This window comes from Polypterus senegalus, chromosome 17 (genome assembly GCF_016835505.1).
Source record: "Polypterus senegalus isolate Bchr_013 chromosome 17, ASM1683550v1, whole genome shotgun sequence".
Taxonomy (NCBI): domain Eukaryota; kingdom Metazoa; phylum Chordata; class Cladistia; order Polypteriformes; family Polypteridae; genus Polypterus; species Polypterus senegalus.
The window spans coordinates 2,923,655-3,067,833 of record NC_053170.1 but is presented as its reverse complement, the minus strand read 5'-3'; the positions used below and the strand labels follow the sequence as shown (position 1 = coordinate 3,067,833).

At 45.3% G+C, this 144,179-nt stretch overlaps 2 protein-coding genes across 3 annotated transcripts in view; one reads left to right on the top strand and one right to left on the bottom strand.

Annotated features, from left to right (window-relative positions):
• Positions 1–62,270: 62,270 nt before the first annotated feature.
• On the bottom strand, positions 62,271–123,043 carry kcnj19a (potassium inwardly rectifying channel subfamily J member 19a). Its single transcript, XM_039740496.1, has 4 exons — positions 122,451–123,043; positions 121,377–122,335; positions 74,479–74,695; positions 62,271–63,207 (listed from the first exon to the last, which is right to left on the bottom strand). The coding sequence occupies exons 2-4, from the start codon at positions 122,040–122,042 to the stop codon at positions 62,588–62,590; spliced, it is 1,503 nt and encodes a 500-aa protein (XP_039596430.1). The 5' UTR covers positions 122,043–122,335; positions 122,451–123,043; the 3' UTR covers positions 62,271–62,587.
• Positions 123,044–139,999: 16,956 nt separating this feature from the next.
• Positions 140,000–144,179, top strand: part of LOC120517629 (zinc finger protein 281-like) — an 83,123-nt gene continuing 78,943 nt past the window's right edge. For both annotated transcript variants that reach the window (XM_039740049.1, XM_039740048.1), the window contains exon 1: positions 140,000–140,178. The gene's annotated coding sequence lies outside the window, so the exon portion shown is untranslated. The remainder of the gene's footprint in view (positions 140,179–144,179) is intronic.

Genomic DNA, 144,179 nt, shown 5'->3' with positions numbered 1-144,179 from the left:
ACACTGCTGTGTGTGTGTGTGTGTGTGTGTGTTTGTGTGTGAGTTCAGATTCTTACTGTCTTTCTTCCTTCCTGAGGTTAGCGTTAGGGGGGCGGCTGTCTGGTGGGCTTTCTCCAGCTGCGTTTGTTTATCTTTTCATCTTCATTTTTCATTCCTCGTTTTTTGTGTCCATGAGAACCCCTTCAGTATGCTTTGAAATCTCTATGTTTTTTTTTTTTTTGGTTGCTGCCCCCTGACTCACCGGTAACAGAAACCCCCCGTTGGACTAATCTTGACACCCCATTAGGTGACATAGGTGCCCACCGTCATCAGAAGTGGCAGGTGACTTGAGGGGTGCCAAAGGGAGACACACCTATAGGGCTCCATCTTGATGTCCAGTTATGCGAGACGTTGCACTTTTAGGGGTCCCCCCTCCCGATTCACTGATCTCGACTTTGCTCTGATTTGGGGAGTGAGGGGTCTGAGTGTCTGGGCTTGCAAGGGTCCTGATAAAAACCAAGAGACAGCCTTTAATGACCTCCTGGGCACAGCCGTGTGTCTCTTTGCAGAGAGAGTGTCGACCTCGTTACTTAACCCGGCAGTGACATTCACCTCTTCCTACGAAGTCAGTATATGGATTGGGAGAGCGTTGTGGGGGTTTCATGAGGTCTCTGTGTGTGGTGGTCCCGATATCTTTACAAAAGTCCTGGTGCCACTTGTTTGTGAGACATGGACACTATCCAGTGACCTGAGACCAAGACTGGACCCCTTCATGTGTGTCTCATTGGAGGGTCCTTGGGTGTCGCTGGTGTGACTTTGTGTTGCTCACGGGGTCCCAAATGAGTCACATGACCTGCATTGTGAGTGGGCGCCAGTTACGGCACTAGGGTGAGTGGCGCCATTACCCGAGGGTGATCCGGCTCGTTGCTGAGGACCAGAGTGGCTGAACCAGGCCAAGGGGACTCTCACTGAACACCAGGCTGCAGCAGATAGATTGGTGGGACTGGACCGCATGTCTGCCCACTGGCATCGCAAGCTATTTTGTCGTGCGGTTTGGTGCATCAATGCGTTGTACCAGTGCCAGCCCCAACCTGACCCGACTGGTCCTATTTTTGGACCGTTCACGCTCATTTTGAGGCCATGTTTGGACCACAATTTGTGCAGTAAACAACACCCTTTGTGATGAAGAGTAAACCAGTTAAGTGTCTTCAGCAAACGCAATCAGAACGAGGCATCAGCTGACCCCCAGTGGGCGATGAGGGGTCAAAGTTACTCGTTACTCACAAAACTTCAGTAAAGTGGGTCTCGATAATCTAAACACGCCAAGTGTCGTTTCACGCTAGTTCAAGGTAGCCAGTCAGAAATAGTTTTGATCTTTGATTCAGTGCCGGTGGTCTTAACCCAAGAACCCAAATGGTCACTCTAGCTGAGGTCTAGAGAATCTGTGTGGAGATGGGAGAAACTTCCAGAAGCGACACTCCACCAGTCTGCACTTTATGGCAGAGTGGTCAGGTAGCACATGAAAGCCCACTTGGAGTTTATTAAAAGGATACCTAGAGGACGGTGAGAATCAGGAACCTGTGGTCTGACGAAACCAGAATTTAACGTGATGTCTGGAGAAGAGCAGGGACTGGTCACCGTCACCTGCTCAATGCCATTCCAATGGTGAAGTGTGGTGGCAGCAGCTTCACGCACTGAGAGACCAGACAGAATTGAGGGAAGGCTGAGCAGAGCAAAGCACGAGACGTGTCCTTCATGAAGACCCACTCAGACCACCGTGGACCTCAGACTGGGCCACAGGGTCACCTTCCAACAGGACAAAGCAAAGTCAACGCAGGAGTGAGTGACTTGGGGACAATTGAGTGGCTCAGTTAGGGTCCAGACATGAACACGATTGAGCATCTCTGGAGAGACCTGACAACGGCCGTCCACCCAACCTGGCCAGGCTGGCGAGGCTCTGCAGAGAAGATTCAGGTGTGTCAAGCTTGTTCTGCCAAACCCTAGAAGACTCCGGGCTGGAATCGCTGAAAAAAGTGGCTTCCGCAAAGTATGGGGTCAAGGCGCTGATTACTTATCTCGCGCCAAGGTGAGAGTTCCGCTTTATATATTTTTAATAAACTCAAAATTTCCTAAACTCCCGTTTTCACATTCTGGGGCACAGAGTGCCGTTTGATGAGGGAAGTCAATGAATTGACGTGAATTTAGCTCATTGTCCCACAACGTGACAAATGTGACAAAAGTGAAGGAGTGGGCTGCACACTTTGTGAAGGCACTGTGTCTGAATTTTGTTTTCCAAATAGACGAAGATCTGGAAGAGAGCAATGAAAGGGGAAGTGGGTGGGCACTGCCAGTCAGTCCATTCTGAGGGGTGCTGTTTGTGACAGTTAAGTGAGCTGGGGGGCACCATTTATGTAACTCAGGAAGTGGGCACTCTGGGCCTTTCTGCCTCTCTTCTATCTGTCCACACTATGGACACTGAGGGGGGCTGTTTTGGTAATTTAAAGGGGAGAAGGTGCAAAACTAAGGCTCCATGTGGGCTTCGACTGGCACGGTGCATGGCGTCAAAGAATCAATTTTAAAATCAGTTCATATACGGTTTGCCTTATCTTGTGCTTGGGCATACTTTACACAAAATTCTAATAAATAGGACAGATGTGTGAGTGTGCGGCCATCCTGCCAATGCCATTTGATGCCAGCTGTTACCCACTTGAGTGAGCATTTCATTTGTTTTACTCTGTCCATCGAAGCAGCGGCCATCTCAGTTTAATCTTCATCAACAGTTCTGATGACACACCTCGCCTATTGAAACTCAAATTAATGACTAGCATTTGTATCCATGTGGGCACCTCACATTCAGGAGGTGGGCAGCTCATCTCTCAGCTCAATTCCATTCACCAGCAGTGAGGACCTGTGAGCCTGTTGAGTTCAGGCAAGACGTGGGGATGAACGATGTAATTACTTTGGCCATCACTCACCTCGTGCCAAGTTCACTTTCAAGTTGCACCCAAATCATCGAACGGCAGACTATTAGCAGGGCACCGTTAGCACCGGAAAATCGAAAATGACTTGCTGTCATAAAAGAGCAGAACTGTCCTGTCACTTTAAAACCTTCAAAGTCATTACTGTAGTGTGTTGGCATCACTGTTTACTGAATTCTTGTAACATCGTTTAGGTGTTTTCAATTAAAATAAAATGTTCTGTGTGCTTCTGTGTAATAACACATTCTTGTTATTCGTGGCGGTGAGTTGCATGTTGGCTGGACCAGGGCCTGAAGTGGAGACACTCACTAGCATCGCGATAGGCCAACAGTAGATTGATAGGCAGAGGGGCGCGGTTAGGGGTGGGAGGCAGTAATAATCAATCAAAGAGCAGAGGGGCGGGGTTAGAAGTGGAAGGCAGTAATAATCAATCAAAGAGCAGAGGGGCGGGGTTAGAAGTGGAAGGCAGTAATAATCAATCAAAGAGCAGAGGGGCGGGGTTAGAAGTGGAAGGCATTGATAATCAATCAATGAGCAGAGGGGCGGGGTTAGAAGTGGAAGGCAGTAATAATCAATTGTGCAGCGGAGGGGCGAAATTAGGAGTGGGGTACAGTAATAATCAATTAATGAGCAGAGGGGCGGGGTTAGGAGTGGGGGCATTAATAATCAATCAATGAGCAGAGGGGTGGGGGTTAGGAGTGGAAGGCAGTAATAATCAATTGTCGAGCGGAGGGGCGAAATTAGGAGTGGGGTACAGTAATAATCGATTGATGTACAGAGGGGCGGGGTTAGGGGTGGGAGACAGTAATAATCAATCGATGAGCAGAGGGGCAGGGCTAGGAGCAGGGGCAGTTCCCCTTGGAGTCTGTGAGGATAGAGATACAACAATAATTGATCAATGACCAGAGGGGTAGGGTTAGGAGTGGGAGGGAGTAATAATCGATCAGTGTGCAGAAGGATGGGGTTCAAAGTGGGGGGTGGTTCCCCTTAGAATCTTTGAGCACAGCGATGCAACAATAATAGATTGACATGCAGAAGGGCGGGGCTAAGAGTGGCAGGCAGTAATAATCAATTGACAAACAGAGAGGTGGGGTTGGGAGTGGGGGTAGTAATAATCGATTGATGTGCAGAGGGGCGGGGTTAGGCTTGGGAGGCAGTAATAATCAATCGTGGATCGGAGGGATGGGATTAGGAGTGGAGGACAGTAATAATCAATCGATGAGGAGAGGAGCAGGGTTAGGAGTGGGAGGCATTAATTAATGATTGATGTGCAGAGGGGCGGGGTTAGAAGTGGAGGGTGGTTCCCCTTGGAGTTTCTGAGCAGTAATAATCAATTGATGAACAGAGGGGTGGGGCTAAGAGTGGTGGGCAGTAATAATTGATTGACAAGCCCTGGCTTGAAGTTTTGATGTCTGTGATCCACTAACCAGGAATGAATCTATGTGGGGTTCCTTGACCCCCCCCAATTCAGAAGCGTGCTGCCCCCCAAGGCACTGATTTATGTTGATTGTCAATTGCCAATCACTTTAGCTGCTCACCTGGAAGGGGAGCCCCGCCAGTCTGCAGGGCACTAAAAATATATACAGTATATATTACTAGCCATCCCCTGCAGCTTCGCCCGTGTAATAATGAAACAGGACAGTGAGGAGGGCACCGCCCACCTCCCCAGTCCTGATGCCATGCCCACCTCCCCCACTGCTGACGTCACACTTCCCCCTCACTGTGGCCCTCTGTGTCTCTCGGATTTGCACAAATAAATCGGTACCACAAGTGAACTCTGTAATGAGAGAAGTCGAAAAATCAACCAGAATTTTGAAGAAAATTATAGAAATAAACCCGCTCTAAATCCGTTAAGTAGTTCACTCGTGAGAAGCGGACAGACAGACAGACGGACATTGGATGTTAAATATAGAGAGATTTTAGAAAAAGCTGATGGAAAATAAAAGATGAATGTCCCAGAGCGGGTGGCATTGATTTAGCAATCGATATTCATGGAATGCTTTAGTTGACGATCAGATGAGTAATGTCCGCACTTTACTGTTGCCCTCGCCTGGCATCGCTCTGTCTTTTCATTCGTATTTATTTTAAAATTCCACCGGAGTTTCACATCACGTGATTGTTACAAACCCCTGACTGGCTGGCTGTCCATTTGAATTTGCTCAGACCCTTTGATCCTCTTCCCCAGATCATCACGTTTTTGATGTTTTCCTGTCCCAAGCTGTAAACTGGTTTAGTCCCACGGCACCTCCTTCTGTTCACTGGTTGCGAGGTGATCCGATACGGTGTGAAGCGTTGCCGTGTCATCCCCTCCCAAACTGCAAACCAATCTCATCCCGGGCACAACAGACGTCACTGGGCTTTGATTATGAGTACAATTTAGAAAAACGGGAGGCTTTGATGTTAAAACTGCCCCTGCAAGTGTCCTGTGTTTTAAATCCAGTGGGGGCTCGGTGGTCCCGTGGCCTTGGAGCCCCTGCAGATTTTTTTTTTTGTTTGTTTTTTCTGTCCTTCCGGCTGTCGGATCTTACTTTATTCTTTGCTACGTAGCATCAGCTAATCTTATTTTTATCTTTCTTTCTTTCCTCTTGTAACGCGCTGTTAGCCACATCATTTGTATGAAAACGTGTGATAGAAATAAATGTCGATGTTGTTGTTTGGCTTGAGCAAAATACAATAGAAATAGTGACAGAAAACGGCCGACTCTGCACACCAGATCAAAGGTGACAAACAGGAGGAGACCATTCAGTCCATCTGACGTTTGACTACGAATGTGAGCTCAGATTACAGAAGACGCTGCGTGTATTTGATGTTCAGTTTGGGGAAAATAATCTCAGTTAGCATGAAAGGTACGGACTGCAGTTTTGGTTCTGATTTTTTTCCCATTCTCTTTCTTATTTTGACTGCCGTCACAAACTCGACAAAGAGCCATAGTGAGGTTTTGGGGCAGCCACCCATCTGTTGTTTTCCTGGCTGCTGCAAAATTGAAATACGTGATAGCACTGAACTGAGGGGACAGGGGAAAGGCGGAGGCTTCTAAAGGCCAGTATGGTAAATGACATCGGGGGGCCGGGACCGGAAGGGTCTTCATCCATAGGCCTGGGCCCGGAACTGACATTAGAGGGGCCAGAACTGGAAGGGTCTTCATCTATGGGCTCGGGCCCAGAAATAACATCAGGGGGTCCAGAACTGGAAGGGTCTCCATCAATAGGCCGAGGCCCGGACATGACCTCAGGGGGGCTGAAACCAGAAATTGTCTTCATCCATGGGCTCGGGCCCGGACATGACCTCAGGGGGTCCAGAACTGTAAGGGTCTCCATCCATGGGCTCGGGCCCAGAAATGACATCAGAGGGGCTGGCATTAGAAGGGTCTTCATCCATCGGTTCAGACTCGGAAGTGACTTCAACCACCATTCGGAATTTCCAGTGAACGGTTTTCAGAAAAGCGAGAAAAAGAGTCGGTGCAGTCTGCCCCATCCCGGTCTGGCTTGGAGTTGCCCTCATTCAAGCCCTTTAGCTGCCCCCCCATGCGCCCACAGCGTATTTTCTTAGAGTGTCTCTGCCGCCCTCCGTCTCCTGTTCCTTCTCTTTATTTTACTCCGTCCTTATTGATTTTTAGGCACACACCACCAAGGGGGTCATGAACAGTCAGCCCTTTCGGACTTGTGAGCCACGCTTATGACACGTCTTCAGATTGCCACAAAATCTCAAGGCTACCATGAAAACTCAATGCAGTTGGCACTCTGCCTGGCAGCGAGGCTGCAGTTTAAACAGATGTGAGACCACCACCAGGCTACAATCTGCTCTGATGACACAGCGTCTTCTTACACACCCACCTTCTGAATTTATGAGGAAAAATGAAAATTCAAAGTGTAAGGAATAGGAGAGAATTCTAGGTGACGCGTACAAAACGAATGTGTGTTTATTGTGCACTCACCACCAGCCAGAGAAGACCACCATTGGGCTCTTGGACAAAATTCACTGGGGACATTTGGAAGTTGAAGTTCCCCCCACTGTGTTTCAGGGGGCTCTAATGCCGGAGGGGAATCTTCTCTTATGGATGCGTAGCAATAATACGGACACCAAAGAAATTGCAGGGATCAGAATTGTTATTGGCTGGCAGAGACACCAAAACGTTAAAACCAAAATGCCAGACAAATTCAAGGGCAGGAAACAGAAGAGATTTTCAGCTAAAAAGGTTCTGTGCCAGCTAGCACCTTGGTACATTAGTAAAATCAGTAATAATCATCATCATCATCACCGTTTGTTAAGTTTATATAACGACTCAAAGAGCTTCAGTGAGTCGGGTGCCACATCGACCACCCTAATGTGCAGCACCCACCTGGTGACGTGATGGCAGCCATTTTTATGCCAATAGACTCACCACATATGAGCTTTTGCTGGTGAAGTGGTGAGAGGAAGAGCCAAATAGAAAGTGTGGGCGATTAGGGGCTAGAATTACCAGGCCATGGTGGGCAATTTAACCACGACATCAGGATACCCCCTACTCTTAACAAAAGATGCCCAGGGATCTTTAATGACCAAAAAGAGTCAGGACGTCGATATTACGTCTCATCTGAAGGATGGCGCCATTTGTATAGCACAATGTCCCTGTCACTGCACTGGGGGTATTGGGATCCACATTCAGACCACAGGGTAAGTGCCCCCTGCTGGGCTCACCAAGTTTTTTCCTAGGTGGCCTCCCACCACCTGACCAGGCTTAGCTTCAAGGGGGCTAACCTCTTCTGAAGTGTGGCTGCTGGCACCTTTTGTTAACATTTGGTCCAACAGTAGGTAACAGCAGGTGGGCGCCACCATCTTATATAGGTGAGGATTGTATCATGTGGCATAGCTACCACAAGAAAACAAAATGGCAGCAGGTATACAGAAAAGCAAAACTTAAAATGACACTCTGGTGGCATCACAAAAATAGCAAATTAACGACCATTAAAAAAAATGAAATTAAATAAAAATTTAAAATAAATAAAAAATGAGAAAAATTCAACAAAAATCATAGAGAGTCTAGAGGAGCGATGACTAAGTGTGACTTGACTGAGGAGTACTTTGGTGTTGCTGTGTGTCATCCTTTTTAATATTCTGGTTTATTAATGCTGATTTTTCATATTTTTATGTAATTCTGGTTATGTTTGTTCATTTTTTTTCATATGGATGACCTGACTGTTTACATGTTCTTATGTTCCCTGTACTTTGAGGGCTGACCCCACCTCCCCACTGCCCAGGAGGCGGAGTCACCCTGGCCTCACTGATGCTGGATCCGCCCTCCCGCTATAAAGGACTGTTAACAGGCGAGATCCAGCAGCGGGTCATTGAGTTTGTTTCTTGCGTATTTTGAATTCTTTGGGTTTCCTTGTTTTTTGTGATTTATGCATTTTGTTTTATTTGGGACTTCTTTGCTTTGGATTGCCTTTCAGGCCGTGCCGAGCAAAGCCGTAGGTTATGTAGAAAGGTTCGGAGCACACGGCGCTTGAGTTTCATAATCGGTGCTCCTCGGTGTTCATAGAGCGCGCTCAGAATTATCAGACTTTGAGGATTTTGGCGGGGGGGGTGGCAAACTTCAGTGTTCAAAGTACGTGCCCCCTTAAGTTACCAAAGAGTGGACTGGGAGCTGGGGGTGGGGTTTAAAGACCTGTAGTGCCTCTTTAGTAACATAACTGGGGGTGGGGCTTAAAGTTCTGTAGTGCCGCTATAGCAACATTACTGGGGGGTGGGGTTTAAAGGCCTGTAGTGCCTCTATAGTAGCATAACTGGGGGGTGGGGCTTAAAGCTCTGTAGTGCCCCTATAGTAACATAACTGGGGGGTGGGGCTTAAAGCTCTGTAGTGCCGCTATAGTAACATAACTGGGGGGTGGGGCTTAAAGGCCTGTAGTGCCTCTTTAGTAACATAACTGGCACCACTCGGTGTCCAATGCTCAGCATAATCAGACTTCAAGGATTCTACCTCTCATTGGTGCCCGGACCACGCACCCCCTTCATTTACCAAAATGGTCTCCATAGCTTGGCATGATGGGTGGAGGGGGGCCTGGATGCACGCTGCTTAACTGGTATAAATGCCGCCCCTTGGGTGACGGTGCCCTAGGCAGCCACCTGTGTCCCCTAATGGATTCCCAGGCTCTGCTTTCTTTTTTGCTCTTTTTTTGGTTTTCTTTGATCTTATCCTTATTTTGTTAAACTAATCTTCTGTTTATAAAGGTTCGTAGTTTGATTTTATTTTGATAAGTTGGAGTGTTTCCTGGTTTTTCTCTCTCAATTATTTTTTGATCTTTCAATGTCAGTTTTGTGCCACTTAGGCCGAACCCTCAGCTGCTAATCGTGGTCGCCTGACTGGGGAATATTTTGGGGTGCCATCACAGCACTCCTCGTTTACTTTGCAGGTTTTGGACAAAAAACGAACACTCGATGTCATTAACAAAGCAACAACAAAAGGCAATCGTCACGTCATGGGGGGCTTTGGCCGCTGGTTCATCAGCTTCGGTGCCCCTTCAGTCAAGTCGTCTCCATAATGATACTTCCTTCCAGGCGGCCGTCTTTTTATGAACCCCCTTGTTCTGGAAGAGTGGGGTCAGTTGCCCTCACTGGGTGGTTTCTTAAGACTGTAGAGGAAGTAAATGACAAGACAGTTGGTGGCAGCGCCCCCTCATGGCCCGGGGGATGTCACGGTGACCTTAAGGTCCTGGCCTGCTTGTGTGGTACTTCTGGAGGTCTCCTTCCCCTTTTCGGACCCCTGCTCATGACAGGTAGATGATATCTGGACAAGTAGGCAACAACAATCAACGCTGGAAACCTTGAGATCTTGGCAGCTTTGCAGAGTCAGTCGGCGGTGACTGCCTCTTTGCTTTTTCCTGACGGAGGAGACGTGCAGAGACGATTACCCAGAATGCACCTCTCAGTGGCAGCCACAGACATTCCTGGGCGTACATCAGGGGATCGCGATGGCAGCTTGGCATCTTGTTGGGAGACACGCAGCAGGAGGTTTTATGGATAATTGCTGCCATGTTTTTCGGTGACCATCAGTACAAACTCACGTACCCACCAAAGCCGAGCCCCCTGTGCCACAAAAGAGCCAGGAGGGCTGGTGACTGGTTGGCTTTACAAACATCTCATGGCAGCTTCACAGTTAAATGCCCATCAGAGATCCCGGCAGATGTCAGAAAACAAATCAGCGTCCCCTTGGCTGTCACAGCTGAGCTGCCAGGGGTGCGGCACATAAGAGGGGGAACCTCCGTTATCCCTCCAACTGTGAGGCGGCTGATGAGACTTCAGGCAGACTTCTTATTTACTGGGACTGCCTGGCAAAAAGCAAATAAAAAATCCACCTTAGTGAAGAGTAAATAAATAAAAAAAATAAAATTAAAATAGAAAGAAAATACAAATCAGAAAAAATGAAATATGAGTAAACAGATAGATGAAAGGCACTATATAATAGATAGATAGATAGATAGATAGATAGATAGATAGTGCCTTTCATCTATCTATCTATCTATCTATCTATCTATCTATTATATAGTGCCTTTCACTCTATCTATCTATCTATCTATCTATCTATCTATCTATCTATCTATCTATCTATCTATCTATCTATCTATCTATCATTATATAGTGCCTTTCATCTATCTATCTATCTATCTATCTATCTATCTATCTATCTATCTATCTATCATTATATAGTGCCTTTTGTCTCTCTATCTATCTATCTATCTATCTATCTATCTATCTATCTATCTATCTATCATTATATAGTGCCTTTCATCTATCTATCTATCTATCGATGAGGCACTATATAATGATAGATAGATAGATGAAAGGCACTAAATGATATATGATGTAGATTGACAGATGTACTGTATATATATATGTATATATATATATATTTATACACGTCAGATGTGCCCCCCGCCCTCTCTCTCGTATGTAATAAGATCTTCTCCCAGTTCCATTCATCTCCTTTTTTAATTTCAAGGCAGGCCTCTGGTGCCCCTCTGGGACGCTCGAGGGGCTCGTTTGGACTGAAGACGCTGTCAGAAATCCTTCTCCATAATAGCACATGAGATCAAAGTGTTACGTGTGGGTTTGACTGTGGGAATGAAGAGGCTGGGCTGAGGGTGGTCTGAGGATTAAGGGGGCACTGAAGGTGGCTTTGGTGCAGAGAGGGGGCACACATCACCGCCACAGTTCTCGTTTTGAGCCGCCGCTTATTATTCCGTGAAGCCCGCTAGAAGGGGCTCATTTGACAGAGAGACTGGGACTTTCTCCCAGACATGTACGTCAAAAGTGAAGATAAAGAGGATATCACAGAGGGGCTGAGATAAGCGAGGAATTCAATTTAAAGCAAATGAGCTTTGAGTTCAGATAACTTCACAGATATTTCTAATGAAACCGCCATGGAGCCCAACTGCTGAGGAGCCAAGATGGCAGCCGCCTTGATTGCAGGGACTGATAGGAAGGCCAAACTCGGGTTTGTCTTTCATTTGCATTTTTTTTCATATCAAGTCCCATACAGTTTCCAGTAACGGGACGGGGCCCCAAATGTGCTTCATTTTTATAAAGAAGGGACGGGGTGACCCCAACAGCCCACTCCTCCAGCTCCTCATCCTCTTGCTCTCTGGTGTCGTGATTTCTGGCTGCTGTTCAGTCCTCACCTCGCTTTGCTAACATGTGAGGCTGAGAATGTTATGTAGGCACAGCTACCTGAAGCTGGCAGTCTTCTCTGTGCCCACCTCCTCCTTGGCAGTAAATTCAGAATTGGGATTAAATGAATGAGGAGTTTCAGTCAACAGTTAATTAAAAAGAGGATGGAAATGAAACAAATGAGCATTTCTTGCAAACATATTAGCCACACTGCCATCGACTGTGTCCTGCCTTGTGCCCTGTGCTGCCAGTTTAGGCCTCCTCCTGTGCCACCCCTCTTCAAATTAGGGGAGTCTGTGAATGAAATGGGCCATGAGTAGTGAAACATGAATGACAGACGTGAAACAAGCCGATTATGCCAGTTCTGAGCTTTCTGGCTAATGGCACACCTAATGGCCTGGTGGCTCAGCAGTCAGCTGCTCTTTTGTTGCTTTCTAAGCAACCTAAGGGGGCTCAAAAGCAGACCGAGCCCTAGGGGTCCATTTAGATGCGCTAAGCCCTCCCAAATATTACAGAATGCTGCCAGTTATACTGCTATGTGGTGGATTTTTAAGGAGTTTATCCCACCATGGACCCCCTTGTTCCATTTTTGGACTAGAGCTGCTCAGAAGTGAATGCTGCAGCCTCACGGTGTTAGGGCTCCGGGTTCAAATACTGACCTGGTCATCACTGGCATGGTCTCCTGGAGACTTGCCGGGTTAATTAAACGACTGGCCAGCTGCCCTCCTGTGATCTGAGTGAGGGGTTTGGGTCATTTCTGGTCCTTGGGGGGCCAAAGTGTCTGCAGATTTTCATTTCTTAATTAGAATGTTGCTAATCAACTAGATAAACGTGTCCACATTTGCACGTCTGTGTGAGTAAAAGGAAAATAATAAAATGAAGGTCTGAGAAACAATTTGAACGATGCACTCGTGGAAAGTGTTGGAAATGTCTGGGGGTAGCAGCACAAGAGCACAGAGGTAATGAGCTTCATGAAGACGCAAGAATTGACTTCTGATGAAGAAATCCATCCATTTTCTAAGCCACTGAATCCGAATACAGGGTCACGGGGGTCTGCTGGAGCCAATCCCAGCCAACACAGGAACCAATCCTGGGCAGGGTGCCAACCCACCGCAGGACACACACAAACACACCAAGCACACACTAGGGCCAATTTAGAGTCGCCAATCCACCTAACCTGTATGTCTTTGGATTGTGGGAGGAAACCCACGCAGACACGGGGAGAACACACAAGCTCCACGCAGGGAGGACCCGGGAAGCGAACCCGGGTCTCCTAACTGCGAGGCAGCAGCGCTACCACTGCACCACCGTGCCGCCCTGATGAAGAAATCGACATTGATAATTAATAAATAACTAATTGGGGTGGTGTTACCGCGTATCTGTTACCCGATTGGTGGTACTCATTAGAGCTTCTTAATTGAGGATTTTCAACCAACACCAACAGGTTGTGGCAAAACAAACGGAAATACCAAGTATTTTCTGAGAAGACTCGGACTTCAGCAGCCCCAACAGACAAGTACGCCGTGACAGAATGACCCAAAGATCTATCCGCCATTGACGAGCCAGCCGCTTCCCCTAATCTGTAGTCACCTCCCAGTATGAACAGCTGGATTTTTTTAGAGAAGTGCCCGTATATATCATACTATAAACTAGAAGAGCCCTTTTACATGAGCCCACCCTCAAATCTATTGCTGGCTACGGCCCCCGATTCACGCTAACCCCTGTGAACAGAGACCACCTCTAAAAACACCGACTCAGCGTCGTGGGGTGGATGAGTGAAAGTCTAGTCGCGCTCTGATTGGTTTGTGCTTACGACATTGGCCTTTCCCTGATTGGCTCCTGCTCGTTATGAGGTCTCGTTCCCTGATTGGTTGCCCTTCCCACATAGGACATCCCAGAGGGGTTCCCTTCTAAAGGTCAATAATTTACAGCTCAGATAAATCCCGTGACCAGCGGTCTTACCGTCACCTTAAAGGAATTTTTGACCGATTTGTGTGAAGTGGAACGGTAACGTCGTGTGCGTTTTTGGCCATTTTAGTGTGGACGGAGAAATTTCATGAGAGGTGTGAAAACACTGGCATGGATGGCGATGACGTTTTGTTTTAAGTGACTACAGTGTGGCACAGACGTGGGCTTACTGCTGGATTATACTCAACGTGTTTGTGAGGGCCAAGTGGTGAAAATGATGCCATCCACAGAGTCACAGGCTTTTTCACCATGTGCCGTGCGTGAAATTTTTTTCTAATTACACGGTGAAGTGGACCCCCACTTGCATATCCAAAGGGGTGAATTTCAACAAGCGCCTGGTTACGTGAGGCACCATAATGACGAGCAAAGGGATGAATGTGACACAACAGGTCATCAAAACACAAGAATTAGCGCATATAAAAAATATCTCTTCATCATGTAGGCCCCCCACTCATGAGAATATTGTCCTCGCTTGGGGACACTCCACCTGCTTGTTTTTCACTCAGGCACAAATGAAATATTTGCTCAGCTCTTTCACGGTCCTAGTGATTCAGTTATGGGACATGTGACATTGTTAGGTATGTGACGCTAACTGAAAACTGTCACTTATTGACTTGGAGAATGTCACCGCGCTCGTTGAATGGGACCACAGCAAGTGTGACGGTGTTGTGGCCGCTGACTGCGCGCGTGTTTTCTACTTTGGCTTCATGGGTTGTGCAAGAAATAAACTGGAACTGCTGCTGTTGTTGTTATTGCGGAGAGGAATAGCAGATAAGACGAAAGACGACCCTAAGAGATTCTTTCAGTATTTTATTTTAGTAGTAAAAGATCAGTTAAGGAGGAGACCAAGTGCATCAGAGAGAGTAAAGGGAATTAAAAGATAGAGACAGTGAAATAGCGGATGCCAAAACGTACATTTTTCTGAGGTCTTCACAAGTGAGAAAGTGGATAACCTCTGAGTAGTAACAGGGACTACTAAGGACGTACTGAGGGGTTTGGAAACGTAGAGAGAGAAGCGCAGCTCTGATTAAATAGGCTGAAATCAAACACATCACCAGGACCAGATCATATTTACCACAGAGTGCTGAAGGAGGCTGGCGAGTGCAGATTGAAACCACTGACACGGATTTGTAGGAAGTCACTGCGCACTGGAGAGACTCTGAAGGACTGGAAAATGGCAAATATCATCCCATTATATAAAAAGGGGGACCGGGCAGAGCCAAGCAACTGTAGGCCAGTAAGCTTAACGTGCAGCACAGGAACATTAATGGAAGGAATTATTAAGGAGAAGATTGAGCAACACTTGGGAAGGACAGGAGTTTGAATGGAGAGTCAGTGTGGGGTCAGAAGAGGGAGGTCGTGTTTTACTAGCAGGCTGGAATTTTAGGAGGAAGAACAAAAGGATACGACCGGAGTGGAGCAGAGGAGATGATTGATGTGGACTTTCAGAAAGCATTTGATGAGGTGCCACCTGAGAGGTGGGCATCAAATTAAAGGAAGTGGGAGTTCAGGGTGGGGGGTGTAGGTGGGGGCAGAATTGGCTCAGACACAGAGGGTGATGGTGTGAGGAACCTCATCAGAACTGGGTGATGTTAAGAGTGGTGACCAGCAGGGGGCAGTGCTGGGGGGCCGCTGATATTTTTAATATCTATAAATAATTTAGATAGGAATATAAGTAACAAGCTGGTTAAGTTTGCAGATGATACCAAGATAGGTGGATTAGCAGATAATTTGGAATCCGTTATATCATCACAGAAGGACTTGGATAGCAGACAGGCTCGGGCAGATTTGTGGACGATAAAATTTAATGTCAGTAAACGTAAAGAATTACAAGTAGGAAGTAAAAATGTGAGGATTGAATACACGATGAGGGTCTGGAAATCGAGAGTCCACCTTAAGAGAAGGAGTTAGGAGTCGTAGTGGACTCTAAGCTATCGACTTCCACACAGTGTTCATAAGTCATTAAGAAGACCAACAAACTGTCAGGTTATATAGCGCCTTGATGTGTGGAGCACAAGTCACAGGAGGATCTGCTCAGGCTTTATAACACACTGGTGAGGCCTCATCTGGAGTCCTGTGTGCAGTTTTGGTCTCCTGGCTACAAAAAGGACATAGCAGCACAAGAGAAGGTCCAGAGAAGAGCGACTGGGCTGATTCAGGGCTACAGGGGATGAATGAAGAGGGAAGATTAAAAGAGCTGAGCCTTTACAGTTTAACAAAAGACGATGAAGAGGAGACCTGAGTGAAGTGTTTAAAATGATGAAGGGAATGAGTCCAGTGGATCGAGACGATGACTTTAAAATGAGTTCATCAAGAACATGGGGACACAGCTGGAAACTTGTGAAGGGGAATTTTCACACAAACGTTAGGAAGTTTTTCTTTACACAAAGAATGACAGACACTTGGAATAAGTGACCAAGTAGTGTGGTGGACAGGAGGACTTTAGGGACTTCCAGAACTCGACTTGATGTCATTTTAGAAAAAATAAGTGGACAGGACTGGCGAGCTCTGTTGCGCTGAATGGCCTGTTCTCGTCCAGAGTGTTCTAATGTTCTCATGTTGTTGTTGTTGTTCGTGTGTTAAGTGGAGTCGATTTCTTGGATGACCGTGTGATGACTTTCATGATCGCATTTCCAAAGTGTGGTGATCTCAGCCCCTGTTTTCTGACAGGTTAGAACTGCTGCCTGGGTACTGTATGAAATTCTTCACAGTGTGACCTGTAGGGGGCACCCCTGAGTGGGGTCCGGGTTCAAATGAATAATTATTTTAGTAGATACCTTCAACAAGATTTCCTTGTATCATTTACAGAGACACCCAACACAACTCTCTTCTCTCCCTCCTGTTCTTCTTCTCCCTCCATTTCCCCAGGTGAGCTTCATCCTCCACCTACTGACTCTGACTCTCTGGGGTGAGGTGTCGGACCCCTTTAATGCCAGACCCCTGGTGTTACAGTGCTGCATGTTGGAAGCACTTTTGGGTCAGGCAGAAATTCATTAAAGTAGGTTGTTGGTTGGCTCTGTGCCTGCTGCTCCACCTGGTGGCACCCAATGGAACCAAGCTGGGCTGTCAGAAGGGAATGCAATTCCCTGCCCGCCCTATGGGTATCCAAGCAGGCACCATAGCCCAGGGAGACTCCCACCCATTGTTTCGAGGGAGCAAATAGTTCTTGCTGGGAGGAGGGGGTCTGCCCCTACCCTTCCATTATACTGACCTCCCAGATGGGTATGGGACCTTGAACCATCCTTGATGAAATGTCAGTCCATGCTTGGTATCCATTTTAAGAGTTACAGCAACCTCTACACCCCATTTTTTATTTCAATCTTTCAGTTTTGTATAACAGGAGACATCAGACAGACGAGCTCCTCTTCTGTTTGCCAGCTCCAAGACACTGACCTTCCTGCTGAGGCACATTATGCATTGCACTTCCTGCTGATCTCTCATTGGTTGTTAGCTCTCATGACTTCAGAGGGGCGTGTCACGGGCTGGTGTGCGCCGGCTGGTGTGATGAGTCACGTGGAATGTCAAATATGACACCGCCCCCCTAACGTTATCTAAATGGAGCCTTCGAGGGAAAAGCCGTGTAGTGTGACATGGCCTTAATGTGACATTGGCTTTGGCAGCAATGATTTGTTACTAATAAATAAATAAATAAACGGAGCCGCCCAGGATCAGAGACCACAACGCTGCGTTAAACAGACCCTCACTTGGAAAAACTTGGCAAAATAATTGAAAAAATAATAATAAAGCAAGAAAGGATTTTCTGCAGCGAAACACAAATTTGGTTCTGTGTTCAAATGCGTCCGCCGCGTTGAAAGGAGCCGATAAAACGCGTTTGGGGTTCGATTGCCGGCTTCACCTCGTTGTGCTCCCACCTCACGCGCTCTGATATGAGGGGCTGGTCGCCCTGCAGTGCTAATCTCATCTAAATTAATAACGGGGGCGCTCAGCTATGGCTTTCCTCGTGTAGTATTAACAAAATTTGCTTCAACTTCCCTATCGATTTCTGTCGCTCAAGCGATAAATGTAACCGCATACACGGCTAGCACCCCCCACCCATCCTCATCCGACCCCCTCCTGAGCTTTTACTGCTTTGATTTCATTTCTAGTTAATCATCGGCAGTCCACGCTCTTTGGCGCAAAGCTTTGTCAGCTCATTCTTCTTAATGTTTCCATTCAGCAATCGCATTTTCAACGGCAGTTTTTCTGCGGTACACGCGGCCCGTTTGGAGCAAATGAAAAGGAATCGGCGAGAGGGGCACCCGGGGACGCCGCTCACTCCTTCACCCTTTCCAATGACGTGCGACGTGCTTCGGTCCTCGTAATCCGATCTGGCGTTGTAGCGGGGCCGAGGCTCATCACTGAAGTACTGGGCTGAAGGCAGGAAAGGGCACTGGAGAGAACTCACGTACCAGCCCACCTCAAACTGGGGAGCGCGCACGTCTACGGGGGTCTGCAGGTGCCGTGGAGCCCCACATGCGCAAGGTCTGGGCACAGAAACCGAAAACGAGGAAGATAAGCGCTGTGCCCCTGCATGGAGCACAAGAATTAAATTAAATGAGACCATTAAAATAAAAAATGAGCGCAAGTGTCAGACATCAGGGTTAACCGGAGTAGGAAGGGTGACGAATAGGGCCACTGTGACCTCGGCCAATAGCGGTGGCCTTGACCATGGCAGGCACTCACTCAGACTTGAAATGCTTCACTGTGCCTATGAGGTGAGCACCCAGGGACTTTGCCCTTCATCATGTGGCCCAGGGGTGTAGAGTGGGCTTCATCTGAAGGGGATGAAAAGGGACAGGAGTGACAATCAGCTTTGCAGGGGGGACACTCAGACCTGAAACTTAGCCCACTCAACCCGTCAGTGAGGTGGCATTTATCTGTCTCTTGCTACTTCATTAATAAAGTGCCTTTTACATCTATCTATCTATCTATCTATCTATCTATCTATCTATCTATCTATCTATCTATCTATCTATCTATATAGTACATTCAGATCTATCTATCTATCTATCTATCTATCTATCTATCTATCTATCTATCTATATATTATATAGTACATTCAGATCTATCTATCTATCTATCTATCTATCTATCTATCTATCTATCTATCTATCTATCTATCTATCTATCTACCTTGATTTAGGCAGTTTAACTCTATTCTTCCTGGCAGTTCCTCCTAAGCTGCATTACACCTGACAGGTGATTGTTTCGTTTTTTTTTTTTTTTGTTTTTTTTCTTGGGGGTCTATGGGGAGGGGCAGTGATTGGGTTTTAGTTTGTGTGTGTGGATGTGTGAATCCCGCGATAGGCTGACGCTCCGCCCCTAATGGCTGCCCATCTTCCGCGTGGCCCGCTCTGCACCCCTGACGTTGACTGCCATGTTAGAATACGGACGGTGTGTTAGATTTGAATTGAGCGATCAAAGCAGTCAACTGTCACTTTTCTGATTTATGTTTTTTACTTTTAACTTAACTGCCGTTTCTCTTCTCCAGTGTTGGCAGTTTAGTTTTGACAAGAATATGACAAAGTCATATGTCAAAGTTTGACAGCGAGTCGACTCCGCTTTTAGAAAGGTTCTGATGTATTTTTGGGTCGCTAAATAGGACAAGTAGATAACGGACGCGACTGCCGGGGCAGGGGGGTTTACCCATCGGTTAATTAAAAGGTATGGGGGGGTTACTTATTTCGCGCCCGGGGTTTTTTCTCTAATTGCCTCCAATCCAGCCCGCATATCATACACTTTGTTGTGCCCGTGCCAGCTGGAAGGTGGGCTCAGATGTGTGCTGTGTCACATCGCCCGACCCCAGCCATGCCGGCTCACCCCCTCCGTGCTCAATTAGCTGTTAAAAGCTTAAGCAGATCTGCCGTTTTTTATCGCGGCTGCAGCTGTGCAATCTGCTTAACGTGTCCTCGGCGCCTCTTCACGAGCTTTTCCCAAAACCCCATTGTGGCAGGGCGTTAATGGCAGGGGGGTTGCCATGGCGCTTCTCGAGGAGGGCGCTGACTACACGGGCTATTTTTACCGGTTGGAGTGCGCGGCAGACCGGCAGACGCGGCTAATAATGTGGGAACAATCGATTTGAATGCGACACCCTCAGACATGTTTTTGAAAAAAGAGCCAAGTGCGAGGCCACTTTGAAGGACGGGGAATGGGGGAGGCTTCAGCGAGTTTAGGGCGTTGGTGCTCTACAGGTCCTGCCTGCGTTGATTTTGTCCCCATTTTCACACGCGGCGACATTTCGATGAAGCTTTTCTCACGTCTCCCAGAGGCGGCTTTTCTTGCGCTGACCTTCTGCTCTGCTGTCTGAGGGTGGTCGGGTTTGCATGCCCAATACCAACACCACTACCACCCCAAATCCACCCTGCCGAATCTCAGTGACACCAAAAGCCCCCCTTTAACGCATTTCAAGCAGCCCAGGCAGACTCATCCTTCTTCTGTTACACTGTTTCTCAACCCTTTTCACCTGTAAATTGGTGGCGGGTGGTCACCCCGGGTTATGGTGGGTCCGCCCTGGGTTTCTTGATTATCAGAGGCCCCCTTTTGATTACTTGAATGAGACCATTAAAGGCTGGGGGGTCGTGCAAGGGGTTTTGCCCCTTAGTGAGTTTTATGCGATCTTCAGAGCCGGGATGCTGGATGGGTGGTATGGGGCGCGGGTGGGGGTGGGGGGTGGGATTGGGGTTGATAGATGGCGGTTTGTTGATAGGGGGGTTGAAAGGAGCACGATTGTCGGATCAGTAACTCATTTGAGGCCCACGGTGACCCATCATGACCCATTATACACAACAGAAACGTAGGTGGTAACCCAGTGCTTGAGAATGTAATATTCTTTGTCACCAGTAGAGGGCGCTGTCCCTCTTGCCCTGCTGCCTGCCGTTCTGTACATCAGCACAATCTTCATGCGGCAGTCACATAGAATCGACTTTCACTAGAGTTTGGATCCAAACGTGTTTAGGAGGAAGAAGTCTGAATTGTAAAGAAGGATTGAGTTTAGTGATTCTCGACTTCAGTCTTTCTTCTCAAAGAAGGTTCAAGCTGAGCCTCTCTGTCCCTCATCCCGGTGATTTTTAGATTTTGGACTTATTTGTTAATTGATCTCCTTGCTTCATAGGAGTTGTTGTCATCTTAAATGGCACAAAAGAATTGTAGGACGGTATTTGGTGTACAGGGTGAAGGCGCAGGGAAATGGGAAATTTTGGAACTACAGGTGTTGGCGACCCTGGGATGTCGGCAGTTGTCATCGTTTAGGACCCCTTACAATGAGTATATAATGGAGCAGCGGAGAGGTGCGCAATGAGCGCTCGCTTTGAAAGCCTTTTATAAGAATGGTGCCAGTGTGACTTGCTGCGCAAAGGGAATTATCGGCGTCATTACCAGTTAGGGCGTCACGATCGTGTCCCGTCGGCTCATGCGATTACAGCACGGGTGCGTAATTTCGAAGAAACGGATCAAGAAGAAGTCCTCAGGTGGTGTTCGAGCAGCCCGCACACCCGAGAATATTGAAGCTGTTCGAGCTGCCATCGTGGGGAGCCCTCGCCGCTCCCTTCGACAACAAGCATCACCGCTATGGGGCGACAAAGCGTGCGAAGCTCCACCCACATATCTGAGATTGCGCAGGAACTCAAACCCAATCGTCACGTGTTGCGTCAACAGTTTTGTGAACAACTGTAAAAAAGTAAAAAAGTATACGAGGACGCTAATTTCAAGTAAGAACTTGTGCAGTTTCACAGTAACGGTTATGTTAACAAACGCAATTTCCGTTACTTGGCACAGGAAAGTCGTTTTGAGCGTCCGCTACACAGCACCGAGGTTGTAGTACGGCGTGTCGAGTCATAGGTCCTTACATTTTCCGAAAATGAGGAGGGCATTGCAAGCCCAGTCTCATGCGATCGGTATGTTGCTCTGCATGAAACATTATTTTGTGCGGAGGTGACAATACTTCGGACATCGGAATATCGAGAACATGCGGTTTGAACAGGACGGAGACACTTGGCATACTGCCTGCCCGACAGCTCTTTGACGATTGTTTGCGGCGCGTCATTTCACGCAACGGTGACACTGCCTGGCCACCGAGGCCCCCCCAGATCTCACAGTTTGTGATTTGTTTCTTTTTCTGTGGGGACATCTTAAAAGCCAAGTCTACCGCACACGTCTGGCAACGACTGCTGAACTAAAAAGGAGGACTGAAGAAGAAATCGGCGGCCTTCCTCTTGACATGTGATGTCGAGCAATGCAGAATTTCCACCGCGGGCTGTCAGACTCACCTTCGTTCTTCAAAACATAAAATGAATATTGAGTACCATCATTAATTGCATATCCTGCACAATACATTTCATCGTTACATTTCGTAATGAGTTTATTCGTGCATTGAACGTCAGTTGAAAATTTCCCGTTTCCCTGCGCCTTTTGGTATTTGACGAAAACTTCCTTCGGAAACCTTCTTGGAGCTCCACCATGTTTGATGATGTTGTCGCTGTGATTCCTCACCCAGAAGGCATTCAGAGGACCACTCAGCCTATATATTCCTGGATGGGCCGACACCTCCAAGACTCTGTACCTGCAGACTCCATTCCAGCACACAGAACCTCCAATGGACATCAGAATTCTTGAGGAACCCGCAGACCTTCCCCTGCCTAAGAAGTATTAAGTGATGCCTCTGTGACCAAAGGGTGTCACAAACCACCTGCAAGACGTCACCTCTGCCTTCAGTTACCTGTCTTCTCTAACCAGGATCTCTGCCTGGTCTATCACACAGCATGTGTATCCGTACTCCTTTATGGATGTGAGTCCAGGATCTCCTCCAGTCAGCAAATATGTGTGTCCCAGAAGTGTTCCACAAGATCCTCAGGGAGTACAGGATCACCTCCAAATTTTGGAATGCTGCTCATCAACCAGCATTGGGCAGGGCCGTCCTAGCGCATGGGCACGCTGGGCAGTTGCCTGGGGGCCCCATGCTAATCTATGTATGTTATGACTTGCTGAGTGGTTGTGTAGGTAGGGACCCCATGCGCTGCTTTGCCCGGGGGGCCAATAATGTTTTTAAGACAGCCCTGGCATTGAGGCCATCCCATGCCGCCATACCCTGTTACTCATTTTTATTCTTTTTGGTTGTTATGAAGTATCTAAGTGCGTCCTGCCTTGCATTCCCCAAGAGGTGGAGCCACCTGTCCATCACTGGTAAGGGACTGCCCCCAACATCTTGAGAAATGCAGGCTGGGAACTGAAGTCCAGTGAGGTTCATTTTGAGTGCGTTCTGGTGGATTTTGGTAATTTTCAAGGATTTTTTTTTTTTTTTGCTCTGGTCCTTGACTTTTTGCTACTGCATGTGAATTAGATTATTCTTTTCTTTTAATGCAAATCCTTTTTGATTGTTTTATTTTTTCCTTTTGTGTTCTGTTTTTTGTATATTCCTTTTTATGTCAATAAAGTCTGCTTTTATAAAGATTTTTCTGCTCTATCCAAGCCAGGGGTTGATAGTGATCCCCGCCCATGTGGGACACACTGAGACTTTCCAGAATATATCACTTTTTTGAAGTTTTGAGAGTCAAGCAGTTGTCGGCCAAAACTATCCACTCAAGTGGGAGCCTTTTCAGGGCAGACTGGTGGGCTTCTGGCCTGGTCCACTGATTGTTTCTGAAAGCCTCACAACACTTTTGGCCACTTGTGTAAAAATAATCTAATGCACATTAGCAAAAAAGTCAAGAACCAGAGCAAAAAAATCACTGAAATCCATCACAACGCATTCAAAATGAACCACATTGGACTTCAATTCCCAGCCTGCATTTCTCAGGATGGGGGCGGTTCATTACCAGTGATGGACAGGTGGCTCCGCCTCTTGGGGAGCCACCCAAAAAATACAAGGCACATGAGAGAATTGCAAGACACACTTAGATACTTCATAAAAACCAAAAAGAATACGAATTAGTGATGGGACATGGCTAGGGGGGCTAGTCCGAATATTATGATTTGATTGATGGGGAGGTGGGGGTCTTGGTCTTGTTCAGGAGGTTTGCCGTGCTCTTTTCGGAGTTTTCCAGACCATCTGCTACTTCTTATAGCCTCTTGGTGATAACCCTGGGTCAAACAGCACTGCTGCGTCATCTGTACACGAGGGTCCAGTTTTAGGCACATCAGTCACATAGCGCTGGTGACAGTCAGTGACAGTGACAGTCCTCGAGGTAAGCCTTACACTTCTATTGGCACTTGAATTTTCCTGCCTGTCAGATCGGAGGCCGCTACCCTTGACTGGACCACCGACGAGGCACATCAAGACAGAACAGCGCCTGTCATTCTCTTTGTGTTGAATCCTTCATCTTGAAGAAGCCGATGGTGTTGAGGGTGGGCTTCAAATGCCCCTTTATTGTCTGTTTTGTTCATTTTTTAATGCTAGCTTTGATGATTTTTTTACTTTCTTTAAGCTGTCTCACACGTGCACTCCACTAAGTGCATGGCAATGCCGGACCTAACACCTCTCCTCCTTCCCCTGCAGATCTCCAGAGCCAAAACCCACCTACCGACACCTCTGGTCCCGCCTCCCGAGAACTCCTATCCACTCCCAAGGCGCTTCTCATTTCCACTTCCTGCCTCAGAGACACGCCTCTTCCTCCTGACCCAGTATAAAGCCCCCCATATTCCTATCAGTAGACAGTCTGACCGTTTTTTAGACTCAGTCCCAAAGGATTGTTTTGTAACATTTTGTGTCAAGTGGGACCCCAAATTCGGTCCTTGTCATTATTACAATGTCTAAATATCTTGTTCTATGTACCTTGTGTTTTGTGGGTGGTCCCTACAAGAGGTGGGGCCACCTTGCCCATCACCATCTGGGGACTGCCCTCTGCCCTATAAAGGCGGGGACATCTTACAGTCCCTTGCGGTTCATTAAATGCACTAGTTGGTTGTGTTGTTTTGTGCTCTTTTGGAATATTTCTGATGTTCTGGATTTTTTTGCGACCTTTGGCTTTACTTTTCAAATTCGTTTGCACCCGTGCTTACTATTGCTGAGCTTCAGATTCATGGCTTAGGTCTGTTGTGTTTACTGTTGGTTCTTTATTGTTGAGGATTTGTATTATCCTTTGCCTTTGAATGTGTCTAAGTATGTGAGCCCCCCATTTTATGTTCCTTGTGTTTGAGGAAGTGGGGGTCCTCCAAGGGGAGGGGCCACCTGCCAATCATCACCAGGAACTTCCTTCTCCACCCTATACAATAAAACACAATGCAATTTATTTTTGTGTAGCCAAAAACCACACAAGGAGTGCCACAATGGGCTTTAACAGACACCCCCAGCCTTGACTCTGTAAGAAGACAAGGAAGAAACTTTGGGAAAGGCGGTTCAAAGAAAGACCCCTTTCCAGGCAGGTTGGGCGTGTAGTGGGTGTCAATAAAAAGGGGGGTCAATACAATAAAATACACAGAACAGAACACAAGTCATCCTCAATGCGATACAACAGTGCAAGAGAAATATTACCTGTGGTGGGCTGGCACCCTGCCCGGGGTTTGTTTCCTGCCTTGCGCCCTGTGTTGGCTGGAATTGGCTCCGGCAGACCCCTGTGTCCCAGTAATTAGGATATAGTGGGTTGGATAATGGATGGATGGATGGATAGAAATATCACAAGTACAACGTAGAATTCAACAGGAGATGACATCCCATAATACGATTTGGATTTGTCCAGAGTCCTGGAGACCATCAACCTGCCTCTCGCTATTGGCCATTCCACATGAAAGGACCCCTCTCTTCCTGACGACTCCTGTGATCATCCATCAGCGATGACTTGACCTCTGGCAGGCAGAACAACTTGGCGGGTGGGCAGTGGCACCAAGTGCCAGGCAGGTGGGCAGTGGCACCAAGTGACACATTTGAGTACTGAGAAACAGAATAGGTGAGGGTTAGTAACAAATTCTAACTGTCATGTTACTGATGTTTTTGTGCCCTAACCCTAACCCTAACCCTAATGACTAACAACAGAGATGGAGTCTGTACAGTAAATCAGCAGCTCTAGTCAGGGTGTGCTAAACTGAAACTGTGAGTCTTCAACCTGAGAGTGAAGGGGCATCTCTTATTGTAGCAGGCAGACCAGTCCACAGTTTAGGGGGTCCTTGTAACTAAAAGCTTGACCTCCCACTGTCGTTTTATAAATCTTTGGAATCCTAAACAGACCGGCATCTTGAGATCTTAATGTGCGCTCAGGTTTGTAAGTCATGATAAGTTCAGACAAGTAAGACGGACCTTAGCCATTTAATTCTTTATATGTTAAAAGGAGGATTTGGAAATCTGCCCTAAACTTAACTGGGAGCCAGTATGAGGATTTAAGAACTGGAGCTATAAATCCAGAGGGTTCCCCACAGTCCCTGGTGGTTCATTGTGAATGTGCATGTCGAGTTTTCTCGAGTTTCCACTTTTTTTTTCCCGGACAATTCTTTGTTTTACTGTAACAAGACTTGTTTGCTGTTACACTCCACGGTACTTCATTGCTTTTGGAATGCTGTTTGTGAAGAATTCCCATTTTGTTTTATAAGTTCCCGTGTTTGCTCCATTGCTAGCTGGGTTTTGACGTTTTGTTACCCCCCTCTTGTCGGACTTTGGAGCACAAGGGTCATAACAACGTCTATTTGGAAGGCTTTGCTTTCTTCGCCTTTTGTGCTGTTCTTGTGCCACAGAGTATTTTTGTCATAATAAATCATTTACTGGTAAAGATTCCACGTTTGCTCTTTTTGTGACTGGCCGGGGTTTGGCAGATCTTCCCCCTCTGTTTGGCTTTAGTTCTCTCCCAGTTTACAACAAGATGGAAGGTGTTGTGTTCTTCCCTGAAGCCACGTTGGAGTTGTTTCTGCAGGCTTTAGGACAGGGGTGTCGAACTCTAGTCCGGGAGGGCCGCTGTGGCTGCAGGTTTTCATTCTAACCATCTTCTTAATTAGTGACCAGTTTTGCTGCTCATTACTTCTTTAATCAACTTGACTCAGGCCCCTTAGTTATTTCTTTTTCCTTAATTAGCAGCCAAACAATAATGAGACACAAAACAAGCTGCTACATGACCAGCTCACCTGTGCCCATCACACAATATCTAAAAATAAAGAAAGGTGAAGGTCTCAGTAAGGCTGATCTCTGAGGTCACCATAGCACTATGACGATGTTCTTATGAAAAACAGAAAATCAACAGTTTTGGAAATGTCTGCTGTGGCAGAACAAGAGCAGCAACAAGCCGTGGAATTAAATAACAGCAAGCATCGGCTTCTCATTAAGAAACTGGTTGGAGTTTGAAGCCCCAGTTTAGCTGGTCATCTGTTGGCTCGTTTCATGCCTTATTTCTGTTTGGCTGCCATTTAATGAGGAAACGAATCAATTCATAGGACTGAATCCTTCTAACAGGACTATTAAAATGAAGGAGAAAAAAGTGAATTAGCAGTGAAAACCGGTCACTGATTAGGAAAAGGGTGAGAATGAAAACCCTGCAGTGGGCTGGCACCCTGCCCGGGGTTTGTTTCCTGCCTTGTGCCCTGTGTTGCCTGGGATTGGCTCCAGCATACCCCCATGACCCGGTAGTTAGGATATAGCGGGTTGGATAACGGATGGATCTCTTTAACATCCTAAATTGTCCCTAGTGTGTGTGTGCCCTGTGGTGGGCTGGCGCCCTGCCCGGGGTTTGTTTCCTGCCTTGCGCCCTGTGTTGGCTGGGATTGGCTCCAGCAGACCCCCGTGACCCTGTAGTTAGGATAATGGATGGATGGATGGATGAAAACCTGTAGCTGTTGCGGACCTCCAGGCCTGGAGTTCGACACCCGTGCTTTAGGATAGGGATGTCCAACTCCAGTCCTGAAGGGCCGCAGTGGCTGCAGGTTTTCATTCTAACCCTTCTCTTAATTAGTGACGTATTTTTTGCTGCTATTTAACTTCTTTTGAATTCATTTTAATTGACTTGTTTCTTTAAGATTTGTTCCCCAGAATGTCTTTATCATTCCTTTGAATTGCTTCATTTGTTTCCTTAAACAGAAATGAAATGAAATGTGAAGTGAGTGAGTCAACAGAAGAGCAACTAAGTCAGGGCCTCAAACTCCAACCAATTTCACTCCAACCAATTGCTTCATTAGGCACAGAGTCTTGTTGTTAATTACACCCGTTTTTTAATTCCATGGCTCGTTGCTGCTCTCATTGTGTAATAGCAGACATTTTCAAAATGATATTTTTACTTTCTAAGAGCACTGTTAAAATGTTTAGGGGACCTGAGCAGATCAGCATTCCTGAGACCACCACCCTTTTCATTTTAAGATATTGTATGATGGTCTCAGTTTAAGTTCATTTTGTATCTCATTATTGTCTGGCTGCTTATTAAGAAAAAAGAAACAATTATTGGGTCCGAGTCTTCAAGAGCGAGTCAATTAAAATGAATTGAAAAGAAATAAATTAGCAACAAAAACAGGTCACCTAATTAAGAGAAGGGTTAGAATGAAAACCTGCAGCCACTGCAGCCCTCCAGGCCTGGAGTTTGCCATCCCTGCTTTAGGAGATCTTTACGGTCAATGTAGGTGTTGCTCTATGTGGGCGTGGTATATGCAAATGAAGACGCGTGGGTTTGCCGGTGGGCGTGGTTTCCAGAGAGGGCAGGCGGGTGGGCAGAGTGCCGTGGTGTGGAGGTGCTGGTGTATGGCAAGCCGTTTTAACATTTAATCCGTTTAAACTTTGATTTGATATCAGCATTTTGAAATTTGATATCGGACTTATGAAATTTGATGTTACGCTTTTAAAATTCAAAAATAAGCTTTTGAAATTTGATATCAACATTTTAGAGAAAAGCCAAGCAAAATGACACCTTCTATTGGCTAACTCAAAAGATAACAATATGCAAGCTTTCGAGGCAACTCAGGCCCCTTCTTCAGGCAAGATGTACAACACCCTAGGACTATCAACATTTTAAAAATTGATATCGCACTTTTGAAATCCATCCATTTTCTAACCCGCTGAATCCGAATAGGGTCACGGGGGTCTGCTGGAGCCAATCCCAGCCAACATAGGGCACAAGGCAGGAACCAATCCTGGGCAGGGTGCCAACCCACCGCAACACTTTTGAAATTTGATATGAAATGCAAAGATATATGCATTGTAAACTCTCACGCCATATTTTCTCATTTTGATATCACGTTTATAACATTTAATATCTTGCATTTCAAATTTGATATCACACTTTTAAAATTTGATATCGAGCTTTTGAAGTTTGACATCACACCTTTGAAATCTGATATCAAATTTCAGAAGCTCGATATCAAATTTAATAAAAAGACAAATGGATTAAATGTTAAAGTGACCTGCCATGCTATGGAAGCATTTAAGCTCTCTTTTTTGAAATTAAGTTTCAAAAGTGTGATATCAAATTTTAAAAACTCGATATCAAATTTAAAAGCAACGACATCAGCATCATAACTGCTGATATCATGTAAACCAGATGAAATGTTAAAGCGGCCTGCCATACTAGTGAAGGCAGCAGGTGGCTGGGCTCTAACAGACTTCACACACAGACTCTCGTAGCTCTCAGTCGAGCGGCCGCTTTCTCCGTCCCTTCGTCACGCTTTCCCTGGCAGTGCCGCTCACGACAGTCGGTCGCCCACCCAGCTGTTGCTATTTCTTCATCAGAATTCCGCGCGGGGCGTCCGTGTCTCAGCTCGGGGTCGCTCGTAACCACTCCAGGATATCATTTGTATTGAAGAGCTGCTCGGCGTGCTGATGCTTTTCAGCCGCCCCCTCAGACATGAACCGATTTCCTGCAGCTACCTGTGACAGAAAATTTATTTAGCCTGAAATTAAAGAGTGCGAGCCGAGCCGAGCCGGGCAGTTAGGGAGGAAAGAAAGAGCGAACTCACTGAAGCCGTCCTCGCTAGGGACGCGCCGACCACGGCTTGGTTTTTGTGTTCCTTTCCGCTTCGTCCCGATCCCCTCTGTCCTCCTTTTCAGTGGACTGTCACAAAGTTAACCCTTTAACCCTCACGAATGACCGCGCAGACGAGCCGACCAGACATACGCGACACAATGCCTGGGTGCCGGAGCGTTTCCATTGCAGTTGGGATCAATTCACGATTTCAGACAAAGACAAAGCCTCCTTAATTCCCACCTATCTATCTATCTATCTATCTATCTATCTATCTATCTATCTATCTATCTATCTATCTATCTATCTATCTATCTATCTATCTATCTATCTATTATATAGTGCCTTTCACTCTATCTATCTATCTATCTATCTATCTATCTATCTATCTATCTATCTATCTATCTATCTATCTATCTATCTATTATATAGTGCCTTTCACTCTATCTATCTATCTATCTATCTATCTATCTATCTATCTATCTATCTATCTATCTATTATATAGTGCCTTTATCTATCTATCTATCTATCTATCTATCTATCTATCTATCTATCTATCTATCTATCTATTATATAGTGCCTTTCACTCATCTATCTATCTATCTATCTATCTATCTATCTATCTATCTATCTATCTATCTATCTATTATATAGTGCCTTTCACTCTATCTATCTATCTATCTATCTATCTATCTATCTATCTATCTATCTATCTATCTATCTATCTATCTATTATATAGTGCCTTTCACTCTATCTATCTATCTATCTATCTATCTATCTATCTATCTATCTATCTATCTATCTATCTATCTATCTATCTATCTATCTATCTATCTATTATATAGTGCCTTTCACTCTATATATCTATCTATCTATCTATCTATCTAATAGTTAGACAGAAGGAGTGGACTCAGTGAGGAGATCGGGGCACTCAGTGTGTTGGTGCCACCAGTCCGGGCATAAAGGGGGGCAACTGAGTCACCTGCCCCTGCACTTCGGACTAAAAGAATTTAAAAAGGCAAACTTGTTCCCTAAACAAAATATTCGTACTTTGTCAAGCGGGTAAAATGACAACACTGGCCCTTGACGTGTATTTTTAAAAGTCACTGTGCACTGGAGAGACTCTGAAGGACTGGAAAATGGCGAATGTCATCCCATTATATAAAAAGGGGGACCGGGCAGAGCCAAGCAACTGTAGGCCAGTAAGCTTAACGGGCATCACAGGAAAATTAATGGATGGAATTATTAAGGAGAAGATTGAGCAACACTTGGGAAGGACAGGACAGTCAGCGTGGGGTCAGAAGAGGGAGGTCGTGTTTTACTAACAGGCTGGAATTCTATGAGGAGGCAACAAAAGGATACGACCGGAGTGGAGCAGATGAGATTATTGATGTGGACTTTCAGAAAGCATTTGATAAGGTGCCCTGGGAAGGTGGGCATCAAACTAAAAGAAGTGGCAGTTCAGAGTAGGGGGTGTAGATAATAATAATTCTTTGCATTTACATAGCGTTTTTCTCACTACTCAAAGTGCTCAGCAATTGCAGGTTAAGGACCCATCAGAGCAGAGTCCCTTTTGGCATTTTACAGGGGGCGCCAGTGGTCATCAGCTGGCTGCTCAATGAATGTATGGCATGGACTGATCAACTCTGGTGTGCTGGCAAATTACACTGGGAATCAGCTATAGCTGGTTACGGCAGTTTAAGGGTTTAAAGTAGACTAAAAACACCACAACTTGTGGAAATCCATGTTTTTCCCCCACAGATGATGATCAAAATTAACCCAATTGGGTAAGAAAAACCACAGACTTGACAATACTGATAAGACCCAAAGCTTGGAGGGCAGAGCGCTGGGAAAACAGGCATAGCAAGATTTAAAGAAACAACAGCCCAAAATATCAAAAAATGACAGACAAGAGAGGGGATTACTGTAAACCCCAGGCTTGCAGACATAAAGGCTACAAAGAATCTTTCTAAATGAAGGATTTATTTAGCAGGGCGGCACGGTGGCACAGTGGAATTTTTTTAAAACCGTTTCTTAGCGAGCACCTATGGACCAAGGGTAACCTACATTGCAAATTTCAAGTCCCAAGTCCTCCTGGTTCAGGAGATTTCGTGATGAGTGAGTCAGTGCTATTTGGCTTTTATGTATAGAGATAGAAGCGTATTCTTTTCTTTTCATTTTTTCTATTTTGCTAAATAAATCCTTCATTTCGAAAGATTCTCTGTAGCCTTTTTAACTGCCTGCCTGGGGTTTACAGTAATCCCCTCTCTTGTCTGTCATTTTTTAATATTTTGGGCTGATGTTTCTTTATATCTTGAGCTGCTGTGCCTGTTTTCCCAGTGATCTGCCCTCCAAGCTTTGGGTCTTATCAGTATTGCCAAGTCTGTGTTTTTTTTCTTGCCCAATTGGGTTATTTTTGATCATCGTCTGCGGGGGGAAAAAATGAAATTTTACAGGTTGTGGTGTTTTCGGTCTACTTTTAACCCTTTAAACTGCTGCAACGGGATCTAGTCTGTTCCCAGTGCAATTTGCCAGCACGCCGGAGCTGATCAGTCCGTGCCGTACATTCATTGAGCAGCCAGCTCGTGACCACTGGCGCCCCCTGCAGCACTGCAGTGTCACTGCACTAGACCTCGGCGTTGGCCTCTGTGTGCTTGCGTTCAGCCAGTTCAGGAGCAGCTGGCTCAGTAATTTACTGAATTTCATTAATGGCGTCAGTCGCACCTTGTACATTTCCTAATAGATTGTTGCAGTCGTTTCTTACAGGGTGTGTAATGATTAGTATTTGTGTAATAATTGTGATGCTCTTTGCATGAAAAAAAATATGTGATCCATTCAAATTTCACTTTTTCTTGGTGAATTGTGACATTTCTCTAAAAAGTGCAGCAAAAACGTAATTGGCATCCAGAGGGTAGCCCCATTATGTGGCAGTTTAAGGGTTAAAAAAATCAACATGGTGTTTTGGGGCCAAAGAATTTTTGCCACGTTCTTCATCCGTTTGGCACCCCTTGCCTTTCACTTCGCTCCTGCATGTTTTCTTTAGGCTGGGACACCCACCCCCCACAATACCCCACCCTCCTGGGACACACCCCCCTTTGTGTGATGGTATAAACCCATTCTATCCCTCTAAAATATCCCAGAGAGGACCCCCTGCCCCCCCCTCCTCACTCTGATGGTATGTACGTCACCCTCTCGTTCTGACGGCGCCCCCTGCTGTCCGGTGTGTCATTCTCGTTTACCTCAGACATTGGGTTGCTTTTTGTTTTTTTAGGGAAATTCATTATCATTGGGCTGTGATGTAACTTTTTGGGCTCTTATCGTATCTGAGTGATTTTATGAAGGATGGACATCACTTGTTGAACTTTTACCTTGACCTTTTTTTTTTGCCTTTTTGATTTGTTGAACTTTGTATCACAGTTATTTGGGGATTGGACCCCTGCCGGCTTTTCTGGTTTAACCCCTAAGTAAAGCCTATGATTTTCCAGATCATTCCTTTCCACTTTTGATGAGTGAAACAGATTTAACAAGAGACAAGTTTAACATCAAATTCAGGTTTGTGAATTTGACACACAGGTTAACTTCACTTGCAATGTTGCAGGTGTGAAGTTTAAAGCTCTATAAAAAATGTTTCCTTGAGGGATTTGAAAAGGTTGTTTCTAAAGCAGGAAACAAGGAAAATTGCTCAGTGTGGCCAGAATTACACCTCGGTGTTTCTGCATGACACTCAAACAGTCTTTGAAAATGAAGCAGAGTTAGGGGACAGGTCCGTTCACAGAGGTGAGGCCTACACTTGTGTCAGACCTCATGAAGGTATAGCAGTTTTGGTAAAGGCTGTGCAGGCTAGAGGCCTACACTTTGAGTTAGGGGACAGGTCCGTTCACAGAGGTGAGGCCTACACTTGTGTCAGACCTCATGAAGGTATAGCAGTTTAGGTATTGGCTCTGCTGGCCAGAATCCTTAATCTTGAGTTAGGGGACAGGTCTGTCTGTGGAGGTGAGGCCTACACTTGTGTCAGACCCCCTTGACAGTCCAGCAGTTTTGGTAAAGGCTGTGCAGGCCAGAATCCTTAATCTTGAGTTAGGGGACAGGACTGTCTGCAGAGGTGAGGCCTATGCTTGTGTCAGACCTCATGACACTCCAGCAGTTTGTGAAATGAAAGCGCATTTTGTTTAGAGCTGTGCAGGCCAGAGGCCTACATCTTGACTTTGGGGGATAGGTCTGTTCACAGAGGTGAGGCCTACACAGACCTCATGACAGTCTAGCAGTTTCGGTAAAGGCTGTTTTCTGAATGTTGCTGTATGAATGGGTTGTGTTGCAGTCAGGACCACCTCCACCCTAGGGGTGGGATTCAGCTTGTCTCTTATATCACTGTTTTGTTCATTCTTATGTTATGTTTTTCTTTGTGTTTATGTATCTTCCGCCATATTCCTTGTGTTTTGTGGGTGGTCCCCCCAGGAGGCAGGGCCAGCAGCCCATCACCCCAAGGGACTTCTCTTGGCCCTATAAAAGCTGCCCAAAGCCCACAGTCCCTTGCGGTTCATTGTGAATGTGTTCACGATGGTGGTGGTGATGGTAGTGATGATGACTTCTCCTGAGTTTGTTGCTGTTTCCGATTATCTGCGAGTTGCTGGATGTTTGACCCAATGCTCTGTTTCTGACAGGGTCTCTTGAATTCCTGTTTTTGGGGTCATTGTTTGCTTCTGAATGGTCTCCTTTTATGCTCTTTGCAGCTTTACTATCTTTTGAGTATTTTTCAAACTAGAAGTAATTTTTGCCTAAAACGATTCTTGGCCGGGGTTTAACGGTTTTCCCCCTCTAGTGGGCATTTTTTGGGATTTTTTTGTTCAGATTTTGTTGTGATTTGGACCCCTTACACTCATAACAGAAATTATAACAGAAAGCAGAGGTGAGCACAGAGCAGTTGAACAGCTCCACACCAAGAGAGATGAAAGAGACACCCCAACGTCCAACACATCAGTAGGTCATCGGTAACCAGCGCTGGCAATCGTCAGGCCGTTTCTTCACATTGTGTTTTACTAAGTTCTAATGATCTAAATACATAACTCAGATTATTATTAATTTATTGCTATTTAGTCTCGTTGTCATGAGTTTTGTGAGCTGACAGAGATGTTCATCCAAAAGGACTGGTAAGGACTGCAAGGACCAGAAATGAAGGAGCGAGACAAGTCAGGGTTGGAGCAAACAGAGCAATGGATCTGCCAATGTTAAACAGAACTCCTGATTTGAAAATGTCAAAAGTCCAAACTCTCTTTGTAAAAGTAACTGCAGTCCGCTGTCGTGAGAGTCATTTGTTTATCCGTAAACTTGGACGCCACGTAATGAGTCGCTAAAAAGTACCATCTGTGAAAGACGGCACACTGGAACTGGCATCCCAGCTGGAGCAGAACTAGGATCCTTACCCAGCAGGGATGCCAATAGCATGAAAGGACAGGAGAAGACAGTTTATTCAGGTCAATGTCTCCCCCAGCACCATAGGTGGCAGCCGTCTGGGGCTTTGGTACCACTATGAAGGCCCACAGGGCATATTGGGAATTGTAGTTCTTTTGGCCAGTGCTGTTTTTGTCCTGTTGTCACCACCAGGGCGCGCTGAGAGGATTTATGAGCCCTACTTCACAGTATCGGGTTTTACGTAAAAGGGGCAGCAGAGCACAACAAGGCAGAGTCAGGGGGTGAAGCAGACTGGAGGAGTGGAGGAGAAGAAGAAGAGCCCTGAAGAATTGTACTGTGTGTGCCATGGGCACTGTGAAGGTATTTAAAGGATTGCCCCCTTTGTACTAATCAGGACTTGTGGCTGTGCCTTCCTGTCAGGCGTGTGGGAGGCTGTGACTCCCTCCCGATGGTCACACATTGACACGGCGCATTGCTGCACCCGCCATACAACAAACCACCTCAGGGTCTCAACTTAAGACCTGAACTAATTATGAGGTCACCTGGACTAAGGGGGTTTGAGAATGGAGGTTTCATATAGTGCCTTACAGTCGTCCTCCGCAGTGTGTCACGGTGACGGGAGGCCAGGCAGACACCACGTTGTGCCTCTCTGTGCTTCATCGGCTCACTTTAATCAGCGGTGCCTCGTTTCATTTGTCATCATTTACACGTCTCCTCCTGCTTCTCATCTCCACAAACACACAACGCTGGCAGCTGGCATCGTGGTCACCCGGCAAGCGGATATTCGGCAGTTATCAGTGAGAAAAAAAAAAAGAAAGAAAGAAAGAAAGAAAGCAATATGTTAGACTGGGACCATCTGTTTATGAGATTAAAGGTAACCGTAGCAACCAGAACAATCCGGCAAATGACATCAATATATGCAGAGCCGCGCGAGCGAGTACAGGCACTCAGCCGGAGTGGGACCGAGTGGCAAAGGCGGCCATGAGGATGAGGAGGAGGAGAAAGAAATGGACAAGGAGATAGATAGAGAGAGAGAGAGAGAGAATGGCAAGAAAGGCGCTATAAAAAGAAGGAAAGAAAGAAAGAAAAAAAGGGTGAGCATTAAAGGCACTATAAAAAGAAAGAAGTGAAAGAAAGAAAGAAAAAGGAGAGAAAGATTATATAGTGCCTTTTAATATAAGCAATACTGGTAACAAATAAAATACATCTCAAATGGACAACAAATAAAGAAATTATTATAAAGTGCCTTTCATGATAAACATTAACTAAAGTAAATAAGAAAGAAAGAAATAAATAATACGTAAATAAATGAATAAGCAATAGATAGATAGATAGATAGATAGATAGATAGATAGATAGATAGATAGATAGAGTGAAAGGCACTATATAATAGATAGATAGATAGATAGAGTGAAAGGCACTATATAATAGATAGATAGATAGATAGATAGATATGAAAGGCACTATACAATAGATAGATAGATAGAGTGAAAGGCACTATATAATAGATAGATAGATAGATAGATAGATAGATAGATAGATAGATAGATAGATAGATAGATAGATAGAAAGGTGCTATATAGTAGATAGATAGATAGATAGAAAGGTGCTATATAGTAGATAGATAGATAGAGTGAAAGGCACTATATAATAGATAGATAGATAGATAGATAGATAGAGTGAAAGGCACTATATAATAGATAGATAGATAGATAGGTAGATAGATAGATAGATAGAGTGAAAGGCACTATATAATAGATAGATAGATAGACAGATGTGAAAAGCACTATATGATAGATAGATAGATAGATAGAGTGAAAGGCACTATATAATAGATAGATAGATAGATGTGAAAAGCACTATATGATAGATAGATAGATAGATAGAGTGAAAGGCACTATATAATAGATAGATAGATAGACAGATAGATAGATAGATAGAGTGTTTGCTTTGTACATTCTCTTTACTCTCTTGCCCGACGTCGATGCCACTCTAGACGTTGTTTACTTTGTGCCACTCACGCACATGCAGGTATTTGACGTCAAATCAATGAGCCTAACTGGCCTCCTATTAAAAGGGGTCTACCTATAAAATAACGGTGACTTTTATCGACTTTTACCGCTTTTATCACCCTGTACCCCTAGATGGCAAACTTAGCCCTCAACATTTTATGTCAACAAAAGTCAACATCCGCCCTAAAAGACATCAAAGTTCCCACATAAGATGATTTCCCTATCCGAGTTTGTGGATTTTCTTGGCTACTTTTCTTGTGTGGTAGATCTTATGGGTTTGACCCTTTCCTGGCCATGACTACACCTCTTCTTCTAATTTTCCAAAAACATAAAAATGAAAAGCCTGTAGTGCCACCATAGCTCACTACCAGTTCACCCTTCTGGTCACATGACCCAAGACTAGCAAATCAAAGAACATTCTGGAGAAGGCAACTCAGATCACTTCAAGTCATTGTAAAGAGTCTGATAGGCGTGTGAAAGGGCCCACCTTAGGCAGACTGGGACAGGGTGGGACAGATTTAAGGACACCAAGAGCAATGTCAAGCATAGTGATGGAGCTGTTGTTCTGGAGGAGCTGCTGGACTCTCCTAAAAGGGTATTACAGAGGAAGAGGAAGACCACACAGAGATTGGCTCAAGCTAGAGCTTCTTTAGCGGGCAGCAGCAGCCGCACTTCAGGGTGCCGTATGTTAGATGCCAATCTGCTGAAGATTCCAGGGATTAATAAGCAAGAGTGAGAGGTCGAGCTTTCAGCTGCAGGGCCCCAAAGCAGTGGGTTGATCTGCCAGCTTGTGTTACGGATGCCCCCATCGGCCTCAGGCTGAAGGCGCCTTATTTAGAGCTGCTGATCAGCTCTACTTATTACAGCTCCGTTTGTTAGTCATTTGCACAAAAGTCAAAGCCTGACAAGCGTTTTAAACTTGGAGTGACCTCCTCTTGCCTGCTTTCTCTGCTCAGTATCTTCGTGTGCCTCTGCTCTCCTGCCAAGCTGCTCTGCTGAATGTGTCATGCGACCGCAGAGGCCCTGGTGGCCTTAACATCCAAGTACAAATTGATTCAGTTGTTTTATTAGCCTGCCCAGAGCACGACCTTATGTCTGTTGTGAAAAAGCTACACAAGCTGAAGGAGAGCCAATGAAGACCCCGGGGTTGCATTATTGTTGTATTTTCTTCCCCCGGCTTGTACTTTTTTTTATATTTGTGAATTATTCTGCTATATATATAAAATGCTAAGGCCTGTCCATCTGTCACCTGATTACCTACAAATTATGATTGAAACTTAGTGACCTAATATTGTCTGGTAATTCAAAAAATGTTAGTGATCTGTGCTTGCGTGTATTTAAAGAAAAGTCACTGCAGAAACAAGTGACATGGCAGAAAGAAAAACAGGAGCAGAGGACATCTGCTGAGTGTCAAGCAAATCGCAGAAACCAATGACATGACAAAGAACACCATAATAATTAGAAGAAGAGCAGTGACATCTGTTCAGCATCAAGTAACTCTCAAAAGCTGACAATTTGATGAAGAACACCATATTAAGAAGACGAAGAAGTGCAGAAGCAACATCTTCAGAGTGTCAAGCAAATCACAGAAACCAATGACATAATGAAGAACACCATAATAATTAGAAGAGCAGTGATGTCTGCTGAGCATCAAGCAAATCTCAGAAGTTGATGACGTGATGAAGAACACCATATTAAGAAGACGATGAAGAAGAGAAGCAATATCTGCTGAGTGTCAAGTAAATCACAAAATAATGACTTGATGAAGAGCACTATAATAAGAAAAAGAAGAGTAATAAAATCTGCTGAGTGATAACTAAATATCAGAGCTAATGATATGTTGAAGACCACATTCAAAGGAAGGCCAAGAAGATGAACAGTAACATCTACTGACTATCAACCAAATCTCAAAGGCTGATGATGTGATGAAGAACATTATAACAGGAAGATGAAGAAGATGAGTGGCAACATCTGCTGAGCATCAAGCAAATTGCAGAAGCCAATGATGTGGCAAAGAACACCATAGTAATAATAATAAGAACAGTGACATCTGCTGACCAACAAGCAAATTGAAGAAGCTGATGACTTGATGAAAAACGCCATAATAGGAAGATGAAGAAGAAGAGCAGTGGCATCTGCTGAGTGTCAAGTGCAGGAAATAATGGAGAAATGTGTGCCAACAGCTGAGAATATCATTAAATCTGTGTTCATAATTAAGTGTAGTTCTTATATGTGTAAATAACTGGTGGAAAGTGAAATGTTCTTGTAGTCTAGCCTTTTGTTGGGTCACACAACCCCATCACTACCTCAAAAGTCTCCGTACTTTACTTTTCTAAAAATCAACATGCTGGTAAAAACAACATCCCATTCTTTATCTCATTGTATTTATTGATCATCGAACACCGAACTTTATTAAAGGTATATAAAGGATGGTAAAGTGACCTGTGGTTGTGTGTTTATGATAAACTGGTTTAAAAAAAGAAGTGCTAACCACCATACTGGCAGGTTAAAGTAGAGTCGACATCTGCTGAGCGTCAAGCGAATCACCAAAACCAGTGATGTCATGAAGAACACCATAATAGGAGGAAGGATAGGAAGAAGAAGAGCATTCGTCACTTATTGTATGTGCCTGTGGTTCTCTGCTGGTTTAAAAGAGCTTGTGTGGCCTCAGACATCGCTCATGGACAGCAGACTCCATACCAAGTGGTGTTAAAATGACATTTTTTTGTACTTCTGTTAGCTGCAGGTGCTTTATGGCTAATTGTGGTTCATATTTCTTAAACACAAACGTTTTCAAAGAAGCCTCCGATGGAGACTTAAAATCGATGCTGAAGTCTCCAGCCAGAACTGCTGGCTGCAAAAGACCTTGATGGATGGCAGGCCATTGTGGCACACTGCTGATAAAGTAGAGTGTCAGAGAAATATTGAGAAATGATAAAGTGCACATAACGCAGCCGTCAGGTTTAGACTGTGAAGTGAACAGTGAGAGAGGACACCATTAGTGCCTGTAATGTGACCGGCATGTCATTATTGCTAAAAATATATAAATATAAATTAGTTTAATAAATATCATTCACTCATTTCAACATTAATTGTCTGTTATATAGTGCCCTTCATTTCTATTTATCTATTGATTGTGTACTGTAAGGGATGCCACAGAGCGCCAGCTACCAGACACAACTCAACCGAAAACAGTTTCAAGGGTAAAATGAAGTAATGTTTAAGTTACAATCCTAACGTGAGATGGTAAGAGGCAGCCCAACACAATAGAGTTGAAAGAACAAGACCCCGTGTCTCCCTCCACTACAACCTCTGTGAGCCTCACCCACCTCTGCATGAAGGAAGCACTTCTGGGACTTAGGATAGGCCCTCGTAATAGAGATATCCAGTCTACACGGTGCCCATCCTGCAGTACCCAGAGACCCCAAAAAGGGTTGCCCTTCTGCCCTACAAGTTCCAGGAAACCCTACAGGAGTCCAAACTGGGGAGCACTGCCACCTCTCACATTGGGGGGCAAACTGCTCATAAAAGTCCTTCGACCCTCCATTGACTGGCATAGAAGATGCTGGTCCGCTGAGCAAGGTTGTGCATCCCATCTTGTTGTCCCTCCAGCTGTGCAGCAAAGTTTCCTCAATTCTAGGCGGGATGCCAGTCCATCCACACCCCTATCTATCTATCTATCTATCTATCATATAGTGCCATTTCTATCTATCTATCTCTCTATCTATCTATCTATCTATCTATCTATCTATCTATCTATCTATCTATCATATAGTGCCATTTCTATCTATCTATCTATCTATCTATCTATCTATCTATCTATCTATCTATCATATAGTGCCTTTCACTCTATCTATCTATCTATCTATCTATCTATCTATCTATCTATCATATAGTGCCTTTCACTCTATCTATCTATCTATCTATCTATCAGTGTCACGGGGGTCCGTCCTAGGGTGCCGGCAGTATTCCTCAGTGTGCAGTGATATGAATTATACCCCACGCTACACACACACCCAAAGAGAATAGTATGGTCTCGCTAAGGTAAACCCCGATGAGTCCTCCTTTCCCACCCACAAGCCCCCCTTTTCGGTCGAATGCTGGTGTGTCGCCGCCGTAATCAGAGTACCGCCGGTGATTTCTTTCAACTTGAAGCTCTGCTCAAAAAGGAGTTAAAGCCGCGGCGTGAGCGCCTGCACTGGGCGCGTTCACCTTTTATTTTATTGGATTGAAAATTTATGGAGGATGATAAAAACACACAGCAATGTAATTTAATAACTCGTTCGTGATTTTTAATTTTTGGACCGGGTGATTACGGATCTCTTGTGGGAGTCGAAGAAGAGACCGCGATCTTCAATTCAGCCGAATTCCGTCCATTGTTATGTAGCGCACTTCACGGAGTGCAGTTTCTAGTTAAACATGAAGTTTACAAACTGCTAATTACGTAAAGAGCTCACATAAAGACTCGCATTTGTTTCAAGAGACAGGAAAACAAAGCATGCTGTTAGCAGTTAATTAATATAAACGAAGTCCCGCAATATCCGCCTATTAATTAACTGTTGAATTTGGGCCAGTTGGGCACCGGGCCATCTATTGTATATCAGGCATAGGAAGCGCTTAATTGCCTTGTGATTAGTTGGTTGGCTTGAGTAAAAATCTCACACCGTCTCAGCAGCCCACCATGCGGGCCATCAGCCCTGTTTGTCTGGTGGGTCCGTCGCTCCCCGTTTAATGTCGTATTCTTAGAGCGCATGTGACATTCACGTCATATTGACCGACTGGCATTCCGTGCCCAGATGACTTTGGCTCTGTGTGTGAGAGAAAGAGGGCGCTGATGACCCTTCGTTTCTAACGAGCAATTCTTTCAGGACTGCTGCCCTTATATTAAGGATTTCCTCTATTTATTTTCAATAAGACATTTCTTCAGCATTTTATTATTCCTTATAATGGGATGGCTGTGGGATGTAAAGGTGTGTGTGTGTGTGTGTGGGGGGGGGTCATCTCGGCTCGTCTCGTCTCGTTTTCCATTTCACCAGCCCGTGGTGCCACTCAGTAAAATCGCCAACCCACGCGTGACTGCCATGTCAACCCGGGGGCTAAGCACTCGGCACAATGTGGGCACGAAATGAGAAGCTTTCGCGTTTGTTTGTTTGATTTTTAATTAACTTCGCTGCTTAAGTGATGTCGCGCCCCTCGGCAGCCCACAAGATGGCGGGCGCATCAGCTCATTGGCACCGACAAACGTTTATTTATATCACCGTATTGACTTATGGCGGGTTGGAAATGCGGCTTGTAGGTGTGATCCTTAATGGGACCACCGGCAGTCCTACATGTCTGTGGCTCCGCATGGAATAAAGAAGCGCCTCGAGCCACCATCGTGCCGGCCGCGTGTGTGGCCGGGCACAGCAAACTCCACGCAGGCCCGGTGGCTTTGTCATCGCAGTGTGCCCACAGGTGGCACCGCAGTGAGAGGATGGACATCCCCATCCAGTCCTACCCGTGTGAAGGTGTTATCTTCTCCCCGTGCTGCACACTTCCGATTTGTCCAGGTGGGGTCTTTTTGGAATCGTGAAGTTGACTTCGAGTGGTCGTTTGAGTGAGGGGTCTCCGTCCTCTTTTGTGTTGGTGTCAGCCCTGCCAAATAGCAGTGCCCAAGATCCAGATATGGGCGAGTGGGCAACTCAGTGGGTGTATATCTCGATCTCCATTAAACATCTGGTCAAAGAGCCAGGGAGGAATAATGGCAGAGACCACCACCGTCACAATATTAATAACGCGTGCTTGAAAAATAGGAGCATATCACAGCCGGACCCTAACAGGTGCGTGCGAACAAGTATCAGATTTATCATAAAAAATGACAGCCGGTGTGGGCACCTGCCGCTGTCACAGATGGCACAAATGCCAGGCATAAGCTGTGCATGTTTTACTGGGTCAAACACTTTAAAACATCTATCCTCGTGAGGAGTGTGCCAGCGAAGCCAAGCAGTGGCAAGCATGTGATGTGCAGAAAGGGTGGCACCTGGTGTCAGATCCAAAGCCTCATCGAAATGGGGGCACGTGAATGATGGAAGAAGGGCACAGAACCCGGAAAATGCTTCAAACTGGCAAACGTGGCCGTTGGGAAAGGACAAACAGTATGAACTGAGAGACACTGGAGCTAAAAAAATGAGCAGCACATGGTGGAGTGTGGAGACTGCTCTGAACCCCCCCATCAAATAATAAGAAAGAAAGAAAGAGATAACACGTAAATTAATAAATAAGCAATAGATAGATAGATAGATAGATATTAAAGACGCTATATAACAGATAGATAGATATTAAAGGCGCTATGTGATATATGTTGAGGTTCAGCACTTCATGCACACAGATACCTTTGAAATGCCAGCTAACGTTTTTTTTTTATTGTTTTTACCAAGGTCCTTCCTCCGCTTCACTGCGCTGCCCTCCTCCCTTCATCAGAGTGGACGCTTTATTTTTTTCTACACAGTAAAGGCCCAGCTGGCATTTCCTGTCATCTTTGGACCCTCAACTTGTTTTGTCGTTGCTCATGTTGTTGCCCTTGTATGTTACTGGGAGAAACGAGGCGTTCAAGTGACATTCACACTGTCACTGCAATGCTGTCACTGAGGGCACAGAACGCAGATCACGTGGTACGTTTCTTTTCTCTTCTCGCGGGCATCCAATCAGGGAAGGAGAGAGAAAAGTCGGAGTTCAAGCAAAGCGGAGAGCAGAGGAGCCTCTCACTGCGCCAGGCACTGCGCCACCATGTTCCCCGGCTGTACGAGATCATGTGTTAATAAAATTTGGCTTTGAATAACCAAAACTACAATGAAGCCCCGCTCTAATTTGTTGGCTCCTCTGGGTTAGGAAAGTCTTGTTAAGTTGGCCTCTCGTTGCGGGTTTTTTTTTTTTTTTTCCCAGCAGGACCCCTACACTTTCCAACAATCAGTTTCGGACAGGCAATTCTTTGTTAATCTAAAATTACATACAACTCATGCATTGCAATATAATTGGTTCTCCTATAGCATTCTTCAGAAATATCTTAATGTGCTAACCGTCTGCCACCTTGATGTTGGCATGCACGACTACACTTGTCCTATCTCGCCCCAAAGAGGTGCGTAGTGAGTTAACTGACTATTCTCAACTGTCTTTTGCGGGAGTGGGCACAGTGACGGCCTCGTCCAAGGTGAGGGTCCTGTTCTGTATAGCGCTTGATAAGCTCCTGACGTAGCAACTGAGTTGTGTAAAAACTACAAACGAAAATGGAAGAGCGGACGGAGCACAAAAATAAATGTAAAAGCATGTAAAATAAAGGAGGGTTAATTACTTTAACACTTCAGGAAGACTAGACGCACATCAGTGAGGTTAACTTAAATCCGTTATTTGCTCTTTAATAATTATATCCGTAGCTGCTGCTCCAGCTTGACCTCTGAACGCGTTGCCGCGCTACATCTTTCTAATTAAACTTCTTTAAACTGCATTTGCTGGGCTTGTAAAACGGATACGAGGCACCATGGTAAGAAAATTATAGACCAGATATCGAAGCTCGATGACAACGGCGGATCGGGGGCTGACACCTGTGGCGGTGATTGTCGCGTATAGTCGGCTAACTTGTCTGTTAACACGCGAGACGTGAGCGCAATGGCAATGCAGAGGTGAGAACGAGCGCCGAGTCGTTCATTTCATCGGGAAGGGGTGACAACTCCCATTATCGCGTTGTCATTGCCTTTATTCCCACTCATTAAAGAATTGTTAATGCTATTTATTTTCATAACCGGTTAGCCAATATTAGTTTAGAAACTATTAACGCGTAGAGTTTGCTTCGAGATAACTGTCACCTTTTCTCTTTCTGGATTGGGGAGTTTCGCGCAGAGGCGCGCAGTCCGCCTGTTTTGCTGCTGGCCCAACGCAGATTAAGAGGGTCCGTCACCTTTGCTCCGTTTTACCTGGACAGGTTTCTCCTTCCCGATTTCTGTATTTTGCGTCATTAATTGTCTGATTGGATTCATTTTGTTCGCTTATAGCCTAGGGTTGCCAGATTAGAAAATTTAAACAAGGGACACTTTTAAAATCTCTCTCTATATTACTATATATCTATATTTATACATGCCCCCTACACACTCAGACCAATATATTATATAAAAGAAGAGACATAAGTTAAAAACATAAAGCAAGGATTTTAATGGGTTATGAGGAAAACAAAAGTAAAATCATTTGAAAATTATTTAACAAGCTAAAAAAAATCTGTAAAAGTGAAATGATTTGAAAATATTTATTTAATACACACAACAGAGAAATATTCTTATTATTATTTAATACAGACAGTTAGAAAAAAAGTGAGCCGTGGCAACACTGTATGTTGCAATGGTGATACAGAACTGCACAGCAGCGCGGCTGGAGAGCAAAGCGGTAAGATTGTCGCTGTCCTCAGCCAGCCATAGCAACTGAACAAGTTGCAGACTGGAAGCAAACACGAGTTTCCTCGTTACATTTGGGTTATTTTCTTCAAGAGAATCTGAGAAAAGAAAGTATAATTACTTATAAATACTGTAAGAAAAAAAACTATATTTTCATTACGAAATTTGAAAATGAACTAAATACTGGACATTTGAGTGTCCCTGAAAGGTCAATACGGGACAGGGGACAAAATGATATAAGGGACGTCTGGCAACCCTAACTATAGCTTTGTCGCCCTTGAACGGACGCCAGAGAGGCCCGCGATGCCCCAGTTGGTAGGCGGTACCTCCAGGAACTACGCCCTGACACTTTGATTGGACACCACTTGAGCGCTTATTGGATGGGTAATGTGTCTGTCAGGAGTGAAGCGATAATCCATCCATCCATCCATTTTCTAACCCGCTGAACCCGAATACAGGGTCACGGGGGTCTGCTGGAGCCAATCCCAGCCAGCACAGGGCACAAGGCAGGAACCAATCCTGGGCAGGGTGCCAACCCACCGCAGGTGAAGCGATAATCTCTCTTTCCTAATAGAAAAAGAGTCGGGTGTGGTCTCCCCTCGACTTTCTTGTATACTCAGATACGGGGATGGACATTTGAGGAGTAAACCGCAAAACATGCAGGGATTATAAGTGCATTAGTGAACCATCAGCAACAAATCAAATCAAATAATTAAGATATTGAACAATTATTATAAAAGTCAAGTTGAATAAATCGGACTCTGCAGCTGCATGATAAAAGGTAAAGTAGCACTTCCGGTTAACGGAAATAGTCCAACAGCTGATAGAAATCTACGTTTTGTATCTAATACTTGTATGCAAAATTCGGTTGACCGAAGTGAAAGCGTACCCCAATTATCGTATTTACACACACGCGCGCGCACAGACATAATTGCAAAAATGAATTTCGGACTTCGTATACGAGAAAGTCAGGGAGGTCTAAAGCATCGATATATCTTTGGACGATTACTTTCCCCATACTTTGTATACAAGAAAGTAAGAAAAAAAACCGAAGCAAGTGCACCGGATGGCTACTGTCGAAATTTGAGACTGCATGGCCAGCTATCCACAAAATAATAAAATATCCACTGAGGGAAACTGACGAAGACAGCAGGTGACGTGGACCCTCTCGCTGTGAAGGTTTAAGTGCAGTTAGAATCGCGATGGCACTTTGGTGGCACACAACCTTACTTATGAATTCGTGTCTGGCCCTTTCTGGTGGTTATTCTTATTCTTAGGCACTAAATAACTTATAATCTGTCGTATTTCATGAACTCTATTTCGGAAAGATGCTGTGAAGGGGTCCCAGCGGAAAACAATTATCGCCAAGGGCAAGAGGCAAAGATATATGTATCACGTGAAACGGAGCCACTGGGCTAGTAGGCCTAGTTATCATTGTCTAGTGCAGCTCGACTCTCGGTCATCCTGCACTTTCTCCGCTAGAGTCCAGCTGCAGACCTCCTGAGCTCCGCACCTTTGAGGAGGCTCTCATTTTCTGTGTCAGTGACGCTACACGATACGCTTTGTTACACGATAGATTAGGATTGTGGGAGGGTTAATTGACTCCAGGGCATTCTGGGTGCATGCCAATCTTGAAACGATCGAGTGCCCACATGCCAAAAGACCGCGCATCATCCGCACACACACACACACACATCAATTGTTAAACGCGAGAACAACTCGCGCTAAGGGGGGGTTGGGGGCGTGGCCTCCACGAGAATACGGGCGTTCAGCGCAAGTCTACTGAGAGGTTTAGTGGAGAAGATGGTGATGAGGAGTGACCGAGAGCTGCTGGGTCAACGTAATGGCAACTGTGACAGGCCATTTCACAGATAGCAGGCAAATATAAATTCCAGGACGAGTCTGATTGCACTCCCGTGGCTGGAAATTGCCGGTCTATTTTTGTATCGCTTTTGTCACACAAGTAGATAAGCACATCACTCGGTGGGATGGCAAACCCGACCAGATTAGCAGGTCCTGTCCTGCTCCTGTCTTCTCCTGTTTCTTCCTGTCCCCTGGCTGAAGTTGTCATTGTCTCACTGCCCTGTGCCTGTTGGTGGCCACTTTGTTTGATGGTACATCCCACTGTCCAGTGGCCAATCTGTCTGTTCTGCACTCCATGCTCCCCCTTCCACCTTTGGGAGTCTCTCGAACCCGACACCGTCAATAATGTAACCGAATGAGCTGGCAGACGAGGATAAATCACACTTAGAGCAAGGGGGTGCTATGAAAGTGTTCAGTGCTTTTTTTAACAAAAATAAATAAATAAATAGTACAGGTCTCAAATATCAATCAATAAATAATCCATAAAAACAAAGAAAATCGAGTGTTTAAAACCTGAGAGTAAAAACCAGCAAACAGTCACCGGGCCAAAGAAGCCGATCACACCTCCTTCCATGTCTCCCCAGCTCACCCATGGCTCACTCAACTGGCAGAGCCTTCAGCAGCCGCGGTCCTCTCACTACCAACCCACGTCTTGCCTGCCTCCGTTGGGGTCTGCCAGACCCCTCATGGTCAGTTGTCTTCTTGCCCTCCTTCTCGCCCATGCAGTTGATCTCTTGGATTCCTAGGAGAGGACGCCACCTTGATCGTACCCGCAAATCAGCACAATCAGCGGGTACGATCCATCCTTGGAGCGCCAAAACCCTCGCTCTGCCATGGTACCCCTGACCATGCTGACCTTCTCTCTCTCTCTCTCTTCTCTGCCCAATGCCACACTCTCACTCTGCTTTCTTTCATTTTCTCCTTCCCATTTCTGTGCCAGGCCCATACTTATATGGCTCTGTGGGCGCAGCATCACAATCACGCACTGCAGGAAACCGATGAAGCAATTGAGAAAGATTACGCCCTCACGTGCAGTTGCGATTCGCCCCATTTACCACGTCAACTCCCCACAGCTGTGTGAGCGCACCCTCGGAGACTGAGACGGCCAATGGATTATTTAAAAACTTGTCCCTTCTTTCAGATCCGCAGATCCCACTATACCACAGTCCTGTCCTTTATTGAAAACTTTTTTTGACTAAACCTTTCTGTTCCAGTCCCGTTGTCTTCAGGGTGAACTAGTGACCTACAGTATATGCCCACCTGTTCCTCTCGCTGGTTTGATGATTGACCACTTGATATGATTGTACCCCTCTCTTCCTGTCAAGTGCCCCCACTGTCCTCTGGTTGGACTACTGGCCAGTCTGCCTGAGAGCACCTCTACCCTCCTTGTCATCACCCCACTGCCCTCTGGTTGTGTTGTGGTTTGCTGGCCTCTCGAAACTCAAAATTGACATCAAACCACTAAGATGCAGGCCTGTAGTCCTGCAAGGCCTGACCAATAACAGGTAGGCCACTCCAGAAAGCCTGTCACTCTCTTGTGACAATCTTAGCCAAAAAAAGGGGCTCAGGCGTGAGAGGGGAGCTGTGAGTAGCCCAGGCTAATAAAGCATTAATGAAAAACAAGAATTCAAAACTCAGAACAAAGAGATTTCAAGAAGATCAAGAAATAATTACAAAATATTGCTGAAGGGTGCAACTCAAACACAGACATAAGATGGGGAACCACAAAAAAAAACAGAATTGTTAAAAAACGAAAACAAACTTTCACTTAAAACGTCGAGTAATTCTCTTTTAGTGACCTTCAAGATCCTCTCCTTGAGGTGCAACTCACTGCACTGCCATTCCTGGACTCATCTTTACTTAGCGTGCGTCGAGCGTCCTGCCATTCTTTTGTAGATTTCTCCCGCGGTCTTCCCTTCAGTCTTTATTTTAATTTCGGAAAACAAAGGGAAGTCACAGAGAGTGAGAGGTGCTGAGTACAAGGGGCGCAAAGTAACCACCGCGGTGTTTTGGTCGACGGCGTCTGCTCTTCTCTTCTCCTCTCTTCTTATGTCTTCTCTTTTCCTCTCTTCCCTTTTCGTCTCTTCTTCTCTGTTTTCTTCTTCTATCTTCTCTTCCCTTCTTCTCTCCTCTCTTCTCTTCTTCTATCTTCAACTCTCCTCTTCTCCTCTCTTCTGTTATGTCTTCTCCTCTTTTCTCTTCTTCTATCTTCTCTTCGCGGTCCGTCGGGAGTGTGGGGGTTAGCTGGCCGGACCCCTCGCAACACAGAACCCCCAGACCCGCGGCCCGAGGCCGCCATGGCGGAGGACCGCTCATAGTGGGAGGACAAAACCCACCGATCGGGGGGCTGATCGGTCTCGCCCACACGCAGGACGGATGCCCAGGGGAGACCGTTGGGAGACCCTGACGTATGAAAGGCAGGAGGAACCCTGGGGCTTAAAGCACCGGGGCTGAGCCGGACCACCCGTGGCCCTCCCTCATCGAACAGAGATCACCCATCGATCGCGTCACAGAGATGGAAGTCACGTCGTCCTTCCACACCGTCTCCGGGTTCGACGCCCTGACACGGTTTACAAACGAAGATTCGCCCCTGGAGAGAGAGCATCTCGCAAAGGGAAAAGAGAGGACGACGCGCCGAGTTCCCCGCTCAAGGGACTCTGGTGCGTTTCTCGGCCCCCTTTACGTCTTGCTCACCCGTCATAAGGGACCTGCGGGATGCCGCGGGTAGCTACCAGAGAGAATGGGGAGAGATGGGCCCCGGTTGCCCAAGCCGGGATCTTCCACAATTGGGATCTCCAGTTCATTTTCTGACTTTGTCATTTTTTGAATGTCCAAAATCGCCATCGCCAAAAATCTCCGGGAGGGTATCGGCCGGGACCCCCCGATCCAGGAAGGTCACCGGCCCGACTGCCCGAACCTGCCCAGGAAGACAGTTCTTAGGTCCCAAGTGGAGGGCCAGTGGCGGTCCTCTCTTCTTCTCTCTTCTCTTCTCTTCTTCTATCTTCTCTTCTTCTATTTTCTCTTCTCTTCTCTTATGTCTCAGAGTTCCCTATGGAATAGGAGCCGACCCCAGGGTGGAGGAGTTTGCATGGCCTAGTGACCTTGGCATTTATGTTGGCGGGGACTTTGGTCCCTGGCAGGTTCAGCCATGGTGGATTGGTCTCAGGTGAAGGGCCAGACTAAGGACAACACCTGAGCTTGTTTTGGTTCCAACAACAAACCCCCCCGTGAAAACCTCCATTCTGTCACAGAACCCGAGACAGGTGCACACGTGCTGCGTATACAGAATGCGGTTTTTGGGGTGCGCCGCGTCTCCAGACGTTCTTTCCTGAAGCTTTCCTGTAGATGCCTCAGCAGTTCAATGTAATGTCGCTGATTAACTGTCCTTGTCAATGTCGGGAAATGAGGTCATCATTGTCTTGATGTTGGATTTGACCTGACGGAAAAAAGATAAAATAAAATCACTCAAGTCACGTGGACAGTTGTAGAATAAATGCCAGAAATCCCCAGTCGATCGATTCAGCGCACTTGGCGGGCAGAGCAATCCAACTGTAGGCATACAATGCCCAGCGACATATTTAAAAAGTACCACCAACTTCAGGGTTCTTGACCAACTCTAAGAAGTTTAAGACCCCCTAAGTGCAGGGCCATCGTAATGCATGGGCCACCCCAAGACCCCAAATGGCAGCTCACACAGGGCATCCTGGGACTTGGAGTTCGCTATCTCAGCTCTGTTAGGTGCTATGGGTGCCGCCAGAGGGTGCTGTGAAGGGACTGGGGTTGTCGTAATTCCCTTATGGGCTGATTAAAGACTTTTAATTCTCCATTTGAACTGGATGTGCTGACAAGTCCTGTGGACAGAAGAGCAGAAGTACTTCCGGGTCAAGAACTACATAAAGTACTGCTGAAGACCCAGCAAGCGAGCCGGAGTCGGGTGGAGGAGATAGCGATAGAGATCGAGAAACAGAATTGTGATTATTATTATTGTATTTGCCTGTTATTTGTGGCTGTGCTGCTTAGGGGGCACTATTAACAGAAGAAAGAAGAATTAAAATACTTCTGAGTGCTTTGACCCCGTGTCCTGAGTGTCTGTCTGTTGGGTTTAAAGGGGCCACAGTGACCCCTAGCGTCCACACTGTTTAATGTTATTTTTCCACTTCTGTGTCTCCTATTCTATGCCAGTTTAAGGATCATTACTATTATTGTTCTCTCTCTATATAAAATCCAATTTCTGTCTGTCTGTCCGCTTTTCATGAGATTGAGATCGGGTTTTCTTCTAGAATTTGTTTGAAAATTCCGTTTGATTTTGGGAATTCTCTCATCCCAATAAGTATCAGAGTTCACTTGCGACACCGGTTAATTTGTACAAATCTGTAAGAGAGGCTTTGGGCTGAGAGGAGGGGGAGGTGGGACCTCAGAAGTGGGCAGCAGGTGGGATCTCAGGAGTGGGGAGGTGGGACCTCAGGAGTCGGGGTGGGGCAGGGCCTCAGGAGTGGGGAGGTGGGACCTCAGGAGTGGGGGAGTGGGACAGGGCCTCAGGAGTGGGGAGGCGGGGCCTCAGGAGTAGGAAGCAGGTAGGACCTCAGGTGTGGGGAGCCGGACAGGGCCCTCCTCACTCACGTGCCAGCCTCTGTTTGATTCGCTCTACTTGTCGCCATGCCACATGTTGGAGCGCACCTCGCCTCCTACTACTACACTGACAGAGCCGCGGGGGGTGGCTAGTTTGTGATAAATTGGGGCCCATGGATGCGCTTCATTCTCCCATCGACGTGATGTTCAGGCCGTCTGCTACGAATTTCGAAGTGTGGAAGAGGAGGCTTTGCTCAGGAGTCCTCCTGCCTCAGGATGCTTATTGAAAGCCTCAAGATTTATGGACAGTAAAACAAGGCTGCAGAAAAGCCCCCCGGAGGAACGCAGCACTCAATATTCATTAAGCCTGTGGCAAAAAGGCCTGTAGCTTCGATTAAACTGGCTTACGTGAGACAGCGGTGAGTTGGCCATCCTCATCAGCGTGGCACACTTATAAATCATTCACTGAAGACCAGCCGTGTCAGTCTTGGGAGAATTCCCGCTTATCGACCCACGGCGCTGAATTAGTATTCAGTGGCAGGCGAGGAGATCAAAGCTGCCTCACAGACAGGCTGTCATCTCGAATGAAAACAGAGCCCTTCACGTGGAGGAAAACCTCGGCATCCATCGCCAAGTGAACATCGCCAGCCCCTCGTTGCCCGGCCTTCATTCATTTTGATGAGTTGCTTTGACTGGCTGGTGTCCTTCGATTTCATTTGTGGGTTGTTTTTATTTATTTACTCTAAAGCAGCGGAGGAACTGAAGCAGGCAGAACACCGGGGTGGAAAAATTGAAGAACACTGCGGCCGAAAGCAGACAGGGAGATGAATACGAGCACAGCGGCAAATCCACTTCCTGGAAACGTCTGGGAATATCACAGCACAGACCGTGGACGCGTATTTACGTTATTATTTTTGCTCTGCTGCATACACACGCAAAGAAAATGGAGTCCCAAACTGACACCCACAAGCCACGTGCTTAACGGCACAGCAGCCACAAAGGACTATGGGGTCCCAAACTTCTATGACAGGCCAATCAGTGGTGAGCAGCACCTCTTCTTCTTCTTCCTCTTCCTCTCCCTCTTCTTCTTCTTCTTCATCATCATCTTCTTCTTCTTCATCTTCTTCTTCTTCCTCTCTCTCTTCTTCTTTATCTTCCTCTCCCTCTTCTTCTTCTTCATCATCATCTTCTTCTTCTTCTTCTTCATCTTCCTCTTCCTCTCCCTCTTCTTCTTCTTCTTCTTCTTCTTCTTCTCTACTGCACAGACCCTTAGGCAGGCGCCACACTGATGTGCCTACACATGTCATTCATCTGTCCAGCTGTTCATTTTCTAAATTGCTTTTCCACTTTAGGGAATGTGATGCCAGTTTGTCATGTTGACACACTGATGAGGAAAACCCACTTTGATTTATAATTCACAGTATCTACATTGCGTTTCTCTTCTTGTTCTTCATCTTTTTCCACTCACTCTCTATGTGGGTTCTGATGTGGCTGATCGACTTTCTCCATCCTAAAACTCCTCCTCATGTCAGACTCTTTTCCCTTCAAATCTTCTTTCACTTTATCCATTTACCTCCACCACAGCCTTCCACTGTCGTCTATTTTCCTTCACTCTTTTGTCCAGGTATTCCTTGTCTTCCCTCCTCTCATGTCCAGACTATGTCAGCCATAGCTTCCTATACTTTCTTTGGTTTCTCCCTCACTTTCATTGTTCCTCTGATTGTCTCCATTTCTTATTCCGTCCATTTTTATAACTCCAGACATCCATTTCAACATTCTCATTTCTGTTACATCCAACTTCTTCTTCTTCTTCTTCTTCTTCTTTGTTCCATTTAATTGCCTACCAAAATCTTAAAAACATTGCCTTTAACGTTTGCCTTTATTCTTCATTCACACTCCTGATACCTTCTTCCTATTCCTCCATCCACACTGCACTCTGTGAGTTACCTCTGCATCCTGTCGTCCATCTGTCGTGGTGTGCAAAATCTACACATTTCTGTCTATAGTCTCATTATATTTTACTCAAGCCAAGCAAGATGACCTGAAGCACAGGGCACTTGCACAGGCCGTTGTGATGAACAAAATCTGTAGATTTATGTCCATATTTTCATTATATTTTGCTCAAGACAACACTTCTTCTTGTTCTTGTTCTTCTTCTTGTTCTTCTTCTTCTTCATTCGGCTGCTCCCATTAGGGGTCGCCACAGCAGATCATCTTCTTCCATATCTTCCTGTCCTCGTCATCTTGTTCTGTCACCCCCATCACCTACATGTCCTCTCTCACCACATCCATAAACCTCCTCTTAGTCCTTCCTCTTCTCCTCTTACCTGGCAGCTCTATCCTTAGCACCCTTCTCCCAATATACTCAGCATCTCTCCAAACCAACACAATCTGGCCTGTCTGTCTCCCAACCGTCCCACCTGAGCTGACCCTCTGATGTCCTCATTTCTAATCCTGTCCATCCTCGTCACCCCCAGTGGAAATCTTGCCATCTTTAACTCTGCCACCTCCAGCTCTGTCTCCTGTGCCACCGTCTTCAGCCCATATAACACAGCTGGTCTCACTACCATCCCTGTCACTCTTGCTGATACCCGTCTGTCACAAATCACTCCTGACACTCTCCTCCACCCATTCGATCCTGCCTGCACTCTCTTCTTCATTTCTCTTCCACACTCCCCATTACTCTGTACTGTTGATCCCAAGTATTTAAACTCCTCCACCTTCACCAACTCTACTCCCCTCATCCTCACCATTCCGCTCATCTCCCTCTCATTCACACACATGTATTCTGTCTTGGTGGTCCTACTGACCTTCATTCCTCTCATATCTCCACCTCTCCAGGGTCTCCTCCACCTGCTCCCTAATGTCACTTCAGATCACAATGTCATCAGCAGACATCACAGTCCATGGAGACTCCTGTCTAATCTTGTCTGTCAGCCTGTCTGTCACCATTGGAGATAAGAAAGGGGCTCAGAGCCAATCCCTGATGTAATCCCACCTCCGTCACTCCCATTGCAGACCTCACCACGGTCACACTCCCCTCCTACATATCCTGTGCCACTCTTATGTACTTCTCTGCCACTCCCGACTTCCTCATTCAATACCACAGCTCCTCTGGAGGCCCTGGGCCCGCCTCTTCCAGCACACCAACACTAAAAGCCACACCTCTCTTCCCCAGTGAGCCTATTGGGACTCAGTATTTTGTGATCACTCACTTTATGGCTTGAGTTTGCCTCACAATATACAGGGTGGTCCCCAAACCTTTATCTTTCTCTTGTCTTGCTGTGACAGTGGGTTTGAAAGTGTTACCTTGTGTAGATAGATAGTTAGATCTGAAAGGCGCTATACTGTGTAATTGATAGACAGTGCAGTAGAACTTTATTTGTCTGCAGGGGAATAGTTGACGTTTTACAGAAGTGGTTTAAATAAATAGAAAATAATTACACAAACACACACACACTTATTTATTTATTTATTTGTGTGTGTGTGTGTATGCCTACACATACCAGAATGACTAAAATTAAAGAAAATTCAGAGTGTCACAGTCCCGGTGAGGCACTACTGTGCACAGGCACACTGCCATTGGTGTCACAGAGTCCCCGTAGTTTTGTGACGCACTTCTGCTTTATCAGTTGGCTGAAAGTTCTCGAAGTTAGAGTGTCAGAGAAGGGGATATGCAGAATCGTTCATAGTGGCACTCAGTTTTGTTTCAATTCTCTCCTCCACCACTACCTCCAGGGGGGTCCGCAGTGTGCCCCATAACCGTAACTGCTCTTTTTATTAGCTTGTTGATTCGGTGGGCCACTCTTACCAACCCAGCACACCGCACTGGTCATCGCAGTCTTGTAGAAGATGTGGCAGATGTCACTTCCCACATTAACGGAACTTGGTCTTCTAAATAAGAAGAGTCTGCTCTGCCCTTCTCTCTTGTCCAGCTTATCATTCATGGGGACCCCCAAGTAGCAACGCACCACCACTCTACATCCACTCCCTGCATTGTGACCGGACATGGAGGTTCTTTGTTGCAGTGAAGGACAATAAGCAGTTCCTTAGTTTTTCTAATGTCAGGGAGAGGTTGGGAGTCTTCACTGATGCAGCACGTCGCTGCACCCACCGCAAAGTGAACCACCTCAGGGTCCCAAATTAGGGTCCGAGCACAGCCGCGCGGCGGGTGACCCCTCAATGCCACACTAATTGGAATGGAATTGGAGTCGCCGACAATTCTTTGATTTTTCCACCTGACTCCTATACTGTAACATCTGCTGCACCAGGTGGCATGGGGTCACAGTGATTTGAGAAAGTTCAAAGTTCAATTCCTGCGTCCCCATTTCGTCATGCATATTTTTATTTCTCCAAAGTTATGCAGATTAGGTGTATTGGCAATGTTACATTGGCCCTGTGTGTGTGTGTGTGTGTGTGTGTGTGTGTGTCAGGCTAGGCTCCAAGGGGTCATTTTGATGGGCTAAGACCCCCAAATATCACAGAAAGCCCCCTCACTCACCTGTTATGCACACTGTTACTTGGTGGATATTTGAGAGTTTATTACACCCTCCACACCCAAATGCCAGCCTTATCTTTTAGGTCTCAAGCTGGTGTGTGTGTGTGTGTGTGCACTGATCTGACACTCTCTCCAGGAATTGTTCCTGCCTTGTGCCCTAGGATTGCTGGGGTGGGCTGCAGCTTCCCTTTGACCCTGTTCTGGATAATCATGGTTAGAAAATGTAGGAATGAGTATCTGCAGATCAATTCCAATATACTCTGTGTGTGTGTGTGTGTGTGTGTTTTATTGTTATTTGACACACAAAATGTGCAGCACCAAATGGAGTAATGAGCCATTATACAAACTTAATGGAAAAACAATACCGGTGCCATTTTAATGACCGCACTGCGCCATGTAGTGAATAACCAGAGCTTAATGGAGTGGCATTTATCAAAAAACATTTCAAGCAAACTTATAAAGCAAATAACAATATCTCTGGTCTTAATGATATCCTGCATTTGTTTGATCCTTAGCTGACTCACAACACACAACTCCCCTCTTTAATATGGCAGGGTTCCCTGCAAAATTCCCAGCGTGATCTGCAATAAATAATTGTAGTATTATTATTAGTATTAGATATAAAACAGTTTCGGCCGAAAAGTCTTCTCTGCTCACTCCTGAGTGCTTTGATACATCAAGTGAATAAAGTCAAGTCTGTCTGTCTGCCTATATGTCTGTCTGTCTGTCTATCAGTATGTCTGTCTGTCTGTCCATCTGCCTGCCTATCAGTCTGTCTGTCTATCAGTATGTCTGTCTGTCTGCTGTATGTCTGTCTGCCCATCCACCTGTCACTCTGTCTGTCATTCTGTTTATCTGTCACTCTGTCTGTCTGTCTGTCTGTCTGTCTATCTATCAGTCACTCTGTTTGTCCATATGTATGTCTGTCTGTCTGTCTGTCTATCAGTATGTCTGTCTGTCTGTCCATCTGCCTGCCTATCAGTCTGTCTGTCTATCAGTATGTCTGTCTGTCTGTCTGCTGTATGTCTGTCTGCCCATCCACCTGTCACTCTGTCTGTCATTCTGTTTATCTGTCAGTATGTCTATCTGTCTGTCAGTATGTCTGTCTGTCTGACTATCAGTCTGTATGTCTGTCTGCCTATATGTCTGTCTGTCTGTCTGTCTATCAGTATGTCTGTCTGTCTGTCCATCTGCCTGCCTATCAGTCTGTCTGTCTATCAGTATGTCTGTCTGTCTGTCTGCTGTATGTCTGTCTGTCCATCTGTCACTCTGTCTGTATGTCTGTCTGACTATCATCATGTATGTATGTCTGTCAGTATGTCTGTCTATCTCTCTGTCAGTATGTCTGTCTGTCTGTCTGATTATCAGTCTGTCTGTCTGTCTGTCATTCTGCCCGTCTGTCTGTCACTCTGTCTGTCTGTTTACCTATCAGTCTGTCTTTCTGTCAGTCTGTCTTTCTGTCAGTCTGCCTATCAGTATGTACCTGTATGTCTGTCAGTCAGTCTGTCTGTCGGTCTGTATGTCTGTTTATCTGTCGCTCTGCCTGTCCGTATGTCTGTGTGTCTGTCTGTCTGTCTGTCTATCTGTCAGTCAGTCAGTCTGCCTGTCCGTATGTCTGTGTGTCAGTCTGCCTGTCTGTCTCTTTCTGTCCAAATGCTTCAATTCGTTTCCACAATTTATTTTTCTTTTCTCCAACACGGCACGCAATTCCTCATTGAAAACAATTAAAAGCGCGAGGGCGAGGCAGGCAAATGAATCGGGGCAGAAAAAAAAAAGAAAGCCACCTCCTCTTAAAATAAACAGCCAGCTCACCTAAAAATGGCCCCCTTTAATAATTAAAGCCTTGTTTTGTCTTCCCGACACAAAAGAGGCTCTTCGTGCCGCCGCACATTCGTGCCGAGTCATACATTACGGGAATAAAGAGGCAGCAGAAACAGAAATGTACATGGAAATAGATTTTATTTTCGTTAAACTCAAGAAAATAGAAAGCGAGATATTTTCTGGATTGCCATTCATCTCTAGAAGAGCTCAACATAACAAATCTTTTTTTTTTTTATTTTATTTTCCTGGAAAGACCCCGTCCTCAGTTTGCTGGAGCAGACCACTATTTAGTAAATTGCATTTTTTTCTTTTTGAAAACACATTCTATATGGCGAGCTAAAAAGCATACAAAAAAAATCCAACGCTCTTTAGTCGGCTCTGTTTCATGCACTTACGCTACGTATCATGATGGGAGAATAAAGTGCGCGGACAATGAATTGAGGTGGTGACCTCTTGAGCCCCCCACGTCCCCCTGCTCTGTGAATAATCCGAGCGCTCGTCCCCGCGTGCGCGTGCATGTCGGGCGCTCAGAGCGCGTCGCTGTGATAATCGCAGGCTGACCTTTTCAGCGTCCGGCCGGGTCTCCCCAGAGGAGTCTCTAAACTTGGAGGAGGAGGAGGAGGAGGAGGACGGGGAGGTCGGAGCTCATTTGCAGTTCTTACTGTGTGGAGCTGTCAGCCCTGTCTGCTGTTACCAGTATAAAGTGCACTCATTAATAACGGGGAATTCTGTACATTATATACACTATACGCCATATACAGTGCAAGAGTGAAATGGAGTCATCCTCTGTCACACTCTTCAAATGCTCACTACACACTCACACCCCATGCATGTGCTGGATTTGTGCATCTTGAATGATTCTGACAGTCCTGGTATTGGGCAAGGACTGGCACTGGGCGACTTTATCATTTTATTCTGGCAGAACACTGAAGGAGTGGGTGACTGATAAAGCCCCTTGTGTACAGCTGGAGATCAAATAGCACTAAAGGTAAGAATATAATGGTGGGAGTGGGAGTGTGTGAGTGTGTGTTTGGGGGGCTGTTTGGGTCGCTGAGTGTGAATAGTCAGTGCCACCATAAGAATGGTGCCCTTCCTTATAAATGATGATAAACACAGGATGGCCAATATAACGGGGACAGAATGGAGGAGACACAAGGAGACAAACTGGATGAGAGAATCCTGGAGGTGTCTGTAACAGAATAGAGAGATATGAAAGGTGCTATATAACAGATTTGACATGAAAATGCTGCATAACAGACACAAATGAAAGATACTACAGTAGTTATGGTGCACCTGCCACATCTATCTAACAGTCCTGACATAAATAATGCTGCATGGCAAATAAACATTAAAGATGCACAATGACGGACAAATAGATACATGTGAAAGGTGCTATATAACAGCTGTGACATGAGAGGTGCTCTATAGCACATATAAATATCAAAGGTGCTATATGGCAGACTTGATAGGAAAAAACACTGTGCAACAGATATATAGGAAAGGTGCTTTAGTTAAACAGATATTGAAGGTACCCTATAACAGACTTGACGTGAAAGGTGCTATATAACAGATAGATAGATGGCAGGGACATACAGTCAAATGAGGCGGCCTCACGTGTTATCATGAAAAGTAAAACAAACTAACAATGATAACATAAAATAAATGTGTCCACTGGTCAGTCCTATAAGTTTGTTTTCTGTATGATTCTTTTTTATTTTGATCATTATAGTTAAAATCGCTGAATTTGCGCATTTCCTGTTTAAGTACAGGGGAAAAAACGTGAGGTACGGCAGCGACGAGTCTCACCTCACCTCGGACTGCGCTCTCCTCACACACTGACGGGGTTGATCCACGCAATTAGCGCGTGCCTGGCGCTGTCTCTCTGCATGTCGCCAATATAAGGTTTGCAGACACGTTTATTATTCACCCTGACTTCCCACAGTCCGGCTAATATCTGTAATGAATGTGCCTGACATATTAGGTCTTGCTGATCGGACATAAAACCGCCGAGAAAAGGCACAAGGTCAGGCAGACAGTACCGTGGCGCCCTGAAGGGGGCGCATGTGAGCCCAACAGTTGTGCGTTGCTGCTGTTCTTTTGCGCAGAGGCGCCGATAACTTAAGAGATGTCAGAAAGTCACGTGCACTGCAGTGGGCTGTTTATTTATTTATTTATTTTTTTTGTTCCCACTGACTGCCAAAATGGAAGATTAAGATTTTTAAAACTAAAGGAGAATAAGGAGGACTTTTACAAGAAAGCGACGGAAATTTTCTTGGAGAAGGATAGGCGCACGGATTTCATTTACAAATAAAGGTTAAGAACGTAAACAGTTTTCAATTTTATAAAAAATGGGATTAGGCTAATAATAATAAAAAAAAAAAAATCCAATATTTGAAAACTAAATTTTGACCTTAAATAAAATATTCTTTTGTTTTTCTTGTTATCCTTGTGTTGAACAGTCTGCATTACAATTTATTAAAGCATCAGAATTTAAAGCTTTTAAAAACAATTGAATATTTCAATTAAGGACAAAATTGAAATCCGTTTTTTTGTACCCCACTCTCTACTTTCAGTTGTATTGAATGAGTTTGAATTGTGGAATTGCAACGGCAAAGTTAGGACACATGGAGGGTGAGGAGCAAATGCGCTCTCTCTCTCTCTCTCTCTCTCTCTCTCTCTCTCCACTCTCTCTCTCTCTCTCTGCTCTCTCTCTCTCTCTGTCTCTCTCTCTCTCTCTCTCTCTCTCCCTCTCTCTCTCTCTCTCTCTCTCTCTCTCTCTCTCTCTCTCACTCTCTCTCTCTCTCTCTCTCTCTCTCTCTCTCTCTCTCTCTCTCCACTCTCTCTCTTTCTCTCTCTCTCTCGCTGTTCTTTCTTATCCATATACACGCCTCACCTGTCTGTGTGTGTAAAGAATGAGATTTGAAACCCAACCAGTAGTCGGTGCGCATGTGCCAGTTGGTTAGTGAATAATCGACTCTTTGGGGTTCATTGATTTGTAACTCTGACTCTGAAGGCGTCACCAGCCATGAAGCTCACTGCACGCCGCTGATAGATGGAGGTGAAAGACGCTATATAACAGTCGACATGAACAATGCAGTAAAACAGATAGGTGTGAAAGGTGCTATGCAACTGATAGATAGATAAATATGAAAGGCGCTATATAATAGATGTATGATGTCATCTCCAGTGGAGACCACACATGGTTCAGGTCTTCTGGTAAGGAAGGAATGGGGTGGTCTTTCATTTTGGGGTCCATTGGTGAGCCATTGCCATTTTCTTATGAGAGTCTCTTGCTATCTGTCATCTTGTCTTATGTGATTCTCTGTATTTGGGACCTCACGAGTTTACAGTATTGTACACCATTTGATGCAACATGGACCTCATTTCTCCAAGCCAACCAACTCACCGGCCAGTAGAAATCTTCCTTTGTAGTGTGATAGGCACACAGTAAAGTGAAAGGCACACTACCACCCCTTTCCTGGAGCTTTGCCCACCCAGGGGTCCATGGGGCTTCTAAATGATTCTCTAGGATTCACAGAATGAAACCCCGTTCCTCTCTGACACATTCTCATCATTTTATGCGACCCCCTAACACTCACCCCAAGCCCCCACGTGTGCCGTCTCTTTCATCTGCACACCGAAGGACCCGTTTTCCTGGCACCCCTCCACTAGCGCCGTCACTCACCCACTTCAAATGAATAAGTGCCGCCTGCACAAGCTCATCCCTCCCTGTGCCTGGGTGGGTGTGTGTGAAGGACCCTCTCCGTCAGTTAAAGTGCCCACGTGGGTGTGCCGTCTCTCGTGTAGGTCCCTTTCATGGCTTTTGAAAGTCGGTGAAAGGCGCTATAGAAGTGTAAACTGCACATCGTTACTGTTTGAAGGTCGGGTTTATTGTCATCATGCAGCATGTCGCCTTTCTTACGATCGGACGTCGGGTTTTTATGGCTACTTATTGTGATGCCACCAGGGGGTGGTGTGGCAAAATATTGCACGTGTTTGTCCCCTAAAGTCCAGACTTTGGTCCAATGGTGCAGTTCTGTGGTCTACAAGTCGTTGAGAAGAAAAGGGAGGTTGTGTTGAGGGTGAAGGTTCCAGAGTTTCACCAGGATGAAGGATTGTGGGGCGCGATTGCAAGGAATGATGGGAGGCTGTAGGGTTACAAAGTGCTAGGAGATCTCATCAGCTGTGCTGCTCCTTTCCCTGTGCTCTTCCCTCTCATGAATAAGGCCTGAGGGCACAGGGACGAAATCCCAAGGATAGCTCTGTAGTTGGGATGGCTAGAGGCGGGTGAGGTGTCGGGGGGGTGGGCACCCCACATTCATATCGCCATCGCAGTGTGTGGCACCCGGCCTTCTTTTTCTCTGCCTTCAGGGTGTGATTGTGTCTTGAGCTTGTTTCGCTCAGAGCTGGCGTCGTGTGGGAACTACCTACGAGATGACCTCTCGACGGGCCGGTCATGGACCCCCTGATTTGCGTGCATCCTAAAGCTCCACTTTGGAATGGAGGTGATAAAAAATAATAAAAAAAGAATGAAATCACAGTTGTACCCCCAAAACTACTTGTGCAGGCTGCCTGCCCTAAGTGAGGCGGTCCGAGTTCATTTTCCTCAGCTTGGCAGGCAGGTTGTCCTCGGGCCGCCCCACTCCCACCTGGGTGATGGGCACGCTCTGTTCGAGGTCCCCGGTGGAATGTGTCATGGGCTCCGAGCTGATTTTCAGGGCCTTGAGCTGCAGTCTCTCCTCCACATCCCCCTGGCTCGGCACCGAGCTAATCCTCTGAAGCTTGAGGGGCAGGTCCCCCGTGCTGCAGGTCTTCTCCGAGTGGTGGGACGTCATCCTCAGGATCTTCCTCTGCAGCTCATCTTTGCCTGAACTCATTCGCTGCAGTTTGCTGGGCAGCCTGCTGCTGCTGCTGCTGCTGCGCTCCTCGATGGTGTCGATGCAGTCCACCGAGAAGACTCGCTCCCTCCTGGCCATCTTGGCCTCCCCCAGAGCCGGCGTGTTCAGTGGCGACGGCAGGGCCATCTGCTCCTCCTGCTCCTTGACGCTGTATGGTGGAGTGGGCACCTCAAAGGTGGCATGAAACTGAGAGTAATCCACTCGGAAAAAGCCTTCCTCCAGTGACATGACCGGCAGGAAGCGGTGGCCCCAGAGCACCTCGTCTTCGGTGTAGGAGGTCCGGGCTTGACAGGTCATTCCTGAGAAGACACAACAAGACATCCTTTGAGTGGAGGGCATGCTGGGCTTTCCCAAATCATCATTTAACAAAACCAATTGGTGTGGAAGAGTAACTGTTTGGGGGGGCAGTGTGGAGATAATGAGCCCCCACTTGTGGCCTTAAGTGACATCAGTCTGACCTTATAGAAAGGTGGGGGACACCACCTCAGACCCCCATGACCCACCCAGAGCTATTAAATCTTTGTATTTGCTCCAAAAAGAATGGACATTCAAGAAGAGGATTGTCAGAAGGTGGCCACTTAACACCCCAGCAAGACTCAATAAATTAATAAATAGAAAACCAATAAAAGACAAAAGCCCACCTTTGAGGTAAACAAGTGAAGCTTAATGGGTGGTGCTGCTAAAAAAAAAAACAAGAAAGTCAGGATATCACCTGACGGAAGGATACGGCATCACCTGTCGCAGGCTCATTCCTTACAGGTTACTTACAAAAGTTGGGCAGGTTTCATTTCGAAATTCTACGCGTAACGGTCATAACGGTCGACAACGTCCGCCATGTTGAACTTTCTTATTTATGGCCCCATCTTCACGAAATTTGGTAGGCAGCTTCCCTGCGCTAACCGAAACCGATGTCCGTACTTATTTCGGTGGTATGATGCCACTGTTGGCCGCCATATTGAACTTTCCAACGTCACTTATTCTCCAAATTCCCTTGTAGGGTAGAAGGCTGACCCCATCTTCACGAAATTTGGTTGACAGCTTCCCTGCGCTAACCGAAACCGATGTCCGTACTTATTTCGGTGGTATGATGCCACTGTTGGCCGCCATATTGAACTTTTCAACGGTCTTTGTTACTTATGGGCCCATCTTCAAGAAATTTGGTACGCGGGTTCCCAATGCTAACTGAATCCTACTTACGTACATATATACGTCCATAGCCTGCAGCTCGGTCACCGTGTGAGGAGGCGTTGGGTCCCCCATCTCAACGCCTACCACGTTGTTGGCTGCCTGCCTATATAAGGCCGTCCGTCGCTCCGGTCTCTTCATTCCCTTCCTTGTTTGATTCACGTCTCCCTGCTGATAACTACAGCCTTTTTATTTAATCCACGGCTTCTCCTCCATTTTATTGTTCATTTATTACGATTATAGTTATTGTGTAGGTATTTTAGACTTACTTTACATTGTTCAGGTACCCATTTCCTTTATCATTCCAACCGTACCCCCATTAACATGTCTATCGAGGTGATCACCATCGATCAAAGAACTGTCACTTACCGAGTGGTTTCCATGCCGGAGATGGCACCTGCCTTTTCCATTCTCTGTGTTACATATTGCACGGCCATATCAGGCTCACTCTTGATATCCATTGTGTCTTATGTATTGAATGACTGGACAGGTTCAAGGTGTGGACTGATGACGTACAGGAGATAATTAGACTACACAGGAGCACTAGAAGAGTGAAATGCTTAAGCCCTTCACCTGTGGATCTGCATGTGAGTTGATGGCTGCCGCTGAATTGTTCGGTTGTCACTTTCAAGTGTACCGAAATGGCCAAATATTTTACACCTTTCAACAACCGCCAATGCCTCTTAAACATCTTAGACTGACAGGTGACGATTTGAGTAGTGGACACTTTGATGTTTATGAATGTTTAAACTCTCAAAAGCTGGATGTGAAGTTATCAATGAAACCGGTTGTGTGCTTACAACGCTTGACAGATGGTGAATGTCACTTCAACACAAGTCCTGCAAATACTGTCGTCATTGAAACAAACCATGAAACTCAAACCGATTATGACAGCAGCAATCCAAGCTGTGAGATTTGAGACAAGATTACTGTTCACATGGCCAACTGTACGTTACATGCTCAGAGTAAGCTCAGCGCACAGCTTGGTCAGATTACAACTGGAGGGCCGAACTCACAATGTGGAATACAAAGAGATCCTTAACAAATAATTATTGGGATATTTACACTCAGTTTAAAAAGGTTTGATTTTCTTCTTAATAAAAATTTTAAGGCAGTACTTTGCCGCTGCGAAGCGCGGGTATTTTGCTAGTCTATATATACAGTAGATATAAGACCCATCATCTGTCTGTCCACTTTCACGTGACAACTACTTAACAGATTCAGGTCGGTTTTCTTTTTTCTATAATTTTTTTCCGTTGACGTTGCGACTTCTCTCATCGCTCTGAACATCAGAGTTCGCTTGCGCCACCTGTTTATTTGCGCAAATCCGAGAGAAAGGCTGCGGGCCGAGGGCAGAAGGGCAGGGCCCTCCTCACTCACACACCCACCTCGGGGGTGTACCTTGCATCCGCTTAGCTAGCCAATGAGAGAACGTCTTAACGGATTCAGGTCGGTTTTTTTTTTTTCTATAATTTGCTGGAACATTCCGTTGATTTTGCGACTTCTCTCATCGCGCTGAGCATCAGAGTTCACTTGTGTTGTGATGTGAGATTTTGCAGACAAGTTGATAAATATTTTGTATGTCTTTTTGAAGTCTCTTTGAATTTTACGACAGGATTTGGGTGAAGTGCCTCAGACCAGTTTGGCGAGTGTTTCTCTGCTGAAGTCTCTCAGTCAACCCCAGGCTGCCTGACTGGTAAACTTTGGCTCAACAAATGGTTTTGGGGGGGCGGCGGCAGGTGTGAGGGTGTTCTGTGCCCCCATTGGTCTGAAGTATGGCTGTTTGGGATTGGCTTGTATCAGAAGGATCTAAGTACCACAATGCCTTATTGGCTGTAGGGTTTGGACAGTAAAGCCTATAAATGTGCTTGCGTAGCCTCACTCTCTCTCTCTCACTCTCTTACTAACATCTGATGAAGAAACATCTCACACACCATGAACTGACAAGAAGAACACAATGAAGAGCACAGCTGGGCAGCCATATTGAGACAGGCATGCGGCCTGTTCTGAAGAAAGCGGACCACAAATGAGGACTTAGCTGGGGACATTTTAAGTAACTAACAAGTCTGTCTGAAACTGCACATCAACATTTATTGGGCTGTATGGTTGCCAATATTCAAATGTACTTTGCATATAGTTATTATTTATGAATATTATCAATAATACATTATTTAAATTGTAACTTAACTCCTGCTTGTCTTTTGCCACACCTAATTGCCTGAGGTGATACATGTAGATGGGAAGGTGGGGAGAAGTTATATGGGACAATACCTTATAAAGAGGTCTATGAGAGGGCGGCACGGTGGCACGGTGGGTAGCGCTGCCGCCTCGCAGTTAGGAGACCCGGGTCTGCTTCCCGTGTCTGCATTGGTTTCCTCCCATAGTCCAAAGACATGCAGGTGAGGTGCATTGGCAATCCTAAATTGTGTGTGTGTGCCCTGTGGTGGCGCCCTGCCTAGGGTTTGTTTCCTGCCTTGCGCCCTGTGTTGGCTGGGATTGGCTCCAGCAGACCCCAGTGACCCTGTAGTTAGGATATAGCAGAATAGATGGATGGATGAAGTCTATGAGATTTGAGGCATTCTGACAAAGGCTGCATAATAATAATACAAAAGGGGAAAGGAGAGCAAAATATATTACTCTACCAAGACAACGGGCGGCACCAATTTATTTTCACAAATCCAAGACAGAGTTTACGGGTCGAGGGGAGGGGGAGGCGGAGCCTCAGGAGTGGGAAGGCGTGGCCTCAGGAGTAGGGAGATGGGGAGGGCCTCAGGAGTGGGAAGGCGGGGCATCAGGAGTAGGGGGATGGGCGGGGCCTCAGGAGTGGGAAGGCGGGGCCTCAGGAGTAGGGGATGGGCGGGGCCTCAGGAGTAGGGAGATGGGTGGGGCCTCAGGAGTAGGGAGATGGGCGGGGCCCTCCTCACTAACACGCCAGCCTCTGTTTGAGTCACTCTACCTGTCGCCACGTGTTGGAGCACACCTTGCCTCCTCTTAGCCAGCGATACCCGTTTGTTCAGCGCACGTTATCAACTACAGATTGTTAAGGAGTAACGTTTGACGTTTTTGAGAGAGAGAGATCAGAGCTACGTGTGTTTTAGAGGGTAGTTGCTGATTGGCAGAGATATCACGGCCACTTCCCACGCGGGGGGCGCTCTCCTGTCAGAGCTGAGCACGATCAGATACAGTGCCAACGTTTGACGATGGTGCATACCTACCTTCTGCTTGGCCAGAATTACATTTTTTTTTTTGTTTTATTGATTTTAAGAGTTTGTCAAATTTCACAACTATGTGGGTGGAGCAATGGGGGACAGCTAGCTAAAAAATAAATTCTAAAATTAATTTTGTAGAAATGTGCCCCAAAGTGCAGGGGGCGCTCTCACTGTATCCCGATACTCAAACATGTGTCAAAGAAGCTAAGACTTCATCATCAGGAGTGAGGAAAGTTTACAAAAGGGAGAGCACAAAGCACAACACCTGCCAAGGTAAAGAAATAACCACCTGGGTGTTCCTCTGAGGATTTAGGTGGGGGGCTGGCTGGCTGACTGTCCCACTTACCACAACACACACCTTCAAGCTTCCTCCTTTTGCCTCTCGCCAGTCAAGCACTTGCTGATGTCTTCCTCTCGCCCACCTCACCTAACTGAATTCTGACTGTGAGGTCCATGCCAGGGACGCCTTAACCCATCAGACATCGCCTTACCAACCGCCATCATCATCAGTCCCTTTAGTGTTGGGCCACTGGAGCCTTGGGGATGTCTTCTGTCATTCCTGCTTGTCCTGCACTGCTCTCTCTCTCTCTGTCTCTATGAGCTGCTGAAGGACAATCCAATCCACGCCTTGCTGGTGTCTTCCCACTTCTTGCCTCTTTTCCTTGCTCCTTTCTGACTGCTCTATAAGGCCCGGTGATGCAGTGATGTCCTCATAGGACTTGACCTTCATCTTCTTCACTACTTTCAGAAGGTCTACAAATGGAATGCTGGCTGCTTGAATCTTTCCATGCACTTCTTCATGGCTGATATGGTCCTTGTAGGAGATGTTTAGGCTCTTGTGACAACATCTCACCTCCAAGGTCAGGATTCTTCTTTCGATGTCCACAGTCAGCCCATGCTTTGCTAATACAGAAAAAAGACGGACATTACTGGTGTGCAGATCAAAATCAGATTGGGACCCGAGTGCAGCCAAGCAATGGGTGACACCTCAGCACCACAAAAGTTCAGATGGAATGGAACCAGTGGGAGGTTTTTTATGTTGGCTGGAATGCCAATTCTGCCATCAACCCCCAGGTTGTTCCCTGCAGGTTGGAGGGCCTACTTGCAGGGCTGGATGCAGATTAACGTCGTACCCAGGTGAGGGTCCTGATAAAAACCAACATCCAGGCCTTAAATGACCTCTTGGGCACATCAGCAGGGCGTCTGTCTGCGGAGAGAGTGCCAGCCTCATTGAGAGGTTTACTGACCACAGTAGTGACGTTCATGTGACTCTGGTGACTGGTAAACCTAACCCTATGAAGTCAGTAGATGGATTGGGAGAGCATGAGGTCACTAGAAAAGGGGTGTGGTGCCCCCAATATCTCTGCCAACAGACGAAGATCCAAATCTTTAGAGTCCTGGTGCTTCCTGTTTGAGAGACATGGATGCCATCATGTGACCTGAGACGAAGACTGGACTCCTTCATGTGTGTCTCTTCAGAGAATCCTTGGGTCCTGCTGGTCTGACTTAGTGTTTCTCACGGGGTCCTGAATGAGGCACATGACCTGCATTATGAGGGAGCATCAGTTGTGGCACTTACAGCCATGTGGCACCATTACCCGAGGATGATCCGGCTCATTGTTGAGAACCCAAGTGGCTGGGCCAGGCCAAGGGGATGCCCACCTAACACCTGACTGCGGCAGATGGAGGGTCATTTCCAGAGGGTGGGACTGGACCGCGTGTCTGCCTTGGGGGCTGCCAACTGGGATCCCAAGGTGTTTCGTTGTGTGGTGTGTGTGGCAATTTTCTGTACCAGTGTGTGCCCCCCAACCTGACCTGACCTGACCTGTGATATTCAGAAACCCTGCGAAGTTCTGGAAAGAACGTTTGGTTGGGTCCTTCACGTGTCAGAAGTGAACTGAGATATTTGAAGCTTTGCACTGTCTAAAGTTTTTGGCCTCTTACTTACTCTTATCACACTCTTATCACACCTGGTGCCATTTATGTTGTTTGTCGTTAGTTTTAGTCTTTTTAATGTTGATTTAGATGCCACGAGCTGCAGACGTTCTCTACAGGCACTCCACAAATTCGGCAAGTTCTTCCCTTTTGCTGGCGTAATCATCAAAGGCTTATCAATGTCACCAGTGAACCAAGTTAGAGCCCCATCCAAAGACCCCCAGTGTTCATATATTCCTAAAACTTAAAGGGCCGACTGGATGGTCTCATCCAGTACATTTCCAGTTGGGAGACCAGCATGGAGGAGTTTGTGCCTTCTGACATTTCCTTTCTGGACTCACTCCTTATTCTAGTTAAAGTAAGCAGGTTGGATCTTCTTCTTCTGACATGAGGTGGGATCTTTTCCTTCTTCCTCCTCTTCTTCATCTTCATCTTCATCTTCGTCCTCCTCCTCTCCCTCTTCTTCATCTTCTTCCTCCTCTCCCTCTCCCTCTTCATCTTCATCTTCTTCCTCTCCCTCTTCTTTTTGTTCATCTTCATCTTACTCCTCCTCTCCCTCTTCATCTTCTTCTTCTTCCTCTCCCTCTTCTTTTTGTTCATCTTAATCTTCATCCTCCTCTCCCTCTTCTTCATCTTCATCTTCTTCTTCCTCCTCTCGATAATCTTCATCCTCCTCTCCCTCTTCTTCATCTTCATCTTCTTCTTCCTCCTCTCGATCTTCTTCTTCATCTTCTTTTTCTTCCTCCTCTCTCTATTTTTCTTTTTCATCTTAATCTTCTTCTTGTCCCCCTCATCTTTTTTATCTTCTTCTTCCTCTCCCTCCTCTTCCTTTTCTTTTCTTCATGTTCATCTTCCTCCTCCTCTCCCTCTTCTTCATCACCATCTTCTTCTTCATTTTCTTTTTCTTCCACCTCTGCATCTTCTTCTTTTTCATCTTAATCTTCTTCTAATCCCTCCTCTTCCTCTTCTTTTTCATCTTCTTTTTCTTCCTCCTCTTCCTCTTCTTCTCCTTTCAGCTGCTCCAGTTAGGGGTCACCACAGTGGCTCATCTTGTTCCATATCTTCCTGTCCCCTCCATCTTGCTCTGTCACACCCATCACCTGCAAGTCCTCTATCACCTCATCTTAGGCCTTCCACTTCTCCCCTTCCCTGGCAGCTCTATCCTTAGCACCCTTCTCCCAGTATACCCAGCATCTCTCCAAACCAACGCCATCTCAACGCTCTGACTTTGAGCCGACCCTCTAATGTCCTCATCTCTAATCCTCTCCATCCTCGTCACACCCAATGCCAGTCTTAGCTTCTTTAACTCTGCCACCTCCAGCTCTGTCTCCTGCTTTCTGGTGTGCCCATCCCTTATTATTCCGAGGAATATTCTGCTCAAAATAGTAGCAAGGATTTTGTGGCCAGGACAAGAGATGTGGCCAGAAATACCAGAAAAAGGAAAGACTAACAATCAGCAATCAAATCAAGAAGGCAAAGTAAAGTCGTAGCCAAAGAACAGGAGGAGGTCAAAACACTGGAGACTCTACGAGTGAAATGAAAAGAGATTTGTTTAGGAATCCGAGGAGAACGAGAGCTTTTAACCCCACTGAGTAATCGATTACTCGGAAGAAACGACTCCATAGACACGCCTGAGTGGCTCTGACAACTGGGGCGCAAAACGGTGGCAGTAACACCCATCCACGAAGGTGGCAGAGATGGTAAAAATAAAGTAATAACATCAAAAGTAAAACTGAAATCCCCAAAACTAATGGTAACTTTGTAATCTGCAGTGCTGAGACCCCCATATTAGAGTGCAAGGTCATCCCAGACGACCGAGGGAAACCCAGAAACATTATAACAGGCTCATATTTTGCCCTGATCTCCGGTCGCTCTTCTGTTCTGCAGGGGCACTTAACGTAAAAACAGGAAATGGCGCCCCCTAGTGGCATGGGTGGAGCAGAGAACGCTGGGCCCAGTACTTCAGCTGTCTCCGTGGGCCCCTTCCTCTCCATCCGGGTCTGTCTCATGTCTTTGAGGTCCCAGGGTAGTAATCATTATGATGCCCATCCCTAGTGGCATATCTGCTGACCATCCTTGGCAAAAGACCACCATGTGTGGCCTTTTTATGACTGCAGATGACACGTTGATTACAAAGTCAGTCATTTGAAGGCATTCGTGTCAGCGTGGAGGTTTTCCATATAGTGCCTTTCACAGTCAGCCCTTTCAAAGCCATCACTTCTTATTTTGCACTCCACCTTTTTAACAGATGGAGAGATAAGAAAGGCGCTATATAATAGATAGACAGGAGTCAGTTTTGCCCCACAGGTAAGTTTAGTTTTTTTCAGAAGCTCAACAAATGTGGAACTGCAGGACTCTCTGACCAGCCATGTTGGACTTTGCCAGCTTTCTTCCCATACGTTCAGGTTTTCTTGCGCGGTTCCCAGAGCCTCCAGCAGGTTAAGCCTCCTGAGATTTTATTTGGATGAAATAATTAGGAATGGGACATCGAGAGACCGAGAAGTGTCGGCATCATCAGCCCAAGGCTCATGGGAGCGGGGCGGTCAAGTGGTCAGTTCAGTGACCTCGGGGCTCACCGGACATTGCAAGTCACGGTGGCACAACACACAGGGGATGTCAGTAAGCTGGCATCTGTGTGGCCAGATGGTCGGTGTCAGCCGCAGGCTTCCCGGGCGCTTTTCAAAAGATTTTTATTTTTCTTGTTGTAATTATTACTTTAACCTTTCCGTCTCGAGGACTGACCTTTAAAATCCATAGGCGTATGACTGGTGCCTGCGAGCCGCCATAACAGGGAAGGCAGCCCGTGGAGTGCCAGTGGAGGGAAGGCGGAGCGGAGCTGAGGGTGCAGGTGCCACATCAGCGTCACATCGTCAAGGCGCTATAGTGCCGAGTTTGGCAGGAATATTCTCCATTCTAATTTTTTTTTTTTTTTTTTGCCTCCTTCAATTAATTTTATTACCAACGCTTTGCTTGATATGGACGGTCCATTCGTCCATTCTTTGTCCAGTTATCTAAGTCAGGGTGCTGCATTTATTTTTTTTTTTCATTGTATTTTATGCTTAAGGTTTCAGAAATCTCTCTTTAACATCTGTCCCATGTTACATATAAAAAGTATTATATAAATACATTTATGTGTATAGCTGTAAACTTAATTAAGAAATATTCTGGGAAAAAATACATAAGTAAATAAATATATCGTGAAATGTGACAATTCATGAAAACGCCATGATATGTGAGCATGAATAATTATAATTTTTATGACCTGCGATATGCGTTTCCTTTTTTTTTAAATTTCATTACCCTCTCCATGTATTTATTGCAGTGACGATAAACGAATTAAAATTAAAACTGGCGTTTTGATCCGTCAACGTTAAGAGGGCGGGCTCTAGATAGGACTGTGTTTTGATTGGTGAGCCTTTGACGGAAGGGAACGTGCACAGCCGCATCGTTACACACGCCCTTGAGCCGCGGGAATCCTGAAACAAGCAATGCACATGCGCAGTTATGACCGTCACCGACACGAGTGCAAGAACAAGCTGCCCAGAATCGCGGCTTTAATTCAAAAAGCTTCAGATTCATCATTAAGAGTCGGCATGTGAAGTGACAGCTATGAATGTGGCACTTGATGGCAGAAGAGTCACGCCCGCTTTACCGACGGTTCACCAATCAAAAGACAGCGCTTGCTAGAGCCAGCCCTCTCCAAGTTGACAAGTGAAAGTGACAGTTGTCACTTCGGGGCTTGTGTTAGGTTACATGCGCGTCACTGACAAATAATTAAATGCATGCATAAAGAAATAAGCAGCAAACAATATATTGCATGACAGATTTCATAATTCGTGCTCACGTATCATTTACAGTACAGTTGTTGATGTGCATATTTATTTATTTATTTATGTCTAAAATATCTCCATAAAGTGTAAATATTTAGAAAAAATTACAGATCAACATCACTATTTAAAATATCCTTCATATAAAGCTGTAAAGCTAATTACTTCGAAAAGCCTTTCACATTCTATGAAGGGCATTTCTTTCTTTAGGTTTATTCAATTTTAAGTACTTCTGACATTACTTGACAATAAATTGCAATATTTAATATACCTTTCTTCCATTGTAAAGCTTAAAACAAATCAGTACCTTGTATAATATTTCACTATTCTAAATTTAAAATGTGAGTAGTATGTACTTGGGGGAAAAAAATGAAGATGTGGCCATATAAAATGTCTAAATTGTATACCGAATCGATTTAAAAAGCACTTTGAATATTGTTATGAAGAACATGATGTGACTTTCTCATTTCTACAATAACTTTGTTTTTTAATGACTTTGTTCTGATTTTAAAATGATACTGCAATTTGATCTAATTTTCTTGTGGTTTCTCCTTCGGGACAAATAAAGCACTATCTATCTATCTATCTATCTATCTATCTATCTATCTATCTATCTATCTAAGATATAGTGCCATTCATATCTATCTATCTATCTATTATATAGTGCCTTTCATATCTATCTATCTATCTATCTATCTATTATATAGCGCCTTTCACTCTATCTATCTATCTATCTATCTATCAATCATATGGTGTATTTTTCCATAACACCCTCAAGCCCACTTTGGGTCCCAGCAGCAGTGGGCACAGACCCCGACGTGGCACCAGTCACTGCAGGGCACAGCTCTGCACTGAGGTGTGTCCACCTTTTAATAAAATGCCGCACATACACTTTGGGGACTTTATGGTGGTCTCCACACAGACTGTCAGAATATGGACGCAGAACGCCGCCAGGTGTGTGATTTGAACCCCGCCGCTCGATTCGTCTGTGCTGAACGTTGCGTCTCTAAGCTGTAAGAGAGACACTGCATTAAATACTTTTTGTTTTCTGTAATATTATTGTTCTAAACGATTTGCAGGGTCCTGATATAAAAGGTAATTTATGAAATTCTGTGCTTTTGTGAATGTAGTTGTATTATAAATCGCTTGCTTTGTGTAGTTAATGTTGGACTCTGTTTTAAATTTTACTTTTATTTGTTTCACTGTAAAGTTAAAAGCTTTAATGTCTTACTGAATGACATAACTTGCACTGTTTGTGATTTCTTTTTCTTTATTTCACTTCCAATAAATGATATTATGAAGCCCGCGGCATTGACCTTCCCGTGCCAGGCGCTGTTTGCCTTCCATTCTTCCTGCTCTATTAAATTAAAGCTGTTGTCTTTATGGCGCTCTCAGTTCTCGCTGCCCGCCTTACCTGTGGTCTCCACGATGCCCTCCAAAATGACCACAATCTCGAACTGCTCGTTCATCAGAGATCGCTGTGAGAGATCAAAGAAGGGGCTCTTGGGGTTGATTTCATGGCAGATTGTCAAAGGAGAGACCAAGAAAAGCTGATCGGCGCCTGTCCCAAAGCCGACGTCCAGTTCACACTGATCCAGAGGAAGAAACTCGCCCTCCGGGGTCTGCCGTGACTGAAATACAAAAAAAAAGAGAAAAAATGAAGAAGAGAGCAAGACGATCCGCACTGAGCTCATGGCGGTCCTAACATCAGCTGGAAACGAGAGAGAGGGAGGGAGAGACAGCATGTGGAGCAGCGGACCCAAAATGGACACCCGCAGGCACAACAGAGGTGAGCAGACCCTGCAGGGTCACACAAGCAGAACTGCAAATAAACTGGAAACCTCTGCCATTGGAGCTGCTCGATGCCGAGAAACACGAGAGGAGCCACCTGTTGAGCCGGAATACAGTCGGGGCCATAGAGCGCCTCTGCAGGACCCCGACGGAGGACTCGTCAGGCTGTGCTGGGCAAGACCACAACAGAGTCATACGCCGGGTTACTGGCACTATGAGGGGGTTTGTCGTTACTATGGAAATCATTTGATCGAGAATCAGGAGAAACGTGATTAAAAAAAGAAAAGTCGCTCCCAGCAGACACCCTCGTCCTCCAGCTGATCTCACAGGAAAGGCGCAAATTAGCAGATAGAATGAGGAGCCGCGCACTCCGCCTCGGCAGGATATTAAGCAGATGTGGAAGACTTCAGGTGAAATAGCAATTAATCTTCAAGTGATGTTTCGTCTGTTTAAGTAAGCAACGCAGAAAATCCTTTACAAGAGAAGGGTCAGAGGAGAGCCAAGAAGGTCCCCCATTTAACTTGCAGGACATAGCGTGGCTTGGAGACATTACTTGACAATTAAAGGCACTATATAATAAAGCTTTCTTCCACTGTAAAGTTTAGTACAAATTAGGACCCTGTAAAATATTTAACAATCATAAATGTAAAATGTGTGCAGCATGTAGCTATCATTATATAGTGCCTTTTAATCTATCTATCTATCTATCTATCTATCTATCTATCTATCTATCTATCTATCTATCTATCTATCTATCTATCTATTTATTGTGATGGACAGCCCTGGCCACTACCTGGCCGGAACGCCAGCAGGGTGGAAGGACCAGGGGAAAGGGCATTGATGAGGCAATACCTCCCCTGGGACACTAGAGGGCAGCCCTCCTGGGCGGCTGTGGCACCACAGACTCCAGCAGGGCACTTCGGGAAGTGGAGTTTGGTGAAGCCCTGTTAGGTTGTGTCGGGCCGCCAGGGGGAGCTGCAGAGCCCTGTAGAGGACCTCAAGCACACCTGGGAGTGATTCCAGGTAATAATGGTGAGCGACCTGGAACACTCCCGGGACCTGAATAAGAGGAGCCGCCTCACTCCATTGAGGGCTAGAGTTGGGAGGAAGGAGACTAAACCTGAGGAGGAGTGGAGGCGGATGGACTGTATATTGGTGTGCTGTTGGTGGTTTGTGCACTTTTAATTGTAAATAAATACTGGTGTTGAGTGAACCTGTGTCCTGGGGTTAGGGTGGCAGTGCGCCCCCTAGTGGCTTACACTATCCATCATATAGTGCCTTTCACTATGGGGGGGGTCACCTTTGTAATGTCTTACTGACTGAGTGCTCAAGCAACCACATTCATAGCCTGAGTGAGAATGAAGGATGGGGTGGGCACATGGGGCCAGAGGTTGGCATCTTTAGTTAAAGATGGCAGGGCCATCCGTCCCAGTAACAAATGTGTTAAAGTGTCTATAAAGTGGACTGACCCCGTTGGGAGTTTTCAGATTTTAGTGTTTTCCAGTATTGATTCCTTTTGACCTTTTTAGCACCTGAAAAAGACTTGACCTTTTATAGGCACTGTGTCCTTTCTGTGAAAAAATAAGTGCACCCCCATGAAACTTTTTTTTTTTAAACTTATGTGGACATATCGAGATCTGATCTTCATTTACGGTAAAGATTAACAAACATCAGGCCATATTTACATTTTGTAGTCCATTGAATTACTGAAATAAACACAAGTGGAAATACCAGCAGACCCCCGTGACCCTGTATTCGGATTCAGCGGGTTAGAAAATGGATGGATGGATGGATGGATGGAAATACTGCATGAGGAAAACAAAGCGCACCTCTACCATTATCACTGCCTCAAGTACCATGCATTAGAATCCAGTGCACCATAACATCATTAGAGGATATCATGTCTTATTTCAACCTCAGATATTTCATTTGGTTTGACGTGTGTGTGTTCTCTCCATGTCTGATCAGAAGAGCTCTCTGATGCCTTCATCAAGAAGGTTCTAGAAGCCAAAGGACCTCCAAACAATTGGAAATCAACTATTGCACTGTCCGGAAGATCATCGACAAGTGGAGAAGATTTCAAACAACTGAGAACTTTTCCAGGAGAGTGGAGTGCAAGATGGGGAAAGAAGTCTCATAGAAGCCCAGCCTCCCATCACAGGACCTCCAGGTGTTTTTTTTTTTTTTTTGTTGTTGGATGCCAAAGTGCAAGTGTCTACTATCAGAAAGGGGCTGCATATGTTAGATCTTCATTTTAGGTTTCCCAGGAGGAAGCTGAAAGAAGATCAGGGCAGGAACAACTCAGGCAAAGCAACGTCCTCTGGACCTTCACTTTTCACACCTTGCTAGAGCCACCTTCGCTTGACAGAGGGGGCGCCAATACCAGGTCAGGCCCCTCTAATCAAGTCTGTGTGTCATGATGTCAGTATTTGAGAAAACTAAAGATGACAGGAAGTGTGCCCTCTCTGTTGAAGGCCAAGTCTTTTTAAAAATAATGGAAAAGGAACTTAGCAGAGATGAAAAAACAAAGAGCTGCTGCTCCTCAACCTTTCAGATCTCCCAGACCTTGTCTCCCCAGTAATTGTGAATGGGCTGGTGCCAACCTAAGATGGGAAGAACCTGATATCACAGCAGTAAAGCAATGGGGGTTTTGGTTTGGGAGGGGAGATGTTCTGGTTTGCTGCATCAGCACCTGGGCTGCTCACATAATGAAATTCGGGGCTACGGGACTTCTAACAACAGCTTACTTTCTGCTCTTGGGTGGCCTGGCATGGGCACATTGGCAGTTAGTTTGAAATCGTCTCCATTTGTAGACAGTGGTTTCCAATTGTTTTCATACCTCTTTCCAGACCCATAGACTTCTTAAACCTTCTTTGTGAAGGCACCAGAGAGCCCTCTCAGTCCTGGCCTGGTGATAACACACACTCTTCAAAACCAAACAAAATACCCGAGCTTTAAATCAGCCCACTTCAGGCAAGGTCTGCCATATTGATATCCTGCTGATCATGCTCACCTGATTCGTATTCGTTGTGCCGGAGATATTTGATAAATGCAGGGGTGTGTTCATTTAAATTACACAATAGATTCTAAATTGTTCCAAGTGTGTGCTTGGTGTGTGTGTGTGTGTGAGCTGGCATCCTGCCCCGGGTTTGTTCCTGCCTTGCGCCGTGTGCTGGCTGGGATTGGCTCCAGCGAACCCCCGTGACCCTGTGTTAGGATATAGCGGGTTGGAAAATGACTGACTGACTATAAAAGGTAAATGTGGCCTGATGTTTCTTCTATTATATCACCTTTATCTATAGATATTGTTTAAATGATGTCCAACTGTGGTGGGTTGGCGCCCTGCCCGGGGTTTGTTTCCTGCCTTGCGCCCTGTGTTGGCTGGGATTGGCTCCAGCAGACCCCGTGACCCTGTAGTTAGGATATAGCGGGTTGGATAATGGATGGAGGGATGATGTCCACGTACGTTTAAAAAAAAACATTCCGTGGGGTGCACTTACTTTTTCACACATCCGCGATGTGTGTGTGCTCTTCTATGTGTCTCTGTATGTAGAACTGCACACCCACGTGTATAAAGCGCGCGTGTTTTTTTACCTGTTTGAGGTGCGCGTTCTGTATGCAAATGCGGTCACGTGCCTGTATTACTGCCCCTTTCCGCGGTTTTCTGCGCTGCTCGCTGTCCGGTTCGCTCGTGTATTTAAAAGTGCAATTGATGATCGGACCCCGCCGACTCTGTGAGATCGGAGTTGTGTCGGAGTCGTCGCTTCTCCGTGTGCTCTTTGTCACCCACAGTCATAGGCGCCTTTAGACGGGGGCCCTGTAGAAGTGGCCCTGGCCCCTGTGCTGAAGAGATACAATTTGAATTAATTACTTACGGTGATATGCGCTGGCACGGAAACGCAAAGTAGCTGTTGCGCTCCCAGTGAGTTCTGCCACTTGTGAGCGGAGTTTCTCCACATTAAAATTAGTAAAAACCTACAGTACCTCCGGTCCACCATTACTGATGAGCGTCTTAGCAATCTAGGGGTGTTAAGCATTGAATTCAGAAGAGCCAAGGCTTTGAACCTTGATGCATTTGTGGACCGTTTTGCAAGAAACCATTATTATAATGCTACAGGCCACTGTGATGCCAATGCTAGAGGATGAGAGATTACTGAACAGAAAATGTGAGTGTACATTTAAGTTTATGCTGTAAAAAAGGCACTTTATAACAAAATAAATACATACCTACATACAAAGAAACAGATCTTGCATACAAAAAAGAGAAATGTTACTGTACAAAAAGTAATATTTGTTTAAAGGTTTATTGTGCATATGAACAGTATGTGAAATCTTTTGTATGTTTTATTGTTAAATGTTCAGTTCATTTTGTTTGTACTTCAAATAAATGCACTTAATATATTAAACTATATATATATATATATATATATATATATATATATATATATATATATATATATATATTAGGGCGGCACGGTGGCGCAGTGGTAGCGCTGCTGCCTCGCAGTTAGGAGACCCGGGTTCATTTCCAGGGTCCTCCCTGCGTGGAGTTTGCATGTTCTCCCCGTGTCTGCGTGGGTTTCCTCCGGGCGCTCCGGTCCCCCATGAAAAAACACACTGGCCCCACACTGGCCCCCCTGGTAAATCTGGTCTGGAGCCGCCACTGCCCACAGTACATTTGTTTTTTATGTCTTCTTTTGATTCTCCGCGTGCACTGAAGCGCCATACAGCTCAGATCTTCCTGAGTGTCGCTCAGCCTTGGCTCTTCTCATTTTTCATCTTTCTTTTTATTTAAACATTTCCATAATTCACAGTCTGCTTACACGTGGAGCGCACTGCGTCCCGACCGCCTCACTAAGCTCCTTCCGACGTGAGGCGAGGTAACGGGGCACCTCAGGGTGGGCTTGACTACAGCGGCGCGTGCCACCCGAGGTGAGGTGGGCAACCCAGTCCCCGATCGAAAGCCTCGCTCCGGTTCGGATGACTGAAAATCGATGCGTTCTGATTTACAAATGTCATTCAGTCAGTCCTGAGGCTGTGGCGGAGGGGGGCTGCCGTCGGCAAGGCTGCGCTTCGCTGAGATAATTGATTCACTTTTGCGTCCGTCAGTCAAACTTCTTAACGGCTTCATCCTGTCGGAATAGCTAATCGAAGGAGCGAGAGAATCATAAAGGATGACAGCACGAATAAATAAATACATACACGAGTTTAAACGCAAACAAACAAACAAACTCGAGCGTGAAGACGCCAGACGTTAGACTCGCTAGCCGTTTTATATAGCGCCTTTCACCGTGGCGCAGATTACCGGCCGAATCTCATACGTCATATTCCCTGCCACAGTCCATTTGCTTCACTCTTAAAATGAAAGTCTTCTGACTGATGACACATGAAGGAACCTTTCTGTTTATGTGCTCCATGAATAAACGATAACAGATGTATTAAATCCCAATGGATGCCTAATTTTTAAAGGACTCTTGATGCACACAACAACATATAAGTTCAGGTTTTCTTAGTCTGTTGTATTCTTCCAGGTGGCCCGCCATATCCACCCATCCATCCGTTTTCCTAATCCGTTTAATCATAAAGATTTCAATTTTGTCCGCAAGGAGCCCAAAACTCAGCTTCATATATGCAGAGATCCCCTCGCACACTGAGACTGGCAAATGCTCTGCAAGGAACCACACAACCCAGTAAACCCAGTGCTATTAAAGAGCCAGTATGTTTATGAATTTACGGACAGGGGGCTTGAGCTGCCTCGAAAGCTTGCATATTGTAATCTTTATAGTTAGTCAACAAAGGGGGGCATTTTGATTGACTTCTCATTGGACAGCCTGGAAATGGCTTTCCGTTCTGCAGGATGTTTTAATTGTCCTCAGTTGTGTTTTTACTTTCTGTCAAGGCGCCATATATAAAGGGACGGGAGTCAAAGTACTCATAGTCCTGGCCGCTTATTCACATTTCGTTCACTTTTATTTTTTTGCCTTTTTACCGCTTGAAGAATCCCCACCACCCCCCTCACTGCCTGGCCGCGTACTTGGTTTCTGTCGTCAAGCTGATCCGACCTGCCGGACCTTTTCAGCCATTACACATTGCACTTCTTAAGGCGACCAGTAGGGTGCGCAAGCACGATGTTAAAAGAGGTTTGAGTGAGTGGGATTACGGCGCATTCGACTAAAAATCGCAACTCGTAATTTACAATCACCGAGTAGAAAGAAAACGCAAATTAGGCTCGCGTGCCTCAAATCCGAGTTTGCCCGACTTTCCAAAATGGCAACTTGCGCCGCGATCAGAAGGTACAGTAACACTTGTTTATTTAAAGAATTTGTTTTAAATGAATCAACTCAGTCCTTAATACTAAAAACTGAGAATGTTAACGAGGTTTGACATTACCAGATTGAACAATAACAGAGAAACACATGTAAGCCTGACACGCACTGCAGCCGTGAATTTAATGCTTGCTTTGTGCAGGTTTTTACTTGCAACTTCCAAGCACATTTAGTACTGTTAATTGTGGCCAAGAGCAGAAAAATCTTTTATAGACTTGACATTTTATTCCTCAATTGCTCATTGGTTTCTTTTTTGATTCGGACTATAGAACTATTAGTGAGCATCTGTTGCATAGACACCAGTCTTAAATGGGGGCATCCATGTGTACGTTTCTCGCTTGGGTAAAGCGAATGCTCAGAGGTCACAAATGGCGCCATAATGACTTCCAGCTTCTCAGCTGTAAAGTACGACGAATGCTGGGACGTCATCGCGCATGCGCCGTTATGGCTGGCTTTGCCTGCGAGTGCTGGAATGAATTTTATGTAGCAGGCTTATCGTCCTATTTACGTGTTTATTTATTTAGAGAGCTTCTGTTAAAAGCCAAATTTCTTAATTGGGACAAAAATAGTTCTATCTATCTACTACTGTATATAGTGGCTTTCATATCTATCTATCTATCTATCTATCTATCTATCTATCTATCTATCTATCTATCTATCTATCCATCTATCTATCTATCTATCATTATATAGTGCCTTTCACTCTATCTATCTATCTATTATATAATGCCTTTCACTCTAGCTATCTATCTATCTATCTATCTATCTATCTATCTATTATATAGTGCCTTTCACATCTATCTATCTATCTATCTATCTATCTATCTATCTATCTATCTATCTATCTATCTATCTATCTATCTATCATTATATAGTGCCTTTCACTCTATCTATCTATCTATCTATCTATCTATCTATCTATCTATCTTTGTAATTTTGTGATTCTGCCGACTATACTAAAATATCTATCATGTCGAAGTTAATTCTTCAAATTCATGGCATGCACAGTAATTTAACCACACCATTTTCAATGTCCGCCTCATCTAGAGTGGGGGATAGTGCTGCTGGAGCCCCTCCAGGCAGATGAACGGCACAAGGCAGGAAAAAAAATACCCCGGACAGGGCAGCAGTTCATTGCAAGGCACACACTCACACCACACTCACGCTCACATTCACACTCTCACTCACACACACTCACACTTACACACTCACACACACTCACTCACTCACACACACACACCACACTCACTCACTCACATTCACACTCTCACTTACACACTCTCACAATCCGGTGTCGCCATTCCACCTGACCTGTGTGTCTTTGGACTGTGAGAGGAAGCGTGGAGGACACACTGGGACTTTCTGGGATGTGGACCCTGGGCTCCTTGGTACCCCATTGTACATTTAGACCTTAAAGCTTACCGAGAGATGGCACACAGACTTCAAACTGCCAATCCATGTCATTTAAGGAAAAAAAAACCCAACACGTTTGTAAGATTTGGCCATTTTAAAAGGAAACCAACTGGCTTGTCACTTCACTGTGCTGCTGGTCTTCCTCCATGGCACCTTTTCAGCCCTGACCCTAATTCACCACAGAAAGTCGTCCCCATGCGTCTGTGATCGACATTCTTGAATGCCCGCGTGCAGATGTGATTGACGTCTCTGTTCTGTAGACAAGCAGACGCAGTGTCCCTCTCAGTCCTTCACTCTGTGGAAACTCATTTCTTTATTTTGCAGCGGAATTGCCAGCTGGTGCCAGCGTGATGACGCACCCGTGTACTCTGGTGGTCTAGTGAGAGGAAGACTGAGCTGGCGTTCAGCTTTGATCAGGTTGGCGTCTCGGCACGGGCAGAGTGGTAGTGCGGAGCTGTCATCCCGGCCTCACAGCATCAGCGTCTGCATGGGGTCTGCGTGCGACTTTTGTCAGTCAGCGTCCCCACTCAGAAAACGTCGTCCTTTCAGGACGAGCGACTCGTCACGATCTATAAAATCTGATAACCGCCTTGTGTCTGCTCTGTCGCACTCTCGGCCTTGTTCGTTTCTCAGATTTAGAAAAGCAGAAGCAGGTCTGCAACAGTTTGCACCAAAGTTATTATAGTTAACGAAAACTAAAATCAAAACGGAGACTATTATCAAAGAAACATTTTCGTAAACTGAAATAAAATAATGAACAAAACCAAAATGAAAAACTAAAACTAAATGAAACTACTAAAGTAGCTGGAAAGACTAACTGAAATAAAATAATAATTTGCTAAAAATATTTTTAGTTTTCATTTTTGAATGAATATTCCTGCCGTTAGTCTTTAACCCCCGTAACTTTTAACTCTAAAGCAGAAAGTCATCGACGACGAGCTGCCCGCACGTATTCATCCAGTGAACGGCAGCCGGTGACGGACGGCGGGTGTTCACACAGCATTTACTGATCACGGGCGCGTAAAGCGATCAACTGCGCCGCCTTTCTTTGTGCTTCTTGTATATCAAGATGGAATTCAAACGCCTGAAATCGGAATGTGGCGGTCAACAAAACCAGAAAAATCACGAGCGCGTAACGTTTCAGTTTATTTCTCAAGTGTCTGCGTTTTCTTGACAATAATTCACCTGCCACTTCGCATGGTAGAAAATAAAATGGCGCTGAGCGAGAGACTGACGAGGTCAACACACAGGATCAGCATGTTGTTACTGGCCAGTCATCCATCCATCATCCAACCCGCCATATCCTAACTACAGGGTCACGGGGGTCTGCTGGAGCCAATCCCTGGGCGCAAGGCAGGAAGCAAACCCCGGGCAGGGTGCCAGCCTACCACAGGGCACACACACCAAGCACAGGGACAATTTAGGATCACCAATGTACCACACTGGCATGTCTTTGGACTGTGGGAGGAAACCCACGCAGACACGGGGAGAACACGCAAACTCCACACAGGGAGGACCCGGGAAGCGAACCCTTAAGGGTCTCCTCTTTACTGCGAGGCAGCAGTGCTACCACTGTGCCACCATGCCACCCTTCAGTCATTCATTTATTGATTTATTCATTCATTTTCCAAGCTCTGTTATTCTGATATATGGAGCCCAGTCCTATGCCCACTCCCCTTGGCATAAGGCAGGAACGGACCCTGGATGGCACTCCAGTCTATTAGAGGACCCACACACTTACACTGACACTGGGTCTGCTTATAGCTGCCAGTGTGCCTAACCTGTGTGCCTTCGGGGTGAAACAGTTAACACCTGGAGAAAACTTCATACTTGGAGTGACTGGCATAGAAATTGGTTCAGGTCTCTGATGTAATAACGCCATGCTACCCATCAGTCATTACCCAACCTGCTATATCCTAACACAGGAACAAAGGGGTCTGCTGGAGCAAATCCCAGCCAACACAGGGTGCAAGGCAGGAACAAATCCGGCGCCAGCCCACCGCAGGGCACACACACACATCCACACACCACAGACAGTTTAGGATCGCCAATCCACGTCACTGGCATGTCTTTGGACTGTGGGAGGAAACCCACGCAGACACGGGGAGAACACGCAAACTCCACACAGGGAGGACCCAGGAAGCGAACCCTTAAGGGTCTCCTCTTTACTGCGAGGCAGCAGCGCTACCCACTGCGCCACCGTGCCACCCAAAAACTAAAAATATCTGATGAAGGAGAACTAAAACTAAACTGAATTTCCAAGTAAGGTCATAAAAAATATAGAAATAAAAACTAATACATAAAAGGCAAATCTATAATAACCTTGGATTGTAGAGCAGTAGTAATAAAAGTTGAGTAATAATATTGAAATGCGACTGAGCGGGCGGGATGCACCACAGTCATAGCGTGAAACTTGATCGCCGAGAGACAAGTGAGGGTCCCTAGCAGATCCCCACCAAGTGCCGACTCCAAAACAAAAGGAGTTTTATTACTCTGCTCAGACTCGGATCTGCTGGCAAGCGCGCCCGTCAGAGCCATTTGCCACTTTTTTAGGTCCTGTTCAGATTTCCTTCGTTATGTTGAATGTCTGCCTATGAATTAGCGCACAGTCTTTGAGGGTCCTTATAAAAGCTGAATTGAGTTGGTATATTCTAACCATTTCTGCTGTCCCTCTGACCACACGTTAGTCTCAGGTAGTGACAGGTCTGGCATGGGGGGCACGCGGTTTCAAGCCACACGTTAACGTGCTCAGTTGTATGTGCAGAGCCAGCCGTACGTTTAGAACGGACTGAGTGTGAAGTAAAGTGTGGTGGGAGGCAAAATCTGTCAAGTTTACTCAATAATTTCATTATAAAACTATTGAAAAAATGAAAGGCACACTCTGAACACCCATCAGGTCTTAATGGGAATGCTGGCCGTCTCTGCTGCTATGGACTGATCTGGTGACGTGTGAGGAAAGAAAAGATGGAAATGAAAAGATCAACCGACAGAGAGAGGGCTGAACTCAAAGACAAAGGGGGGAAATGGTGGGACAGGCAGGCAGGCAGGCAGGCAGGTGAATCCATTTGGCCGAAACTCCAAATGGTCCTCAGTAGTATGTATGCCGCCCTATGACCCCCATGTCCTAATGAGATGACAGATGGTGTCCTGGGGGATCTCCTCCCAGATCTGGACCAGAGCATCACTGAGCTCCTGGACAGGCGGAGGTGTCAGGTGTGTGACCGTGGGGGGGGTATCAGGAAGTCACTGGTATCAAGTCCTTCACCCTCTTGCCACATGAGGCCGGCATTGTCATGCACCAGGAGGAACCAGCATAGGGTCTGACGATGGGTCCAAGGGTTTCATCCCGTTACCTAATGGCAGTCCTGCAGTGCCCACCGTTGTCTAACCTGTAGAGGTCTGTGAGTCCCTCCATGGATGTGCCTCCCCAGACTGACCATCACTGACCCTCCACCAGACCGTCACAGGCAGCATAACGTCCTCCACGGCTTTTCCAGACGTCTGTCACATGTGCTCAGGGTGAACCTGCTCTCATCTGTTAAAAGCACAGGGCGTCAATTCTGGTATTCTATGGCAAATGCCAATCGAGCTCCACGGTGCCCACTAGAGGACATAGTTGGGCCCTCAGACCCCCCTCATGAAGTCTGTTTTTCTGATTTTTTGAGATGTCAGAGACATTCACACCAGTGGCCGGCCTGCCTGCTGGAGGTCATTTCGTAGGCTCTGCCAGTGCTCATCCTGGTCCTCCTTGCCCAAAGGAGCAGATACTGGTGGGTCCTGCTGGTGGATTAAGGACCTTCTACGAGGGGTCCTGTCCAGCTCTCCTAGAGGAACTGCATGTCTGTCTCCTGAAATCTCCTCCATGCCCTTGAGACACAGCAAACCTTCTGGCAATGCCACATGGTATTGATGTGCCATCTTGGAGCAGATGGACTACCTGTGCCAGCTCTGTAGGGTCCAGGTATGGCCTAATGCTACCAGTAGTGACGCTGACCGTAGACAAATGCAAAACGAGTGACAAAACAGATGAGGAGGGAAAAATGTCCATGGTCTCCTCCACCTGTTAAACCATTCATTCCTGTTTTTGGGGGTCGTCCCATTGCTGCCCCCCTCCAGTGCACCAAGGCAGCTGAAACTGATGAACGAGCCCCTCTGCTACGTCACTGAGCAGATCAACAGCCCCCAAGTGTCATTGACTTGATGCTGTACTCTCATTAAAGGGTGCCTTTCATTTTTTTGAGCAGTTTATATACAATCCAACATCTGTCTGTCTGTCTGTCTGTCTGCTTTTCATGAGAGAACAACTTCAGGGATTCAGATCGGGTTTTCTTCTAGAATTTGCTTGAATATTGCAGTTGATCTTTTCATCGCACTAAATATCTTAGTTCCATTGCAGCACTGATTTATTTGTGCAAATCCGAGACAAAGGCCTCTAGGCGGAGGGGAAGGGGGGCTGGGCAGGGCCTCAGGAGGGAGGAGGCGGGGCCTCATGAGTAGGGGGCTGGGCAGGGCCTCAGGAGTGGGGAGGCGGGGCCTCATGAGTAGGGGGCTGGGCAGGGCCACAGGAGTAGGAGGCTTGTCAGGGTCTCAGAAGTGGGGAGGTAGGGCCTCAGGAGTGGGGAGCCAGGCGGGGCCTCAGGACTGGGGAGGTGGGGCCTCAGGACTGGGGAGGCGGCGCCCTCCTCACTCACATGCCAGCCTCCATTTGAGCCGCTCTACCTTTCACCACACCACGCACCAGTGCACCACGCCACCACTTAGCTGGCCATACCAGTTTGTTCAGCAGACATTATCATCTACAGATTGTTAAAGAGTAACGTCTGACATTTTTGAGAGAGATCAGAGCTCCTTGTGTTTTAGGGGGTACCTGCTCACTGGCAGAGATACCACAGTCACTTGCTTTTCTCCCCACGTGGGGGACACTCTCTCGTCAGAGCTGAACATGACCAGATACAGTGCCAACGTTTGATGTCAGAGCGTACCTGCCTTCCACTTGGCCAGAATTACATTTGTTTATTGATTTTAAAAGTTTGTCCCGTTTCAGTACTACGTGGGTGGAGCCGTGGGGATAGCTAGTATTATATATATAATCTTATTATGTGTTTAATATTAAAAGTTATCTTTGGGTAAAAAACAACAAAAAAAAGTGTTTGGTGGTGCAGCATATCGTGGGCCTGTCCGGCGACCTGCCGGTGTGAGTGAGTGTGGAGCTGCAGATGTTCCCGTCTCCCGGCTGCCTTCCTTCACTGAACTGACGCTGCACACACACCGCTCCAGATTTGAGACCCTCCATCCACGGCTGGCTGTCCTGTGATAGCCCCCCTTACCCCCAGTGACCTGCCTCATCCTTTACTTGTGTTGTTTCACCCGCTGGTTCACACGGCTCTTTACAGGGCAACTCGCTCTGCCACACTTTTTATCAGCGCCATGAGCTCAAAGCTCTGCCAGCTTCTGCCCACCCAGTCGGGTTGAATCTCAGAAGATGGAGAAGCGCTGGTGGAGCTACTGAGGTAGCAGTCCCTCTCATCTGCCTCCCGCACTAAAGATCTGGGATCTCAGAGCAGCTGGGCATCAGGGCTCATATGGGCACCACAGTGTCAGTGGCGAGTGCCAGGATGAGTTCTCTTGCTCTTTACTTGGCTCTTGCAGGTGTCTTGCTGTCCTTAAAAGGACCACTCGCTTGTGTTTATGGGCTCATAGGACGGGTGGCTCATCGCGCGCTGTGACAATATTAAGAATGGTGAATGTTATAAATTGAATCATACAGTATGGTGGAGTGTCCGGGGAGCCAAAGTATCATCCATGGGGGTCTTCTGTCTCCACCCCTCGCCAATGTGAAGAGATTACTGCATTTGACGTTAGGCTATCCCACAGACAGAGAGGTGCGGTGAGCCTTCAGAGTCAGAGTTACAAACCAATGAACCCCAAAGAGTCGATTATTCACTAACCAACTGGCACATGTGCACCGACTACTGGTTGGGTGTCAAATCTCAGTCTTTACACACACAGACAGGTGAGGCGCATATATGGATAAGAAAGAATGGAGAGAGAGAGAGAGAGAAAGAGAGAGAGAGAGAGATAGATAGAGGGATAGAGAGAGAGAGAATGGAGAGAGAGAGAGAGAGAGAGAGAGAGATAGAGGGATAGAGAGAGAGAGAATGGAGAGAGAGAGAAAGAGAGAGAGAGAATGAAGAGAGAGAAAGAGAAAGAGAGAGAGAGAATGAGAGAGAATGAGAGAGAGAGAGAGAGAGAGAGAGAGATAGATAGATAGATAGATAGAGGGATAGAGAGAGAGAATGGAGAGAGAGAGAAAGAGAGAGAGATAGATAGAGGGATAGAGAGAGAGAGAATGGAGAGAGAGAGAGAGAAAGAGAGAGATAGAATGGAGAGAGAGAAAGAGAAAGAGAGAGAGAGATGGACAGAGAGAGAGAGAGAGAGAGAGAGAGAGAGAGACAGAGAGAGCAGAGCGACGACAGAGCGCATTTGCTCCTCACCCTCCATGTGTTCTAATTTTCCGTTGCAATTCCACAATTCAAACTCATTCAATACAACTGAAAGTAGAGAGTGGGGTACAAAAAAAACGGATTTCAATTTTGATCTTAATTTAAATATTTAGTTGTTTTTAAAAGTTTTTAATTCTGATGCTTTAATCAATTTTAATGCAGACTGTTCAACTAAAGGATAAGAAGAAAAACAAAAGAATATTTCATTTAAGGTCAAAATGTAATTTTTAAATATTGGATTTTTTTATAAAATTTTAAATACATTTTTTTATAACGTTTTATATTTTTTATCCTAGTTTTTATAAAACTGAAAACCGTTTACGGTCTTACCTTTATTTTTAAATGAAGTCCGTGCGCCTGTCCTACTCCATGAAAATCTCCGTCACTTTCTTGTAAAAGTCCTCCTTATTTTCCTTTTGTCCTAATCTTCCATTTTGGCAGTCAGTCGGAACAAAAACAAATCTAAATAACCGGCCCGCTGCAGTGCACTTGACTTTCTAACATCGCTAACTTATCGGCGCCTCTGCGGAGAAGAACAGCAAAAACGAGCATTTGTTGGGCTCACATGCGCCCCCTTCAGGGTGGCACAGTACTGCCTGCCTCACCCTGTGCCTTTTCACTGCGGTTTTATGTCCGATCAGCGGCACTAAATATGTCACAAACATTCATCAAAGATTAAGCCAGACTGTGGAAAGTCATGTTGAATAACAAACGCGTCTGCAAACACAATATTGGCGACCTACAGAGAGACAGCGCCAGGCACGCACTAATTGCACCCCGCGTGTGAGGAGAGCGCAGTCCGAGGTGAGGTGAGACTTATTGCTGCGCACCACATGTTTTTCTCCTCTGTTTGAACAGGAAATGTGCCAATCCAGCGATTTTGACTATAAAATTGATCACAATTATTGGAATCGTACAGAAAACAAATTTACATCACATACTAGTGAACACATTTATTTTATGTTATCGTTATTAGTTTTTTGCTTTTCGAGCCTCACCTGCCTCTCCTGACCGACCGCAGGTCCATGCCCACAGAAAACGGCAGAGGTTTTTAGAAATAGGTGCGATGGTTTAAATGTGATGCTTGAACTGACAGACAGACAGAAATAATAAGGAGACGTGACGGCTGGATGCTAAATCAACAAAGTGCCGATCCTCCCGAGCTCTTTCAGTAGGCACACGATTGACCTGCTGCTGCCATCTAGTGGACACACAGTGCTATTACTTTAGTATTATTTTATCTGATAAAGGCAACATGTAGTAAGGTTGCTTGTTTTAGTTTTCTAGATAATTGTATTTAGAACATCTGAAATTATTTTATTATCCTGTACTGAAATAACCTTAAAATGTTGTAGAAACAGGTATGGTGGTTTTCACGTGATGCTGTAACGGTCAGTTAGTCAGTCGTTTTTTGATCTGCCTAGTCCTGAACAGGGCAATGGGGTCTGCTGAAGTTTATCCTAGCTGGCACAGGGCACAAGGAACAAACCAAGGACAGGGTGCCAGTCTATCACAAGGTGAACACACACACACACACGCAGTCACACACTAGGGCCAATCCACCTAACCTGCGTGTCTTTGGACTGTGGGAGGAAACTCACGCAGACACGGGGAGAACATGCAAACTTAACACAGGGAGGTCCCCCTGGTCTCCTCACCGCAAGACAGCAGCACTACCACTGCACCACCGTGCCACCTGACGCTCTAACAAACAAAAATTGAATGTCATACCTAATTAGATTGGCTGTATGTAGCATGTGAGTCAGTTGTTGTGTTTATTACCTGTGCGTACGTGTCGGTGTTCATGTATTGTATTCAATATTCAAACTATCATATGCATATTGTATGATAATATATTTTTTTTATATTTTGATTGTATAACTCTGCGGTGGGCTGGCGCCCTGCCTGGGGTTTGTTTCCTGCCTTGCACCCTGTGTTGGCTGGGATTGGCTCCAGCAGACCCCCGTGACCCTGTAGTTAGGATATAGAGGGTTGGATAATGGATGGATGGATGATTCTATAACTTTAATAATTACATTATAATTAAAATACAATTATATTTATCAATCCATCTTCAGAACCCACTTATCCGGGGCTGCAACACTTTTTCTAAGATGTCTTATATATAAAACACACACACCGTATATACAGTTGGTGCACCTTTAGGGCTCTTGCACTATAAGCAGTTCCACCAGGGGCGCTGTTGCTAACTTCTTCTTCCCCTACATCTGTAGCTCCAAAGGGCGGCACCAGCAAAATGCCTGACCACGCCTCCTGAGTACCCCCAGAGGCCACGCCTCCTTCCGGAGAGCTCTCTAGATATCTGTCCCGGTCACCAAATGTGACAGTTCAATTCAGGACTTGCATTGAAGAGAGCTCCTGTACTCCCTGCAAGCCTTTTTTGTGGCCCATTTCTTTCTTTTGTTAGTTGGGGTTTACCAAGGGGGTACCCCAACCTTTGCCCTGTCCCCTTTGTGACATATATACACACACACACATACTGTATATAGTTAGTGATAAATATTTCTTCGCCCTGAGTCCAACCAATAGGATAACAAAAGACAACAGTTGTGAGTGGCTTAGCAAACTACCAATCCTCTGCCTTCCTCTCCAGCCCAGAAGACCTCGCCCAATTGGAGGTGCTGTGACATCACTAAGCCCCACCTCCCCACCCACCACTCTGACAATAAAGAGCATCAGACCCACGTGAGGCTCCAAGGACTCTGGCAGAGTCCCCAGAATGAAAGCACAGGCCTCATTAAATTCAGTGGGGTAGCCCCTGAAGCCCCTAATCCTTCTGACGATTTCAGGTTTTCACAGACCTGTCTACGGTGTGTTTCGTTGTGTCACCTCCATGTTGCAGGTCCTTGGTGGTTGCGCTTGTGTCACTGGCTGTGTTTTTGATTGTAAGTGACTTTCAGAGTGACCCTTTGGCTTGTGTGTGTATATTCTGTACAAGTCCACACACACACTTCATAGCTGAAGTATTCAAATTTTTCACATATAGCGCCTTCCATCATCAGTCACTTCCCCAGGTCATTTTCACAGCAATTATGACGTACAATTGGCATGAGCCGTCATTGCCATGTAAACCCAAGACACTGAGTTTGCCAACCCCGCCTCTACCACAGTATCACCTTACACTGGCACCCAGCAGGTATGTGGGATTCTTTCCAGAATAAGGATTTGGCCAGCCTGCAGCACTTCAAAGTGAAGCTGTCCATAAGACAAAGCACAATGGCATCAAACCACATCAGAGCCCGCCAGGACTCTCTAGAAAGCAAAGTTTTGCAGGGCAACACTGGTGGAATATTAAGTGGGCACGGCCTCCCCAAGGACTGCACCTTCATTAAACATTTACAGTCTACCATCTGGCTCTTTCTGTGGGAACATAAGCTTCAGCACAATTGTGCATCAAAAGGGCATCAATGCTCAGGACAGTGTGTGCCAAGACACAAGGGCATGCGCGCCAGCGGACTACTGAAATGCATGTTAAAAATTTGAATGGTGTCCCTCGGTTGTCATGACCAGTGGCCAGTCAGCCGGTGTGTGCAGATGTGGTAGGTCTGCTGGAGGCACTGGCAGCCATGTGCAACATCAAGTGTGGTGTGACAAGACAAACGAGTGACAGCAAAAGCCAGGAGAATAAAAGAGGGCATCGTGGACACTGAGCATGTCATCATGGTGTGGGCAGTGAAACAGAGCAGGAAATCAAAGGTGACAGCCCCCCTAAGGGGTGTTTGGTGGAGGATCGAATCATTTAGGCATCTTGAAGAGAGTGACCTGTTGAGGACAAGACGACACACAGGGATGGAACACAGCACAGTGGCGGAGTTCTGAAGACATCTTTAGGTGACGCGATGAGGAGGAAAAAGCCAAAGAGTGTGTGTGATGGGGCCGGGGGGCAAACAAGAATTCAGAACAGTGCAGGGGCGTCCATGTGATGAGACAGACAGACAGACAGACAGACAGACAGACAGTGACCAGCAGGGCCACACGTCACACAAAGACACAGGACGGGAAGAAAAGATGCAGTAAGGAGCAGGGAGAGCAAAACCTGTTTGTATAGCGCCACCCTCAGGCCTTGGAGAGAACTGACTGACTGGAATCATTATTGTTATTGTGTAAAGTAATAGATCTGTTATATAGCGCCTTTCATATCTATCTATCTATCTATCTATCTATCTATCTATCTATCTATCTATCTATCTATCGATCATATAGTGCCTTTCACTCTATCTATCTATCTATCTATCTATCTATCTATCTATTATATAGTGCCTTTCATTCTATCTATCTATCTACTATATAGCACCTTTCTATCTATCTATCTACTATATAGCACCTATCTATCTATCTATCTATCTATCTATCTATCTATCTATCTATCTATCTATCTATCTATCTATCTATCTCTCTGTCATATAATGCCTTTCACCGATGTATCTCTGCCTTGACATGTGATTTCCTGTTCTGTCACTTTGTCCCCTTTATGCTCTGAAGTGTCAGGGTGGTCCGTTGCTCTTAATGACACATCAGCTCAGTCCTCTGCTTACTCTGGCAGCCCATTTTTGAACCCTGGTGTAGTTTTAGTGGCTTTTCAAGCAGAGCTCCTGTAAAACTGCAGATAGATGGAGGGCGATTAGGAAAGACCCACAGGACAGGCCCTTAAGTAAACAAGACACGCAACAGGGCCCATAAAATTTTATGTTTTCTTAAATTGGATGTTAGAAAGAAATAAACATTTGTAAAATTTAAATGGTGTATTCAGAATTATTACTGTGAACCCAAGGATCTGTTCACAAATTGTAATTAAGGACGCGGTCACGCTCGTTATCCAAAGACATGGCGGGATGTTTTTGCTCAAATTTACTGTTTTTTGGATGTTTGGGATCAGTGAGTTTATTACAAGTTTTTGTGAATGATTTGTAACTGAATATTCTAACGGCAGACACAATGATAAGACGGCTTGGATTTTAACTCAATTCATTCCGTCTGCCTGACTCCATCAATTGAATTGTTGTTAATTGTGACTTGGAGGGTGTTTGCTTATCTATTTCTTTATTTCTTTATTTCTTTCTTTCTTTATTTTCTGTAATGGTGTTTCCAGCTCAGTGACTCATTTAGGTTTCAAGATTTGTTATCACGTCTGCTGTGTCGCCCAGGTGGTCTTTAATGGACGTTTGCATTTATATTGTTAATTTAAATTTCAAATAGCGGAAGCTGTTGTTGCTCGTATTTACGTTTTTTTGTTAATGTTTGGAGGTCTGTAAAGGTATTACCGTTTTACCCATTGCCTCAACACTATAGACACACACTTAAACCAAAGTAACATAAGCTGAGGTTGTTGTAACCCTAACCCTTAACCAGAAGTGCTGCTTCGCACTTTAGCTGCAATTCTCCAATACACTCACTCCTTTGTACAACACGCCCGCTCCTGCACACTACACGCTATTCCATACATCAGACGCTTCGTTCCAAAATGAAATCTCAGGGTACCATTGGGAAAACGCATCTATTCAAAATCCAAACCACATCGGGAAGTTGAAAATCCTTCGACACAAAGCAGAACACCAATCAGCCAGCTAACAGGAGACCTCACTTACTGTACGCCATTTTGAGAACTTTGCAGGCATGGAAGCAGGAAGAGCTTGAGGCAGAGGTAGAGGAAGAGGAAGACGGAGAGAGTGGAGGACGAGGAGGACGAAGAGACCATGCAAGGACATTTATTTCTGATGACGTAAGAACAACTTTGGTGGGCCGCGTCATAAACGGTGGCTGGGCACAGAGAGTCCACCCTAATGTAAGCCGGTTCACAGTTTCATCCATCATAAGGCCATCCTGATGTCTTCAACTCTCTTCTCCGCTCCGACTGTATCTGGAGTATTTACAGTACTGTACCAGATCACATGGCCGGTACTTCAGGGAGGCTAACGCTCCTTTTAGAACAAAAGTGGTGGTTTTGTGAAGCACACGATGATAACGTGTCGCGATGTCTCAGCACTGTGTGTGGTATAGACAGTAAAGTACACTATATACAGTACTGTAACAAAGAAGCAAACCAATAACAATTTGTGGTTGCATTTTTCTACAGGGGCGGCACAGTGGCGCAGTGGTAGCACTGCTGCCTCGCAGTTAGGAGACCCGTCTGGGTTCGCTTCCCAGGTCCTCCCTGCGTGGAGCTTGCATGTTCTCCCCGTGTCTGCGTGGGTTTCCTCCTACAGTCTAAAGACATGCAAGTTAGGTGGATTGGCGATTCTAAATTGGCCCATGTGTGTGCTTGGTGTGTTTGTGTGTGTCCTGTGGTGGGTTGGCACCCTACCCTGGATTGGTTCCTGCCTTGTGCCCTGTGTTGGCTGGGATTGGCTCCAGCAGACCCCCGTGACCCTGTATTCGGATTCAGTGGGTTAGAAAATGGATGGATGGATGGATTTTTCTACAGAACCTTTCTTTCTAGAAGACCAACTGGGGTGGACGCCAACGCCCGTTCACCCAACGGCAGGACCTTGTCATTGTGAACCTAATCGGAGCAAACGATGCCATCCGTCTCCACCAGCTACAGCGACAAATACTCGAAGATAGACAGTGTCACACACGTGTGACTAGGAGGACGTTGTATGGACCAAGCAAAGGTAATTCCACGCCAGGCCAGGGGGTGGCAGGGTGCACTAACCCTTCTCTTGTTACCTCTACAGGCCAGCCGCGGGAAAACCTGTCGGATTTCAAACAGATGACGTCACTTCCGGTTCTGGCGCCAGGAAGAATATCACTTCCCGTTACAGCTGACTAATGAAGAAAGATCACGTGCGGTCCCCTCCCATCACTTCCGGTACTATCCCTTAAAGCTGCCATCTTGTCAACCCTTCTTCAGTTCTGTTTTGGACTCGAGACTAGAGAACATCTCTGTACTTTCAAAGACTCTTTTGCAGCCAGGAATAATATGCGGGTGGCTGCCCCAAACCTTTTTAACTCCTTTTACAACAGGCATTCAACAACGTACTGTAAATCGAGCGAGCATTACCACTATCAGACGCGTCTTGGTGAAGCACAACACGTGACCATCCAGCAACTGTACAGGGGAGGAGAGGACCAGTGTCAGGGTCAGAGGACTTGAAGTGTTACAGTCCTTTACGTTTACAATACAGAATGGGTGCAGACCAGTAAGAGCTGAATATGTGCCAGTGGATCAGTGCCACGGAGATATGCCCGTGTGGTGTGCTGTGCAGTTGTGTGTTTTGAGTGATGCCATCCACAATATGTACAGTGGTGTGAAAAACTATTTGCCCCCTTCCTGATTTCTTCTTCTTTTCCATGTTTGTCACACAAAATGTTTCTGATCATCAAACACATTTAACCATTAGTCAAATATAACACAAGTAAACACAAAATGCAGTTTTTAAATGATGGTTTTATTATTTAGGGAGAAAAAATCCAAACCTACGTGGCCCTGTGTGAAAAAGTAATTGCCCCCTGAACCTAATAACTGGTTGGGCCACCCTTAGCAGCAATAACTGCAATCAAGCGTTTGCGATAACTTGCAATGAGTCTTTTACACGCTCTGGAGGAATTTGGCCCACTCATCTTTGCAGAATTGTTGTAATTCAGCTTTATTTGAGGGTTTTCTAGCATGAAGCGCCTTTTTAAGGTCATGCAGGTCATAGCATCTCAATTGGATTCAGGTCAGGACTTTGACTAGGCCACTCCAAAGTCTTCATTTTGAGGTGGATTTGCTGGTGTGTTTTGGGTCATTGTCCTGTTGCAGCACCTAAGATCGCTTCAGCTTGAGTTGACGAACAGATGGCCGGACATTCTCCTTCAGGATTTTTTGGTAGACAGTAGAATTCATGGTTCCATCTATCACAGCAAGCCTTCCAGGTCGTGAAGCAGCAAAACAACCCCAGACCATCACACTGCCACCACCATATTTTACTGTTACCGGTATGATGTTCTTTTTCTGAAATGCTGTGTTCCTTTTACGCCAGATGTAACGGGACATTTGCCTTCCAAAAAGTTCAACTTTTGTCTCATCAGTCCACAAGGTATTTCCCAAAAGTCTTGGCAATCATTGAGATGTTTCTTAGCAAAATTGAGACGAGCCCTAATGTTCTTTTTGCTTACCAGTGGTTTGCGTCTTGGAAATCTGCTATGCAGGCCGTTTTTGCAGGCCAGTCTCTTTCTTATGGTGGAGTCGTGAACACTGACCTTAATTGAGGCAAGTGAGGCCTGCAGTTCTTTAGACGTTGTCCTGGGGTCTTTTGTGACCTCTCGGATGAGTCGCTCTGCGCTCTTGGGGTAATTTTGGTCGGCCGCCACTCCTGGGAAGGTTCACCACTGTTCCATGTTTTTGCCATTTGTGGATAATGGCTCTCACTGTGGTTCACTGGAGTCCCAAAGCTTTAGAAATGGCTTTATAACCTTTACCAGACTGATAGATCTCAATTACTTCTGTTCTCATTTGTTCCTGAATTTCTTTGGATCTTGGCATGATGTCTAGCTTTTGAGGTGCTTTTGGTCTACTTCTCTGTCAGGCAGCTCCTATTGAAGTGATTTCTTGATTGAAAAGGTGTGGCAGTAATCAGGAAATTGAACTCAGGTGTGATACACCACAGTTAGGTGATTTTTGAACGAGGGGGCAATTACTTTTTCACACAGGGCCATGTAGGTTTGGATTTTTTTTCTCCCTAAATAATAAAAACCATCATTTAAAAACTGCATTTTGTGTTTACTTGTGTTATATTTGACTAATGGTTAAATGTGTTTGACGATCAGAAACATTTTGTGTGACAAACATGCAAAAGAAGAAGAAATCAGGAAGGGGGCAAATAGTTTTTCACACCACTGTATTTCTTGTTGCAGACAATCTTGGACATGGATGGAGCGGCTCAGCCTCATGAATTTGTTCACATTGACAAGGCTGGATTCAACCTTAGCAAAAGTAGACGACAGAGACGTGACATACTTGGCCAAAGGGCGATTGTGCACTTCGCGGGGGAAATATCACATTGCGAGCCCCCATAAGCCTCCGAGGGCTGCTGCACCGTCATTCCAAACTGGGCCCCTGTAATGCGCAACACAAAGTCCCATTTCTAGATGCACTTGATGATGCACTTGTGCAGGACAGACCAGAGCAGCCCAGTTCTTGTCTGGGAGAATGTCAGTTTCCATCGTCCGGAACTGGTTCACCTACCATGATCAATTTGAAGTTGTGTATTTGCCCCCTTACTCACCATTTCTCAACCCTATAGAAGAGTTTTTTTTCTGCTTGGAGATGGCACGTATATGACCGCCAACCACATGCCCGCATGCCTCTTCTGCAGGCCTGCGGAGACACTGAGGTAAGGTCAATCCATGGATGGATTCGGCACACAAGTGGATATTTTCTCCGATGCTTAGCGAGAGAAGACATTGCTTGTGATGTTGATGAGATCCTGTGGCCGGACCCCAACAGACGGCAGGATCCATAAGCCCACTTCCGCACAGTTCTGTTTTTCTGTGTTTACACTGGTGTATTGTTTGTTTTATTTTTGCTTTAACTGAATTATCTGTACTGTAAGGTACACGACTGGATTGTACAGTATTTAGTATTTCATTTTTTGGGGTACTGAATAAGCCTGCAGTGTTTTCTATAAAGTAGACTAGTGTGGTGCTGCTGATTTGAAAGTGTATTCAGATGAGGCAAGTGGGTATCGTTATGTCATTAGAATGACATCTTGACAAAGGATTGTTAGGTTTTGATAGCAGAGTTTCAGTTTGGCATACAGTAGATGTGAATGGTTTATTCCCAGTGTTATTTCTTATTTACTTGTGTGTAGAGTTTTGACATGATGAGCCAAGTTTTGCAGAACGTGTTCAAGCAACGGGCAGAAACTGTAAACACTTCCCGTAATGTCACACACGTGCACCTTTAATGCTCCTGTGAGGTGTGCACTTCCATCCACGGACCGGTGAGGGCGCTGTTGCCAACTGCCGCTTGTTTTCCGTCCGCCGCCCCGACGTAAGAAATCTGACCGCAGTAGTTTCGGAAACTCCAGTGGCCTCTTGTGTAAACGGTGCGTACGCACAGAAATGCTGCCTAAGAACTTTTCCACGTTCAAATCGCGATGTATGAAACCTACACTTGGCGTAAAGCCACGCACTTTTCCACGGTTCCTCATAACTTGTCGTACGCAAGTTCTCCGCTTGGTTTTACAGACTGGCGGCACCCAGCGACAAAGCAGTGCTACTGTTCCTGTGTGATTACTCTTTATTTTATAAATACACTGAAACTAATCGTATATTGTTTATTAGAGTAACGCATCTGATTGTAATTAACTTGTAACAATAGAATGGCAGAGGGAACAGCCATAGTAGTCCAGAGAGCAGAACTGCTTTAGCGTTGTTACTCTCACTGCACCTTCTTCTTCTTCTTCTTCTTCTTCCTCTTCATCTTCATCTTCATCTTCTTCTTCTTCTTCTTCTTCTTCTTCTTCTTTCAGCTCCTCCCGTTACGAGTTGCCACAGCGGATCATCTTTTTCCATATTCCTCTCACTGCACCACTCGGAGTATTTATATCACTGTATCTGAGTGTGAATCACAGCAGCAGCTGATCGGAAAGAGAATTATCGATATACGGCATTAAGGACACGCTGTCTCAGCCACAGCAAAACGTTTTAAAGCCTTTCCTGTACAGACCTCGCGGTTCACAAACAGTTTCATCCCAAGAACTTTAAATGCACTCAATCAATTGCTCTTTGTAGAACTGTTAGGACTTATAAGTACAATCACCTCACTGTAAACTTGCACTACAGTTATAATATCTCACAACCTGAGCCACTTTATAAAGCGCGTATTTACATATGATGACGATATCATTTTTAAGGTGAAATGCAGCAAAATATGTTTGTTAAATTATACACATAAAACTTGAACTTCATTTAAATAATCTATATTCTTCACTGGGATAGAATAATTAAACATGTACTACGAAGATATTTCAATGTTCTTTAAACGTTTTGAAGAATCGGCGCTAAGCTTACAGATGGCTTAACGTCTATTACAGAGCTGATTGTATGGCGATCGGTTACTTGGGGAAAGAAAAGCAAGGACTGCAGTGACGGCTACGCCAACATATATTGAATATAAAACAGAAAGAGAAAATAACAACACAGCTAAAAACGCAGCGACAAATTTCGGCAAAAGTTAAATGCTTGTGTCATGAGCACGAGGCGGCTATCAGTGTCTGCAACATACGTGGCCATCCACCGGGCATGACATTGGCGGGCGAAGGAGCCACCGATTCTTCCTCTGCCCAGTGCCACCACAAGCCTAGAGCCGCCCCTGAGTACTGCTGCAATAAATTATTTCATCGAAGTGAAACTCATGTTTAATAACGTGCTTTAACTCCTATCATCATGAAAATGACATCACGTATACATCTCAGTATTTGAGTTATTCAGAGAGCTGTAATATCACGAATGTCATGGACTCTGTGACCAGTTGGAGGAAGAGAGCCAGTTTAAGAAGCAAGTAGTGATTCACACACACAGAGACATACGAGTAGAAGATCAAATACAAAACAAAGCATTTAATGTGCTACTTTAATTACGATGTAATTTGAGAAACTGGTTAATTAAACGATTTTGAGATGAAGTTTATGATGTTCTACTTTAATGACCAAATAAACTACGTGATTAAAGTGGAAATGTCGAGATTGAAGTTGACATTTCGTACTTTTTCCCCACTGTGTGCCTTTTTTTTTCTGTACCCTAATAATTTTTCATATGACACTCAGACGGTGGGCTACAACTCGGCTTTTCACGGCAACTTTGATATGTGACTTCTTTTTTATTTCCGGCACTGTGCGATTTTGTGAACGTGAGCTTTCAAGTTTCTCCAACACGCTATGTCACTCGATCAACTTCATTTTGTTGATTATACCACGGTTTATTTGAACAAATAGTATGTTTTTCCTTTGCCTCCACTTGGTATTCGCTGAAATTCTTATATTTTCCCCGTGCTTTTCCCATTGTCTTTTCACAGAAGGCTGCGCTTAAGGGCGATTTATATTGATTTGCATATTCAAAGAGGCGTAATTCTGGGAGGAGTTGGGGCGGGACATAATGCGCGTGCACGAGCGTCAGTTTTCACGCTGACCGGGATTTATGGAGTGGAAGAACGTGGAAGTTGGAGTGCGCACAGATTCCTGCATCTGGATTTTTCTGTGCGTAAGCGCATTTCGACTTTTGTGTTTACGCCATGTTATAGTGCGAGTTCTACGCACGGCGTTATACATGAGGCCCCAGGTCAGGCGCGCAATGAAATCGTTTGTGTTAAATTGATGCTTTATGTTTATACAGAGGGTCCACATTTTCGATATATATTTACACTTGTGGGTCACTTTGCCCCGTGACCCTGTAGTTAAGATATAGCGGGTTGGATAATGAACGGTGGTCACGTTGACACTGTAAGACTTTGCTGTGCGCTACACATGTGTCTCATTCAGAGACAGGACATACCTGAGCAGCCCCGGAGGTCCAAGCAGGTGAAGTTGACTCCAATGGGCGCCAATAGTCCAGCTTGTGGGAGGCTTCCCTGTCTCAAATAATAACAACCACCCGATAAGTCAACTCTGCGGGGTCTCGGCTCCGGGCTGCAGTGATACCAGACTCGTGCTTTCCTCCACTAGCAGAGCGAGGGATCATTGAACCTCGGTGACTGGCCTTTGCTTTGTCCAGTCATTTTCTTTTCTTTTCAGAATTAAAGGGGGCTCATCTGGAGGTATCCCTACCCTCGGACCACTGTCCAAACAGTCACGCGCAGTCTGTATTCTGTCACTGTATTCAAGATTATTCCCATTAAAATGTCAGAACACGGCTGGAGTTCCTAATGCTTAGGACTGCGATGTTGGGCAGAAATTCCGTTCAGAGTTTCGAACAGCGCAGTGGCAGAAACCGAGCGGGCTGATTTGAGATGTGAGAAGCTGAAGACCCCCGCACACACGAGTGAACATGGCGCTGTCACTGACACGCTTGTCCTCATAAATAGACTGTATAATGACATTCGACATGGCTTGCTTGACATCGCCACACCTGCGACCCTCCTGAAGAAAAGAGGCACACGCCCGTCTAGCGAATATTCTGCTGTCGTCGTTATTGTCTAAATGGCATGAAATGAAAATTCTTCAATCTGCTAAGAGAAAAAAAAAAAACCTGCATTGTGACAATTCCAATGTGACTCTTTTTTTTTGCATAATAGAATCTGATCCAAGACTCCCAGCTGCTTGAAACCAAAGCGCGCCAAAGCCCCTGCGGAGCCAAGGAGGGCGACGTGCCGATCTGAGACTGTGAAATGGGATGGGAAGGCGAAACAGTCAAGGAATCGATGGTGACACACCGAAGATACGAAAAAACAAAACGTCGATCAGAGCTTCGACACAATGGGGCTCGTCTATCAGCAGAAAAGAAGAACAAAATCAAGAAAGAGCTGATCAATCGTCTGCCAGAGCGAACTTCCTGGGGGAAGGAGGGGGCTTCTCTGAGGTCACCGATCAAACATCCGAAACTCTCGGCGTGTCGCATTTATTAGCCGTTACTGGAGGACGACAGTCAATCGGGGGCCTCGTTAGGGGAAAATCAGACAATCTGGATGACAAGCGGGCGCCACGCGAGTACAGCCGGGGTGCGGGGGCACAAGGGCACCGACATAAATACTACCCTTTATTTTGGGGTCTGTGAGTCCATCTATCTATTATATAGTGCCTTTCACTCTATCTATCTATCTATCTATCTATCTATCTATCTATCTATCTATCTATCTATCTATCTATCTATCTATCTATCTATCTATCTATCAGTATATAGTACCTTTCACTTCTATCTATCTATCATTATATAGTGCCTTTCACTCTACCTATCTGAGTGAAAGGCACTATATACTGATAGATAGATAGAGTGAAAGGCACTATATGCTGATAGATAGATAGAGTGAAAAGCACTATATAATGATAGATAGAGTGAAATGCACTATATAATGATAGATAGATAAAAGTGAAAGGCACTATATAATGATAGATAGATAGATAGATAGAGTGAAAGGCACTATATGATAGATAGATAGATAGATAGATAGATAGATAGACAGATAGAAGTGAAAGGCACTATATAATGATAGATAGATAGATAGATAGATAGATAGATAGATAGATAGATAGATAGATAGAAGGTGGAACTCACAGAAAACAAGATGGCATTGAGTGAGTTTATAACATAACAAAATAAATCCCAAATAAAAATGAATGTACAACATGATGAATAGACGGCATTCTGCACATTCCACGACCTCAGAAGAAACTGATTCAATCCTAAAGAAATCTGATTAAGCCCAGGAAAAGAAAAAAGAGAATAAAACTGGAGATGCAAGTCTTTCCCCTAAATCAGACACAACACCCCCAATTTCTGATGCCTATTGAGTTCCCTCAGACTCGGATATGCTGGTCATTCATAGAAACCCCAGGCTGCCCTTCTCTTGGCGACTCGTTTGTTTCTAACAGCATTGAAGTGATTATGGTGCTGATGAGGCGCAGCTCGACATTTCCAGAGAGACGCTGCCGCTGCTGTTGCTGCTGCCGCCACCGCCGGGGGCTTAGCCTTTGCTACCGATTTGGTCGAAATGACATCAGGTCTGAAGGAGGAAGCCTGAGTTAGCGATAAATTGAAGAGACGCCTCATGTAACCAAGGAAGGCCGAGGCTAACGGCCCCTCGAGATGAATAACTGAGGCCGCGGTAAACTAGTGGGGTCATTCGGGGGGCCGTCCTGCTCATTGCACTTTATATTTCTTGTCCCCCAACCACTCACTTTCTTTTGTCCAATTTATAATTTATTTTTGGATTGTTTTTGTTCTTCTCCAGTTCATTCCAGTCTCTGCAGTTTGTATTAAATTAAGACTCTCAGGCACCATGGGACTGCAGTTCTACATTTTTTGCATGAAAATGTGCTTTATAAATAAATGTTGTTGTTGTTGTTGTTATCTGCTAAAGTTAGGCTGCTGTGGTCCTGATCCTTTATCGGATTTGGGCAAAAATTTAAAAAGTAACGTGTAGCCTTTTGGGCTATTTTCTTAAAGACTGCTAAGGTCAGGGGGTCCCCAAGTCCGGTCCTGGAGGACCACCGTGGCTGCAGGTTTTCATTCTCACCCTTTTCTTAATCAGTGACCTGTTTTTGCTGCTAATTAACTTCTTTTGTATTCATTTTAATTGAATTGCTTTTGAAGACTCGGACCCCTGAATTGTTTCATTTTCCTTAAATGGCAGCCAAACAACATTGAGATACGAAATGAGCCAAAACAACTGGTGACCATCACACAATATCTGAAAATAAAGAAAGATGAGGGTCTCAGGAATGTTTGATCTGCTCAGGTCCCCAGTGCTCTTAGAAAAGAGAAAATCCACAACGTCGGACATGTCTGCTATTACAAAATGAGAGCAGCAACAAGCCACGGAATTAAAGAACGAGTTTAATTAACAACGAGAATCGGCGCCTCATTAAGCAACTGGTGGGAGTTTGAGGCCCTGACTCAGGTGGTCTTCAGATGGCTCCCTCACTTCACACTTCATTTCTGTTTGGGTGCCACTTAAGGAAAGAAATGAAGCAAAACACAGGAAGAAATCTTAAAAAAAACAAGTCAATTAAAATGAAAGGAAAAGGAGTTAGAAAAGGATCAGAGTTGGGGACCCCTGGCATAGGATGCTGTGCTTGGGGGTCCTTCATGGTCCCTTTAGTAGAACCGTTCTAAAGTTTTGCTCTTGTTATTCAAGTTTAGTTCAGCAGGTCTCACAAGAGGACACTGCAGACAAGTTGAGCTCCTACACGTCTACTGAGGGTCTCGCGTCCTCCCTGCATGGAGCTCTCGTGTTCTACTCATGTCTGCTGGGGTCTCCTCCGGGTGATCCGTTGTCCTCCCACCACCCAAAGGCTTGCAGGTTCAGTGAAGTAAGGACGCTAAATTGGCCTGTGTGTGTGTTTGTTTTGTGTGTGTGTGTGTGTGTTTGTGTGTGTGTGTTGGTGTGTGTGTTTGATGTGTGTGTGTGTGTTTGTTTTGTGTGTGTGTGTGTTGGTGTGTGTGTGTCTGTTGTGTGTTGGTGTGTGTGTTTGGTGTGTGTGTGTTTGGTGTCTGTTGTGTGTGTGTCTGTGTGTGTGTGTCTGTTGTGTGTGTGTCTGTGTGTGTGTGTCTGTGTGTCTGTGTGTGTGTTGGTGTGTGTGTGTGTGTGTGTGTGTGTCTGTGTGTCTGTGTGTCTGTGTGTGTGCGCCAGCTCACCGCAGAAAACGAACTACAGAAGGCCGAAAAAGAAACCAAAATCCAAAGGAAAATGAAGGCAGTTTTTCAAAATCCAAAAACCAAATTGAAAGAAAACCAAAAGATCAAAACCCAAATGTTCAAAGACCCCCAAAGAGAGGAAAGCACAGAAGGGGGGAGCAAGCAGGCACAGCTAGTGACAGACCCGACACACAAAACACGTCTGATTATTATTAACCGATAATAAGATTTTGCACGGATTCGAGCGTGAAAATGTGCGAACAGGAAAACGCGTACGCCAAACCCATCAGGTCGATCAAACCTACCGAGTTTAACTTTTCATAAAACGAACTCACCTTATAAATGTGAAAGCACCCTGAACGCTGGCCTGACTCATCCATATATGGCGCATGCTAATCAGCCTCATGCATATGCAGTCACTCCGCTGCAGAACGTCATTGGCTGGTGTAGCTCAGCCACCCACCTGCTGAACTGAGACCCCGCCTCCTGCATTAAAGAAGATCCGGCTGCTGTGAGAGCACATGAGTGGCTTTATAGCGCCTCCCCTCTGTGTTCGGGGCGTCGGAGAAGGTGCCAGGGTTTGAGCGGGTACACCTGGCACGTGTCACAATGTGATTTCTCTTACAATGAATAGTGCAAGTCATTTGAAACCAGTCACCTCAATGACAAACCAGGCAGCATGTGCAGCACCGTCACGTCTGCCAAGGCCACTTTACCTGGAAATCACTGGGCTGACCCAGGCCATCGAGTCGTGATGTTTGTCAGCCTGTGGGTAGGTAGCAATGGGTACAAATAAAGTACATAAAAGAAGCAATTTGGGTAAGCAGGCAGTTAGATACAACGAAAGAGAAATGTTGAGTGTTTTACTGTTGGCCATGGACACTTTGTATAAATCAAGGACCTGAAAGGAAAAAGAAGGACCACCTTGGGGGCAAAGTAAGTTTTGGCATTCTTTTATTAAATTGTGTATTTGCTAATTGCTTTTATTATGGCTTGGTTATGTTTTTATAAAGGAACCACAAAAGGAAGCCATGATAAAGTCATGGAATTCTTGGGGAAAACCGGGATAGAAAAAATGAATCTGTTTGAATTGAGGTGCGGCACGGTGGCACAGTGGGTAGCTTCGCGGGTCCTCCCTGTGTGGAGTTTGCATGTTCTCCGCGTGTCTGCGTGGGTTTCCTCCCACAGTCCAAAGACATGCAGGTCAGGTGCATTGGTGATCCTAAATTGTCCCGTGTGTGTGTGCCAGCCCAGCCCAGGGTTTGTTTCCTGCCTTGCACCCTGTGTTTCCTGGGATTGGCTCCAGCAGACCCCCGTGACCCTGTAGTTAGGATATAGCGGGTAGGATAATGGATTATTGGATGGATGGGATGAGATTAGCCTCTCATCTTGGCATCACATGTAACTGGCGCATTAAAGCAGCTCAGTCTCCTTGCTGCCTGAGTGCCATCGAGTGCCCAGATTGCGTTAGCAGGACCGGACACTGCGGCAAATTGCCTTTTTTATGTTGTGTTTTATGGATGTGCGCCCACAGCATATGAGAACTGCAGGCAGCGCCCCCCCGTCACTCAGTTAATGGCTTACAGAACAGCTTGGCCAAGATATTCCTGCCCTGTCAGTAACTTCACTTCTAAACTGGCGAATACGGAGAAAAACAGAAATCTTAGTGACATAATGAGGGTATTAGAAACAAAACTCGATCCATTAGGATTAAAAGTCAAGACAGAGGTAAAGAATTAAGGGGTCATTATGGACTCGGACTGGAATTTGAAATCACATATTAATCAGATTATCAGGATGGCATTTTTTTCCACTTTCGAAATGTAACAAAATTTAGAGCTCCTTATAACTTTGCAAGATGCTGGAAATTATGAGTTGACGCTTTTGTTATCGGTCGACTAGATTACTGCAACGCACTCCTCTCAGGACCACCCAATAAAAGACGACGAGGGCAGAACGGAGCTGCCAGAATCTGAACTAGGAAATGAAAATCCGAGCCGATCACGCCAGTCTGAGCGTCACTACACTGGTTACCGGTGCCATTTAGGATTGACATTCAAATCCTGCTGATGGTTTATAAAGCCGTGTGTCATCTGCTCCATCCTGCCTGTCACCTTACACTCCAAGTCATAACCTTCGATCTTCAAATGAGGGTCTGCTTAGAATTCCGAGAGCAAGATCTGGAATACGAGTTTACTGGTAGAAATTCGCCAGGCTGATATAATAAACTGCTAACAACACATTACTGTGACATGACTTTCTCAGAGCTTCATTTTAGTGGAACCCTGATATTCTGTATATGCATTGACTGATCATTTTTATCACATTTCCTCAACCCCTACTTTCTGTTCTTTTTCCGTGTTTTTCCGTGGCGGTGATCTGCACCACCTGACCAGGGTGCCACGCAGTCCCTCGTGGCATCAGGCCTGCTATGCCAAATTAAGAAGCGCCACTTCTTTGAGATTGGAAAGTTCCCAGTGCGGGTGCTTGGAGCCTTCAAACCAGCAAATGCTATCCTGCAGTCTCAGTCAGATGATCTGAGCAGCACGGGACACCCGTGAGGAGGACTGATGGGGAGTGTCATCTCCTGCTGAGGATGAGTCACATCCACCAAAACAAGGAGAACGATGAGCAGACACCGGGGTCAAAGTGTTGTGCTCTCAACTCTGGGCCAGACAGACTCTGGTGACCCCACCATTTCCCCCCATCAGGCTCTGAAAAGATCCCCGCTCAACATCCTTGACACGGCCATTTCAGAAATGGAAACACAAGAATATTGACCTGAGGGCGGCACGGTGGCGCAGTGGGTAGCGCTGCTGCCTCGCAGTTAGGAGACCTGGGTTTGCTTCCCATGTCCTCCCTGCGTGGAGTTTGCATGTTCTCCCCGTGTCTGCGTGGGTTTCCTCCCACAATCCAAAGACATGCAGGTTAGGTGGATTGGTGATTGTGCCAAGTGTGTGCTTGGTGTGTGGGTGTGTTTGTGTGTGTCCTGCGGTGGGTTGGCACCCTGCCCAGGATTGGTTCCTGCCTTGTGCCCTGTGTTGGCTGGGATTGGCTCCAGCAGACCCCCGTGGCCCTGTATTCGGATTCAGCGGGTTAGAAAATGGATGGATGGCTGGATATTGACCTGATGTCAACCCAAATCCAGCGCATTTCTAGATCCCACCCTGTTGCACCCTCTGGCTGTGATGGCTGGCACTGCAGCCAATGTTGTTGTGGCAAAACAGATGCTGCTCAAAAAATGTCCAAAGGAAACCGACCTGTCCACTGTGAACTGTAAACTCCGGCAGGAGTACAAGGAAGCCTTGCCCGAGTCGCATAAATTGTATGGTCGTTGGTGCGTGTGAGTGCAGAAGTCCAAAAAACAACGAGATAAACAGCAATTTAAGCTTAAAAGCAATTTCTTTAATATTTATTCTTGGTGAATTTGAAAGAAAAACTGCAAGACTGCAACCCCATGCTCAGCCAACTGCTTTGAGTTCGGCAGACTGACTAAGAGAAAGAAAAGTTCTCTCTTTTATTTGTCACCCAGCTTGTTCATTAGCCAGAAGAGAGAACCGAATCCAAAACCTAACAGTTCATTTTGAGGTCATAAATCAATTTATGGTAACGTCTTCATTTACGACATACAGGAGTACAGAACACAAGCAGTGCCAGGCTCTACAGAATGAGTCCTTCTCAGCAGACACACACACACACCCAATTGAAGCAGTTTTCATAAAGTTCATTGCATTAGTTTTTATAGCTTTAATATCCTCATTAGATTCTATTTGTTTGGTTAGATTAATAATCTTAATTTATTAATTCATAAATGACATTTTTGTCTTATATTTTTAAGCAAGAGTGAAGAAAACGATCACATTGATTTATAATATCACAGGGTGTTCTGTTAGTATCAAGAGGTCAGCACTTTCACATAGAAGAATGTAAACCAGTCTCATATCGACATGCTCCACCGATCCCTCTCCACTTGGACAGAGGCAGTGGTGCTGTAAGATGTTTCTGGACTTCTCGACACCATCCAACCTCTGCTCCTTAGGGACAAGCTGACAGAGATGGCAGTAGACTCACACCTGGTGCCATCGGTGGATCGTGGACTATCTTACAGTCAGACCTCAGTATGTGCGTCTCGGGCCCTGCAGGTCAGCAGCACAGGAGCGCCGCAGTGGACTGGACTTTCTCTGGTCCTGTTCAGCCAACATACATCACACTAACAATACAACTCAGAGTCCTGCCACGTGCAAAAGTCCGCTGACGACACTGCTATGGTGGGCTGCATCAGGAGTGGGCAGGAGGAGGAGTACAGGAACCTAATCAAGGACTTTGTTAAATGGTGCAACTCAAACCACCTACACCTGAACACCAGCAAAACCAAGGAGCTGGTGGTGGATTATAGGAGGACCAGGCCCCACATGGACCCTGTGATCATCAGAGGTGACCGTGCAGAGGGTGCAGACCTTTAAATACCTGGGAGTGCAGCTGGATGACAAACTGGACTGGACTGCCAATACTGATGCTCTGTGTAAGAAAGGACAGAGCCGACTATACTTCATTAGAAGGCTGGTGTCATTCTAACATCTGCAATAAGATGCTGCAGATGTTCTACCAGACGGTTGTGATGAGCGCCCTCTTCTACACGGTGGTGTGCTGGGGAGGCAGCATAAAGAAGAGGGACAAACTGGTGAGGAAGGCAAGCTCTATTATGGGCACGGAGCTGGGTAGTTTGACATCCGTGGCAGAGCGACGGGCACTGAGCAGACTCCTGCCAATCATGGAGAATCCACTGAACAGGATCATCTCCAGACAGAGGAGCAGCTTCAGAGAGAGACTGCTGTCACCGTCCTGCTCACTGACAGACTGAGGAGACCCCACACTATGCGACTCGGGGAGGTAAACGTTAACATTACATAAAGTTATTGTCTGTTATAACTGCATTGTCATCACTCTTTAATTTAATATTCAATATTCATATACAAATTCTATCTATCTATCTATCTATCTATCTATCTATCTATCTATCTATCTATCTATCTATCTATCTATCTATCTATTATATAGTGCCTTTCATATCTACCTATCTATCTATCTATCTATCTATCTATCTATCTATCTATCTATCTATTATATAGTGCCTTTCACCTATCTATCTATCTATCTATCTATCTATCTATCTATCTATCTATTATATAGTGCCTTTCATCTGTCTATCTATCTATCTATCTATCTATTATATAGTGCCTTTCATATCTATCTATCTATCTATCTATCTATATATCTATCTATCTATCTATTATATAGTGCCTTTCACTCTATCTATCTATCTATCTATCTATCTATCTATCTATCTATCTATCTATCTATCTATCTATCTATCTATCTATCTATCTATTATATAGTGCCTTTCATATCTATCTATCTATCTATCTATCTATCTATCTATCTATCTATCAATCTATTCTGTGCATAAACATAATTCCTTTCCTACCTAAATGAAGATCAAATCATATAGCTCTCTGCATTATGATTAATACAAAAATACAGTCCTTGGTATTTTGTGAGTTAAATACTTCTAATCATCTGCAGTGGGCTGGCGCTGTGCCCGGGGTTTGTTTCCTGCCTTGCGCCCTGTGTTGGCTGGGATTGGCTCCAGCAGATACCCGTGACCCTGCAGTTAGGAGGTAGCAGGTTGGATGGATAGATGGATCCTTCTAATCATTACAGTTAATAATGTTTTTTTCTGCTTTCTCGTGTGTCTTCAGCATCGTGTGCGAGTTCCTTCTCCACTTTGTCATGGGTCCTAACCCCCTATTGTCACACCATGTTATATAAAGGAAAGAGGAATTTGGTGATCTTGGCCCATGAGAAGTCCATAACAAATAACTTGGATATGATGAATTTGGAAACAGGAGACTGCGGTTGTAGAGTGGATTGAGGAGGAAGGAGAGCGGAGCTGTTCAGTTACAAACAGAGAGTTCAGGTGGTTACAAATCAAACAAGCTTAAAACGAGACAAAAAGACAAAAAAAAGGAAGACAAAAGTTCAAATGTTCTGTTCTAAATCTGTTGTGTTCTACAAATTAGTTTGAGAATTGTAGAAAGGACTTGGTGAATTGTTATTTTCTTTAATTACAATGCCAACCCTTTTTAGTCTTGTAAATATTGAGAGGTCTTATTTTATTCTTACTTTATTTTGAAAATTTATTTGAGAATTAGGCCATCCAATTAAAATAAATTTTATGTTGTTGGTTGTAAAGATCTGGATGGATATTTAATTGCATTCTGTATTTTTTTTTTTTTTTATTCTATTTTTTAGTTTTATTTGGTGACTTGATTTTTTTTTCTTTTCTAACTTGGCCTACCCTTTTTAGTTTTGTTAATATTGGCAGTAGTGAGTTGTGTTATTGTTGGGGTCGATCGAATATATTTGATATAGGCCATCCAATTAAGGGAAATGTCATGTAGTTATAATCTGATGAGGAATATTTGATTTTATTTGTTGTTGTTTTATTTTTTAGGATTGCCACCTTATCGTGGCCAGGGGGGTTTGCGTGCCCTCGGCGACCCTAACAGCTACACCAGCAGAAGGTGGGACCCCCAAGTTGGACAGGTCTTAGGGCAGAGGCCTGGCAAGGTGCAATCCAATTACATGATAAAGTCATCCAGAGCACCCCCCACCACCTCTACCACTTTCCCGCCGCCGTCGCCACCATGTGCCCACTTCACATCTCTGTCTGCCCCCTCATATATGCCTGTCTAGAACCGGCCCAGCCCTCCATTGATGGATTGAAGAGCAGAGGTCCACTTGACCAGCATCATCTAATTCCTCCAAGTGAAGCATGAAAACCATGAGGACTGATTGAGATCATTAATGTTAGGGGGGCCGGGTGGTCCCGTGGCCTCAGAACCCCTGCAGGTTTTGTTTTTTTCTGTCCTCCTGGCCATCGCACTTTACTTTATTCTTTGTTACTTACTATTGCCTAATCTTTTTTTTTTATATATTTTTCTTTTTTCTTTCTTCATCTTGTAAAGCACTTTGTATGAAACTGTGCAATAGAAATAAATGTTGTTGTTGTTGTTGAAAAAGACAAAACGCCCTTCAGTGTAAACACGCAGTGCCGGTCCGTTTAAAAGGAAACTAAAATATCATCCGTGCGTCGTATTCGTCACTTTTAATATCGTGATATTGTTGTCATTACCAGAACGGATCAGGGATACGATTATCATGTGGGAGTCGTCATTCAGCTGCATTTCCCTACATGACCAGAGGTGCCGCCATTTCCCCACATTCTCTGAAACGTCAAGTTTGCGGGGCTCAGAGTTCCTGTAAACGGGCGCCTGTTCTCCTCTCAAGATTACTTTTTATAAATCTCAACGTTTGCGTGGAAGGCTCCGCACGCACATTGAGATGATAATCATAAGCAAAAGATCCAGTCAGGGGAAAATGCCAGGGTCAAAACCTGTGAGATCAAAATGCCCTGGCAACCAAAGCCCAGGGGCAAAGACAAAATGGAGGTAAAAAGAGTCAATATACTGAGAAATACGAGATGTGGCATAGCCCACTGTTGTGATCAGCGCCATACATACAGCGCATCCTGAACGTATTCCCAGCGCATCACTTTTTCCACATTTTTGTTATGTCACAGCCTTATTCCACAATGGATTAAATTCATTTTTGTCCTCAGAATTTTAAACACAACACCCCATAATGACAACGTGAAAAAGTTTACTTGAGGTTTTTGCAAATTTATTAAAAATAAAACAATTGAGAGATCCCATGTCCATAAGTATTCCCAGCCTTTGCCATGAAGCTCCAAATTGAGCTCAGGTGCCTCCTGTGTCTCCTGATCATCCTTGAGATGTTTCATTGGAGTCCACCTGTGGTCAATTCAGTTGATGTGACCTGATTTGAATGGCACACAACTGTCTAGAGAAGGTCCCACAGTTGGCAGTTCATGTCAGAGCACAAACCAAGCATGAAGTCAAAGGAATTGTCTGTAGACCTTCGACACAGGATTGTCTCGAGGCACAAATCTGGGGAATGTTACAGAAAAATGTCTGCTGCTTTGAAGGTCCCAATGAGCACAGTGGCCTCCATCATCCGTAAGTGGAAGAAGTTCGAAACCACCAGGACTCTTCCTAGAGCTGGCCGGCCATCTAAACTGAGCAATCAGGGGAGAAGGGCCTTAGTCAGGGAGGTGACCAAGAACCCGATGGTCAGTCTGTCAGAGCTCCAGAGGTCCTCTGTGGAGAGAGGAGAACCTTCCAGTAGGACAACCATCTCTGCAGCAATCCACCAATCAGGCCTGTATGGTAGAGTGGCCAGACTGAAGCCACTCCTTAGTAAAAGGCACATGGCAGCCCGCCTGGAGTTTATAAAAGGCACCTGAAGGACTCTCAGACCATGAGAAACAAAATTCTCTGGTCTGATGAGACAAAGATTGAACTCTTTGGTGTGAATGTCAGGCGTCACGTTTGGAGGAAACCAGGCACCGCTCATCACCAGGCCAATACCATCCCTACAGTGAAGCATGGTGGTGGCAGCATCAGGAACTGGGAGACTAGTCAGGATAAAGGGAAAGATGACTGCAGCAACGTACAGAGACATCCTGGATGAAAACCTGCTCCAGAGCGCTCTTGACCTCAGACTGGGGCGACGGTTCATCTTTCAGCAGGACAACGACCCTAAGGACACAGCCAAGATATCAAAGGAGTGGCTTCAGGACAACTCTGTGAATGTCCTTGAGTGGCCCAGACTTGAATCTGATTGAACATCTCTGGAGAGATCTTAAAATGGCTGTGCACCGACGCTGATGGAGCTTGAGAGGTGCTGCAAAGAGGAATGGGTGAAACTGACCAAGGAAAGGTGTGCCAAGCTTGTGGCATCATATTCAAAAAGACTTGAGGCTGGAATTGCTGCCAAAGGCGCATCGACAAAGTATTGAGCAAAGGCTGGGAATACTTATGGACATGGGATCTCTCAGTTTTTTTATTTTTTATAAATTTGCAAAAATCTCAAGTAAACTTTTTTCATGTTGTCATTATGGGGTGTTGTGTGTAGAATTCTGAGGAAAAAATTAATTGAATCCATTTTGGAATAAGGCTGTAACATAACAAAATGTGGAAAAAGTGATGAAGCGCTGGGAATACTTTCCGGATGCACTGTATGTAGTGTCACAGAGCCATAGGCGGGGGGTCCCCCTTGGTCATAACAGAGTGCATGCCACTTAACTAAACCTGAATGGCACCCACTTGGCAGCCACGTATGTCGCTTAATGGGTTGACTGGCTCTGGATGCGTTCGTGCCATGCTGGTGCATGCTGGGTACTCCCGAGATGGTCCTGAATGAGTGTCCCCAAATGATGGAGTGTCGTCCCCTCAGAGTTTGGTTCTGGGAGGCTCTCCATCCCTCATAAACCCCAAATGCGCACTAAGGGGGCTCTCAGCGTATGAACGGATTCATGTAAACTCAAATCTGATCTTAAAGAATGGTAAACTGGAGTCTCGTTTTTAAAAGCCGCGCAGAAAGGTAAGCCACCTCTCGCCTCAGTCTGCCCCGGAGGTCTGGGATTCAGCGACAGCTCCTCGCGGCGTCTGCATGTCTCTCGTTTCCTGACATTAAAGCGCTCAGTGAACTGTAATGACAGTGTCACACACCTCCGGCACAAGCCGTGATGTGACGGGCGTGCAGAAGCAGGGAAAAGTACGGCCCCAGGGCCACAACACGATGGCATGCCCCCCTCGGTAGGACCGAGTCGGAGCCTGGCGCTCCATCAGTGCTCTCTGAGGCAGCCTGGCGAGGGTCTCATCTTTCTCATTTTACATCTGGGCAGATTTCTACAGAATTCCTCATTGCTTGGTCAAGCACCTTCTTCTTAGTTTGACTGTCAAGATGCCAAGTAAAATAACAATAAATGGATTTGGTATTAGGTGGCACGGTAAGTAGCATCAAGTAAATCCCATTTCGGCGGCACAGTCATACAATATCAATGTGGGGCTTTACTTCCAGCTACACTGAATTTCAAGTCAGGTGGATACACGACTGTAAATTGGCACAATATGCCCATGTCTGTGCCCTGGCACCTTGTGTAGTGATGTCCTGCCTTGTATCAATGACGGAAGGTTAACTGCAACTCTGACTTTGCTTAAGCAGACTGAGATCATGGAAAGTTGAAGCAACTGATCCTGCAATTCGTATCAGTGACCCGGTGGTGAGGCCTCATTGACTCAGTGTCCTGGGTACAAACCTCACGCGCCAGGTTCTGGGCACTGTGGCATTTGTGTGGGATCATGTCACGGCATTCCAGACATGCAGGTTAGGTTAACTGCCAGTTCTGTGCTGACTCTGCGCAAGGAGGCCCCGTGGAGGACTGGCACCCATCTTTGGGGATGAAAAAAAAAAACAGAGAAGCCGAGGAAAACCCACATGGGTGGGCATCAAGACCAGAACGCTACCTCTAAGAACTGACAGCACCATTCCTGCTGCCCTGAATATTGTCACAGTAAATGACACCGACACAGGGAAAACCTGCAAACCCCACGTGGGCAAAGAATTCCAATCCTGCACTAATCCTGCTGCCCTGTATTATCCATCCATCCATTATCCGACCCGCTATATCCTAACTACAGGGTCACAGGGGTCTGCTGGAGCCAATCCCAGCCAACACCGGGCGCAAGGCAGGAAACAAACCCCGGGCAGGGCGCCAGCCCATCGCAGGGCACACACGCACACACACACTAGGGACAATTTAGGATCACCAATGCACCTAACCTGCATGTCTTTGGACTGTGGGAGGAAACCCACGCAGACACGGGGAGGACATGCAGACTCCACGTAGGGAGAACCCGGGAAGCGAACCCTTAAGGGTCTCCTAACGGCGAGGCAGTAGCACTACCACTGTGCCACCGTGCCACCCATGCCCTGTATTACCCATCCATCCATCCATTATCCAACCCACTATATCCTAACTACTGGGCCACTGGGCCTATATTACATTATATTATATTATATTATATTATATTATATTATATTATATTATATTATATTATATTATATTATATTATATTCTTTGTGCTGCTGGTCTAAGACAGATTGAAATCTAAATAATCAACATGGACCTCTGTTAACATTTGTAGTTCACCATGCAATGTGTAGGTCTCTATCATATGCCATTTGGTATGGGATTCACAAAAGCAGGGCTAACGTTTAAGAGGCACCATCTGTTGAAATGATAAATACAACGCATTTCATTACTAAAAATGTCTGTGATGCATCATCTGTTGGAACAGCAAATGAAACGCGTATAGCTCTGTTGCAGGCCATTCGGTAAGGCATTTGTTAATGCAATATAAATGTTGGTGATGCACCAGGAATGACAAGTGCGATGCATTGTATTACTAAAAATGTCTGTGATGCACTCTCTGTTGAAATGACAAATGCAATTCATATATCACTGTTATAGTCCATTCGGAATGGCTTCCATAATAGCAATGATAATGTTTGTGATGCAAAATGTGTTGGAATGACAAGTTTAATGCATTTTATTGCTACAAATGTTTATGATGCGGCATCTGTTGGAATGACAGAGACATTGCAACTGGCGGACACAGGCCGATGCACAGACACTTATTTTATTTAGGTATCCATCCATCCATTATCCAACCCGTTGAATCTGAACACAGGGTCACAGGGATCTGCTGGAGCCAATCCCAGCCAACACAGGGCCTAAGGCAGGAACCAATCCCGGGCAGGGCGCCAACCCACCGCAGGACACACCCACCCACACACCAAGCACACACACTAGGGACAATTTAGAATCGCCAATCCACCTGACCTTCATGTCTTTGGGAGGAAACCCACGCAGACACGGGGAGAGCATGCAAACTCCACGCAGGGAGGACCCGGGAAGCAAACCCAGGTCACCTAACTGCGAGGCAGCAGCGCTACCCACTGCGCCACCATGCCGCCCCTTGGAATATTATATTATATTATATTATCCATCCATCCATTATCCAACCCGCTATTTCCTAACTACAGGGTTACGGGGGTCTGCCGGAGCCAATCCCAGCCAACATAGGGCGCAAGGCAGGAAACAAAACCCGGGCAGGGCGCCAGCCCACCGCAGTATATTATATTATATTATATTATATTATATTATATTATATTATATTATATATCCAGTCATGGTCAGTCCTGCTAAACCCAGTTCAGTGTTGTGACCAAAGCATCAAACCCAAGGCAGGTGTGGACCCCGTGTGGTCCCCCAGACCATCATAGACTTTCTAAATTGTGCTTTTCATAATTCATTCATCTGTCTCTTTAAAGAGAACTGAAGCTAATATGTGGCAACAACATTTAGAAAAAGATTAAAACTAAAGCTGAAATTAAGAGTGAATTTGAGTTAGGTGCTCACATTTGTTAATATTACCATGAATATGATGTCATGAGCCCAAGCTCACCATTCCAAATAAGTCAAGCGCCATCAGTATATCGTAAGCACACAATAACGAGTTTAGAACAGTCGTTGTGACAGGAATAAAGGAACTGTTTTTCAGACTTGGACACTTACAAAGGCGTAATGCCAGGGCTGAAGGCTGCACCCACTGCCCCATCTTTGAGTTGGTGAAAAAAAAATGTAATTGTGTACACCGAGGGGCGCCAATTACGTAACTGAAGAGGCGCGCGCGCTCCGGACGTCAAAGGGGATCCAAACTCCTCCCCAAGTCGCTAATATCTAGTTGAACGTTTTGCGCGCGGACACCCGAGGGGCGCGCGCTGCGTTAAGGTCAGGAGCCCCCTGCTGGTGTCAGCCCAGATAGTTTTACTGCCCAGGGGTGTTTCGTAAAACTTCTCTGAAATGTTGTCTTAACTGGGCTGTCCGGTGGCGAGTGGCGCACCACGCGTGACCGCGCCTGTGTGAGCGCGCCTGATGCAGACTGGCCTCCCGTCCGTGAATAGATAGCAGGCTCGCTGCCCCACAATGAGATTCGGTGCTTTATAATATGAGTACAATCTCTGAAGACAGAGGCACATTCATCATGTTTTAAAATCTCAAATTAAATTGGAAAGCACTTTATATGTAATACCTTTCAAAATAAAAATGTAACTTAAATCCGCAATAGTTAAAAGGCAAAAGGACAGAAAAAAAAAAAAGTGAACATCAGCAAATGACATTAGAAGAGCATCGCAGATCGACGGCGCAGCAAGTCACAGGAAATGAGGCTGACTGGAGCAAAAGTGAAGAAGAAGAAGAAGAAGAAGAAGAGGGAGGGGGAAAAGAATCACAACAAACACAGCCCCCTGGGAATCTTTACATCAAAGACCCCAAACTCCAGGCTGACATCTCCAGGCCTTAATGGCACAATATATAATGTAGTAAGCCTCAATCTATAAGATGTGAGCACCGCTCTAAAGGTGGACCAGGTGGGACCCCTGTATTCATCAAGAAGAGAAGGTGTGAAATACAGCGGGCACCTTTGAGTTATAAATGTCTGTCTATACATGATCAGTCAATTAAATCCTGTCGGAGCAGAGACGGGCTGAAGTCTTCTTCTTTCACACCATTCACAAATTCAAATGGCAGACACAGATGACAGACTGGGCCTGAAGCTTTGAGGGGGCATCGGGGTGGCAAAGGGCACCACAAATAGCTGCCAGCACTCGCCAGGCACACTTGGAAATGGTGTGAAGGCGGGCAACGTGTCAACCCCAAGGAAACGGCGTGGAAATTAGCCATCGGCTCGGAGGCATCCAAAGGGAACGTGTGAATGCGAACGGGGAATGTCGGAAACGAACTTGAGGGAAAAGGGAAAACCTGTGTTTACGTAATAGGAACACCGAATGAAACCATAAAGAAAAAGATGAGAGGCGAGTTACAGAGCAAAAATGAGTGGAAAAAAGGAAGGCCAGATGACATGCAAGTAGCTATAAACAGAGGAAGAACGATGGAACGGGGACACGGGAAATGTACAAAGCGCAGAAAGGAAATAACAGAACTGCGTTAGGGCAGGAGAGGGAAAACTCCTCATGTCAGCGTGCCCTGTCATGTCAGGTGGCATCGTGAACAAAATGACAAAAAACGGGTAGATGGAAATGAACGGCACTGTATGAGATAGATATTTGAAAGGCGCTGAGATGATAGATAGAGTGAAAGGCACTATATAATAGATAGATAGATAGATAGATAGATAGATAGATAGATAGATAGATAGATAGATGTGAGGAGCACTATAAATTAAAAAGATATGAATGGCCCCGTGACCCTGTGTTAGGATATAGCAGGATGAATGCTGACTGACTGACTGACTGGTATGAAGGGCATATACTGTATAACAGATATGAAACATGCTTTAAAACAGATACATAAGAAAGTCGATTTAGGATATGTAGGAAGAAAATGTACTGTGTTATAAACTGATGACATGCACTCTATGATAGAAAATGTAGAATGCAGACACAAATAAATATGAAAAGTACATTACTATTGTTAGATGAACAGATGTGAAAGACACTATATAAATAATACAGTAGACAAACATTAAAGTGCAGTAGAAATATTGACTGATAGACCTATATGGTACAGCAGTACAAGAATCACACGAAAATCCTTGTAATATTTAGTGTATATGTGGGAGTTTGTGTGTATACTGTATATGTTAATATATTAGAATAGTAGTGATTCTATTATATACTGTCAAATCATATAAGTCCATCAGCCAATAAAGCTACTGCACTTTAAACTATATGGCATATAACCATATCCAAAGACCTCAAGACTATGGATAAATAGATGGATACCTATGAAAAGCACTATATAATAGTTATGAATAGCACCATAGATCTTAAATGTGCATGTTGATACCTACTGTATACAGTATATCAAAGGTGCTATAAAATAGGCATGAAGAAAAGGCACTATACAATAAATTGATATGAAGTGCACTATATAATGGCAAGTGTAGTATACAGATAGACAGGGAGGAAAGCTATTATATTAAAGTAAAATGGATCGATTTGAAAGGCGCTATATAACCGATAGATGTGATTTAGGCCATATATGATAGCTAGCTAGCTAGATAGATAGATAGATAGATAGATAGATAGATAGATAGATAGATAGATAGATAGAGTGAAAGGCACTATATGATAGATAGATAGATAGATAGATAGATAGATAGATAGATAGATAGATAGATAGATAGAGAGAACTATATCTTAGACAGATTGTACGAATGTCTCTTCAGCCGCTCGAACTCCCACTGATTACGTTGCTTCATTTCATGTTCTTTGTGTCCTTTTCTATTGTAATTCGCGTTCATTTCTCGGATGTCACATTAACATTTGAAGTTGCATTTGTACAAAGCCAATATATTTGATTTCTTTAAACTCTGGCTTACCATTTTGCGACATGCTGTCATCACTCAAGTGCTTTTGGTTCGTTTTTTTTTTTCAGACTGTCGCTGTTTTTAAGTTGATTGTGACTTGGTCAGGACAGCTTGGCTTGCGGACACTGATATGTTTGTATTTTTTTATTTATTTTTTTTATTTTTATTTTACCAATCTGAAGCACATTCCTTAAACGCACTGTTTTAGGAGACAGCAGTTTATTTATTTATTTTTTTGTTTCTTTTTGGAGTTTTCCTGAAAACCCCCGGTGGTCCCCTGTGATCCCACTGCCGGCCAGTCCCGTGTCCCTCGGCGACTCTCCGGTTTTCTTGTTGTATTAACTGCAGACCTGATTCTGTCCTGCGCGTTTGCAGTATTTGATAAAGTTCGTTATGGAAGACGCTATATAAATGTGACGTATCGCGTTTAATTATCGCAGTTACGTGGATTTCCAAGCTGCACTGCAGACAACGCGAGCCTGTACCACCGCTACCACCACCACTACTACTACTACTACTACTACTAATAATACTAATAATTAAAGCCGTTCCCTTTGCTGTGCCCTTCTAGGGGGTCGCGAGGGTCCGCAGGTGCCCAATGCCTACCTTGATCAGCTTGCAGCGGATCTGCGCCGACACCATATGGCTGTTTCTCAGGTTGCCCACCCTGAACATGAGGCACATCTTGCCGTCGCGCTGGGAGATGACCGCGTCGTGGCTGAACATGAGGGTCTCCGCTCGTTTCTTTGGCTGAGACATCTTGATGAACATGCATCCGATAAGGAAGGCGTCCACAATGGAGCCCAGCAGGGACTGGAACAAGAAGAGGATGATGCCTTCGGGACATTTCTCGGTGATGTATCTGTAGCCGTAGCCGATCGTGGCTTCCGTCTCAATGAAGAAGAGGAAGGCCGACGGAAAGTTGTACACGTTGGCCACGCAGGGGGTGTAGGTGGAATCGTGTGCGCGGTTGAGATCCCCCCTAATGTAGGCAATGACCCACCACATGGAAGCCATTACCAGCCAGGCTATGGTGTAGGTCAAGATAAATATGAGGAGGTTCCATCTCCATTTGAGGTCCACTAAAGTGGTGAAGAGATCGGAAAGGTAGCGGCTGGTTTCGCCGCCGAGGTTGCCGTGCTGGACATTGCAGCGCCCGTTCTTGTCCACAAACCTCTGCCTCTTCTTCTTAACGGGGGCGGTGTAGCTTGCTGCTCGGGATGTGTTCACAACTTGGTAGTCTTCCCCAAATTTTCTCCTTAGTGCTGACATTACTCAGAGCCACAAGAAAGTTCACACGCCAAATGAAAACTTCCTCCGAGGTGCAGCAGTGCGCGGTCAGAAGGCGTCCATCCTCCGAGTGGTCGACAGTGCAGACGAAGAGGGGAGGAGGAAGAGGAAGAGGAGGAGGTGAGGGGCGATCTGGGCATCCGCAACCGCGTCGGTCTTCCTGAGAGAGGGGTCGAGTTGCCGGGAGACCCTGGAGGGTCATGGACAGGTGGCGGAGCTCAGGTGCCGCTGTCGGAGGAGTGACGAGAAACAGCTGGCAGGCGCTTCGGGGGTCTCTGTACAAAACAGAGTCAAATAAGAACAAAAAAAAAATAACGTTCTGGGCGTTTTTGTGAAATCAGCACGCAATACAATTCCCAGTATAATGAACAGGTATAACAGCAGGGTTACCTCTTAGGGGGTCCGCCGCGCTCCACTCCGCCTCCTCTGTGAATGCTATAGCCGCCCGGGTAGCTCTGGAGGTTCGGCTGTCCCCGCTGAGAGTTAGTCAGTGGACAACGGAGAGATGCGACTGTCCAAGTGATGAGCTCGCAATACAAACCTCAGAGGGTCTTGGGTTTTACTATGCCAGAGGTGGGCTCGAAACAAGCAGGTCTGGAAGGGGGGTCCGGAACGATTGGAGTTCCCTGATGCTCGTGCAGTGCCAGAGGGACGGAGGCAGGATGAGTCCTCGTGTCTCCCCAGTATATGACGGCGGCGGGGTGCATGCCCTCTCTGTGCCCGTGCGGTGCCACCCAGAGCCGACGCGCTCCGCACGCTTAAGCTGGGCTCCGGCGCCGACTGGCAAGAGGCATGGCTGCTGCGTGGAGTCGCGGGGCTCGGCGGGAACTGTGCACTATGACCAATACGGCGAAGTAAAAAAGGAGGGGAATAATGGAACGTGCGACCCTCCGAACCAATCAGCGGGGAGAGCTGCTAATAAAGAGGGGCTCTCCGGGGAGCTCAGCTATACTGCTGGAGCACAGAGAGAGAGAGAGAGAGAGAGAGAGAGAGAGAGAGAGTAGAAGAGAGACAGGGTGGGGGACCACCAAAGGAAGCAGCACAGCTCCCCCAATTCTACCGCTCAGCCACAAGCAAAAAGAGTGAACAAAAACTCAGCTGTCATCCGAAAAACCGAACACCTGCATAGTGTCGACATTCGTTTTGGAGGAGCGCCGATACGAACACAAAATAAATACAAAATATTTATAAAAACAATGCGATCAGAGGAATGAAGACGTTAAGAAACGCGTCAATTCGTCTTAACGGCATTTCTTTTGCAGTACTTTCTCTGACGAGTCCATCGGCACACCCTGAATGGACGCGCGCGGCTCCCCTTTGTCTCGTTTCATTGTTCTTCGCGAGCGCGAATGCAGGCGATTGTTCGCGCGCGCGTACACTTCTGTGGTCCAAAGGGGTGAAAACAAACTTAATCGAACTCGACAGTCCGAAACACAAACTCGGATTAAGCAGGCTCGAGTCTGGTACCTCGACTTATAAATCGCAGTCACTGCCAGTCGCGTCTCACACCGGACATGTCACATTCTCCTTAGCATTCGCTGCAATATTGAACGCATTGCTTGATTTGTACATCACGGTGTAGAAGATCAACAGTTACTTGTGACGAAATAAGCAGAAGACGATAAGACACCACCGGAGTCCCCGCTTTGACACACCCGCCCATCGCCTTGTTGTGATGTTTTTGCGCCATCACACTGCTGTATGGAGAGCTTGCGTTCAGATTTCCGTTGTCTTCTTATCGCGATTCTCTGTTTCTGTCTCCCTTCCCTTTTTCAGAGATGATTTAACGAAACGACACTGTAACGAAATAATTCTGGAACCTACAGTGATGTTAATTTCATAAATGATTCCTTTCATTTTGAAAAAGGCAAATACTGGAAACTATATGGCGATTCTGAACAAACATCCTTTAAAAAATAAAAAAATAAAAAATCAACCATTTTGTGATTTATTTAATCCGGTTTAAAACAGAATGCAATGTGGGAACCTTCCCTCAGCCGGGGCGCCCACCTGATAAGGCTTAGTATCGGCTCAGCAGACACTAAGGTCGGTGGAAAATGGAATAAAAATTTTAAAACTGTCAAAGGTTAGATTGCACGTCAGCATCCCGAGAGTCGACGAGATTCTATTGGGGCTTCGTGTCCCAGTGAGCGACCCAGTGGGGTGAATGAGGATCGTACCGACCACCGCCGTGTCAAAATACGTTAGCAGATACGTTAAATGATACATTTCTACCAAAATGTCCACTGATGTCCCATCTAGGAACGGATCCAGCTATTAATATTCTAAGCTAGAGAATGGTGTACGTGTTGGCGGCCGCAGCACTGACTCCTGCTGGACAGCAAATTAAACTTCTCCTAACTCGGATAAGGTTTCCGGTTCTTTATAGATAGAAACATTAAAGGCACTGAGCGCATTGCGGAAATCATAAGGCCCAGAAAGACAGAGTGAAAGGCACTATATGATAGATAGATAGATAGATAGATAGATAGATAGATAGATAGATAGATAGATAGATAGATAGATAGATAGATAGATAGATAGATAGATATTAAAGGCGCTATATAACTCATAGATAGATAGATATTTTTTATTTTTAAAATGACCTTTATTACGAACATTAACAATATACACAGTCAAATACTAAATTCCAAAATTCAAGATAAAACAAAAAGGTTTATATCAGACAACCACCACTACTCCCCCTTTACACTCCTCCTACTCCACACATAAAATATATAAAAAAATTATAACATAAATAGATAGATAGAGTGAAAGGCACTATATAACTTATAGATAGATAGATAGATGGATAGATAGATAGAGTGAAAGGCACTATATAACTTATAGGTAGATAGAAGTGAAAGGCACTATATAATAGATAGATAGATAGATAGATAGATAGATAGATAGATAGAGTGAAAGGCACTATATAATAGATAGATAGATAGAAGTGAAAGGCACTATAAAATAGATAGATAGATAGATAGAGTGAAAGGCACTATATAATAGATAGATAGATAGATAGAGTGAAAGGCACTATATAATAGATAGATAGATAGATAGATAGATAGATAGATAGAGTGAAAGGCATTATGTAATAGATAGATAGATAGATAGATAGAGTGAAAGGCACTATATAATAGATAGATAGATAGATAGATAGATAGATAGATAGATAGATAGATAGATAGATAGAGTGAAAGGCACTATATAATAGATAGATAGATAGATAGATAGATAGATAGATAGATAGATAGATAGATAGATAGATAGATAGAGTGAAAGGCAGTATATAATAGATAGATAGATAGATAGATAGATAGATAGATAGATAGATAGATAGATAGATAGAGTGAAAGGCACTATATAATAGATAGATAGATAGATAGATAGATAGATAGATAGAGTGAAAGGCACTATATAATAGATAGATAGATAGATAGATAGATAGATAGATAGATAGATAGATAGAAGTGAAAGGCAGTATATAATAGATAGATAGATAGATAGATCTATGTATATTGAGGGCAATGGGGGGCATCACTGACCCCAATCCCCAGATACAACTATTCAAAGACCAATCTGTGTACAAATAATATTTTTTATTTCAAGGAAATGACCTCACTTCCAGAACGCAAACAATGCACAGTTCTTTGTCTCTTTCCTTCCTCCATACCTCCCAGGTGAGCTTTGTCCACCTCCTCGTGACTCCAACTCCTTAAGTTTGGCGAGGCAGCTCCCTTAATGCCAAATTACAGCACTGCACACAGGAGGCATTTCTCTTTCAAAGTAAGGATTCCTGCTCTTGGCAGCTCTCTGGTGACATCATTGGCACACCATAGGGCTGTTCAGTTGGACTACATTTCCCAAGATGCCCCGTGGATGTGCTCTTGGGTGAACCAGTAAATGGATGCCACCATGTAGCACCTTCGGGACTCAATAGCCCTGACAGGCACTCACCCCATGAGCTTCAAATAAAACAGACATGTAAAGGTCAGCCATCTAAAGGTGTGCCATCCTGCATATCTATCATATAGCGCCTTACTCATCTATCTATCTATCTATCTATCATATAGTGCCTTTTACATCCAGCTGTCTGTGTCTGTTAGCTAATTGTTCATTTTTCATATTTTTATGCATTTTCTTTAATGTCTATTATTATGTACAACCTTTTCAAAAGTGCTTTGTGGGTTGAGCCCCAGGAGGCGGGGCCACCGTGACATCACCACGGGCTATTAAAGGCCAGAGAAGTGGAAGCTGAGGCAGCGGATCATTGAGTGTGTGGAGGAGTTTAAAGTCAGTTTTGTTGGATTTTTCTGCTTTTCTGATTACTTTTGCTCTGTTTTTGTTTTTTGTGGATTTTGCTCTTGGATTGTGTTTTAAGGATTTGTCCGCCTTGGATTACCTTTTAGGCAAATCCTTTTTTTGTCTCTTTTCTCTTTTTTGAACATTTTGAAATTTCCTTTGTAATAAATATTTTAATGGTTCTTCATGGAACTTGTGCTCTACTATCCAGAGTTGGTCAGAATGGCACCTGAGGCAAAGCACATTTTTAATGCCCACAAAACTCATGTACTCCTATTACACATTCACTGAACCATTCACATTCACGTACAATACATACTGCGATACAAGCTTCACATTACAGTGCGTCGTCAGAACCTCAGACAAAACAATGATTTTTTTTTTAAAAAAACAAACTTTTAAAAGACCCTTAATTAGGCGTAATAACACATTATATGCAGCCGAATGAGAGACAAAACTCATCTGTTTCTCTTTTCCCACAGGCTGTTTTCAACACCCTGCCAGTTTCAGTTTAAATGTTGCTTGCCTGCTCTTTTCAAATAAACACAGAAGGTGCAAACGTAGGAGACGAGTGAGTGACATCTTAGTAACCTTCTAGGAATGAACAACATTTTACAAACCGACACAATCAAAACATATGCAGCACAGAAATGAACGCCAGTATCATTCGCTTTTGTTTCCTACATTCCAACAGATGGCGCATTGCAAACATTAACTCCGCTCTTACAAATTCCATACCAAATGGTCAATAACAGAGACATATGTATTTGATTTTTCATTGCAGCAGATGGCACATCAGTCGTGTTTATGTGTTTTATTAATACAAATGTTTGTGATGCACCAACTGTTGGAATGGCAAATGCGATTATACAAGTTCATTGCACAAAGTGCATTCCAAACAATAACGCTGTGGTCTATGTGGATGACTTCGATTTCAGCCATCTTGACCATGCAGGTATACACAGCTCCTTTTTTATTAAATCCTTTCCGAAGCCCCGAGTTTGCTTTATCAGGGTGTTGAGTGCTGCTTGATTTTTAGCCCAAATGTGCGACATCACAAAATGGGTGGAAAGAGAAGTCGCCTGAGGACTTTCTGGTTTCCTGAGAGTTTCTTTGGCTTTTATTTTCTCCTCGCCGTTTGCTTTTTACTTTTTTTATTTTCCTAATGCCAGTGAATTTCTTTCTCTTCCTTGTCACCTGCGTGTTTATGCCGAATGCAAATCCTGCCGCACAATGTCCCGCTGTACCCACGCACGCTGTTTTTGTGCACTTATCATAATTGAGGCGAGCTTTTAAAGTGTGTCGAGAGAGCAGTAATTGCTCGGGCTGATGATGGCACCCGTCTCTTTAGGCTGGAAAAAAAGCCCACAAACGGCGCTTCCCCGCTCTCGCTTTTCACGGCTGTCTTTTTCAAAAGGCGCTACTTAGCTCGTCTCTTTTTAGAAGATAATGGCGCACTGATACCTCCCTCCACAGGCAGGCTTTAAACATCACAAAGTGGGTGGGTGGCACCATGCTTGAACCCCGGCTCGAGTTCTCTTTTATGCAACTGATGTGGGTTTCCTCCCACACAAACTGCCAAGTGTTACTGTCCTTAAAAATGGCTTAAAATTGCTCAGTTGCGGGCACGCGCACCGCAGCTGACCAAAAACCTTCGGTGGCGTTGGTGCCAACCATGCTGAAAGGTTGGCACCATGCAGATGATTCGTCTCCAGCATTTTACTGTCTGCGGGCGATACCTTCTGCAAAGCGACCCCTTTGTCACACTTTAAAAGCTGGGTGACGGCAAAGGGCACACGGGGAGAAAAGCAGAAGTGCGGTATCCGCGGCTTCTTTGTGCACAGATGTGCGTCGGCCGCGCGCGCGCGCTCGCGCGCACCTTACAGCGCGTCCCCTTCGCCCCATCCCGTAATGAACTGAGCCAAGCGGCTCAGCCTCACTGAAGGCACCATCTGGACACGCAGACCCAGCAATGAGCGCCACGTCCCCCGGGAGCAATGGAGCCCCCATTGAGACGCTCTGCGGGACGGCCATGATAGGTAAACGGCGTGATGCTCAGGGAATAAAGACATCAGAATTAATCTCGGGTGAGGATCCCGCACAGGAGCGAGGAGACTGAAACTGTCCGAGTCTCATTTCTGACGGCGTCAGCGCAAATCCACGTCTCACGCGGTGATAGGGCGCCACCTAGAGGGCACGTCACGCTAACATGGGAGGAATAACGAGACAGTAAAGCGCTTAACGAGCGTTATAAACGGGTTTGGGGGGAAAACAGAGCGCCCAATAAAGAAGGGGAAATCCTGCGAATTGAGGCAGTTATCCCACCATAATGAAGGAATTTGGCATCGGCCATCCTCCCCTTGAAAACAACATCTTTTATTTCTCTTTAGGTGTTGTTTGAACGACCAGCCAGTACCTAATGATGGGCCAAGAGAAGAAAGGAAAAAAGGCTTCCCCCAAATTGAAACGACGTTACTCTTAAATAGACCAGAATGGGGGCGCACCAAGCAATGGAGGGCAGACATGAACGTTAAAATGTAATTTAAAAGAAGAGAATGAACAGAAGGAACTCAAAGCCAGAAGGAAATAAGACCAGGAAGAGCTGGAAACTCTTAAGGAACATTCTAGAGGGGGCGAACTGTGAGTCCACGATGGCTTGGCAAACGACCACCAGCAAAGCACACTAAAAAAATAAAAGATGAATTGGATTTATTTTAAAAAGTCCTGACTGCCCCGTTTTAAGTAAGTTCAACATAGGAGCTTCTACAATAACAACATTTATTTCTATAGCACATTTTCATACAAATAGTGTAGCTCAAAGTGCTTTACATATTAAAGAATAGAAGAATAAAAGACACAGTAAGAAAATAAAATAAGTCAACATTAATTAACATATAATAAGAGTAAGGTCCGATGGCCAGGATGGACAGAAAAAAAAAACAAAAAACTCCAGACGGCTGAAGAAAAAAACAAAATCTGCAGGGATTCCAGACGACGAGACCACCCAGTCCCCTCTGGGCATTCTACCTAACATAAATGAAACAGTCCTGTTTGTAGTTAGGGTTCTCATGGAAGGGCTTGATGATGATGGTCACGTAGACTTCTGGCTTTTAGTCCATCAATGTTGGTGCATCAGGATGCTTTGAGTAGGTGGAGGTGGTGCAGGCCGCCACCATAAAGAAACTTTAAAAAAGAAACAGAAGAGAGAGTTGGGGTCAGTATGGATTATAGAGCCACTATGAATAGTTACTATGATGAATTGAACATACAGAGTATCAGGATTAAGTTAAAGTGAGGTTATAAAAAGGCCATGTTAAAGTAACGTGTGTTCAGCAGTGTTTTAAACTGCTCTACTGTATCAGCCTGGTGAATTCCTACTGGCAGGCTATTCCAGATTTTAGGTTCATAACAGCAGAAGGCCGCCTGCCCGCCTCACCACTTCTTTTAAATTTTGTTCTTGGAATTCTAAGGAGACCCTCATTTGAAGATCTGAGGTTACAATTTGGAATATAAGGTGTCAGACATTCTGATATATAAGATGGGGCAGATGATTGAAGGCTTTATAAACCATAAGCAGAATTTTAAAGTCAATCCTGAATGACTCAGGTGACCAGTGTAGTGACATCAAAACTGGAGAAATGTGTTCGGATTTTCTTTTCCTAGTTCGAATTCTAGCAGCTCCATTCTGCACTCGTTGCCAGTGATTGATGTCTTTCTTGGGTAGTCCTGAGAGGAGTGCGTTACAGTAATCTAGTCAACTGAAAACAAACGCTGTTTAAAGTATTCGAGAAAAACTGTGTTTGCAATTCATACAATTTAAAGATAAATGAAAATGTCAGCTGGAATAAGTTTTTATTAAACAAACTCAACTCAATACCCAAAGCTAAGCCTTAATAATAAAACTTTGGAAATTGAATGAACGAGACACATTTATTTAACTTATACTTATAATAATAATAATAATAATAATAATAATAATAATAATAATAATAATAATAAGTTTGCACAACACTGCTTACATTTTAATATGTACTTTTAACTTTTTGTCTCCAAAAACCAAACATCTATATATCAATTATATAGTGCCTTTCATCTATCTATCTGTCTATCTATCTACCTATCTATTATATAGCGCCTTTCACATCTATCTATCTATCTATCTATCTATCTATCTATCTATCTATCTGTCTATCTATCTATTTTATTTTGCTTTTCACATCTCACAAGGTGCTATATAATAGATACATAAGATAGATAGATAGATAGATGAAAGGCACTATATAATAGATAGATAGATAGATGAAAGGCACTATATGATAGATAGATAGATAGATAGATAGATAGATAGATGTGAAAGGCACTATATAATAGATAGATAGATCTATCTATCTACCTATCTATTATATAGTGCCTTTCACATCTATCTATCTATCTATCTATCTATCTATCTATCTATCTATCTATCTATCTATCTATCTATTATATAGTGCCTTTCACATCTATCTATCTATCTATCTATCTATCTATCTATCTATCTATCTATCTATCTATCTATCTATCTACCATATAGTGCCTTTCATCTATCTATCTATCTATTATATAGTGCCTTTCACATCTATCTATCTATCTATCTATCTATCTATCTATTTTATTTTGCTTTTCACATCTCACAAGGTGCTATATAATAGATACATAAGATAGATAGATAGATAGATAGATGAAAGGCACTATATGATAGATAGATAGATAGATAGATGTGAAAGGCGCTATATGATAGATAGATAGATAGATAGATGTGAAAGGCACTATATGATAGATAGATAGATAGATAGATGTGAAAGGCGCTATATGATTAGGAACGCCGTCTCCTAAGGCTGAAGACTCTGCTCTGCTCTTTTCTTCTCCAGTCCCTCTGTGTAACCAGAGCAGGTCATCCTGTCACTGAAGCGGACCCCCAAGTACCTGCAGCAGTGTACCACCTCTCATCCACTCCCTGACTTGTGACTCTACTTGGAGGCTCCTTGGTGTAGTGAAAGTTAATCAGCAGTTCTTTGGTTTTCTTGGTGCTGAGTTGCGGTGGGTTCTGTTAGTTGTCCCCCTGACTCCTGTCCTTTGTCTCGTCCCCCCTTATTGACACATCCCCTAACTGACGAGTCATCTGAGAATTGCAGCAAGTGATGAGTACTACAGACATCTAGAATATTCTGAAATGAGGGAGAGGACATGTCTCACAGTGGTGGCATGAAATCTTTTGGACTGAGCTTCATTTCATGCCCTGTCATAAAGTACAAAGAGCGCGAGGTGACCATGTTGCATGGGGACAAATTCCTAGCACCCACATATTTCAGGCGATGCCCGCTGTCATTGACTGCACTGTTAATCAAAGTCAAGGTGACAACAGGCAGTTGTGTAGCACCGTCTGAGACTTCACAGTGTCATCATAAAGTCACATTGAGGATCACGAGGACCACCGCCTGGGGCACAAGGCAGGAGCCACTCCTGGACGAGGTGCCAGTCCACCACAAGGGCCACTGACACGCACACTGGGGGCTAATTAGAAATCAGCCCTCAGCCTCATTTTTGGGGGCATCAGAGGAAAGCCCAGTTTGTTGCGTCTTGAACGTTTTCTTATTTCTGATCCCCCTTTGTTCTTTGTGTTTCACTTTTATTTCCTTCTTTCTCCATTCTTTCCATCTTTGTCTTTTTCTTCTGCTCTTCTCTGTTTTTATTTGCCTTTTTTCTTTCTCACTTTTCATTTTTCACCTTCATCTCTAAGGGCTGCTGTGAGTGGCTGCCCTCCTCCATTCTTTTTCCTTTGAGTTGTTTCCCTGCCGTTTGTCTCGTCTTTGGTCCTCAATGTTTGCTTTCTTTTCTTTTCATTTGGAGGAATGTTGCTTTGTCACTTAACTTGTCTCACTTTTTGGTATTTCATATTTTTCAGTTTCCTCTAATTCATCACTTTCATTTATCGGTTGAGCGGCACTTTAATTTTTTTTTTTTTTTTTGCAGGTCACCTCCTTTCCGCTCTCCTTTATGTCATTTTGATTTTTTGTCACTTTACTTGTCTTGTCACTCCTTATGATGGGTGTTTTTATTTTTTAGTTCTTTTTCTTCTCATTTTCTTCACTCATCCTTCCTTTCAAATTTTCTTTTTATTAGTCAGTCATTATCCAACCCGCTATATCCTAACACAGGGTCACGGCCAATCCCAGCCAACACATGGCACAAGGCAGGAAGAAAACCCGGGCAAGGCGCCAGCGCACTGCAAGGCACACAGACACACCCAGCACTAGGGACAATTTAGGATCTCCAATCCACCTCACCTGCATGTCTTTGGACTGTGGGAGGAAACCCACGCAGACACGGGGAGAACATGCAGACTCCACGCAGGGAGGACACGGGAAGTGAACCCACAGGTCTCCTTACTGCGAGGCAGCAGTGCCACCCACCGCCCCGAGAAGGTCCTGGCAGGAGAGGAAAAAAAGTGGTGCTCTGCCAACACTGTGTACAATGGAGATGGGGCCCTGCTGACGCTATTGACCGGAGGAAGGAATACTTCAAGGATCTTCTCAATCCCACCAGCATGTCTTCCTTAGAGGAAGCAGAGCTGGAGGACTCCGGTGGGGAGGGTCCGTTCATAACAGGGGCCGAGGTAGTCAAAAAGCTCTGAGCTGGTGGGCCCCTTGGGTTCACCCTGGGTTCCTCAAGGCTCTAGGTGTTGTGGGGCTGTCCTGGTGGACACGTCTGTGCAACATCCCATGGACATCGAGGGCAGTGCCTCTGGATTGGCAAACCCCCTTTTTAAAGAAGATGTACTCCAACTCTAGGGGGATCCCACTCCTCAGCCACCCCGGTAAGGTCTATTCAGGGGTGCTGGAGAAGAGAGTTCGGTCGACGGTCGAATCTCGGATTCAAGAGGAACAATGCGGATTCCGTCCCGGCCGTGGAACACTGGACCAGCTCTACACCCTGGCAGGGATCCTGGAGGGGGCATGGGAGTTGGCCCAGCCAGTCTACATGTGTTTTGTGGATTTGGAGAAGGCATTCGGCCGTGTCCCTCGAAGCATCCTGTGGGGTGAGCTCAGAGAGTACGGGGTACAAGGCTCGTTACGGAGGAGCAGGAGCGTGGTCCGCAGTGCCGGTAATAAGTCGGACTCGTTTCAACAACAACAACATTTATTTATATAGCACATTTTCATACAAACAGTAGCTCAAAGTGAAGAATAGAAAAATAAAAGACACAGTAAGAAAATAAAATCAGTCAACATTAATTAACATAGAATAAGAGTAAGGTCCGATGGCCAGGGGGGACAGAAAAAACAAAAAAATAAAATCTGCAGGGATTCCAGACCATGAGACCACCCAGTCCCCTCTTTTCCTCGTTTCTTGTTGAGGTTGGACTCCGCCAAGGCTGCCCTTTGTCACCAATTCTGTTCATAAGTTATACAGACAGAATTTCTAGGCACAGCCAAGGAGTGGAGGAGGTCTGGTTCGGTGACCTCAGACTCTCGTCTCTGCCATTTGTGGATGACGTGGTCCTGGTGGCTTCATCGGACAGTGACCTCCAGCTCTCACTGGAGCGGTTCGCAGCCGAGTGTGAAGCGGCAGAGATGAGAGTCAGCACCTCTCAATCCGAGGCCATGGTTCTCAGCCAGAAAAGAGTGGAATGCTCTCTCCGGGTGGGGAACACATTATTGCCTTAAGTAGAGGAGGTCAAGATGAGATGAGTGAGGGAAGAATGGAGCGGGAGGTCGACAGACGGATCGGTGCGGCATCCTCAGTAATGCAGGCTCTGCAATGGTCCGTCGTGGTGAAGAGCGAGCTGAGCCAAACGGCGAGGCGGTCGATTTACCAGTCGATCTACGTTCCTACCCTCACCTATGGCCACGAGCTTTGGGTAGTGGCCAAAAGACCAAGACCGCGGATACAAGCGGCCAAAATGAGTTTTCTCCGCCGGGTGGCTGGACGTCCCCTTAGAGATTGGGTGAGGAGTTCAGTTATCTGGGAGAGACTCGGAGTCGAGTCGCTGCTCCTCCGCATTGAGGTGGTTTGGGCATCTGGTTAGAATGCCCCCTGGACGCCCTACTCCCCTACTGGGAGAATGCCATGGGGGAGACCCAGGACACGCTGGAGGGATTATATCTCCTGGCTGGCCTGGGAACGTCTCGGGGTCCTCCCAGAGGAGCTGGAGGAGGTGGCCGGGGGGAGAGGGAGGTCTGGGCTTCCCTGCTTAGGCTGCTGCCCCCGCAGCCCGGCCTCGGATAAGCGGTGGATATAAAAATACTCTTTAAAAAGCACACTTATATTAAGTTAAAAAGTGTACTAAAACGGAAAAACATAAGTCTCTCATACATCACTCGTAAAAGAAAAGTGTGGGGGCGCTTTTGCTTAGAATTTATTGATTGATGAATAATATACAGTGGTGTGAAAAACTATTTGCCCCCTTCCTGATTTCTTCTTCTTTTCCATGTTTGTCACACAAAATGTTTCTGATCATCAAACACATTTAACCATTAGTCAAATATAACACAAGTAAACACAAAATGCAGTTTTTAAATGATGTTTTTTATTATTTATGGAGAAAAAAAATCCAAACCTACATGGCCCTGTGTGAAAAAGTAATTGCCCCCTTGTTCAAAAATCACCTCACTGTGGTGTATCACACCTGAGTTCAATTTCCTGATTACTGCCACACCTTTTCAATCAAGAAATCACTTCAATAGGAGCTGCCTGACACAGAGAAGTAGACCAAAAGCACCTCAAAAGCTAGACATCATGCCAAGATCCAAAGAAATTCAGGAACAAATGAGAACAGAAGTCATTGAGATCTATCAGTCTGGTAAAGGTTATAAAGCCATTTCTAAAGCTTTGGGACTCCAGTGAACCACAGTGAGAGCCATTATCCACAAATGGCAAAAACATGGAACAGTGGTGAACCTTCCCAGGAGTGGCCGGCCGACCAAAATCACCCCAAGAGCGCAGAGACGACTCATCCGAGAGGTCACAAAAGACCCCAGGACAACGTCTAAAGAACTGCAGGCCTCACTTGCCTCAATTAAGGTCAGTGTTCACGACTCCACCATAAGAAAGAGACTGGCCTGCAAAAACGGCCTGCATGGCAGATTTCCAAGACGCAAACCACTGTTAAGCAAAAGAACATTAGGGCTCGTCTCAATTTTGCTAAGAAACATCTCAATGATTGCCAAGACTTTTGGGAAAATACCTTGTGGACTGATGAGACAAAAGTTGAACTTTTGGAAGGCAAATGTCCGTTACATCTGGCGTAAAAGGAACACAGCATTTCAGAAAAAGAACATCATACCAACAGTAAAATATGGTGGTGGTAGTGTGATGGTCTGGGGTTGTTTTGCTGCTTCAGGACCTGGAAGGCTTGCTGTGATAGATGGAACCATGAATTCTACTGTCTACCAAAAATCCTGAAGGAGAATGTCGGCCATCTGTTCGTCAACTCAAGCTGAAGCGATCTTAGGTGCTGCAACAGGACAATGACCCAAAACACACCAGCAAATCCACCTCTGAATGGCTGAAGAAAAACAAAATGAAGACTTTGGAGTGGCCTAGTCAAAGTCCTGACCTGAATCCAATTGAGATGCTATGACCTGCATGACCTTAAAAAGGCGCTTCATGCTAGAAAACCCTCAAATAAAGCTGAATTACAACAATTCTGCAAAGATGAGTCGGCCAAAATTCCTCCAGAGCGTGTAAAAGACTCATTGCAAGTTATCGCAAACGCTTGATTGCAGTTATTGCTGCTAAGGGTGGCCCAACCAGTTATTGGGTTCAGGGGGCAATTACTTTTTCACACAGGGCCATGTAGGTTTGGATTTTTTCTCCCTAAATAATTAAAACCATCAAACTGCATTTTGTGTTTACTTGTGTTATATTTGACTAATGGTTAAATGTGTTTGATGATCAGAAACATTTTGTGTGACAAACATGCAAAAGAAGAAGAAATCAGGAAGGGGGCAAATAGTTTTTCACACCACTGTATATAATATTTTAATATAATAAGATGAATAATATATATTATATATTATTATTTATATAATAATTTCAGGTTTTTTTTAATCTCACTTTTGTCAGGTGACTGTCCACAGTCTTCGTTTATGGAGGACTCTTCTCTATTCCTTCATTCTACCACTCGGCCCATTCATTCTTTACTTTTCTCCATTTTCTTTTCTTTTCATTTTTTTTGTCTGTTTCTTATTGTATTACTAGGGAGTTTGCCCCCCTGCTTGCTTTGCTTGCCACCTTGTGAAGAAGGTGCCAAACGCACCCCAAGGAGACGCATTCTCTCCTCCGAAGCCCCCTCTTAAACGGTGACACAAGGGGAAACAAATAGTTTTTAGTTTTTTACCTCCTCTTTGCTCGATCAGCTGCTGTCTTGCTGCTGCTGCTGCCGTGCCGTGTGATCGACATTTCGTGCGGTGCTTCGAACATTTCAAAGTCTGTATGGCAGCTGTCCTACTCTTTGTCTTTTATTTCCGGCCCCAGGCATTTGGTTAAATCTCTTGGCTCACGTCTAGCCTCACTGGACGTGAGTTCTTGATATCTTTTAGTTTATAATTTAAAAGCAGAATAAGAATCTGAACACTGCTGGCGCCCTGCCCGGGGTTTGTTTCCTGCCTTGTGCCCTGTGTTGGCTGGGATTGGCTCCACCAGACCCCCGTGACCCTGTAGTTAGGATATAGCAGGTTGGATAATGGATGGATGGATGGGAAATCTAACAACATCACATTAAAGTTCAATAAATTCTGAAAAGAACGATACCAAACATATACAGTATCTCACAAAAGTGACTACACTCCTCACATTTCTGTAAATATTTTATGATATCTTTTCATGGGACAACACTGAAGATGTGACACTTTGATCCAATGTCAAGTAGTCAGCGTACAGCTTGTGTCACCGTGTCAATCTGCTGTCCCCTACACAGCCATTTATGTCTAAACCGCTGGCACTAAAAGTGAGTCCACCCCTAAGTGACAAATGTCCAAACTGTGCCCAAAGTGTGCCCACCATTATTTTCCAGCACTGCCTTAACTCTCTTGGGCACGGAGTTCACACGAGCTTCACAGGTTGCCACTGGAATCCTCTTTCACTCCTCCATGACGACATCACGGAGCTGGCAGATGTTAGAGACCTGGTGCTCTGCCACCTTCAGTTTGAGGATGCCCACCCCCTCCACAGATGCTCAATAGGGTTTAGGTCTGGAGGCATGCTAGGCACCTTGACCCTCAGTGGTCATCTTGGAGGTGTGTTTGGGGTTGTTATCATGTTGGCATACTGCCCTGCGGCCCCCAGTTTCCAAAGGGAGGGGATCCTGGCCTGCTTCAGTATGTCACAGTACATGTTGGCATTCATGGTGCCCTCAATGAATTGTAGCAACCCAGTGCTGGCAGCACTCCTGCAGCCCCAAACTGTGACACTCCCACCACCACGCTTAACTGTAGGCAGACACACTTGTCTTTGTGCTCCTCACTTGGTTGGCGCCACACACGCTTGGCACCATCTGAACCAAATAAGTTGATTTTGGTTTCATCAGTTCCAGTAATCCATGTCCTTAGTCTGCTTGTCTTTCTTGTGCATCATCTTTAGAAGAGGCTTCATTCTGGGACGACAGTGAGGACGAAAGTGAGGAAAGTGAGGAAAACGTCAAAATGTATAAGAGCTGAGAGGGCAGGAAGTGAATGAGTCTGACAAAAACCTTCACGCCAATGAGAGGTGAGAGGACCGTGGGAGGGCGGGGTTTGAGGGAAGGGCGGGACTTGAAAAAATCTCTTGGCAAAATAGTCTCGTCTGTCTCAAGATTTTCTTTTATAATAGAGAGATTATTTTCTTCATGATTTTGAAACTCCACTTCTTCCTTTTCTGTTTCATGTACAGCTGACCAGTGCCTTCATTTTCTTCGAGTCATTTCAATTTGCTCTCCAGTCCTTCCTCTTTGAGTTATTCAGTATTTCTAGTTAATTTACAACTCTTTTGATGTCTTTATTTTATGAGTCGTTCACATTTTTTTTACTTTATTTTTTATGCTCTTAGAGGCGCCTCTGCTCGTTTCTTTCCTTTTAATTTTTGACTGGTCAGCGTCTTTATTTTTTTTTTGCAAGTCATTCCATTTTACTCTCCAGTCCTTCATTTATGAGTGGCTCAGCTGTGTCACTTAAAGTTTTATAGTGTTATCATTGTTTCTAAATCGTACTTTTTTTCTGTTTTTTTATTGTATTACTTTCTTCATGACTTTGGAATGCCATTTCTTCCTTTCTTTATCAAGTACAGCTGACCAGAGCCTTCATTTTTTTGCAGGTCGTTCCTATTTCCTTCATCGATGTTTCTATTTCACTTACAAATCTTCTGACGTCCTTATTTTATGACTCCTTCACATTCTTTTTTTTATGATTTTCTTTATGTTTTTAGAGGTGTATTTGTTCACGTCTTACTTTCAATTTCATTTTTGCCTGACTGGTGTCTTTATTTTTTTCCAGATCTCCACTTTTCACTTTCCTTTCCTTCATTTATGAGTTGCTCAGATTTGTCACTTAGCCTTATAGTTTTATTATTATTATTACTATTGTTTCCAATTTTCTCCATTTTCTTTTCTTTTCATATTGTTCTTGTTTTTTATTGTATTATTTTCTCCATGATTTTGGAACTCCATTTCTTACTTTCTTTTTCATGTAAAGCTGACCAGAGGAATTCGTTTTATTGCAAGCCATTCTAATCCTTCATTTATGAGTTGCTCAATTTTGTCACTTAACTAATATCACTTATCCTTATAGTTTAATTATTATTTCTAATTTTCTCCATTTTCAATAGCTTTTCTGTTTTTTATTGTATTATTTTCTCCATGATTTTGGAATTCCAGCTGATCAGAGCCTTCCTTTTTTTTTTTGGCAAGTCATTCCTATTTGCTCTCCAGTCCCTTATTTATGAGTTATTCATTTACAACTCTTTTGATGCCTTTATTTTATGACTCTTTCCCATTTTTTGTACTATTTTTTATGTTTTTGGAGGCCCATTTGTTCCCTTCTTACTTTCTTTTTCATTTTTGGCTGCCTGGCGTCTTTATGTTTTCCAGATTATCTCTTTTCACTTTGCTTTCCTTTATTTGTGAGTTGTTCATCTTTGTAACTTCGCCTTATAGGTTTTTTTTTTTTTCGTTTATTTGTATCGTTTTTGACTCTTTTATATTTGCCATTCAGGGTCTCCATTTCTTCTGCTGTTCCTCACTACCTCACCTTCTCCATCTCGTGTCCTTTTTGCTTTTCTTCTTTCCTCGCTACTTATTTAAGTCATCAATTTCTTTTTTTCGTTCTTTCTTTCTTCTGTTATCTTGTGTTACTTTGCCACTGTCATCTTCTCACTTTTTTATTTCTTTTTTGAGAGGCCCCGCGGTTAATTTCCCTTTCGTCTTCGGTCCCCCGGTCCTCCATCACTCGCTCCGCTTAGCGCCTCGAACCAACCCTGATGACACTGCCACTGTCCTCGCCGGTCACCTCACGAGACCCCCTGTCTTCGCGGGGGTCTTCCTCCCGCCCCCTCCCGCGCCTGACTGTCTCCTCTCAGGACCCGTCCTCCGGAGTCGCTCACTAACTCCCACAATCCCCTGCGCTCGTACAAAATGGAGGAGAACAGCAGCTGCTCGAGAACAATGTTTGGGGTCTAATTTTTGCTCGCGTTTTCATGCAACAAAGTGACGGTTCGCTCCGATAAAACCCACAAAAAGAACGGAAAAGAAGAAGAGATCCGCCGAGGAAGAGCAGAGGGGGCCGACGGTGGCCATGCGCAGGTAAACAGACGGTGGCGGCGGTGGTAGTGGGGAGGAGGAGGAGGAGAAGAAGAGGAGGAGGAGGAGAAGGAGGGGGGTCATAATAAAGGACCCTCGTTTTGTGCGTCGCGCGGGTGACTCTCTCGTCGTGCCGAAACGGCGACAAAGAATGGACGCTGGGACGGTGACGAGACGACGGCAGGGAGAGCGGGAGCGGGGCTGGCGGGAGGCTGCTGAAGCCGGCGCGGTGGCCGCGAGCCCCCGGGATGTGCCGCTGCGCGAGCATCAATTGTTTGCGGCTCTGCCGCACGGGGGGCCCGCAGCCATCGCGTCTCGGAGGAGCTCAAGGGGTCCCGCTCGCCGCTGCCTCCTCACTTTTCATTTCTTTTCGTTTTTCCTTTCATTCGTGTTTGTTTCGTTCAGGGTGTTTTTTTTTTTCTTTGAAATATTTTCTACTTCTGGCCCTCGCTGCACGCCATGTTGCGATTTGTTGTGTAGGCCCATCTCCGAGTCGCGGCTGGCTGACCCCCCGAGCGATTCTCCGCCGCGTTGTATTCACGTCGCCTTTCTAACGGTCCGTTAGGTGGCTGCAGCCTCCGCCGCCGCTAAGCTTCCCTGACGCCGGCTGTCCCAAAAGCAGCGATCGCGATTCGGGCCGACCGCCGCATCACTTGAGTCAGGTCTCCATCAGCTTGTGCTAAAGAGAACGAGAGGAAATGCTGAAAACAAAAGCCCCGTCCACCTTGACGGGACCGAAGGGTCCAGCGACCCTCGATAATCCGTGCAACTCCGAAAACGGCAGCAAATGTGCAACAATGGGGCGACAAGGACTCGGCCGGGACAATACGAAGTACATGTGGTGGGGGGGCATCTGTTTGGGGTCTTTGTGTAGAAATCGCATAGGGCTGCAGTTTAGAACCCCCGTCTGCTCATCCCTGAGGCATCTTCGTGGGCAGCAGATACACTAGCAAAAGTAAAAGAGGCAGCGGAAACGGCCAAGAAAACTGGGACCTGTGGGAAATGTCACCTCAAGGATGTCACAGGGGCTCAGCACACGTTTGCACCTGTAATCTGTCATGGGTGGTACAGGTTTGTTCCTCCACATGGCCACTGAGCTGACACCAGCTTTTGTGTGACCTTTTGGCAGGAGGAGACCCCCCACATCTGGGATTGTTCCATTATTGTAACCCACAAGGCTCATCATCCATGGTGACTTGATGGTCACGGACACGCACAGAGTGTATTCTTTTCCGTAGTTGTGTCATATTGTGTGCCCACTGACAATTAGATTGCTAGTGATTTGAAATTGTCAGCGGTGGACATTAAAACCGCCTGATTTCTGTCGTGAAGATCTTCCAAAATTTGAAGAACTCAAATTTGACTAACGAGAGGAGGCCATTCAGTCCTCTTGTCACTCATTTGTTCAGGTGAAGTCCCAACATCACATCCAGGTGGTCCTTTAAGGTTGTTAAGGTTTCTGCTTCATCTCTGTGACTTGGTAGTCTGTTTCACATTCTAACATCTCATCACATAAAGATGTGCTTCCTGGCTTCAGTCCTGCACACACACACACACACACACGTCCCCTTTATGTCCAATGGTGTCCTCACGGATGGGATGGCCCTTGAGTGTGGGATTCCCACTTAAGCTTATTCTGCTTGATCAATGACTTTGAAGACCTGGGTGATGGTCCCCATGCAGTCTGTTCTGCTTGTGATTAAGCAGGTTACGTGTCCCTCAGTCCTGAGGTGCTCCTGGTGGCTCTGCTCCGCACAGCTCCCAGTTCTGCTGTGTCTTCTCAACTCTGGGGATGTGGCGGTCATTTACACGTTCCATTTCTGTGAGCTTCACTGTTCATCCACAGTGACCTGCTGATCACTCACAGATGGTTCACTCTATTCCATAGTTGGCCAGTGTTGTGTGTCCACTGATAAACGAGCCCACCACTGACACTAGAACTTGTATTATGTGACTCTTCTATGTGGCTATATAAAGCGCAATATAAATTAAAATTTATTATTATTTATTAGTGAACATCTTCCAGAAATCGCAAGAGATCTGAAAAACGAGACTCGGAGGCCATTCAGTCCTCTTGCCACTCATTTGTTCAGCTAATGGCTAAGCTGTCCCAACATCACCTCCAGGTCCTACTTTAAGGTTGTCAGGGTTTCTGCTTCCCCTCCATGACTTGGTAGTTTGTTTCAGAATCCCGCAGCTCTTGCAGGCTTCAGTCCTAAATGCACTTCCCCTTCATTTCCACTGCTGCCCTCGATTAGGTGACTCACCTTTAAGTGCACTCTGCCAGCTCTGCGTTATCAGGTGCCATTGAAGATTTTGAAGACATGGGAGAGGTTCCCATGCCAGCCTGAATTCTCAAAAGTCTGCCACAGTAGGAGGTGTCCTTCAGTCCTCCTGGTGGCTCTCCTCTGCACAGCTCCCAGTTCTGCTCTGTCTTCTCAACTTCTGGGTTTGTGGGCGGCTTTTATCTGTTCTGTTGTTGTAACCTGCACGGTTCCACCCAAGGGACTTGATTGTGTGTGCGTTTGTGTGTCACCATCTGCCTTATTTATACAGTATTGAGCATTTACTGATTTACTGGACACGTTTCTCTAGTGAGCATCTTCTAAAAATTATAAGAAATTGGACCGACAAGAGGAGACCAACCAGACACTGGAGGACATCGGTGGAAATTAAGGGGAAGTGCAGAAGCCAGAAAGCACTTCCAAAGAGTTGTGGGACTCGAAACAAACTACTGAGACATGGAAGTGAAGTATAAACCATGACAAACCTTTAAGAGGAATCGGGAGGAGATGTTTGGGCAGCTTGGCGATTAGCTAAGCAAACTGGCAACAAATGGCCTCCTCTCGTTTGTCAAATTTCTGATGTTCTATTATTGTTGAGCCGTCCCGACGTCTCCTCCAGATCCTGCCTAAAGGTTGCTTTCTGCTTCACCTCCAAGTCTTGGCAGTTTGTTTCAGATTCCCACAGCTCTGTGCGTAAAGAAGCTTACAGGCTTCAGTCCTCCATGCCCTTCCCCTTCGTTTCCACTGCTGTCCTCGAGTCTTGATGGATGGATGGTCCACAATTAGGTGATTCGACCCCCTTGAGTGAACTCTGCTGGGTCTGCTTTATCAGGTGCCATTGAGGATTTTGAAGACGTGGGTGAGGTTCCCATGCCGTCTCCTCTGCCAGGTTTAATTCTCAAAAGTCTGTCAGAGCGCAGCACGTCCACCAGTCCTGGGCTGCTCCTGGTTGCTTTCCACAGCATGGCTTCAAGTGTTGCTTTGCCTTCTCGACTCTGGAAGTTCGTTTACATGTTTCATTACTGTGAGCTGCTGATGACACACACTCACGGCTTACTCTTTTCCGTAGTTGGGCAGTGTTGTGTATCCACTGATAATACAATTTCTAGTGTATCGAGTCGGCTTCTTCTTCTTTCGGCTGTCCTGTTAGGGGTTGCCACCGCAGATCTCTTCCTGTCCTCATCTTCTTTCTCTGTCCTCCAGCAGGGTTGCCCTTTTTAATCCTCCTTCATCTTCTTTTGGCTGCTCCCATTAGGGTTGCCACAGCAGATCATCTTCTTCTATCTCTTCCTGTCCTCGTCATCTTGTGCTGTCACACCCGTCACCTGCATGTCATCTCTCCCCACATCCATAAACCTTCTCTTAGGCCTTCCTCTTTCCTGGCAGCTGTATCCTTAGCATCCTTCTCCCAATATACCCAGCATCTCTCCTCCGCACAGGTCCAAACCAAGTGTATCGGGTCAGCAGTGGGCTCATTTATGTGACACTTTCCTGTGGTGAACATCTTCTCAGCTCTGGAAAATTGGGGTTGATTTACTTGTTCCATTAATGTAACCTGCAAAAGGACTTTGCATTGACACACACACACACTTTCACACTTTTCCACAGCAGTGCAGTATTATTTATTCAGTTGACACTTTTATTAGCTCACGAGCGGTGTTTCTGTAGCACCCTCCTCTAGTGGAGAGCTACCCGACGGTCCTGACGTTGTACTTGTAG

Excerpts from the sequence above, each read along its gene's own strand:
- kcnj19a (XM_039740496.1), bottom strand. The coding sequence starts at position 122,042 with ATGTCAGCACTAAGGAGAAAATTTGGGGAAGACTACCAAGTTGTGAAC. Across the intron at positions 74,696-121,376 it reads TCCGCTGCAAGCTGATCAAG|TCACGGCAGACCCCGGAGGG; the intron begins GTAGGCATTGGG and ends TTTGTATTTCAG. Across the intron at positions 63,208-74,478 it reads GGGCATCGTGGAGACCACAG|GAATGACCTGTCAAGCCCGG; the intron begins GTAAGGCGGGCA and ends GTGTCTTCTCAG.